At 47.1% G+C, this 140,589-nt stretch overlaps 9 protein-coding genes across 22 annotated transcripts in view; 3 read left to right on the top strand and 6 right to left on the bottom strand.

Annotated features, from left to right (window-relative positions):
- Nucleotides 1–2,218, top strand: part of lacc1 (laccase (multicopper oxidoreductase) domain containing 1) — a 4,478-nt gene extending 2,260 nt beyond the window's left edge. Inside the window, exons 3-5 of the mRNA XM_062457075.1 lie at nucleotides 1–19; nucleotides 163–388; nucleotides 1,052–2,218. The exon at nucleotides 1–19 is cut by the window's left edge and continues 147 nt beyond it. Coding sequence (XP_062313059.1) covers nucleotides 1–19; nucleotides 163–388; nucleotides 1,052–1,250 — 444 coding nt within the window. The 3' untranslated portion in view covers nucleotides 1,251–2,218. The remainder of the gene's footprint in view (nucleotides 20–162; nucleotides 389–1,051) is intronic.
- A 17,596-nt stretch (nucleotides 2,219–19,814) lies between these two features.
- Nucleotides 19,815–22,518, top strand: serp2 (stress-associated endoplasmic reticulum protein family member 2). The gene is made up of 3 exons (XM_062455984.1): nucleotides 19,815–20,032; nucleotides 21,641–21,713; nucleotides 22,013–22,518. The coding sequence occupies exons 1-3, from the start codon at nucleotides 19,949–19,951 to the stop codon at nucleotides 22,051–22,053; spliced, it is 198 nt and encodes a 65-aa protein (XP_062311968.1). The 5' UTR covers nucleotides 19,815–19,948; the 3' UTR covers nucleotides 22,054–22,518.
- Nucleotides 22,519–23,802: 1,284 nt separating this feature from the next.
- On the bottom strand, nucleotides 23,803–52,992 carry tsc22d1 (TSC22 domain family, member 1). Of its 3 annotated transcripts, none has more exons than XM_062457071.1 (3): nucleotides 49,551–52,992; nucleotides 26,590–26,641; nucleotides 23,803–25,623 (listed from the first exon to the last, which is right to left on the bottom strand). In XM_062457071.1, the coding sequence occupies exons 1-3, from the start codon at nucleotides 52,271–52,273 to the stop codon at nucleotides 25,363–25,365; spliced, it is 3,036 nt and encodes a 1,011-aa protein (XP_062313055.1). In that variant the 5' UTR covers nucleotides 52,274–52,992; the 3' UTR covers nucleotides 23,803–25,362. The 3 variants fall into 3 exon arrangements, with proteins under 3 accessions (XP_062313055.1, XP_062313058.1, XP_062313056.1); XM_062457074.1 differs by lacking the exon at nucleotides 49,551–52,992 and adding an exon at nucleotides 32,181–32,487 and having other exon boundaries at nucleotides 23,884–25,623; XM_062457072.1 differs by lacking the exon at nucleotides 49,551–52,992 and adding an exon at nucleotides 27,056–27,395 and having other exon boundaries at nucleotides 24,725–25,623.
- Nucleotides 52,993–58,332: 5,340 nt separating this feature from the next.
- On the top strand, nucleotides 58,333–74,265 carry gtf2f2b (general transcription factor IIF, polypeptide 2b). Of its 2 annotated transcripts, XM_062457067.1 has the most exons (8): nucleotides 58,333–58,470; nucleotides 58,621–58,694; nucleotides 58,798–58,816; nucleotides 59,072–59,216; nucleotides 71,507–71,588; nucleotides 72,131–72,230; nucleotides 72,433–72,576; nucleotides 72,982–74,265. In XM_062457067.1, the coding sequence occupies exons 1-8, from the start codon at nucleotides 58,402–58,404 to the stop codon at nucleotides 73,114–73,116; spliced, it is 768 nt and encodes a 255-aa protein (XP_062313051.1). In that variant the 5' UTR covers nucleotides 58,333–58,401; the 3' UTR covers nucleotides 73,117–74,265. The 2 variants fall into 2 exon arrangements, with proteins under 2 accessions (XP_062313051.1, XP_062313052.1); XM_062457068.1 differs by lacking the exon at nucleotides 58,798–58,816 and having other exon boundaries at nucleotides 58,334–58,470.
- On the bottom strand, nucleotides 64,936–65,947 carry kctd4 (potassium channel tetramerization domain containing 4). Its single transcript, XM_062457066.1, has one exon. The coding sequence runs from the start codon at nucleotides 65,719–65,721 to the stop codon at nucleotides 64,945–64,947; it is 777 nt and encodes a 258-aa protein (XP_062313050.1). The 5' UTR covers nucleotides 65,722–65,947; the 3' UTR covers nucleotides 64,936–64,944.
- On the bottom strand, nucleotides 74,171–79,107 carry LOC134017449 (translationally-controlled tumor protein homolog). 2 transcript variants are annotated; one of them, XM_062457069.1, is made up of 6 exons: nucleotides 78,950–79,107; nucleotides 76,524–76,597; nucleotides 75,959–76,143; nucleotides 75,736–75,841; nucleotides 74,817–74,933; nucleotides 74,171–74,358 (listed from the first exon to the last, which is right to left on the bottom strand). In XM_062457069.1, the coding sequence occupies exons 1-6, from the start codon at nucleotides 78,975–78,977 to the stop codon at nucleotides 74,356–74,358; spliced, it is 513 nt and encodes a 170-aa protein (XP_062313053.1). In that variant the 5' UTR covers nucleotides 78,978–79,107; the 3' UTR covers nucleotides 74,171–74,355. The 2 variants fall into 2 exon arrangements, with proteins under 2 accessions (XP_062313053.1, XP_062313054.1); XM_062457070.1 differs by having other exon boundaries at nucleotides 76,494–76,597; nucleotides 78,950–78,967.
- A 173-nt stretch (nucleotides 79,108–79,280) lies between these two features.
- On the bottom strand, nucleotides 79,281–97,310 carry ranbp2 (RAN binding protein 2). Of its 3 annotated transcripts, none has more exons than XM_062457062.1 (30): nucleotides 97,145–97,310; nucleotides 96,539–96,606; nucleotides 96,076–96,187; nucleotides 95,775–95,927; nucleotides 95,343–95,573; nucleotides 95,021–95,163; nucleotides 94,589–94,784; nucleotides 94,313–94,453; nucleotides 94,043–94,202; nucleotides 93,773–93,954; nucleotides 93,391–93,581; nucleotides 93,021–93,144; nucleotides 92,597–92,758; nucleotides 92,297–92,434; nucleotides 91,950–92,081; nucleotides 91,620–91,832; nucleotides 91,357–91,440; nucleotides 91,039–91,180; nucleotides 90,853–90,947; nucleotides 85,174–90,754; nucleotides 84,652–84,729; nucleotides 83,663–83,827; nucleotides 83,451–83,531; nucleotides 83,087–83,286; nucleotides 82,352–82,898; nucleotides 82,163–82,255; nucleotides 81,901–82,049; nucleotides 81,383–81,656; nucleotides 80,487–80,836; nucleotides 79,281–80,256 (listed from the first exon to the last, which is right to left on the bottom strand). In XM_062457062.1, the coding sequence occupies exons 1-30, from the start codon at nucleotides 97,214–97,216 to the stop codon at nucleotides 79,951–79,953; spliced, it is 10,563 nt and encodes a 3,520-aa protein (XP_062313046.1). In that variant the 5' UTR covers nucleotides 97,217–97,310; the 3' UTR covers nucleotides 79,281–79,950. The 3 variants fall into 3 exon arrangements, with proteins under 3 accessions (XP_062313046.1, XP_062313047.1, XP_062313049.1); XM_062457063.1 differs by having other exon boundaries at nucleotides 83,111–83,286; XM_062457065.1 differs by lacking the exon at nucleotides 84,652–84,729.
- A 993-nt stretch (nucleotides 97,311–98,303) lies between these two features.
- On the bottom strand, nucleotides 98,304–121,905 carry LOC134017444 (LIM and senescent cell antigen-like-containing domain protein 1). 7 transcript variants are annotated; one of them, XM_062457060.1, is made up of 11 exons: nucleotides 121,734–121,905; nucleotides 105,562–105,721; nucleotides 104,379–104,445; nucleotides 104,069–104,189; nucleotides 103,616–103,765; nucleotides 102,528–102,678; nucleotides 101,562–101,654; nucleotides 101,231–101,279; nucleotides 101,072–101,147; nucleotides 100,416–100,598; nucleotides 98,304–99,491 (listed from the first exon to the last, which is right to left on the bottom strand). In XM_062457060.1, exons 1-10 carry the CDS (start codon nucleotides 121,760–121,762, stop codon nucleotides 100,460–100,462), a joined length of 1,035 nt encoding a protein of 344 aa, XP_062313044.1. In that variant the 5' UTR covers nucleotides 121,763–121,905; the 3' UTR covers nucleotides 98,304–99,491; nucleotides 100,416–100,459. The 7 variants fall into 7 exon arrangements, with proteins under 7 accessions (XP_062313044.1, XP_062313045.1, XP_062313042.1 ...); XM_062457061.1 differs by lacking the exon at nucleotides 121,734–121,905 and adding an exon at nucleotides 118,965–119,096; XM_062457058.1 differs by lacking the exon at nucleotides 121,734–121,905 and adding an exon at nucleotides 114,181–114,614.
- A 661-nt stretch (nucleotides 121,906–122,566) lies between these two features.
- LOC134017443 (GRIP and coiled-coil domain-containing protein 2) lies at nucleotides 122,567–135,207 on the bottom strand. 2 transcript variants are annotated; one of them, XM_062457053.1, is made up of 23 exons: nucleotides 135,033–135,207; nucleotides 134,672–134,731; nucleotides 134,412–134,496; nucleotides 134,227–134,312; nucleotides 134,038–134,142; nucleotides 131,476–133,893; nucleotides 131,220–131,280; nucleotides 130,745–130,845; nucleotides 130,475–130,573; nucleotides 129,930–130,049; nucleotides 129,191–129,355; nucleotides 128,829–128,933; nucleotides 128,257–128,419; nucleotides 127,967–128,067; nucleotides 127,802–127,879; nucleotides 127,506–127,643; nucleotides 126,653–126,774; nucleotides 126,397–126,573; nucleotides 126,025–126,233; nucleotides 124,592–124,810; nucleotides 124,308–124,447; nucleotides 124,019–124,220; nucleotides 122,567–123,833 (listed from the first exon to the last, which is right to left on the bottom strand). In XM_062457053.1, the coding sequence occupies exons 1-23, from the start codon at nucleotides 135,036–135,038 to the stop codon at nucleotides 123,760–123,762; spliced, it is 5,034 nt and encodes a 1,677-aa protein (XP_062313037.1). In that variant the 5' UTR covers nucleotides 135,039–135,207; the 3' UTR covers nucleotides 122,567–123,759. The 2 variants fall into 2 exon arrangements, with proteins under 2 accessions (XP_062313037.1, XP_062313038.1); XM_062457054.1 differs by having other exon boundaries at nucleotides 134,672–134,728.
- Between the last annotated feature and the right edge of the window lie 5,382 nt (nucleotides 135,208–140,589).

The raw sequence follows: 140,589 nt of genomic DNA, 5'->3' as shown, positions 1-140,589 counted from the left end.
ATCGGGGCAGCTCATGCAGGTGTGTATGGCAACTTAACAACATTGAACCGTGTGGGGTGCTGTAGGAACTGTAATCTGAAAACGTATCTCATATCTAAAGGTGAAACGATTATCGAATCAGTCAACCATGCTTAAAAACCTCACCGTTTCTGATTGGCTTAGGCTGGAAGGGTACCCTGATGGGAGTTGCCATGGCAACAGTAAATGCCATGGTGGAGGGGTTTGGCAGTAATGTGCGTGACGTCCGTGCGGTGATTGGACCGTCGGTGGGGCTGTGTTGTTTTAGCTGGAAGAAGGAGCAGGCCCTGGAGTTCCTAGACATCCAGCCCTCCTGTGTCCTCAACCCGGACGCCGACAAACCTCATATCAACATCCAATTGGCTACCAGGTAAACAGCTACACGCACATAGATGTTGGGATTTCCCTGTTCCTTTGGTCACACTGACAAAGTGTGTTCTACACTCTCATACAAGGGCCAGTAAGGTCAACCAAGCAATGCAGCTTTGGTGGGAATCTATGAATAGGTCTTCATGACCAGCTCTTAGATTAAGAGTTGCTTGATTGATTTCCAATAAGGTCTGGCCAGGTCAGTATTTCACTGATTGATCACCATAGCCCCACTATAGTCCCTGCAGTTTGATTGGATACATGGAGGTCATGAACCTAGGGCAATCTCAGAGATTGCCAGAGCTCTATGGTCAGTTCTCCAACCATTCCATGGATTACCTCCTCACTCTCTGGCTGAATGATCAATGACATGTAGGATTTCATTGTGTGATGTCATGTATTACCCCTCAGGGTGATTGCATATATCACCTCCTCTGAGTAAGGGCATATATTACCCCCTAGGGGCATGTTGACCTCTGGTGCAAAAAAGCTGAGATGACCAATTCACCAAAACCTTCACAATAAACTTACAGTACATACTTGATATGGGTCATACCAAGTTACCCTTTAAGTATAATATGTTAAACTGCATACAATATAATATTTTGAACTGCAAACTAACCCGAACCAAATGTTCTCTAACACTTGCTGTCCTCCATCCCAGATTACTCCTCCAGAAAGGCGGAGTTCTCCCGGAGCATATCCATGACAACACAGTGACGGACAGGCCAAGTGTGACGCTCTGCACCGCATGCCACCCTGAGTCCTTCTTCTCCCACGTGAGAGACGGGCTCAACTTCGGCACCCAGATCGGCTTCCTGTGGATCAAGGAGACAGAAAGGACTGGGAGAGACAGGGACTAACAGACATCTGCTCAAATTCCTACATTATTGATGGGACGATGGGTAGACAGACAGCATGACAGACAAAGACTGACTGACAGACAGGTGGACATGCAGGAAACCAGACAGACACAGGGACTAACTGAGCCACGTCCGCTGTGAAGTCATTTCAAAACAAGGGCTGTGAATGAACCCAACGGCTTCTCAGATCGTATCTATACCTCTTTATCTAGAAGATCTTATTGTTGACCATAACTTTTGCATATTATTGAGCAGTGAAAATGAAACTCGGAATTGTTGAAATGATACATGTGAAATCCTTTGTAACTGTAGTTTATATCTTCAGCACAATTCTCCTGTTCTACAACAATGCTCCATTAAACCATGTGCTTAACGAGACTTAACTGCATTGTGTAAGTTCCAGCTGAACACATTTTATTTAATGGGATCAATTAAGACCAACAGCTGTTCTTAATGTGTGTTTAATAACCTTGCACACAGGCAGGGGACTAAAGGGAGCTGGGGAGGTATAGATAACAGTATTGATACTGTGGGTTGTGCAATAGCAATAAGGGCCACTATGTGGCAGTGTTAGCTGTGTGTTGAGTCAGGAGGGGCTGTTTTGCTTTTGAATGAGACACTTTGGGATGTTCTTGATATGTCAATAATTTTTTACGAGTCAACACTTAAGGAGGCTATTTATGTATTGTTGGTCACAAAAGGCCAGAATGATGTCAGTTTTTTGTTATACAGTAACTTTATCCCTCAAGAGAAGTGGTAGAACAGGCTTGTTTTTGACAGACATATTTGTCTGCAAATGCCAACTGATGGTTTAAAAGGCTCAGAGACAAGACTGTTCTGAGAATTTACGGTTCCGGGAAAAGGTGTTCCTTTAATAATGAAACCCAGGTGTATTACCTTGTTTCATTACGCTTGCCCGACCTTTTCCTGGAAGAGCGCAATCCTTGGACGGGAGTTTATTCTGTGTGTGTGTGTGTGTGTGTGCACGTCAGTTTGATATATTTGTCTGTGTGCTTCAACTTGAGGTCAGGTGTGTGCATGTAGGTGTTTGTGTGTGTCTCCATAGCCCAGGTTCAGCACCTGTGGTGTAACAGGAGCAGAGCAGTCTTTCATTATTCATCTGTTCTACTGTAATTACTGAGTTCATGGCAGCCCTCTGCCTGAGGGACAGGCTATAATACACTCTGGATTGCCCATACATTGGCATGGGGAATAATGCCTCTGGGAACACATGTCTGTATAAAGGAGAGCAGAACATGCAACTGTTCTGAATACTGTATTATTCATCCAGGTAAGGATGTTGAATTTTTAATGGTTGCAGCCTAAACACCTCATCCTGTCATTCCTGAACACTGTTCAGTGGAGGGGACACTTACTGAAATTTGCTGTGTCAGGAGTCCCTGGGAAAGTTTCGAAAAGGTTTTAAAAATGTCTAGTTTTCACCCAGCTTTACTGTAATGGTGATCTGTGTGTGTGTGTGTGTGTGTGTGTGTGTGTGTGTGTGTGTGTGTGTGTGTGTGTGTGTGTGTGTGTGTGTGTGTGTGTGTGTGTGTGTGTGAGAGAAGGGGGTGAGCTACAGAGAGAGGATGGATGAAAGCGGAAAGAGGAGGGAGGATTCCCTATCCTTGTGTCTTCAATGTTCTTTATTTAATCAAATTCCAGCAATCAAAGTCAAGAACTAACAGCACTGCCAATAGCACTGACCTACAAATTTAAGCACAGTTTGGGAACAACTGATAAGATCTTACTTGGAAACTTCGTTTGTGTTGTTGATGTGTATGTGATGTCTGACAGATGGCATACAACCCCACTACGACCACAATGCGTGTCCAGCGTTAACAGTAAACTCAACTGACGTAACTCAACTAATTGAATTTGGCCTGTCATAGCTTTAATATTGTGTGGCTAAAAGGCCCAGGATCTCTGTAAAAAACTCCTCACCAGACACAGACACACACACACATGTCACATGCGCGCACACAGACAGACACCTCAGCCTTTCTCTGCCAGCAAATGTTCCTCTCCGTGTGCAGACCATCACAAGACCGAGGGCTTGGCTGTCATATGCAGACACACCCACGTGAACAGGAGACCAGACGGAAAAAGAGAGAGAGGAGTGGAGTCTGAAGAAGATGAAAAGGCGTGAAGAGGGCACGAAAACATGACAGAACCGTACGCATAACACTGATGCCTGTGAACAACAGGGTTCTAGATTTACATTTATATTTAGTCATTTAGCAGACGCTCTTATCCAGAGCGACTTACAGTAAGTACAGGGACATTCCCCCGAGGCAAGTAGGGTGAAGTACCTTGCCCAAGGACACAACATCAGTTTGCATGACCGGGAATCGAACTGGCAACCTTCGGAATACTAGCCCGATTCCCTCACCACTCAGCCACCTGACTCCCTATAGATGGATTGATATGACATGATCCCGTTTCCATAGAGACCCAGCATCACAGCAACGACTTCCCAAAAGTTTTTTTTTTTCTCCCTCTCTTCATCGTCCTCCCTTTTTCTCTCTCTCTCTCTCTCTCTCTCTCTCTCTCTCTCTCTCTCTCTCTCTCTCTCTCTCTCTCTCTCTCTCTCTCTCTCTCTCTCTCTCTCTCTCTCTCTCTCTCTCTCTCTCTCTCTCTCTCTCTCTCTCTCTCTCTCTCTCTATTGATTCGTCTGGCTCAGTAGAGCAAGGAGGTCGCACGGGTCATTTCTGTTGAGTGTGCAAGTCCGACCGTCAGAGTCTGTTGTTGGAGAACTTCGACCTCATCGTAAACTCTCCCATCTTCCTCATTTCTGTGCTTCCAGTCAAGCCCTCTTACCGAGGGCAGGATGGCGTGACGTGGCGTGCGGGCGGATGAACCTCTAACTGTTTCCAAAATACTAAACCGATTGCTATCCTTGTGGAAAGAATGGATTGGATGTGATTGGAATGGCAGCTCCAGACTGCCAGCATATTTCCCCATGGTCTTTTGGCACGCAACACATACAGAGTGCACACACGCAGTCACGAAGCAGAGTGCTCATGTGTGTGCACTGCTTTATTGTAAACAGACCGGAGGAGGCCCAAGTACAAAGGTCAACGTTGAAGAGATAAGGTTGTCTGGGTGATTTGGAAAACATACGTTTTGACGTCTCTTCACAAAGACTCACTGTCCTCTGTCCTCATGTTATGACCCCGATTGTGATGATGATCTACGATTCCTGTACAAAAAATGTACCTTTTGACAAATTCTACACCTGTGTCACCCGTTTCCATTGTCCATTACTTTTCACGCCTCCGTCGCGTTTTTGTTGAACTAAACTTGGACAGAGAAGAAAGATGGAAAGAGAGATGTTAAAACAAGAGATTTCTCCAGTGCTCGTTTCTGCGCCTGATTGCAGGCTCTCTTTGAGGCTTTCATATGCGTGACAGAGATCAGGTACATAAAATACACTCTCCAACACAGCAATAGAAACACAGCCACATCTGCTTTTGCCTCTCAGTTTACGTTTTGCACTGTACACATTGCACACATCCCCTAAATAACTCGATTTCAACCCCAGGTAAACACACACCAGACAGACTCACACGACAAAGTACTTTAATGCAAGAAACTCTTTTTTTTTTTTCTGGAGTCTACTAGAAGTCTAGTTTGCCAGGCACTTCTTGTCAATACAGCATCAACTAGAGAAGTGAAAGTATTTGTCACACACACATCAAGTACACGCACACACGTACACATACCATACACACATCCATACACTCATACACCACATTTTCAACATTCTCACGGCATGCCTCTCGTGGTAGAACAGATATACACAGTACAGCACAAACATGCACAACATTCACGTAGTCAGGAAACGGCTAGGCAGGAAACAGAGTACATCAGCCGAGTTAATGGCCGTTAAGATTTTGTCGGATGTGTTGTTCTGGACCACAAAGTTCCCCTTCTGTCTGCGACTACTCAAGAGAACACAATGCATCTCTGCTGACTTAGATGAACATGGGTCAGATCAGAGGGCCAGACACAGGAAAAGCCTCTCACGCAGGAAGGTTGAAAGGCTCCTCAATCCCTGCTCTTGTGTCTGTCTGAGGACAAGTTGGAGTGTTTTTGTTTTGACTCTTGTCAAGATAATGGCTCACTTCTCATCCAGAAGGACAGTATTACATTTACATGTATTCATTTAGCGGACGCTTTTATCCAAAGCGACTTCCAAGAGAGCGCTTTACAAAGTGCATAGGTCACTGATAATAACAACAAGATAGCCCCAAAAACATTGCGAGTAGCCAAAACATGAAGCACATATTGTGAACAACCAAAATAAGTGCCAAAGGGAAGAACCATAAGAGCATTTAGTTAAACAAGTTACAATTAAACAACATGAATCGCTAGTGCAAGTGTACCTGTATAAAAGCAAGCAACAGTAAAAAAAAAAAAAAAAAAAAAAAATAGGGTATTAGGGTAGGAATGTGTGCTACCAAAACTGGCCCTGTCCCGGCATCCCAGACTCGCTGTCTAATCATCAGACTTGTCAGCTTGCTGAGGCTGTATAGAGCAGAGAGAGGGAAACAGGCCCAAACAAACACTCTGGACATAGCAGAACATGCTGGGTTCCCCCAATGTGGATCTTACCTTGGGGTAGAAAGAGGTGGAGTGCGTGCGTGCGTGTGTGTGTTTGTGTATAGATCTTGGTAGGGTATGGGTCTTGGCCGTGGCTGCAGTGTGGATCTTTCCACTGGGGATTGTGCTGAGGCAGCAGCTTGTAGCTCTACCCAACACCTGCAGCATGGCAGCCGAGACAGAACTGCACTTTGATGACTCATACACATAAACACAAATATGTACTGTACATACATACATACAGTATATACATAGACACACACACACACACAGCATACAGCATCTAGGGAAGACAATCCCACTAGTGTACAGGAAGTTCCTGCAGCTTTCATCTTACTGGGTCAAATAAGCCTCTCGCTCCATGTGAGATACAGCTGAATCAATGACTCTGAAGCCAAGCCCAACCCTGACTCCCTCTGCTCCCTTTTGGTATCCCCCCCATCTCTCATGTCTCCTCCTGTCTCTTTCTGTCTCCCCTTGTCTCCCCTGCCTCCCATTGTCTCCTCCTTACACCCCTGTCTCCCCCTGTCTCTTCCGGTCTTCCCCTGCCTCCTCCTCTCACCCCTGTCTCCTTACACCCCAGTCTCCTCCTGTCTCCCCCTGTCTCCTCCTTTTACCCCAGTCTCCTTACACCCCAGTCTCCTTCTGTCTCCTCCTGTCTCCCCCTGTCTCCTCCTTTTACCCCAGTCTCCTTACACCCCAGTCTCCTTCTGTCTCCTCCTGTCTCCCCGTGTCTCCTCCTGCATTCTGTTGCTGCTCTGAGGATGGAATAAGCTGTGTGTTCCTGGCTCTGCTCCCATAGAGACTGCTGACGGCCCACCTTGTCTTGGCGAGAGGGGAGGGAGGGAGGAAGAGAAGAGGGGAGAACAGGAGGATGAAGGAGGGTACGGGTCAGTGGGTTCAACTTGGCACCCTCCTTCAGACGCACACACATGCACACCACTCATGCAGACACTTTTGAAGAAGAAGAATCCTTTCTTTATCTCACACGATGTGGACGCACACACGCGTGCTTGAAGGATTCGATCCTGAAATTCTTTCTCTATGACTCTCAGAGCCAGAAAGAGAGACTCTGACCACTGTCAAAGCCCCTGTGTTTATGCATGAGTGCGTGTGTGTGTGTGTGTGTGTGTATGTGTGTGTGTGTGTGTGTATGTGTGAATGAGAGAGAGAGAGAGAGAGAAAGAGAGAGAGAGAGAGAGAGAGAGAGAGAGAGAGAGAGAGAGAGAGAGAGAGAGAGAGAGAGAGAGAGAGAGAGAGAGAGAGGATTAGAGTAGGAAAGACAGTTTAGTTACTTTGACTCAACATGCCCTGTTCCTTATGAGCAGCACACTTTACTAACTTTATAACCCTCGTAAATATGGTGATAGCCTTAATGGGATTGTGTCTGAATTGAAGAGATTTTGTCCTCTGACACCATGCCTGGTTCTCTACAGAGATGTAATTACTTTAATGGTTGTATTAGGACACTGCTGGCTCTGCACAAAGCTATTAACTCAACACTGTCTGCACAAGCACCACATGTGGACTCTTCGGGGAGGCGACGGGGAGGGAGGGAAAGGTTCCTGGGTTTGGTTGTGATAGGGAAGAGAAAAGGAGATGGAAGTAATGTCTGGTCAGACCTAAGCAACACACTCACTCTGTGTTTAGAGTAAACACACTCCAGGGGCATTGTTAAAGCCTATGTTCTGCACCTCTCTGCCTCGACCGTCTCTGGAGGAGGGGATGTCACCGAATTGCTCCTCCCAAGGTTTCTTCCATTTTTTTTCTGGGAGTTTGTCTGGGCAGAGTTGACCTGGCCAGACCCAGGCTAGCATGGCTCACTTGGCACAGGCTAGCATAGTTCAACTTTTTTCCCTGCTTGGGTGTGTCCTTGGATGTGTCCTTCTCTGCCAGGTCACAGTGCTGCTCCTTTAATATCTTCACAGTTTTAATAAATGAAAAGACAGGACAGGACAGGACAGGACAGGACAGAGAAGGGAAGGGAAACATCAACAAACACAGTATTTAGAGAACTGTTTGTTTCGTTTACACTACATCTCATATACAATGCTCAAATGGCTCTGTGTTAAAAATAGAACTAAACTGGTTGTTTTTAATACAACATTGTAACACTGTATTGGAGTCCATTTTCTATTGGTCTAAACCCCTCCGTTTTTCTTGCTCTCCTCTCGTTAGTCTCAAATACACGATGGGTCTCTGTGCACATGTGCTCTACTCTTCATATGTTCAAAGTATCGGAAAATTGTGTTCATTCACTATATGGTCTGGAAGAATCTGTGAATGGGTTTGGAGGTGGTCACCAGGAATGTAAACACAAGTTGGGCTTGTTTGTGCGTGTATGTGTGTGGGTGCGTGTGTGTGTGCGTGCGTGCGTGCATGTTGACCAGGACTGTTTGGCTTGGCTCTGTGCTCTGTGGGATCTGTCTAAGTGATGGATGCTCTCTCATAGACTCCTCAATGCCTGCACAACAAACACGGTGTAGAGCCCATTCTCCATAATGGGCTACAAAGTTATGTGTCTTTTCCCAGCCTGTGTGCTTATGCAATGTACGATACGAAGATGATGAGCGGCGTTGCAGTCAACAATTGGAGGGAATGCCGGCCTAATTAACCTAATGAGCCCATGAATTCGATTCACATGAACCACGTGAATTACAAGCCTTCCATGCGACAGCATCTTAATGAGAAGGGAATTCCTCGGAAATTGTGAGTCATGCATATCGGGTGTGTTTAGTGACTGAAACGGGAGGGAGTGTTCATGAGAGTGTGTGGCTGGGTGTGTGAGCGCGTGTGTGTGTAGTGTCTGTGTGTATGACAGAACAAATTTGAGTAAGATAGATTTTCAAATTGTTTTTAAGCAACCTTATCTTCACCTGCAATAATTTGATCCTAGTACCTGGAAATGCTTGTAACAATTTGCAAGATGTACAAGACATGATTTCATCTTTTCCTGGGACTAGCACTCATTTGAATGGAATCATAAAGGTGGTGTGTGTGTGTGGGGGGGGTAAAAACAAATAGAAACTGGACCATTCCTCACAACATAGTGCTCGATTATGGTTCGTAAAATGGAATGATGTCACTGTCTCTATAGCAAGGTATGTGTGTCTTTGCAGAAGTCCCATTTAAGTTTGTTTAAATGTATGTTCCTTCCGATAAGCAAGGGGTTGCTGCAACTGATGTTTTTGAAGTTTGAATAAATTCCCAAATTCACAGAAGTCCATTTGTTTTCTAGGAATTACTCTGTTCTATGTTTTTATCAGCCTTCTGAGAAGTGGCCCTCAACTGGAAAATGACCCAGGACAAAGACAAGACTACCAGTCTTGCAGAAAATAAACAGAGAGAACAACCAATAGAGAGAGAGAGAAAACAAACAGAGACTAGGGTTGGAGGGAGTATTGTGGGTGAGATGTGAGAGAATGGGGCCTCCAGGTGTGTATGTAAATCAGCTGTTGCCACGCGATGCTCTGCTTGGAGTAGCTCCAAGACATCACTCATGGTGGAGTCACGCTAAAGAGAACAGGACTCAGGTGCTAGGGACTGCAAGCTATACCCGACATATCTAAACGCACACATACATACACACTGGCCCTACAGCCAGGCCCTACTGCTAGGCCCTAAAGCTCAGGCTATCCAGGCCCAAAAGCCAGGTCTTACAACTAGGCCCTAAAGTCAGGACCTACAGCCAGGTGCCGCCACCATGCAGGCCCCAGAGAAGAGCAGACGACCACACAGACCCCTGGGCACAATGTGCCTTTGTCTGCTTTCTCCAGTGCTGGAGTGAAAATGTAGAGCTGAGGGACCTGCCTGGAGGAGCTAAAGTTATCCCAGCTGGGAGGGGGATGACGGGGCCTCCCTGCTTTAGATCTGCCCTGGCTCTGGGAGGAGAAAGGAAACTGTGTTATGTGTGTTTATGTATCATGAACAGACACAGTAGTCTGGCTGTGACGTGGCAGTATCAAACATGGGCCATACATAGATTCCCTTTGGCTGTGTAGTGTGTTGTTAGAGGTATGTATGGTCTTTAAATATGTCATTTATCAATTGCTTGCCGTGTACATTGTTGGTGCCTTTTGATGTCGATTCATTTCGTACTGGGATTTAAAAACAAGAAGATTTTGTGTGTTTTTGTGCCAGTATACACATTGTGTCTGAGAGCTGATATCATCTTGATACTCTTCCTGGAGACTGAGCAAGAATGTTCCAATGTTCCAAGAAGGTTCTCTTCCGGCTGCTTGAGATGCCTCACATACACACCACTGCCATCAACACCACCGAAGACATACACACCTCAAACATAAACACCAACACACACACACACACACACGCCACCACGAACGACACCAACACCGACACACACGCACCATCACCACCGATACCAACACTGTTGGCCGCACACCATCGATACCAACGGCACCGAAAACGACACACACTCACCATAGCCACCAACACGCACAAACACACACATCACCGCCACTGACATTAAGGCCGACACGGACACACACACAGTTGGAGCGGCTGAGTCCTGTTGAGAGAGCCCACAGGAGAGAGCACAGCCAGCTGAGTCCTGCCCCTCCCTGCCTGTATCCGTGTTGCAGTAACACAACTGTTTATATAGCCTCTTATCACCTCCACACACCAGTAGATTTCAGTCCACACACATTATTCTCTATCAAACCACATTCTCTTGCCAGGAATCAAACGGTTTGTTTACTCAAAAGTTACCCATTACACCCCAGGAACGACAAGCTTTAGTCGTACCGGAGAGTTTTGACATATACGTTATGATCTTATCACCTATTGTACTGTGTGTCAGTGGAGAGTATTGCCTTCAGGGTAGATCAGGAAATTACAGGCAGCCAAGTCAAGGAAGCCAGGGGTGTCACATATCTCTGTGATGTCACACATTCCTCCTTGCAAATGTAGCCGGTGTGTATCGGTGAAACTCACTCCTCAGGTATGTAACAGGACCACCCGCATCAACGAATAGCTAGCTTTTCGTTGGCGTAGTTGGTAGTGGTGGCGCTTGGGAAGCCAGAGGTGGTAAGTTCGAACCCAGTGCGGGACGATTTGCCTGATACCTCTGACGGAGCTTGCAAGACCACGTCTGTTACACTGGTGCCGTGACCCGGATCGCTAGGTTAGCATCAGCTAATTTTTCGTTGATGCGGGTGGCCTGTTACATACCTGAGGAGTGAGTTTCACCGATACACACCGGCTACACAAATACACATACGCACACACACACACACATGCACACACACACATATACATAGACAGACATACACACAAAGCTTTCTCCCATGTCTTATATGGGGTCCCTCTCTCACATCCCCATGGGGAATTACAAAGTCAAATATCTCTACTCACACAAACACACACAATCAAGCGCGGACGTATTGACAGACAGACACACACACAGACTCGTAGACATTTGCACACACATTGAAAGTGGCAAACAAACCCAAATAAACAGGCACCTAAACATTACCTCATGCTTAAATTCCTGGCATGGTCAAGCGAATTGCACACGTGGACCTTAAGTTACAGATGTTGACAGGGTTATATGTACAGTAGGCCTATGTGAATGTCTGAAGGGCTCTGACTCAGAGGTTATATTGACCCTAGAATCTGGATACTGTGATGCTGACCAGAGATAGTTAATGAGCCATTAGGGATCAACTTCTTTCCCACTATTTCCAGAAAATGTTTTCCAATATCTCAGTTAGATTCGAGTCGACTTCCATTTGGGGTGGTCTTGAGGTCTTGATGGCTGAGATAACATAAGTGTTTGAGTGACGACTGTTGGAGTATGCAGTTTAAAGGAGTACTCTGTTGACCTGGCATGGCAGAGATAACAGGAGTGTTTGGGTGAGGACTGGTAGATCATGCAGTAAATAGGAGGACTGTGTTGACCCGGCAGGGCAGAGAAGACAGGAGTGTTTGGCTGCTAGGCAGCTAGATACCATCTGACAGACCTGACTGAGACTGGCCTCTCTGTTGCCAGGATGCACTGATTATCACAACGAAGTGTTGATGGAGTGTGTGTGTGTGTGTGTGTGTGTGAATGTGTGATTGTGTGTATCATTTGAAGGTGTCGGTGGGGGAGTATTGCAGAGACTGTCTGGTATGTGAGCTGTGAGCTCATTTAGTCAAAACAACCTGGTGATGTCATCAAGATGAGAACATTTCAGCCTTTTTCCTTTCGTTTCTTATTAACATGACAACTCTCAAAACATCAGATGAAAATAACAACTTGTTCCTGGAAGGTCATTCAGTTGTCTTGGATGTTGTGTCTGTGTTGTTTCCCAAAACACACTCGTCATGTGTTTGTCGAAATAGGATGGAAATTGTGTTTTACCTAACCCTAACCCTAACGTGTTTAGAAAGAAAATCCAACTCCATCATCCAGGATGCCTCTCACCCCCTCCACCCAAGCTGTGAGCTACAGTTACCACGGTTACCACCCTGTTTACCATCAAGAAGAAGGTTCAGAATGCCACTGGCTAAAAAGTCATTATACAACAAATACTTCCATCCCAATTCAATACATATACCGAACTCATGGTACTGACACATCACACACACTCTGCCTTCAATCAAAAGAAAATGTTCGAACATGGCAACATATTAGACGATAAAGCTTTTTGAATCTTGAATCTTTTAGTATGTTGGCTCCTCACAGTGTGTGAGCTTACTTTCTCAGCAAGGCTTTATTTTGTCAATGTTTAAATCTAGTTGAGTTCATATCCCTGGATAAGAGTTAATGGAAGATCGTCTGGATCTATGATCAGCTGGACTGTTAGTCTGCTATGATGTTAACTGTACAACCCAGGGGTCACAACAAAGACAGCATCGTCCAGCCTAGGTCATACTCTGGAACTACTACTTTAAAAGATAAGGGCAGAATAGGCCATTGAATCAAATAACGTGACCAATCACACTTTCAAAGGATAGTTTATTGTGTAACACACTTCATTTGTTTATCTACCTACCAAAGGTCATGTAAACTCGCTAGTATTTTCAGTACATTCATCTGAAACTGATAGTAGCCGGTTAGCATTTTTATTGATTAGCCATGCTAATGCTAATACAAACACATGAAGAGTGTCTATGTGTACTATAGCAATGTCTGTGTCCTGTAAAAGCAGAAAACTTCAGGACTAAAGGCTGGAATTCATAACTAAACATTCCTATTTTGTCCATACAAGTTATGCATGGTACTGTGTATAAGGAGGGATGTGTATTTGTCCACTTCTGAGCCATGCAAACTAAGGAATGTGTATGTGTGTTTGGTCTGACATGGCTCAACCCAGTTTCCCTCCTGCGGGTTGGCACCCCCTGCCATCTCTAACAGACAGACAGTGGGTCATTGACACACACACACAGACACACACACGCACAGACACACACCAGCTGATACACTGGTGTTTACTATGGGTTTTACGGTGGCAACATCCTATCCTTGGTGTGTGCAGTGGAAACCTGTGTGTGTGTGTGGGTGTGTGTGTTTGTGTTGACCTTGGCTCAGTGAAAGAGATATTGCTGTCTTTAAACAGCCCTCTACCATTTGAAAACAGGGCAGGGCCAAGGAAGGGAAGTCATTTTCCAGCATGTTTATCTAAAACACTGAGACACACACAAACACGCGCACACACACACATACATATTTCCTCTTGGCTTATCCAGACATGGCAATTTTATTCTGCCGTGCTGACGAAGACAAGGACTCTGTCTAGATGTTGTTTTTGTTGTGAAACGTGACTACTTCAAATGTATGTCTTCCTCTCATCTCTCAGATGTTCCTGTGACTGCCTCGTGGGTGCAGAATGATGAGCAGGGTCTGAGAAAACATACACTGAAATATGCCCACACACACAGGTCAAACACACACACACACACAGATTGAACACACACACAGTCACACACCTCGGCAGGATGGCAGTTTAAAAATACAGATGTTATTGCAGACTGCAAGGGAGTCACCAGTGCAGAGCTGTTACATATTCATGAGGGAATTAAAACATTCACACTGTGGAGGCGGGCCAAGTCATCAGACACCTTGTAAACAGCCTAATAAAACTGAACACAGACAGCCATCACTGCACAGAAGGACAGAGTAGTATCCTTTGTGAATCATCCAGAGCCTTTGTGTGTGCAGAAAAATGAGAGACAGCCATCTGGACCTCTGGGCTTATTTAACTGTTAATGCTATGACACACACACACCTTGTACACACACACTTTCCCAGTTGAAAAGTCTCTCCAGAGAGCATGCCAACATCTAGGAAGAGCTCTCAAGGCAGAGAGACAGAAATAAAAAGAGAGAAGGAGAGGACATGGGGGGAAAGGATATTCATGAATCAGTTTAGCTATCCTGCTATTTGTCCCTTTGGCAAAAACTCTTCAACAACTGTCGGAGAGAGAGAGAGGGTGAGAGAGAGAAATGGAAAGAGACGGAAAGAAAATATGAAGGTTAATAAAATGGAATGTGATAGCTAGGGAAGGCAAGTATAATGGAGGCCATGTCTAAGCTCACAGGGAGCTGAACATCAAAGGAGCGATGAGCCGGCTAGTCATGCAGCAATGTGACACACACGCGCACACACAGCTGGTAGGGGGGGGGAGAGGCAGGGAGGCTGGGAAACAGAGTGCTTCCTCAGACCGACCTCAGCACAGTGTCAAAGCTACAGAGGAAAAAGTCTCCACATCTCCAAATACAGTATGTGAGCTTGAATGTGCTGGATCGAGATGCCCCGGATGTTGCTGAAACACTGACGGAAACCTGGAAGAGCGTGCGCTCATGCATTCCCTTGTGAGTGTGCGATGTGATCACGCTTACTCGTGTGTGTGCATGTGTGCGTCGGCGCGCGCGCGTGTTCATGCGTCCTCGCTGGCTCTCATTCTTGCGTTCTCTGGGGTTTTCAGGCCTGCTATATCTCATTGTGCTTCCTTTGTCCCCCCCCTGCTTTGTCCCTGTAAAGGTTAGCCACTAAAAAAGCAACGGCTAGCTGCTACCACAGCACGCTTGGTTTTGTGTGATGCCCACGCCCGGACAATATGAGCTGAGTCCAGCCTACAGAACCACTAGAAGTCCTGGACAAAGAAGAGATGGGACCACTAATCGTCCGCTGTGCCGGGACAAAGAGGGCTGAGTAGTGACACACGCGTGCCCCCCCCCCCCCCCCCCCCTGTCTCTGCTACAGTGGGCCTCTCCCCTTTGCACTGCTGGGCCAGCACATCCTGCTTCCACCATCGCTCTGCGCCACCCCCTCTCTCTCTCTTTTTCTCTCTTCACAAGCAGCGTTGAGAGCAGCCACCGAGTGATGGGTTTCCCTCCTCTTTTTAAAACGTCGACTCCAGACCCGGATGGGGCGAGAGTGCTCGTACACGTGTGCAGGAGCGCGTGAGCGTTCGGTGCGTGTGTGTGTCGCTTTTTGTTCGGCGCACTCTGTTTCTCTGACGCGAGGGAGCACGAGAGAGACAAAAAGCTGAACTGGAGAAGATTAACAATGCACACGGTCACTCTGGTGCAGACCTTGAGTCTGGCTGCTGCGTGCCATGTCAAACCAGGGGGGCAGGTCTCCAGAGGTCTCGTCAAGGCCTCCCATCGCATGCCTGGATCAGAGCAAACACATCAAGTGAAATGGTATTGGTTCACAGCCGAGGGGTATGGCCTGGCAGACTAATCTCATGTTCAAGTTTGCCAAACAATACAAGTTCACAAACACATGCAAGCACACACACACACACACACTAGTACTGTATTACAAAAGGAGAGATTTGGCTCTTAGTCATGTGCATGATCGAGAACCCTTGTTTGTTGGGGAATTGAATCAGAATAACAGTTGCCATAAGTAACTTATTACAGATGTAATGGACTCAATGTGATTTAATCACAAACCCTTCATTCGATTTTGTCCTTTCTTTCCCTCTCTTTACACTCCCACCTACAAACTCCATTCCACTGACTGCCACCCCTCACCCCCCCCCCCCCCCTTGCAAATGTCTGTTTCCTGTCTGAAAGAGACAAGAAGCCTTTCTCCCAGTGACAAATGAGCAGAGTGAATCAATAACAGGTGAATAAATCACCAGATAGTTTAATGGAACACTGCTCTCACTTGAACTGCCTGGACTTCCTCTCTATCACCCTGCCTCATCCCTTTCTTATTCTCAATATATCTCCCAGTAGCCTACATCTCCTGATTCCTTGCTCACTCTCTTTCTCCTCTGTTTCTTGGCTTAACACTAAAATAAAAACCAGGATTAAAACCAGCCAATGTGTGAAATCACATCCTCCATTCAATATATTTCTACCTGCCACTGGGCCCCTTCCCCTACCCCTGGTATGTTCCCCCCTGAGGCTGTTTTTCCTGTCCTGGAGCACCACGCCCTCACGTGTCCTTGTCTGACTCATGTGAAGTTGGCTTCAGTCTTAATGTCTGGAGTTGGCTGTGTGCTGGTTAAGATTAGATGCATTCCTCTCTGTCACCCAGACAGGCTCAACAACACTGTCAGCTTTGGCTACCATAACAAAAACACACTTCAACTGTCATTGAGTCTACTGTTGCCTTCTATCTCATAGCTTTTCAAAAACAACTGTGTCAGTCAGCACGAAAGTATTGTTGTGTCATTACAGTAAAGGCGAGACTCTGTGTATGTGAACAGTATGTGTGTGTCCTTAGTGCCTGGTTAGTGTCTATCCTCTAACATTAAGAGCTGTCTTAGGATCCACAGTCTCTGGAAACCCGAGGGCACACCAGGAACTGCACTCATAAATCTTATGGGTCTCTCTTTCTAAGTCGAAACAAATCTCTCAAGCTTTCCCATAGACCAGTGGTTCTCAATCCTGGTCCTCGGCCCCCCCTGCCCTGCATGTTTTAGACGTTTCCCTGCTCCAACACACCTAACGACCCATTCATTTGAATCAGGTGTGTTGGAGCAGGGAAATATCTCAAAACATGCAGGCTAAGGGGGCATAAGGACCAGGACTGAGAACCACTGCCATAGACGTACATAATAGAATGGATTTACATCGTGCCTTAAAGGGTCCATGGGCCGCGGTTGTGGTTTAGAGGCATTGTTTAAGTACAGAGCCAGGAATCCACAACATTGGCCTCTCAGAGGTACCAGAGATGGAGGGATGGAGGTGGAAAGGAGGTGTGTGTGTGGGGGGGGGGGGGCAACACTCCAGGGTGCTGGGTCTCTGACGGTTTGCTTGGCCTACTTTCCACTTCTGACCTAAATATGCTATGGAGCTTCTCCTTCGCCATCCGCTTCATCCGGGTTGTGTGTGTGTGTGTGTGTGTGTGTGTGTGTGTGTGTGTGTGTGTGTGTGTGTGTGTGTGTGTGTGTGTGTGTGTGTGTGAAAGAAAGACAAACAGACATTCAGGCAGCCAGACAGACAGAGACAGACAGAGACAAACACAGGGAGAGAGAAATAAATATATACTCTTGATTCCACCTCCAGCCGTGTGGAAGACTTTGAATAAATAAACAAATTCTCCAACCTTTTTACTTCTGAATAAGAATGTTACTTGATGTGCATGCTCTCCCTCCCATAGACTTAACAGTCCTGAACCCCAGCACTTGACAGGTACCTTGCAGTAAAATTAGAATGGCATAAGACTCAAGGCTTAGAAGAGGTTCTTTCCTTCCGGATCTAGTTAATCTATGCCGAAGGGCTGACTTCAATAGTAGCTTAACAGCACTTAATAGACTCTGGTACAACTGACAGTGGCAGACATTGTTCTCCAGCGTTGTCCTTCCTCCACTTCCTCTCTCACCTCATGTCTCCCTCTCGCCACCCTCCTTTTGCTGCCTCTTACCTGTCACCCCGCTGATATGTGTGACTCATAGGTATCAACTCGCTTCACCTTCTGGAAAACGCCAATGAGCTAACAACAGATCTGCTATGATGATTATTGTCATTGAACAATAGCCAACCCACCCAGTAGCCCCCCGGCTTCAAAATAAAGTTTCAAATACAAAGTCACTTTAGAGTAGGTGTGTTTCAGTGCAAGAGGGGAGGCCCATGACACCAATGTCAGATGATTATATTCTAAAAAAGCAAAGAGAGAGCCAGAGCCAGTATAGAAAGCAGAAATAACAGGAGGCTTTCCCGGTGAAGGTGACACAAGGCAGGCTCACAAAAGCAGTAGAAATACAACTTGTTCAATGTCACACATCTTTTAGAAAAAACAGCATGGTTGCGTAGACAATGTGTGTGTGTTTTGTGTTGAGTGTAGGTTCAGGCTTATGTCTATGAGTGACATTTTAAATTACATGTGAATCACTAGAGCCTTGGCCTCCCAGAGCAATTACTATAGTATTGAGGCCAGAGAGAGAAAGACAGAGAGACAGAGAGACAGAGAAAGGGAGAGAGAGCAGCTTGTTTGGATATAATGAGTGTAAACCCAGAGACCTACATTGGCACACAAGCTACTCTGTTCGTCTGACCTTCACACCCAAGCATCCTCCTCCGCCCATGCCTCACATTACCTGGATTCATAGATCACGTTTCAGGTGGTCAAGGGCACTTGTTTTGCTAGCACCAACTACTATTTACCTTCCCCTCACGTCGAGGTTTAAAACCAACGACTGATTACTGTAAGGTGACTTGAAGTGTACTTAAAACATTTGAGGTAAACAGACCTGAATCTGTGTCAAATATTCTCCCTGTTGCCTGCCGCAAGTGCCAGTAGGATAGGGCTACTGGCACAATTACACACAGCAATCTGTGTCTTGTTAGAACAGTTGCAAATCCCTGCCTCGAGATTGAGCCTGATTCCAGCGAGAAAGGTTTAAACCAGGTTTAACAACAAAGAGAGGCAGCATCAAAGGGCCTGACCCTTTTCAGTCACCAGCCGCAACAAAGGCAGGGCACTGCAGAGTGAAAGGAGCGGACCCTACACCCAAGGTTAGGTTACAGTCACGCTTGTTATGTGACTCCTTAGGATGTTGTGAACTGTACAGTTACATCAACCCTTTCCAGTCTAACTAACGAGACTAATCTACAGGATGATGTCATTCATTGAGCTATATGTGGGTGAGTGTGTGCGTGTGTAGTGTAGTGTATTGACTCATAGGCATGCTGCTCAAGCAGCAAGGCTGAGATGTGCCCGAGTAGAATGAGAGATGCGGTCATCCCACAGGTACAGGTACTGTGGGGGCCTTCTGCTCTGCTTTACTATCCACATGTGGCTAAAAAAAGACTGCCCTCCATGTGGTTCATTTGAGACATACACCTGAGAGACACATCACAAAGACACACATACATCTTCACACACACACACACACACACACACACACACACACACACACACATGCACACACGCACACACACACATGCAGGAATCATGTGGTGGTTATGTCAGGACAACTCACTGCTCTGGCTGCAGTCCTTCCATTCTGTCGCACACACCCTAGATGGAGTTGCTAGGCAACCACTCTTATCATCACCCCCAGTGTAGTTAGGCTGACTGCTACAATGCTGTGGCCCGATTCTTTGTCTCTCTCCCTCTTCTCCTAGTCCCCTCCTCATTTTCCTCCTTGTCACTTAGATTCTGTCCACCTGTGTGCATTCACTCTACCGTTTCAGATAGATTGAGAATACAGTTTTAGGCATTTGTGTATTCACTTTCATCTTTGAGATATACCAGTTCAATATATAACATTTTAAACGTCAAACATGATATGTGATGATCCAATAAATTTTGAAGCTTTCAACATACTGTTCAAGTGTTTGGGCCGACTTTATTATCATGTGACCTATGATTTTTGCCATACTACTTTCCAATCATTGGCCACTAAAAATGTGGCAGTCAAAATATTAAACAAAATCATCCATGAGAAAAGTGCAGAATGTGTTAACAAAGAAATACAAGTAATTAGATTTAAAACGAAGATCTGAGATAATAATTTAAAAAAAGGTTTACCATTCGGCGCGTGCCCTGCTCTATGGAAGGCAGCGCACATCCTTCCAAGCGCGCGACAGCAGGTGCAGAGGAGTGGGGTTCTGGCGGCATCATTAGCTTACTGCATCAAAACAAAGCGGAATACATAATTTTTCATAAAGAATACCACTCTCAGAAGATGGTAGCAAAACAAAGGATCCGTATGGCAAACGAAAAACACAGCAAAAACATCACACAGAGAGGCAACGTTGCAAAGACGCTGGTGAGACGAGGCTTTTCTTGGCAGGATAAGCCCCTTCATAGCTGGAGAGGGATGCATACATGACATAGATGTTTCTGAATGATTGCTGTTAACGATTGCATGTTTCCAAGAACACATCTCCCATCACTTTCATTTTTATTCATTCTTAAGGCTAACCTACCTCTCGATAAATATCCTGCATGGTGATTGACAGCTAGGGCTGTAACAGCGCATCTGGCCAAACCTTGCATGCTGTAACCTTTTTAGTTCCCTCTAGATTTAATAGGCTGTTGTTCGAAGTCAGTCAGATATATAAAATAACAACAACAGCTAAATAAATGTAGAATCAAGTCTAGTCCTTGTATTTGTGGTCTCTGCCTTCCTACGTAACGGCAACCCATTATCAAAATACCGGTGCTCCATGCGTAGTAGTGCCACAACCTATGTGGAGATGCCGGTTGGCGATATGTTGAACATTAGCGACTCGAACCCTGTATTTAGTCTACTTCAGAGCCTAGTGTCCCACTGTTTAAGCTTTCGTCTCGTCAATGATTAAGCAGAGGTAGGAGACATGAGCTAACCAGACAGACTGGGTTATAGGATACCGGGAAGTACATAAATGTGGCAGGTGCGGTGTACCTTGACTCTTTAGCGTAACTGTCCACCGCTGTATTTAACCAAGGGCCCACAGGACAGGTGATTGTAGGATCATCATATGTGTTATCACTCAGGAATGTGAGATTTCAGTGAGCCCAGAGGAGCAGTAACCTTTTTCTCTAGCTCTGTTGTTGCAGATAGTGCGCTGGAGTTTCAACCTGTTATGAGTTACCTATGATGAAGGATTATGTATTACATACCAGACTATTGTCCAAGGGGGTTCCCTTGCTGAAGTGATACTGATTCTCCTTGTGTGTTCCTGGTGCATGCTGCTATTGAAGCACCCCATGCCCTGTATATTTTGGATCATGTTTGTCTCAACAATGTAACCACATCAGCCTACAGTTTTGATCCAGAGGCATGACATAATTCTGACCACATGCTTGGTTGCGGTTTTGACAGTCGGTCTCGTGTTGGTCTAGACTGCAGAGGCAAGGTTTTCCTCTCGTGTTTTCCATGTGAGCTACTGTATGTTCATGTGCTGAGAGGACAGGCTTCAGGACATGCCGACTCTGCAGATCTCAGGGTATCATTAGACCCATTTAGGCTTCTCAGGCTTCCGTGGTCTTCTCACAGTCCACAGGAAAGAACAGGAGAACAGGCCTAAACCTAACTTGTGACCTTGGTATGTCTGACTCCGCACATGTTGTATACTGTATGTTCAGAGTTTTAGTGTGTTGTGACAGTTGAGTCTGTTTATACGTCCCTCCCCTTACCCCTCAAGGGTCTTATTTCTTCTGAATTGTTTGCTTTTTTGGGAGCTCGTGAAACCTGTTCAAACAACACACAATCAAACCAAAATGTGCATGTCGATCTGGGTGTTTATAGATGATTGCATAAAGATTGTGTAAAACTTATGACACATTATTAAACCAGGAACAAACTGTGTACACACTGTCCCCACTAGATAGAGAGATGAATGAAATGAAGAAATAAAAGCATGGTGACTGCTATGATCTGCTGTTCCCACAGCGACCACAGGAAGAGAAGTATCCAGTCGGGCCTTGGCTTCTGGCTCTCTTCGTCTTTGTTGTCTGTGGATCAGGTAAACACAATATAAAAGACATGTCATCGATATATATTCGTAGAATGCTAATAGTATAACTAATATATCTCAGTGACAAACATGCTGTTTCATTACCTGATACAAATCAATTTTGCACTGTCCATTTTGTATTCCCATGTGACTCAGACTATAGAAAAGTTGCCAGGCTGTTGAGGACATGTTCATTTATCACCATGGCAACAGTACAGTTCTTACACACTCACCCATTGTCCTCCTCGGGAAGTCGGAAGTGGTTCTTGTATGTATGTAACTCCTCTTTCTCTCCTATTCTCTCTCAGCCATCTTCCAGATCATCCAGAGTATCCGGATGGGAATGTAATCCAGAGGACCCACTCAAGAGTATCTCTCCTCCGTAACATCTTCCTGGGGTAGTTGGTCACCATCAGCCAGAGTCCTTTACAGGCCAGGCTAGCCAGAAACACGGACAACTTTGCCGACCCGGAGCAAACTCGCTGAATCTGTCTGACAACTCTTCCCCTGTATCCCTCCTTCCATCCTCATCCTTTCCTCTATCCTCATCCCTCCTTCCATCCTCACCCTTTCCTCTATCCTTATCCCTCCTTTGCTCAGCGTTTACATTGTCCTGGGACTGATTTTTCTACTCACTGGCTGAACCACACTGGCTGGACTTTCCCCCTACAGTGTCTTAGCACTTGTGTGTTTGTGTGCATTTCTTTGTGTGTGTGTGTTTGTTCGATTACGTGACTCCTGCTGACAATGTACCACAGTACTTTGTTTCTAAAATTATCTGTGTTGCGTGAGAACCTTTTTCAAATAAATGTGAAGAGCGTTCGGGAAGTGTCTGGTATCAGTTCCACTTTTGAATGAGCTATCCCAAAATGTGTCCAAGATACTCACATTCAGCCCACCTCAGACAGAAGGATTTCTAAATGATTGTTTTCAGTGTGTTTACTGCCTAAGAACCACTCCTCAGATGAGATCAAGTCAAGTGTCAAGTATCTGCATTCCTCACTTTTAGATGGCTGCGAAGCATAATGTCAAGCTACAACTCTGACCAACAAACCAAGATGACATGGACATAACCTCATAACATCCCCCTTTTCTAACCCTAACTAATCCGGCAAATCTGATCTTGTTCCATAAACTCTGATACACTGCTGTCACCTATCAACCTCACACGGGAGGTTTGGGGGTGTTATACAATACTGTATAGGCAGGGGCCCCGGCAGGAATTTTGGGCCCCTTGAAAAAAAAAAAAAAAAAAGATTTTTTTTTAAATCATTTATATTCGTTTTTCTATTTTTTAGGGCCCGTCAGTCAGGGGCCCTTGAAATTGTCGTAACTTTTCCCCCCTATACGGCACCCATGTGTATAGGATACAATCCTACAGAACAGTATTGACACACATCTGTCCATTGAAATAACGAATCCATTGCATCAGTCATTGATCCTTAACCTATGGATCAGTCCTTAGATCACTTCCCATAGATTATGTCAGAACTCCAGAGTCCTGCTGACTCAGACTCTTGCTCGTTCATGCTGTAGCTTTTCTACTGTCTGCGGTTTAAGAGAGCAGCTTCCTAGTGTGCCTGACCCCTCCACACCATAACTACCATCTGGATCTTTCTGTGGGAGATAAGACAAATACATAGCCTTATCTTGCATGGCAAATTCCATCTGCTTAGTTCAGGATGGCCATGAAGGTGGATTACACAACACTGAACCATGACAGCAGAGATAACAGCAATGTGAAGACAACTAATGGTTCTGACATAATAATATGGGCTTCTGAGCAAAAATTTGATGTGAACTTGTAATAATGTCAATTATGTGACAATTATGTCACTTTAATCTTGCCGCTGATGTATGACAGAGCATTTTTGGGTGATTTTTAAATGGTCCAATAGATGATATCTTTATAACTGGTCCCTTTCAATTGATGATTTGATCAAGCCACATTCTCCACAACACATGGCAGCACAGTGGGAACCAGCATGATGATACACATGACCGCTACAGTAGAAACGGTCAGGTGACAGAGAAAAATCAGCCAATCACTTAAGCTAAATCATAGAGCTGGCCCCTTATGCACATAACCCCACCTTTGTGGAGGCATGGATACCACTGGAGAGTTAGGTCTCCTGATCCTTCATTCACAACACAAACAAAGAGCGGTATATTAAACAAAAGATAGGGAACAAGGGTTATTATTACTCCTTTAACATGTTTTATTTGAAGTTGTGCAGTGCAACTGTCAAGTGCAATTGTTTTATGTATGTTACAACTTTTCATCTGGTTTGAGGAAACATGCACAGAAACATGAGCATACAACTGATACATAGAATGCAAAAACTCCATCGCAGTTTCTTTTTATGATGTTCAGAGTAAAGTGTTAGGTTAAAGATTTGATCACCCGGTAGTACTTCACTGTCAAATAATGAAAAAAAGTTAAGGAAAAAAAAAAAGCGAGGATGCAATACTTCAAAATAAATTCAAGTGAACAATGGTTTTACAGTAAAGAGTTATTCTTGCAGCAAGTCATATGGTTGTCTGTCTTGTGTTCTGTCAGGTGATGATCCTACACTCCTGTGAAACTCCATAGTCCTGAATTACAGCTTTAAAAAGGGGCTGCACAATTCACCAAGGCCTGCCCATTACTAGCTTCCCTCTCAATTTGTACAACCTAAATAGCATCAGTTTTTTTCCTCTTGATATCACTATTTTACACTGTACTTACACTAAATATACAGAAATATACATCATACGCCCATCGACTCCCCTTTGAAAATGCAGCTTAGCCCTATATCTCAACCCCCCGTATATTTGAACATGCCACAATGGGAGAAGAGAAGCATACAGGATGGGCTTAAGGGCAAAAATAACAGGGCTCAAACTTAAATACTGAAAAATATAATCAACTCTCTCTTGCTGCTTTGACCTAAACATGTTTTTCCTCCCTTCAACCCCACAGTCAAAATGATGACGTCAATGCAAGTGATGAGAACCCCCTTTGCAACCCCCCCGCCCCTCTCGCCCCCTCCCCTCTCGCCCCATGCCAGATGGGGACTCACGTTTTATGATGATAATCCTGGTCATTCTTTACTTAGTCACTACGCGAGGTTCTCTCTTCCTCGCCCTTCCTCCGTAAGTCCACCTTTGTTTCCCTCTTTTTCTCTAAAGCTCCTGGCTCGGGGAAAACCCCTGTATGTACACTACAGCATTCTGCAAAGCGTGGTGACAACACAAGCCAATACAATCCTCACCACCCCCACCCCACTACTGAAGTACAAGCACAATCACTTAGAATCCATTGACACCGGCACAGTGATACTTTTTTTTCTGGAGAAATGTCCACCTGTCTGGTTTGTTTTCTTTACCATCGGCAGCAATTCACATCCATGGATTTATTTGGAAAAGTTCATTCTCTCTTAACAGTACTCCTATCTCTTCTCTCCGCTCTCAGATTGTCCTTGATAGCGTGTTTAAAGCTTCACATGACGACCCCCCCCCATTCTGTTCATCTGGAGAGTTAAACATGTGCAAATTCTTGTCTTAACAGCGTAGGCTCCTGCTGTGGTAGCAGGCTAGCTCTGCGGCGATAGCAGGTCTGTCTGTCAGTCAGTCTGTAGCTGTGGACCACCCCTCTCCAAGGAGGTGAAGGGTTGTGCTACGCAGAAGGCCCAGAGTTGTGTGATGCAGGCAGGGCCGGGCCACTGGGCTGTGGCACCGGGGCCTGTGTGGGGGCTGGGGGGGAGCCTGTCTGGACCTGGGCCTGGAATTGGGCCATCTGCTCTGGGCTGGCCAGCTTCTTCAGTAGGGTGTTTTCCTGCTCCAGCTGCGAGTTCCTCTCTATCAGCTCCTTGATCTGCTCCTTGAGCACCTCCACCTCCTCACGCACTGCATACATCAGGTGGCTCTTCACCAGGTCCTAAAAAGACAAGACAAGTTTTAGTTTACTATTGCCTATTAGTTTACTATTGTACTCATGTAACTGACATTATTTTACTGACAATTAAGGGATTTAGATCAATTATATCATTCAATAGGTCTAAAGACATTATATGTGTTCTATGAAAACATTACTGTAACATGTAACTATTTCAGGGTCTTAACACTACAATTACAGATTTTTTTTCTTTCGGTTGCATTGTGACGAACTTATATTTAATTTCCAGACAACAAATCAGTAGATTCTAGAATGTATATTCCCAATGTGCTTCTTTCCCCTTCCCCGGACGCTAGAACGAAAACGTCACAGTAAACCGACAAAATGGCCGGCCCACATTTATATGGCCAATCACAGACCGAGATATTTATATCCAGGTGTCAAAGCGTTTTAATTTGCCTAGCAACAGAGCAAAGGAACAACATTGCGTGAGTGCGTTTAGGCACAGTTCCAGTGACTAGAGTTCTGAAGAATAAAGTTGATATTACAGACGCTAGCTTTAATTTGAAACTTGCTAACTCATTAACTTACACACAAAACGATTCACTAGTTTTGAAATCAAAACAAAGTGTTAAAATTAGTAGAATGAGTTATGATATTATAAACTATTCAGCAATGCATATAGCCTACTTAGCGCGCACAATTCATACATTATGGCCAATGTATTGGGCACGGCACACTTGACCAAATAGCAAAGTAACTTTTTAAATCTAGAACTAGAATGTAAGTGGATAGCCTAATCGAGCTGCTATACATTAAGTGGCCGACTGAGCAGGTTATGTAACCCATTCATTCTCTACAAACTGATGCAATCATTTGAAGGCATAATTATTTGAGGGACAATATGTAGGCTATTCTAAGAATAATATTTAGCGTACATGAAAAGTTGTCTGGTCTAATAGCAGTGCGGGTTAATGACGTACGAATAGACGACACGATTTAACTTACCATTGCCTGTTCGATTTTGTTGTCTATGGCCACAACACTGGCACCCGACGAACTGTAAATGAACAAAAAAGCAGCCGTTTAGCATACTTACGTTTAGCAAAACAATTAAGAATTTAAAACATATAGGAGATAATAAAATAGATTCAATGTTAGAGAAATTACATATTTACACTTCAGATTCAACATAAAGCACACATCTAAGGGTTGCTTTGTAATCTGCACACAACATCCATCGAAGCTGCGGTTGACAGCAAAACCAGCGACCCATCATACTTTCTCTTTCGAATCGTAATGGCAATTTAAGAGCCTTATATTTTACTATTAAATACATTGTATGAAATCTCTTTATCCCAGACACAAGAATACTCATCCTCCACAACCAGTAGCATATTGCAACAAAATACGAGCAACACAAACGACACCGACTCTTTGTCGATAGCCTTTTCAAGAAACCATTCGAATTTACCTATTGTCGAGAAGGACTGGCGAACTCTCTGTTCCCAATAACGAAGACAAAAACGATATGGAAAAATTTCTCAACTGGCAAACACCAAGATCCATCGCCACTGTATAACACGGAGTATTCATGCTATACCATCCGTAAAAAAATTATAAACAGGATAATCCAAACAGAATCTCCACTGGACAGCCCTATTTCAAAAAGGTTTTCGATAGACCATTGGTTTTTAGTTGAGGTATACAGGCACTTGGTGTTCCGTCAGTGGACCTGCTGTCCCGCGGAGTCTGTGCATCAACCACCGCAGCACAAACAATATCCAAGGTCAGCTCATCTAAGCTCTGCTAAAATTCTGCAGCCTGGGACAATCGCATAATTTATCCAAGACAAACACTTCGAGACTGCATCCTATAGGTCGAGGAAGTAAGAGATTTGACTAAAATATGTGGGAACGCCCCAACCTTCGCCTCAGCCGACATTATTAGAATAAATTATTCAAGAAAGGGAGGGGAAGCAGTAAAACGAAAACCGGGAAAAACCGGATGAGATGGGAAGAAGCAACACTGCATTTCTTTCAAGAAAAATAGAAAATAGAAGAGCTGTTTATTAACTAGCTCTGCCGCAGAAGAGAGAACAATGGAATCAATATATAGCCTACATAAACAACCCTTTTTATTACAGTTAGCAATTTAAAAAAAATCAATATAACTGAGCACGGTCGAATGCATATACTTTAGTTTATAGTTTAACAAGTGCAGTTTGAAATGCCTTCAATTGCGTGCAAGTTAAAATAAAATACGCTGTTTGGTAAGTGAAATGTCTAAATTCAGGGATTTTGCGTCTCGCCACCACCCCCTAGTGGCCAGTCTATCAATACGGAAACCCCTTTATCAGACAAGTAGGACCTCATACCACCTATTCAATAAACAAAATAAATTCAGAAACTAATTTAACGACACATAACTGTACCACAAATGGCAGCACATCACTTCCCCAAGAATGTGGATTTCATAACTATGTTTATCAGGGTGTGTTTTTTTAAGCAGAAGGCATGTCGAGATGTGTCTTAATCACCAGACCAGGACAGAGGGAGTGGGACATTAACCAACTTCACGTGAAGGAAGCCGCAATCACAGCAAGCTTCACATTACTGGAGGGGATGTATTTGCTGATAGGATTAACAGAAAGGAAACCAGAAGAACTAGGACTACATTTAAGTTTAACAAAAGGTATATTGAATGCAATGAAAACATGGATGTGGTTAGGAGAGGGGCTCAGCTACAGACAATCAGCTGGTCAAAGTGGCACATTATCTCCTCATGTCTGCCGCAGCACAAAGAGAGCAACATTTGCAAATGGGAACATTGGGTTTAATCATCTCGTTACCACCATAAACAAAACCAAATCTTCTGCCTATTACTCGCTGACCAACAGAAACGTGAGGTACGTTAGCATATCAAAATCAAATAACTGGAGCTCACATGGAAATTCCTGACCGAAACAAACATGGTGTGGCAGTCGTTTGGAATAGCGCTCAATACCACATCAAGGGCACGAGGGAGTACTAACACAAGTTACATCAGTGAGCTCCATCTCTATAATAGTCCAGGCACCAAACGACAGCTTGGAGTGAATCAATCATGTAAACATAAAAAAAAAAAATCATAGCTGTCAATAGTCAACATGGAGAACAGCACCCAGCCATATGCAGCTCTCTTATGAGGTTGAACTACAGTTCATTTACAGAAAGAAATGTACCCACAAACAACCGCAGACCTGTCTTTGAGCCTCTCGGCACTGCAGCCATAGGCGTGTGCTTCTATTATTTACCACAATGTGGATGTCTCGCAGTGGATATGGGTGAAAGATATTTATGAACTCCATAACACATCCACAAATGGGGGACGTTAGTAATATCTTGGGTTCCCCACCTGTAAAAGGTGTCATGGAAACTTGGCTTCAGCCCAACACCGCAAGGGATGTTAGTGTCAATGACTAAGTAGATAAAGACCTCATAAGTGGGAGTGGAAGGGAGAAAGGGAGGGAGAGAGTGAGAAGAATGGACGTCTGTCTTAAACACCTATAAATCCTACAAGTGACACACACCAGAAACCTCTTACCAACACAGACACACACAGAACACACAAACATATAGCCTTGGTGCCTTTAGACACACACACACACACACAACATTATCCTCAGACACACCCTACTTGAGCACAAGGGAGAGGAGAAGGGCATGAGGGGAAAGAGGGAGGGGGGGAGGGATGGTGTGATGGAGGGAGGCTCCTTCCACTGAAAAATGTTTTCATCTAACCAGTGGTGGGAAGACCAATGTAGATGTGGCCAACCACCAACCTCCTTCATTTCAGCCCGAGATCACCTTCCTGTTTCAGCAAGCATTAACACTGTGCTCATCTGGAAGACAGAGTGAGAGAATTTGTAGGATGTGGAAATAACCGTCTGCATATATAGGGAGTCAGGTGGCTGAGCGGTTAGGGAATCGGGCTAGTAATCAGAAGGTTGCCAGATCGATTCCCGGCCGTGCAAAAATGACGTTGTGTCCTTGGGCAAGGCACTTCACCCTACTTGCCTCGGGGGAATGTCCCTGTACTTACTGTAAGTCGCTCTGGATAAGAGCGTCTGCTAAATGACTAAATGTAAATGTATATAGGTTCTGAACTCTGCTCAGGTCTGCGGATAACTGGTGCGGACAGAATGGGACACAGGAACATTTGCAAGCAAGCCAATACCACACACTGGTTGATGTGCTGCGGTGGTCCAAGAAATCCTAATGTAGGCCTCCAGTCCTAGTCACCCCATCTAGCCCTAGGTTAGTTACAGGTTTCTAATCGTTTTACCAATGTCCTCATGTGGGTATCTGGGCATCTGCCTGGAATCCAAGCTCTTCAAAAGCACCACAGGACTGCCTGCTTATCACACAGAACACTCCAGTTCTAATGAGCAGCCTAACAGCAGGCTCCACATACTTACAGCCTTCAAGTGATGTCACCGCTACTTGACTGGCCTACACCTACATCCACCACCACTTGCGTTGTTATACTTAAGATATGATGTCGCTGTTATGGAATTGTGTCTCGGGGGGGGGGGGAAAACAGACAGTTCCTCGGCCCTAAACACAACGACACTGTTGGAACTGCGCACTCCTAGTCCTTGGTTATCTGCCGCGCTTACTATTTGTCCTTTGAACATTTGGAGAGCAAAAAAACGAGTGCGTTTAAAACCAGAAATACGTGAGGAAATCAATCGAATCCAAGTTCCACCAGCACTTTTCTTCTACCGTGTGGATCTGGGAGTAGCCTGGCTCCAGCTGACTGGGCTCCTGCTTCACGGCTGGGGCCCTTCTCCCAGCAGAAAGCAGCCGTTGCCGTTGCGTCTCCAGGCGCAGGGAGGTGGACATTCAAACATAGCCTGGTCCAGAATGCCCTGTACAGCCTCCCAGTATAGATGTCTTATCCTAATCAAACACTGCACAGCTCCCATTGAGACCCAGAGGCTCTGTAAGAGGCTCAACATGCGCTTATCTCGTCCGGAGCCGTTTGACTGGACTCCGGTTTAAAGAATTACAGGAGCCCAAATATAAACCTGCAGCAGGGCACAGCTTGTCCTCTACGCCCCCCCCCCCCCCCCCCCCCCCCGGGCCCTTGCTCTGACTCTTGGAGGGCCCTGATGCTGACCTTTACCCCCCCCTCTTCCTCCCACCCTAGCCAAGGAAGGCCAAGAGCACCTTAATAGCTCAGAGCTCCGTTCCTAACTAGCCCGGGGCTAAATGGCTGGTCGACAGGGTCACCGGGCGGGCGCTGTTCCAGAAAAGGGGGCTTAACTCATTATGTCGTTCTCTGCGTCCTGTACAGCTCTGCCCTTGACCTTCCCTACCAGGTCAATGACAACAGTCAAGGGACATGTTGAACCTCCTTGTGGTTTCGACTCCAACCACAACTAAGGATCAGGACCCTTTGCTGACATCATATGCATGTCTCGCCATGAAAACATGGTCAATACTCCAGAGCAGTGGTTCCCAACCCTGGTCCTCAGGGCACCCCTGTCCTGCATGTTTTAGATGTTTCCCTACTCCAACACACTTGATTCAAATGAACGGGGTCGTTATCCAGCTCTGCAGAAGCCTGCTTAGGACCATTCATTTGAATCAGGTGTGCTGGAGCAGGGAAACGTCTAAAACATGCAGGACAAGGGGGTCCCTGAGGACCAGGGTTGGGAACCACTGCCCCAGAGGATGTGCCATATATGGTCCTCGATCACATGACCTACTGAAGACAGACACATGACATGGCCTAACCTCAATTTCATCCAATACATTTAGTAAGAACACACACACACACACTACGAAAGGACACTAAACTGTCAACTGTCAGCATGAAGACAAAGCCTGCAACTCCCACCCGCCCACTGACCTCACCTCCCACCACACTCATCTAGGCGAGGCCACACTGCACACAGCGAGGACACAAGCTCCAAAATGCAGATTTGCAACAGACATGAAGGATGTGGCAACCTCACGCCACAACTGTGAAGAAACAGTCGGACGCAGAACAATGATACAAAGAAACATGGACGACACCATTCGGTGGAGTCGATAAACCGACGTGGGATTCGAAAAAGATGTCCATAGTTACCGAGGAACCAGCAGTTCTCCAAATCACTCAGTCAATACAACCACCATCCTGATACTGCCACTTCGGTAGCGGGGAGAGACACTGAGACAGACAGAGAACTGTGTGCTCTCTGTATACAGTCTCAGTGCAGCTCAGCGAACCTATTGTCTGCCGTCCACAGTGGCAGCTGACAATAAACTGAAAGTCTTCTGGATACTGGACACTGCTCCAGAACGAACACACAGACAGACCGAGGGAGAGAGAGAGAGGTAAAGGAGAGAGGAGTCAGGTGGCTGAGCGATGAGGGAAATCGGGCTAGTAATCAGGTTGCCAGTTCGATTCCCGGCTGTGCCGAGTGACGTCGTGTCCTTGGGCAAGGCACTTCACCCTACTTGCCTCGGGGGGAATGTCCCTGTACTTACTGTAAGACGCTCTGGATAAGAGCGTCTGCTCAATGACTAAATGTAAATGTAAAGAAGGAGAAGGAAGCCCAGGGTTACCTCTTCAGGTGCTGCTCCAACTCCCAGAAGAGCAGCTTCATGCCCATCTCGTCTCGGCCCCGCACACGGATCACCCCGTCTCTCATCGAGCTGTCGCTCAGCCAGCCCCTCCAATCAAACGACAGAACGCTATCCCCCCCCCCCCCTCTTCTTCCTTATCCCACGCTTTCTTCCCCAAATCGTACACGGCGACCGCACATCCCGGGGTCTGTGGAGAGGATGGGAAGAGGCCAGGGGCACGAGACGGGGCTGCTTGTGAGCGTGAGGTAGAGAGCGCGCCTGTGTCGTCTCCAATCTGCTTTCTTGTGCCGTGTGTGTGTGTGTGTGAGAGAGGCTGGCAACTCTACTGCCACAAAAACAAGAGCAGGGCAGGCGGTGACATCACGTCGCTGCCAGGGTCATGTGACCTGTGGTTACATAAACCATCAGGAGGGATTAGCATCTGGTTGGGTGATTCTCGTCTCTACCAGTCCTACACTACTACGTTCTCCGCTCTAGTCTCCTCCCTCCATCCCTCCCTCCCTCAGGACTGAGTGTAGGAGAGGGGCGAGTTGGAGTAGGGGGTGTGTCTGCCTCCCTCCTTGTGCGCCGTGAGGGCGAGGTAGGGGTGTGTGTCTGTGGGTCCCGCTGGAGGCTCGAGGCACGGGTGTGTACTGGGAGGAGAAAGGTAGGAGTGTGTGTGTGTGTGTGCCCCGCTCCCATTGTGTGAGGAGGGTGCAGAGTCGGGCCCCTGAGCTTGAGCAGGGTCTTATCCTGTCACTTCTCATCACAGGCTCCTGTGGGAGATCCGGAGCGGGCTTAGTGCCACAGTGGAGACACAGCGCACCGCTAAGTATGTCGTCTCCCCTGGCTTAGACAGCCCCAGAGAAACAACAACATGAGGGGGGAGGGAGGGGGGGGGGGGGGGGAGGGAGGGATGGGCGGGCGGGTGTCAATACGGGGATTTCATCGAATCAAATACACACCGCATACAGGTCGCGTCAGGTGATGTGTCACACGGTCTGCCTGACTACAGCTCTTCAGCTCTGTCAGCGAATGAGACGCATGCCCTCTGAGCCTGCACGGTTCGAGCACGCTGACCGCACCGTTCACTGTGGCACGGTAGCTAACGAGACTTCTAATGCTAACCAGACCTCGTGAGGTTTGAAAGCAGAAAACACCGAGCTCCTTCCTCAATACCTACTATTGTATGATTGGGGTGGGTGGGGTCAAACTTAGATAGACTCTGGGCCCTGAGCAACAAAAATGTGTAGCCTACCTTCATCCACTTATTGAAAGAAAACAAACTTCAGAAAAACTTGACATTGCCTGACAAAACGCTAACAATACGCTATCAGAAAAGGGTCCAAGTTAAGAGGAGACTTTCCCAAAAGAGGTGTGGTCCTCAACCCCCAGGTGTGTGTGTGTGCAGGCTGTGGAGGTTCTACAGGCCTCAAAGCTCCAGCTCGCAGCCCCTGCCTCACAGGGGTGACTGGCTTCTCTCCTCGGACCCTGGCTTTCCAGAAGCAGCGTGACATGGAGGACTGTTGAGTAGCCATTTTGACACCACATATGAGAGACGGGGAGAGGAGGGGGGGGGGGGAGAGAGAGAGAGAGAGAGAGAGAAAGAGGGAGAGATGCCAATTTCAGCTGACGGCAGCAAGTCTTTGGGAGCGGCTCTGTGTGCTGCACTCTCTCAGCGTGGCAGAACCTCTGAGGCTATCGCTACTGTCACCGAGCTGGAAGGGACCGGGTCCGCCACGCCTGCACCGTCTCTGTGTGACAGAAAATATCTTCTAGTGGCGGAGGGGACAGTCCACACACGCGCGCGCGAGCGAGCAGGGTTGTTATGACAGTGTGTGTGTGTGAGCGGCAAGGTATGAGTAATGTGGAGTGAAACCTAGCATTAGCAGGATTAACACCCAGAGAACACACAGCCCCACCAGGGGAGGAGAGGAGGAGGAATGGAACAGAATTCTTACGCATCACGCATGGAGAGACTGAGGGGGGGGGGGGGGGGGAGATACGCAGGAGTGAGAGAGACAGCAGTTAAGAGCGGGGTCTCTCCACCCCTCGCAGGCTTTGTTTGAGGCCACTGGCTCCTTCGCTGGAAGCGACGGTGAAGGGGTGATGTAAGAGGCAGCCTAGATGGTGGCCCCTCTTTTTCTCTGCGCTAAAACCAACTTCTGTGTCTTCCACGAGCTCTCTCTCTCTCTCTCTCACTCTCTCACTCTCTCACTCTCTCACTCTCTCACTCTCTCACTCTCTCACTCACACACACACGAGACACTTTGTACTGAGACACTTTTTGACTTTGACTGTGCACGCGTTGCACAGGAAGGTGACCATTCAAAGAAATACAGATCAAGCCCAATGTGCGTGCGCGTTCGTCAGACGGGGAGCAAGGGTTTGTGTTGACGCCTGATGAGATGCGTGTGTGTGTGTGTCTTCCAGTGAACTGGGGCTTATCCACAAAGACAATGGGGAGCAGTCCGATTTGGGGCGCTGGGGAGGGGGGGGGTTGCTAGCTGGCGAGGGGCGGGCTCTGTACATCGTACACGATGTTCTAGATGCAGACGCCCAGTCAAGCGAGAGCATTACTTCCACCCCGGCGGCTGATGGGATTGGAGGGGCTTTGCTGTACGTATAGAGACGGGGGGGGGGACGGGGGGGGGGGGGGCGAGAGCTGGATCAAGGCTCCTACCGTACACACGGCGTGGTGGACACACCGCCGCGTACAGACCCCCTCTGTGAAGGGGAACAGGAGGCTCTGAACCGGCAAGACCGGCGCTTCCACGCTATTAACCTCCCAACATCAACACACACACACAGAGAGAGAGAGAGCGAGAGACAGAGAGAGAGACAGAGACAGAAAGCAGACGGGTGGTTTGGGACCGTTGCCACGACAGACCCTCGAACCGACCACGTTTCGCACTCCTCTGCGGTTTGAACTCGACTAGCGAGGGCTTCCGTGCATCCTGGAGCACAGAGCCGCTCTACCACGGAGCGCCGCACGGGCCAGTACAACAGAAGAGAGAAGGGTAGGACGGAGTCGAATAGCGGCGCAGGAGAGCGAATCGGAGCGGCACAGGATCGATCCGAATCTCTGCCCCCAGCAGGGTGAAAAGAGAGTGGAAGAGAGCAGAGCAGGCTTTTGAGATGGGACGAGCAAGGGTCATGCAGAGTGGACAACAGACACCTGCTTCTCTCTCAGCCCAGGGGGACGCCGTTGCGTGGACGGGCTCGTGTGGGCGTGTGTGTGTGTGGGAGAGCGTGCGCGTAGGTTCCCGGTGGTCAGGAGGCGTTTCCCAACACTTTCTGAGAGCGAGGACTGACTCACACGGTCTGGGTCCACTGGACCAGAGGGGCCGAGAACAGTGACCTCCTCAGCAGACACACACGTAAAACGAAATACATACTCGACCGCTTTGGCACTCGTCGTAATCGGTGCACAGATGGACAAACACACACACACACAAAGGCGCTGTTCCTCCGATTTGGACTGAGGGTCTCTGTCCCACCGTGTGGACAGAAGACATTCTCTTCAGGGCTGTCCTGGCTCTGCTAGGAGCCCAACAGACTCAGACTCAGGAAGTAGGTTAGGGAGCTGGTCGGTTGTACAGACTCCATATTGTGTTTACATCCGATTAAAATGGTATATTACTTCTCGCTACTCTTTGGCCCTCCTAAGTCGTGCGTACAGAGCACCTCTGACACGGTTCTGTGGTGGCAGGTTTAATCGGGGTCTGGGAAGTGATCATCTGCTTGGTTCACATCAATAGTACCGTATCCAGCACTGGCTCCTAAATCTAGCCCCGGGGCCATCACTGGCCGAGAATACCCAGATTTAGCCGTAGTATTCATCCTCATCCTCATCTCCATTCAGCAGATCTCCCCAGTCTTCCTCTCCATCGCCACAACACCCTCGCCCCCCCCTCCATCCCATCTGTCCTCTCAGAGGATAACAGGAGTGTGTAATGTTCTCTCTCTTCTCCTCTCTCCCTGCGCTGCCCTACTTCTGACTGGAACACTGGGGAGGGGGGGGGGGGCGATCCAGAACCAGCCAGTTTACAGGGAGCGGGGGAGATGCGGGGGGGGGGGGGGGGGGGGACTGACCAAGAGAAGAGATGAGGGGAGCGAGGCAGAGAACGATGGAGGGGGGCCCCGTCTCTCCAGCAGGGGTCCGTGTGTGGTGATGCCAGCAGCCCTATCGCCCCCTGCTGAGGGGGCCGACCTTGTTTGTTTGTTTGTCGGTGTGGAGTTACATAACAGCCCCCCACCCCACCCCACCCCCAGAGACCCTTTAACCCCGCCTCTCCCACCTTATCCCTGGGACATTGTGTAACTGATTGTACTTCAATAACTGAGCGTATTGAATTAGAGGGCATTGTGTAGGATGCAGCCGAGCAGTCGTGTTGCCACACTAGCCATTTCAAGCGGAGACATGTCGGCTTGCAGGCTGACAGACCGCTGAGAGCAGTGCGTCTCTCTCGACTTGGCGTGTCTGGGCCGGGCCGAGTGCTACTCCGCAAATCCCTTGCAAAACACACCGGTTTGCGTGTGATGCAAAACACACACACACACACACACGTTGCATGGGCTAATATCACGAGCCGGGGCCACGAAACGGCGTTCCCGTCATATTCTCCATAATGTGGTGTGACGACAGCTACAGTGTGTGTGGCCAACACGCTCCATTCTTCCCAGGCTACACCGTGCAAGAAGACACAGCCACGATGAACGGCAAATGACATCTTTTTTTCCTTGTGTACACACATTACTGCTCCTTATCATCTCCTCTCGGAACACTGAAACGTGTGTTTATCTCAGTGCAGCATTGTCCTACGTCGATGCCTTCCCAGAACCCAAGTGTACTCATCAAACAGAGTCGTACTTAACTACACCTGCAACAGTAGCGACCTGTGTACTGTCCAAAACCCAACATGGGGTTCACACTGTTCCAGGTTGGGCGGTTGTTTTCATTGTGGACAGTTTGGCCGACGACAGCATTTCAACTGCTTTGCCTCTCGGAGAAGTTGGCCACGATGCTCACGAGCCCGTTTGGACTGTTTGGACTAGCAATGAGCCCTGACTGACTTTCTCTGCTTTCTTTAAATGTGTGTGTGTGTGTGTGTGTGTGTGTGTGTGTGAGAGTGTGCCTTTAGATGTCCAAGCGAGAGGAAGCAGCCAGTGGATTAAGAGAAGAGCCTATGTCAGGTCTAAAGCTGTGACGACAGCCAGGCTACTAAGCAGGGCTTAGTCCCAGTTACCACACAAACACACACACACACACACACACACACTAACACACACTGTTCAGAGGACGCCAATTCAAGCCCAGGATATGTTTTTAGACACACAAACACACGCCACAGGTGGGTATTTATGGACCATTAAGACAAGGGCTTCGGTTCCTACCCTTCACAAAAACGCAGACTTTGGAGACCAGAAGAGACATGTGAAGGCCATGCATTGGGACAGAGCCGGGATGAGACCTAGAGATATAGCTGGTACTGAAGACTGCCTGATGTTCCAGTGATGCAACTGCACAGTGCTTAACTAACTGTCTTGTGTCCCATCTTTCCAGCCTGATAGACAATCAATGACAGTAGCTGGAGTACCCACAGAGAGCACCAAAGTCTTAAGGGGGCAAGAAGAGAAAGAGATAGATACATAGCCCCTCTCTTTATCCATCTATACATAAAGATAGATATAGATATATATCTATATATATATATAGATATATATAGAGAGAGACAGAGAGACACAGAAAAACTAAGACAGAAGCCAAGAGAGGGACAGAAACAGAGACAAAGATAAACAGAAAACAGAGAGAACCAGAGAGAGAGAGAGGGATGACAGCTGAAAGGCGAGGTGATGTGAGGGAGGGAGGAGCAGTAGCAGTGGTGCGTGGGTGGATGCTGAGCACAGCCGGTTTGAACCAGTCTGATGCTGATAGTGACTCTGGATGACGAAACAGTTCTAGGAACACAAAGGGCCTATACTGTTGACTTATGGTCTGACAAAAATGAAATTCTGTAGAACATTGGAAAGCATTGTTAGAGGGTAAAACCTTTTTATATATTTTGGTGTGGGATCAAACTGACAAATGAACTGTCCCCATCCAACTTAAGAGGCTAGAAGCTTACCTACAGGCTACCGACTAACTAGACACTGGTACACCTTACATCTCCATGCATAATACATGAAGCCCAAAGGTCATTAGAGGCCCATTTACTGTGGCGAAGTTAACCCTTGTTGTTCCTGGTGTTTTTCTCCAATACCAGGAACTGGCATCGAAAAAAAACCCAAGGGAGAAGAGCGTGAGCGTGTGAGAGTGGGTGTTCAATACAGTACGTTGTCCAACGGCCATTTGTGGGGCCGCCACCGGATCTGAAGACGCCAGACGCAGAACCGACCCAATGACGACACTACCATCAGCGGGTCCCCCTCCAGTACACGTGCTGGCCTTAGGGCGCACGCACATTCCACAGGGGACCGCTTGGAGAAGCAGGAGAACAACAAGAGACACTTACCTAAAGGCGGCAGCGCCCAGGAAGGTCAGACATGGAGAGAGATGGAGAGGTGAAGGAGGGAACGAGAACATCCTGTGCACTGTCACACACCGAAGGTGCGCGGGGTGAATGATTCGTTCCGAGCACAGGAAGCGGCTTCCCTTGTGTGCGTGTCCAGGTGCTGCGTGTTGGAGGCAGTGATGTATGAGGAGTGCTTTAGGTTAGGCAGGGCAAGAGCGTAAGGCTGGAGGGGAACTGCAGAGCGCAACAAGAGCCCACCGTAGGCCTGCGTATTAAGTTTGTAACGTTCCGATTGCGTAACGTTTGTCTTAATCCTCTCATTAATCAGGAAGTCCCAGTTGACTGAAGAGCTAGTGATTGGGGCGGGCAGAATACAATACTGATTGATTGACTGGTTGATTTGATTGAGTCATTCCGAAAATATGCAATACTTGACTGAACAAAAACCCAGGACAAAGACACATGTCTCTCACACCTGCTCATTCACTGAGCCCAACCTACACATCCGATTCCAACTCTTCTTACTAACTCAACACACCACAAGGGCATAGCAGACATTTGATCCAAAGTGACATTCAAATAGTGCATGTAGCCAACAGTGTGCAAGTGCTGCAGATAATCAAGGACAAGAAGTGCGTAGTCCAAACAGAATTCCACTGGTTAGTGCGGAACAAAACGGTCAGTATTGTTTTACTCGAGACAGTACACATATTCAGTACTTTCTTAAAAAAAGTGTGGTAATTTGGCAGGATTCAACACTGGAATATCTGGACTGAAGTAGTTTGCTAGTCTCCATCTCTAACGACCTATTCAAAACAATCCTCCAGTGAGACAATGAAGGGACATCTTCTGTGCGGTAGCCTACCACCTCCTGGTGGCCATAGTTGTAACTACAGCATCTACCAGAGATTCTAGGTAGTTTCATTAGCCAAATAGTTCACCTGTCTTCTGGGAAAAGCACAGATCCAATAGATCGACAGCCTAGAAGCCAATCAACTTTCCACGAAAGAGGAATATCTTCAGGGTTCTCAAGACTTCCAGCAGGGTGCTTGGTGTGGCGGTTGATAACATCTAAACGACCATCCATTTATATCATTTTTATCCATCACAGCCTATATTTTTCAAATAATGTAGCTAGCCTATAAGTCATATTTTGTTGATATATACAGTTAGCCTTGGTCCTAGTTATGAAGATCTATTGGTCCTACTTATGGTCAGACGGTGCCACAACGGTGGCTTCCCTGAAAAGTGAGGGTGGGGCAATCCAATTGTTCCTGGAGAAAGCTAGAACTTCACAGGGAAAACTACCCCCCTCCCCCCCGCCCCGCCCCCCCCCCCCCCCCGCCCCCTCCCCCAACACAAAGTCACAAGGCTGATTAGACAAACAAACCTGATAACCGGCACATAACTTAAGGATTTTAAAAACAACAACTTAAGATGGACTAAGCTCTTTCGCTCCCAAGCACAGGAATCTCATGAACACAGACATGAACCTGTTACAGCACAAAAAAGCGACGCAGGATGTCCAGGTGGAGACTGTGGGTGAGGTCTCGTCCCTTCTGATCGGATGACAACTTGGGTCTAATTTAGGTAAGCAAAGCTAACCAGTGCCACACTAAAGACAGACTTCTTTAGACACGGACTTCTTCAGACAGCACTCCTCACTTGTTGAAAGTATTCGACAAATGTCTAATTGTGTTCCTCTCCCTCCCTTTCTCTTGGTACTGTTACAGTCTATCAACATGAAATGTAAGTGTACATAGCATATCTATTCCACTGCATGTGGTCCTGAATGCACTGAACGGTGTATCTCTCGCTCTTTATCTCTGTGCGTCATGTAAATTTGACGCAGCCATTTGATTTAATGTAATTACCATTTTTCACCATGTGAAAAAAAATTATAAATGAGGCTGAAGATGCTAAACAATAAAGGAAATAAATTCACCGCGCAACATTTGTCCAACGTTAAGCCTAATCCTGAATCCGCTCTATGGCACACGTTACATCTACAGGCAGACAAGGTGTTCAATTTGAAGTGACATTGGCATTAAAGGCATCGAAAACAGCCGGCAAATCGGTCCGTTCGAAATCATCCAAAATGAACATGGTGTGTACATTCTTAGCCACTAGATGGCACTGTAACATCAAAGTACTCGACGGCTTCATAAATCTACTAATGTCCTTAAAACATAGGCCTGGGATCATATTCATTTCAAGAGCCACTTCATTTGCCAACAAAATTAGGGTGCATCGGAAGCCACAATAGATGAAAATCTGGATTTGAATTTGAGAGATGCACTGATATGACACTGATATAGCTGATCAACAGGTTTAATGTCATCCATCGCATGAATATATTCTTAGTTGATATGTCTGCATTCAACTTCCCTTCTTTAAGGTTGTTTAAACATTTAACCACCTTTTTTTATTTATTGGTTACTTCTACGTAGACTTTTTTAAGCCCCACTAGTTAAATTCGATTGCACAGACGACATTATTGGTTGGATTTAAGACATATTGTACATTTTCCATTTAAACGAAATTGACACCGTAGTACCTTCCCATGATGCTCAACAGACGCTATGGCTGCATCCCAAAACCTAAGTTTTGCGACTATTAAGTTTTAGGCTATGTTAGGCACATGTGGCTCTGGAGCCATGGGTTGCAGACCCCTGAACTAGATCTATCATCTAAGGCCCTACCTTCCTTTTAGAAAGGTCTAGGTTCACCTGGACACTATCCAGGCCTACCCCATCCTCAGACAGCGTTCAGTAAACCTAGGACGACCCAGCCCTACCGTAAGCCCAGCCCTACGCCCTCGGGTCTGCAATGGCCACTAGATGGCAGCAGAAAAGCGCGTGTCCCTCCCTAAGGTATGTTCAGGTCCAGAGTGAGTGACAAGGTTCAATCGATGGCTCCATTACCTCTCAGTCAGCCCCCGGCTGACTCCTGCCTAGCCTGCACACTGACTGACACCTCCGCTGACGGCTCACATCCTGTCAGTGCTCTCTGCCTGTCGGCAGAAAGAAAAAAAAGATGATCCCTCCCTAAAAGAGAACACTTTGTCGACAAGGACTTTGGGTCAGCCGGGCGTGCCCTGGAAACCGGAACTCCGATTTCTTTTGTGCCGTTATGGTGGTGTTTGGTTGTGGTGGTGAACTTAGGCACCCAACGTTTCGACATGATATGGTAGCAAACCCTCGTCTCTGGCTTTTGAGATGCTGAGGGTTCATCCTTGCCATCTACTAGAACCTTTACGTCAGTCAACTAACAACCCTGGGAAAGAGAGAACTCTGAAAGGAATGATTTATACAGGTTGATTCAAGAGCAAGATAGTTGCTACATGTAGGGTTTAAAGTAGGCCATACCTACTGTTTGACCAGGCTGACTGGCCCTAAAGCAAACAACATGTGCACCAAGTCATGTAGAAACCCTTCTCTGCTGAGTTATGAAACACATCCATCAGAGGTCTGACAGGAGGAATCACGCACACACACACACACACACACACAGGAAAAGCACCCAAGTGAAAAAGTAATTGCAGGTTGGGCCTGGGAATGCACGGCAGAGTGTTGGGCAGAGAGCCAAGGCAAGATGGCCCTGGGGATTCACCACTGAGTGAACGAATACCTGTCGAAGAGACAGAAAACGGCACCGTCATCATCATTATCATCACCAACAGCCTCAGAGTGGCTGGTTTTAGTCATCTAAAGGCTGTTGGTGCGAAACGTTCTGGGAATGGGGGAGGGAGGGGCAGGCTCCGGGGCTGACAGGGGGAGATGGAGGTAGACAGAGAGAGCTCTTTCTAATTGACAGAGTCTGAGAGAGCAGCCTCATCAGGCTCCTACAGAGACTTCAACCGGGGGGAGGGGGGGGGGGTCTCTATGGAGACAGAGCTCCTTCTTTGGTGTGTCTTCCTGGGCTCGGGCCAGGATAAAGAGAAGGACCAGCCGCCTGTAACTAACCCAACACTGTTCTGCTGCCCGGCCTGGCACACTGAGGGGGGATGCTGTCACTCTTGGCTGGGGAACGACTGTGCCGAGAGCTTAAGGCTCAGTCGGCCATTGACATACAGCACAGACAGACAGGAAGGAAGGATAGACAGGCAGGCAAGCGATAATTGAAGCAGATAGTCTTTGTCATTGTTTGAAACATGCTGACTGGAATGAATGCTAACGAGACAGGCAGAAAAACGGGCATGGGCAAACGTAAAGAAGTGCAAGGTGCGCAGGCTACAGCTCGATGGCGGTGCACTGAAAAGTAGCAGGCAGGAGGACAACAGCTGGCAGCCAGGCTAGCTCGGGTGCTATGACTACAACAATGACTCAGTGCTAACCGCTAAGAGGCTAAACCAAGGAAGTGAAATCCTATACGTGAGCCTGGATGCTGAGCTAGCTGGGCTACGTTGCGTCCATGAAAGACGCTAATGCTAAGCGAAGTCCAGCACTCTGCATTGTAATGATGCCAAGATAACGCAAGCAAGCTAGCAATGCCAGCCACAAAGCTGCTCCCTGCTGCTCTCATTCAGCCTCCGAGGCCATTGAAAAAGGGGATTAGCAAGACAAAGTGAGAGGGAACGGCCATCACCCCCCGGTTAGCCAGTGGATGACGCTGCTTTATTCCTCTCCTGTCTGGTCAAAAGTGATGTGGAGAAATCCAATGACATGAGAACCTCGGAGAGAGCGCATCTAAGAAGGCTTAAACGCCAGAGAGGAAAAAGAGTAGCCTATGCTTCAATCTAATTTGTATTCATTAAATGAGCTTGCTACATTTTCATTTTATTTATCTTTTTCTACACAATTGGAAGCACTGATTTAGTATTGAATACATGCAAGTATGATATTTTTGGGAACAGAGTCCAAACCTGGTCTCTTCACCTTCTCGGAGTCCTTTCCTTGAATCAATTTCAGTTCAGTATCTGTATATGTACAGAAAGATAGACATAATTTTACGACTGTGTCCCATCTCTGAAAATAATTTCAATGTTTGCCTTTTTCTGGGGGGGGGGGGGGTGCAGAAAGAAAGGAGGGATCAAATTATTTTGTGCTGCAGGGCCTCCATTGTGTGGGTCTGACCTGGTTTCACTCAGTGTGGGCTGGCCAGCCAGTGACACAAGGAAGGGAAATGCCATTGTGCCGGCTCACCAGAGCAGCAGAGACAAACTGGTAATCAGTGACTCACTTAAGGCTGCCTGCCACTGACCGAGACACCACAGGGACAAATAACAGAGAAAGAAAGATAGGGATGGAGACGAGTGAGTGAGAGAACGAGTGAGGGGTGTGAGGGGAGAGAGAGACAGAAAGAGAGCCTTGGTATGAATGACAGGCAGACAGATAGACAGAGACAGTTGTAGACACTGACAACATCAATTATGTCTGATGTGAACCACAACAGTCATCCTCTGTACAGTGTGTGTGTGTGTGTGTGTGTACATTCCTGCTCTCAACTGGACAGAGTGTTGGTCACAAGAATGTCAGATGTGAATCAGCAAATTGCGGGCATACTCTGCTCTAGGCCTGCTCCAAGCTAGCTAGAGCCTCAAAATGGTTGACCAGAGAGAAAAATAGACCTTCAGCGAGAAAAAGAGAGACAGAGAGAGAAAGAAAGAAAGAACCATATGGACTCTCACTGTTCAGTGGTCAGTGACTCAGTGAGTCACAGATTGATGATATGAGATCATCATCCACAGCGTGGAGCGGAATCTCCATCTAAAAAGTTTCCACAGATGATGAGAGACTGAGTTATGTAGCCTATTATCTAATACTTTACCAGTCGCTGGCATTTCATGAAATGAAGCGTTGCTCAATTAGAAGTGAGATGGAATCCATCATGGTAACACCAGTTGCTAGCGGGGCTCCATCAGAACACTAGCTACGCAGAATAGAACATTTCTTGCCTCTGTCCTCCCTCCGTCGGAAGCTTGGAGGTTAGAGTCTACTAGTACAGGCTCCTGAGATGAAAGGTAGACAGCCAACACGATCCATTATGCTCCATTACAAGCCATTAGCCTCAAAACAGGCTGAGTGGATGGATCAACCCCATTTATAGACGTGAGGGGGGGGGATGCCATAAATCATCAAAGACGAGGGCTAAATCAACAGCAGAGACAAAGAAAGAGAGACACGAAGAGGGGGGAACACACACACACACACACACAGGCAAAGAGAGAGCTACAGAGATGGACACGGAGAGGAAAAAAGAGAGAGAGAGAGAGAAAGGGAGAAGCCAGCAGTGAAACACCGCATCCGGATCAAAGCAGAGTGAAGGAGCCTGACGCAGATGGAGAGAGGGGCTGAGTGGTGGGCGCCAACCTCTCCTCCGCTGATAGAGGAGGGAGCGCGGCTGGGTTACCCGGAGGGCCGCAGCCTCCTACACCTCCAGCCTTAGATTCATCCCATCTCTGGCTGAATGGGATGGGACTGATGGCAATATTCAGTTGTGCGGCAGTCACCACTTAGCAAATGTGTGTAGACACACACGCATACAAACGGAAGTCCCCCCCCCCCCCCACACACACACACACACAAACAACGGCGTTGCTGCCTTGTTCTGGTGCTCTCTGGTGTGCCGTGTGTGTAACTGGGGGGGGGGGGGTCGTTAGCATAATAAATGTTGTTTACGTTCAGATGCTGTGGACAACAGAAGCCGAGTGCACCTCTGAAAATAGAGAACAGGCCTGTGGGGCCAGGAATAATACCAGCTCCAGTGTGCTAACCGAGTTCCGCGTTTCAGTAACAGACCCAGTCGCTAACACATGGCTCTCGAGACAAAAGGACCTGTACTTGGACTGAATTGGAATAAAAGCACAGAACGTCTCCGATCCACTTCGTTCTGAAATCCCGCCCTCCGCACGTCGGCAAGAGCAGAAATGCGGCAGCGTACCGCGGGGCCAAAGCAAGATCGGGAGGTTCATGTGAGGACAGAGACGGATCAACAAAAAAAGAGAGAGAGAGAGAGAGATAGCCTTGTTTCAGCTGATTCCGCTGCTCTGGGGCTGACGGGCTACTTCTCAGGTTTCAGCCTGGTTTAAAGGAAATGTTTGTTCCTTCCTCCGGCCCCGAGAGGGCACAAAGCAGGAGGACAAACCCCAAAGTGACATCACTGAGGAGCGAACGCCGGGGAGAGAGGACGATCCATTCAGAGAGATGAAAGGCTCAGAGATGATGTCATATGATGGAGATGACTAAGTCATACAACCACAATGACCTCAACGGGGCCGAGATAACAACATGTTAGCGTTGAAGTCGTTTTTCATGATTCCCCTATCTAGCCTGCGTTACACACTGAGGCTTAGACAGATAAAGCTGTGTAACTGTTCAAGCTAGCTACTACTGGGGGCTTATATATATCGCTGAAGCAGGAATAACAATTGCAGAATGTTCCTAAAAGAAGTTAACATCCAGCAGAGTAATCCATACAATGACGGAAACTGGAACACAACATGGCAGTCTCTTTATCGGTCCAGTTCTATCCAGTCTCGCCAGACAGTTCCCAGGTCTGGTCCAAACCAGCTGGAACGGGCTGGACCGAGCGTGGCCAGACAGTTTCCTCTGGATGTTAACTTGGGAGAGTTATCAACTTGATCTCTACACAAAGAGATTCATCCAGACTCATGTGGCTCTGCTCCCCTCACTGCCAAGTGCAGATTACATTCAAAACAGAGCTAACATGGAGATAAACATCTCCCTATAGTAGGCTGCCAGGACACACCCTGACCTAATGTATGCACACACACACACACACACACAGAGCTATTGAGACTGAATGCTAAAGGATTTAAAATGTATTACACCGATATTCTTAACATCACACACACCTGGTCATTTCATCTATAACTCCAACTCAAACCATAAGCCACTTCTCTAATATCCTCAACATAATACGGCAATATTATTCACTGATACGCATGTCCTTCACTATGTAAATCATCCTCCATGAGAACTACTAAGGGTAGCTCTGACAGCCTTCCACACACACCACACGCACGCACACACAGGGAGGCTCTCTGGTCCACCCATCCCCCTCCTGGTAATGAGTTGACAGTTTTACGACTGCATGAGTCTCCAGAGTGATTGATGACCATGAGGGTCATCCCACACATGGAGACAGCACAGGAACTGTGGATGAGACAGCACAGGCACTGTGGATGAGACAGCCCAGGCACTGCATGCAAGTCGTCGACTCGTAAAAATAAAAAGATTAGCGGGGCAAACGCCAAATTAGTGTTTACGAGAAGCTGGCTGCAATTACAACACAATAGATAGCACAAATCTGGTGCTGCAGTAAAAAAAAAAAAAAAAAAAAAAAAACTAAATTGTTTTCACCTAAACTGCTCAAGGCAGTTAACCTTTCTTTATAATTGGGATTCCTTAGCAGCGTATTTCAAGAACGTTTGTCCTTTCCCCCCCCCCCCCTCCCCATTTCCAGTATGGAGAGCAAGTATACAAATTCAACAGGTAAAAGTAGGAGTACAGAAAAAGGTTGAATGATGTCCAACATGAGAGCTAGGCTTAAACCTGTATACAAATCAAAAGGTACGAATCTGCAGTGCAGGCTAAGGGGAAGTCTGCTGTGGTAGAGACTGCCGCATGGGGATGCAACCACAAATGCAAACATGACACCAAATCTTTTTATTGGAATTGTCTTTTTTTTTTTTTTATACAGAAACCTAACAGTTCATGTCCCTATCAACAGGAGCCATATGACTACAGCATTCTGGTACTGCTTGTGCCTGAGGTGAAATTCCATTAACGTTTTAAAACTGATCAGTGTCATGGAAATAGTTCTGAATCTTTTGATAGCGCAAAAGAAAATTCACCGGTTACGTTACTGATAATATACTTCCTCTAATCCACCTGTGTTCCCATCTCCATGAGAAGATTTTGTTCCCTTCCTCTCTGAAGTTCATGCTAGGCTCTAGTAGCCTAGGTAAACCAAGCCAAGCGGGTGTGTGGTAAACTACTAGCCCTGCAGTTTTAGCATCACAAGGTTGGTTCACATTCGCAAGGTAGCCTAACCCCATAGCAGGCCATGGAGCATGGTACCACGCTCAACTGAAGCTAAAGCAGAGAGCAACTTCATTAGACCTGGTCAACGTATGCAGGCTGCTTTAGAGCCACTCTCTGTGTACTGTGTGTGTTGTGTTTGTGTGTGTGGGGACGGGTACCCATGTGTGTGTGTGTGTGTGTGTGTGTGTGTGTGTGTGTGTGTGTGTGTGTGTGTGTGTGTGCGTGTGTGCGTGTGTGCGTGTATGTGTTGGCAGTAGGGGGAGAGTTTGTAGCCTAGTCTTGCTCTGTGATAAAAGGGACAGTTACCTCCCTTCAACTCTCAACCAGAGGGCCAGTCAGCCTGCTGGTCTGTCAGTCTGCTTAGACCCTGTGTGTGGCTGCCTTCCTCTGCCTAGGTCTGTGTTACTAGGTGTGGCAGTGGCAGGGCCATTCATCATAGTAGAAACATCTGTTCTAGCAGGCTCTAGAAAGCACTGGCACCTGCCACACTACACGTGACGCACACAAAAACGGGAACACACACACACACACACACACACACCACAGTATAGCAGCAGGTACACCACACCACTCCCCTGGGTGCTAATTCACCAAGACAATCTTCTCATTTGAGCCGAGGGGCTTTGGTCTGAGAACTAAAATGCAGCGTTTATTAAAGACTATAATCCACATTATCATGCTAGATTATACATTCCTCCAAACCAGTAATCATGTGAGAACAGTAGCCATCCTCAGTTTGGCTCCACTACGCTGTTCTGGTCTGTACTGGACAGGCAAGGTATTCTTTTGGTATCAAAGACATAGGGACTGGATCCCTAACTGATAAACAAGGGATGTAATGTAGGTATTTTACATTGCCTTAATAGTTCAGAAGCAAAGGTATTTTGTAGGCCAATATACTCTGTCAATATAAACTGTCTTTACAGTTGCCATTTTTATAGGACACCAAGCACTGATGCAACTAACATACCCAACAATTGGTATTTTGCAAAGATGCATACTAACTAAAGAGGTTTAGGTACTAGGAAAACAAAAAGCTGCTGGTAGGCGCTTACAACCTTAATAACATAATTTAAATTTAGAGGATAACAATTATTTGACTTTTCTTTCCCATTCAAGGCATAACTAACCAACAGGCTTCCACAATGAGCTTAACCTAATTCATGAATTTAAGCCAAAACGGAAAGATTACACCCAACTAGTATAAACAAGGAACCACTATTTTCCTTCATAATCTTGATCAAGGCCATAGGAGGAATAAAGGCCTTTGCATTTCCACTGTTATAGTATCCTTTCCTGCATTAGACCATCTCTTCACACAATCAGGCTAATCGTTCAAAGTACCTAATGCCTTATTTCCTGCTGTGGAAAGGGGTTGCGAGGCTGTGTACAGATAGCTGTATAGCCGGCAGCAGTAGTAGTAATACAGTAAGGCAAATGGCAGGCTGGGGCAGAGGAAGGGCAGCATAGGCAGACTCCAGTCCAGACAGACTGTGTGCTAGCTAGTCTAAATGCCGAGTCACTGAGGCTGGGCCCAGACAGGAGGAGACGTCACATCCAGCTGAGCACAGCACTGAGGAGAGACAACTGTCTGCAACCATCGCATGCTGCACACAGCACAGACATGCACACAGACGAGCACATGCACCGATGCACTCTCCGTGTCTCAGCGGTTTCATTCTTCTCACAGCTGAATTGTCCGGCCCGTCTCAGCCACACTCACTCATGAACTCGGCTGCAGCTGTCTGACAATATCCCTGTTAGCACCATCATTAGTAATCAATCAGCATTTGTAACCAATCAATCTCAAACAAGGGAACATCACTCGGAATAAAATTCATTCTCACCCATCGTCGTCTCCATCCACGGCCTTGAAGAGTCCAGTTGAGGCGGTTAAGGCACTAACCCCAGTGCTGCCCTCCGTTCCCTGGCCTGCTCCTGCCCCAGCCCCTCCTTCTCCAGCCAGCTTGGGGAATCCCATCAGGGCCGACTGGTGCTGGAGGAGCAGCCGCTGGGCGTCCTCCAGCTGGGTGCTGGTGAAGGAGGGCAGGCTGGCGTAGAGGGCATTGGCCTGGGCAGCAACGGCTTGGGCATGAGCGTTGGCACTGCTGAAGTCCTGGGCCATGCTGACCCTAGCGGGTTGAGACTGAACCATCCCCCCACTGCCATTCTGGACCTGGCTCTGGGACTGGGGGTCGCTCTGAGGGTTAGGAGGAGGCACATGGGACGTGACCTGGCTGAGAGGGACTGGGTTGGGCAGCTGGGTGCTGATGCCTTGGGTGTGAACTGGGAGCGACTGTGTCTGTTGTTGCTGCTCCAGGGGAATAGAGTGGCTCTGCGGCGGCTGCCCCAAACCTGTCCCTACCAGACCCATATGAGGGACCATCCCTCCCGTGGAGGCCTGGAGGGAGGAAGCCTGCTGTAGGACATTCTGAGGGGAAGCTTGGACCTGTGGCTGGGCCATGGAGACCACTGGTGGTTGCTGCTGCTGAGCTCCCATGATCTGCGCAGGCCCATTCCCAGGCCCAGAGGAAGCTGATCCAGTCAGGTGGGGCAGAGCCTGAGAGGTGGCAGACTGGGGAAGCGTCTGGGGGTAGTCTGGAGGTAAGCTGCCTCCCTGGCTCAGAGGCCTGATGAGTGCAGGGCCTGCTTGGGGAGCAGCAGGGTGCTGATGGGGGGAGGCATAGCCCATTTGCTGCTGGTGAACACCCGCAAGGCCCTGGGTGGAGCCTGGAATATGGATAGCAGCTGCCTGGGCGTAGGTGAGCTGCTGTTGGGACATGGGTGGGTTGGGGTGCCCTATGGTGGTCTGGAGGCCAGCCATGCTGATGGGTATTGGCTGGTGAACACTGGTGGGATTGGAGGGGGCCATGGTGGTCTTCAGGTGTGCATGGGTCATATCCTGGAGGTGCAGGTGAGGCTGGGTATGGGACACTGCCATGGGGAAGCCAGCAAGGGGAGCTTGGACTCCCTGAGGAGAAGATGTATAATCCTGTAGCTGGGCTGGGAGGTGAGGGGGTAAGGGACCCCCTGTTTCCCCACTGCCCACACTCTCAGCGTAGTGGCTTAACGTGCTGCTCACAGAACTCCCACTGGTGCTCTCTCTCTCTGTCCCCACAGTGGACATACTCTCTGGGGCAAACTGACGCACGGCCTCCGCCGCCCGGGCGCTGGGGCCGACAGAATCCAAAGAGGCAGATGCAGAAGCGGGGAGGTCCTTGTCGTAGTACTCCGCGCATGTCCATCTGCCCTTCTTGAATGGTTCAGAGCTGGAGTCTAATTTGACTACCCTGAAGCGGGAGCTGGCAGCGGCAGGGGCGGGGACAGATGCTGGAGACGGCTGCGACGAGGGGACTTGGGCTTGTGCTGGGGACATGGTTGATCCTGGGATAACCCCAGGTGGGGTCCTCCCAGCTACTCCAGCATTGCTGACATTGGAAAGTCCCATCACTGTAGGGGCACAGGCAGCGGTGGCGCCGGGTGTCATGTTGATGCTGGAGTTGACGACTCCACTTTGGTGTTGGATCATGGTTATGTTGGGGTTACTGATACTGTTGCCCATGACAACACCACCTCCACTGTTAGTCATTATGCTGGAAGGAAAGCCACCACTGCTGCTAGCACTGGTACTGACACCCCCCATCACAGGCACATTGACAGAGCTCAACACATTCACATTACTAACATTGCTGGTCAGGGGATTAACTATGCTAACGGTAGCGCCAGTTGCAGAGCTGTGCATTCCAGGGACAGGTCCTGGGGCAACTGCCACTACAGGCTGGGCAGCAACACTCGGCAGGCCAACTGAAACACTCTCCAATGTGGCCCCCATGTTTGAAGGCATTTTCTGGGCAATGCTTGTAAATGCTCCAGAGGTGAGGGCAGAGGCGGTCAGCCCAGTCCCGGAGGAGGGGTTGTGGGCCTGGGCTTGGTGAGGATGTTGGTGGTGGTTATGATGATGCACAGTACCATTTACCATAGTCCCTCCGTGTTGGGGAGCCTGGGTTAAAGAGTGAGGGTGAAGGGACTGGTTGGGAGAGACTGCTCCTGGGGTCTCTGCTTCATGAAAGTTATTAAGCGTTTCCTCAGAGGAGCTCCTCTCTGCCCCAGCAATCTCGTTTGCTCGAGAGAGAGAAACATCCAGGATCTCAGACGAGGAAAGGTCTTCTGTGTGAGATTCATCCAGGTCGTCATAGCTCTCTGTATCCTCCGCGATGCTGTTATTGGTGCTCACTGAGATCTGGGCCGGAGTCACGCTGGTGATCTGGAAGCCGCTCTTCTTCTTCATCTGTGCCCCGACTGACTGGGCGGGCAGAGGCTGGGAATGCAAGTTTAGGCTGTGCGGAGGGTGCTGGGTTCCAGGAGATGACGAACCGGCTGGGGGTTGAGACTGGGTCAATAGGGAGGATTGATAATCTTCGGCCGGGACGTGGCTATTGTTAACACCCGAACATGCCGGTGTAGACGTGGAGCCACTCCCGCTACCGGTGTTGCTACCCCTTCTAGGAAAAATCGCCGGGTGCGCCATCTTTCTAACACTGCTAGAGTCTGCAGAATCCGGATGATGCATTCTGAAAGATTCCGGGGGGTAGCTAGTCTCTGACAGTCTCGAATACTGTTGCACTTTGTTAACGCCGCCGTTTTGAAAAAGTCTATGTTAACAGATGGCACTATCCAACTAATTTAGTTTCCCTGGTTATAATTATAACCAATTAATATCAGGTTAACGTTTCGGGATTTTCAAACGCCCCCGTCAAAAACAAGAATGCTTTCGTTTCCGCTGTACAGTCGGCTAGGCAGCCGTATGCTAGCTAGCTAGCTTGCTAGCTAACGTCAGCTGATGTGCTTGCTTGCCAGCCAGACACTGACGCGTTTGTTCGTAGCTATGGTCCGTCTCACACACAAGCCAACATAATGTAGTTATAGCGCTTTAAATAATCTCTATCTGATTTTCTACGATTGTAACATTAACAGGTTAAGAAACACACATCCAATGCGTATACTTTACAGAAAGGAAGTCAGCTTCCAACCTCCATCACTATAGACAGACTGTAGGGTCTCGCATTAATGAATTGATGAAAGAAAAAACAAAAACAAGCAATCCTTTAGCGGTGCACAGTTGTTCTACTAGTATTATATCCACTCAACTGTCATGCAAACTGGTTAATCCATTACGATAATTCATTGTTTTAGTCCAATCTTGCTGTATCACTCCGTTTCTCAAATGCTGTCATGACATGAGTCTGTCCGCCTTCTTGCACTGGTAAGCTATCGTTGTCAGCCGGTGACGAGACCAAAGGGGGTGGAGTGCTTGCTTGATAACATGGCGACCGCGCATGGCTACTGTCGCCCTTAGCAGCCAGACATAAAGCGGTCTGGGGAGCAGCGGGGTAAAGCAATGATCTTCCGGAAAAAAACGAGTTTCCGGAAAATACCGAGTGGCGTGGTCCACTCCTGTCCTGATATAAGATCACACACACACTCCCAACACACACACACACTTTTTATTAAGAAAATAATATTTAACAGCCGCATCCTCAGTTATTTACAACAAGATGTCCCACCCACGTTTGAAAACAAACCTATACTTCTACATAAGATATGATATATTCAGTTGATTACGCAGGTGTATGCCGCTAAAGCTTGTTTAAAAATACGGGACTCTGTCTTGTACTTCAGTCAATTGAAGTCAATTTTGCTCCACACTGTCTGGTCAAGGTAAAACTTATTCTGGTCAAAAACACAAAAACAAATTGTTTAGTTGCAAACAAAACAACGGCAACACAAACAACAAGATCTATTCTGTGTGTGTGTTTTTCTTTTTTTCCTCCTCTTTTTTTACTGAAACAAAAGCATGCAGAGAGGTGCTAGATCTCTCTGCAGACAGAATAGAACAACCAGACACATGTACTGCACACGGCACTGAAGATTATTCTACATGCGGGTATTGTTAGGGACTCCCTTACATTCCACAACATGTAGCACTAGTATTTATGAAACAATTTCACCTGCTCTCTTTATGAACGAGAATGTTGTGCCCTAGTTGATTTCAGATCAAAAACAGGTTATATTGCTTTAAAGCACTAGACCTGTGTGTGGTGCGTGTGTATGTGTGTGTAGGTGTATAAGGTCATTGACCTCTCATGTCAACAAGAGTAGCTTTGCGAATGTGAGCACTTCCAACACTTAGTGTTCCTGTGCTTTCTGTTTCATTCAGGAAAACGTAGGCTGCCATGTGGACCGAAAACAGTTTGTAAATAGATCTGTCATAGAAGATTGTTATAGAATAAAAGACAGTCAAAATCATCATGTCTTCCATGCATCTTCTATCCTTTCCTATCATTTGTGCTTCTCACCTCTCCTTTCTTCTCTCTGCTTTTCTCATCTCCTCTCCTCTCATGTGACTTCTCTGCTAAGTCATAACCACCTGTCACTTCATGAAAACAGCAAGGGCCCCTCAGGGCTGCTACACACAGGTGGGACGCTGTCAAACATATGAGTGATGGGGAACATGAAAAGGGCAAGGATGGCGGGACAGTGATACCCGGAGGAAAGAATGGGTAGGTGGAGAGGCGGAGTAGGAGGTTCAACTGAAAGATAAAGGGCAATGGTGGGGGAGGGATAGAGAGAGAGAAAGAGATGGAGAGAGAAAAGAGAGAGAGAGCGAGAGAGAGAGAGTGAGAGAGAGCGAGAGAGAGAGAGAGAGAGAGAGAGAGAGAGAGAGAGAGAGAGAGAGAGAGAGAGAGAGAGAGAGAGAGAGAGAGAGAGAGAAAGAGAACATGTGGCTATCCCAAATGAACCATGCGTCCATTGTGAATGACTGGCAGGCAAGCTGAGGCCAGTCCAGGCAGGCAGACAGGCTGTACCCAGCCATACAAATGATGGAGGGAGAGAGCCAGCGAGAGCCTAATGCAATGTAAGCGTCTGGTGCTGTCAGCAGCTTTAAATCACGCTGGGACTCCACAACAAAAAACACAGAGGACTATTGTGCTACCCCACCAATAATGGTCAATTTATATACTGGGGTCCGCTTTCATTTTGTAAACAATTGATTTCTGGGAATGGTAAGGGTATCCTTGCTGCTGACCTTCCTGCTGAATGACTCGTAAAAACAGAAAAAATGTTTCTTCCTGTAACCTTGTTGGTCTTTTAGAAAGGGTTTTTTCAGCTTTCACTTAAATGATGACTGTGCACTGGCATGGATACAACAACAGTAACCTAACACACCATCAAAATCTAGATGCCATAGCCCAACTGTAATTTGTTTCTGTATATCGAAGCATGGAGAGAGAGAGCTGCAGTGTGGTGGTAAGCAGAGGTGAAATTCCTGAAACAACAGAGGCTTAGGGCATGGAGAGGAGCAGGCCATGCCCAGTGATGCGGGGGAGTGTGTCTGTGCCGGTCCCAGGCCCCCTGTCTGGGGCTTGTGTCCACTGAGCCTGGCCTGTCTGAATGGGAGCCAATGGTAAGCAGGGCCAGCCAGCCTGTATGCCATGGTTATTTTTGTTGGACGGCCCTCCTAGCAGAAAGTGTCTTTTGTACTAGGTCTTTAAATACCCAGGCCCAGCACATTCATTCATGAGCTTTTCTTCCCACAGCTAGCTGGTGCACCAAACTTCCACAGCACTGCTGGAATCGAGCAACATTTAGAGTAAAAAATATTTTTTGTAAAAAAGAAAAACAGTAAGCCATTACCTTAACCCTCGTGCTGCCTTCGGGTCACATGACCCAAAGGTTCATAACGAACCATCGTTGTGTTTACCCAATTTTACCCAATACAAAAACAAATTAAAATAATTTTCTTTTAACCTTTGCAATGTGGGGGGTCTGAGACAGCCCAACGGTTAAAAGAAAATGCTTCACTTTGTCTTTGTATGCGGTAAATCTGTCGCAATACGACGGTGGGTCACAATGACTGATGGGTCAGAATGACCCGAAGATAACACAAGGGTTAATTCAGCCTCACAACATTGTAATGTAAACGCCTAAAACATCCACAGAATAACTATTTCTATGTATTAAGAATCATTCTTTGGTCGGGTTAACATTTTGAACAGCCTTACTTATCAACATATGACTAGCAATGCGACAGTAAATTACAGAATGAGGTGTGAGACCCATCAAGAAGAGACTCCGTCCAGCAACTCCAGATTTGAGCACATGAGAGGTGGGTGAAGGGTGACACCCAGCCTTACAATGGGTTTGTGTGTCCGGTCCCAGTATTTTCCTGGGTTGTTCACAGACCAAGCTGGCAAAATCAATAACAGTAATGTAACCTTTAAACACACTATAACCTGTCAATGTTTTGTGAATACGGTATAATGCTTGTGGGAATATGCTTTTCTCATGTGAGAAGAGAAAGGTTTCCTTTACTCGGTTCTGGGTGAACCAGTATGCACAGTTCTCTAATAATTAACTGACTTCAGAAGCACAAGCAAGCAGAGTGAAGCCCACAAGGTAATATCTACCAACAGTTAAATATCATAGTGTGACACATCCCATCAGAAATGATGCAAAACAATATTCTACCCCACTAAAGTGACATAATGATTAAGTGCATTCAAGAAATCACTGCCAAGAACTGTTATCTATTCATAAGAAAGCTTAAATAAAACATTTAGTAAGTTGTATGATTGTTAAATCAAAAAGTGAACATAATGGATTTTGTATAATAATGGAGGAGAAAATATTCTCCAGCTTTGCATTAGGGTGAATTTGAACACACAACACACAAACAAGGACAGCAACTATGCACTAGGGAAAATTAGCAAGATAGACAGCTAATAGGTTCCTTTATATGTCAGATCTGGTGGTAAGGAGGCTAAACAGACACTCAGACAGTCATTTTAGAGAGAGCTGGATTCGTGAGATCACAACCACACAAGAATCTATCTTGCCAAGCTTCAAGATTTTTGTGACCGAACAACAGTGGCTCAGACCAATCAGTGTCCCACGAGGAACTACTGGCAGCTACGGGGTGTGGGTGAAGTTTGCTAGATGGTGATGGAGGGTTCATTCAATCACCTGCTTAGTAGTTGTTTTTAACGTGCCTGCCCTTTTCCAAAAAGTTTCCAAGGACAACTTCCCAGATGGGAACGTGAAACAAACTTTCTGGTGACTCAGGTTACATTAAACCATTCTTAGCTAGGACAGATAGCAGTATTCATTTGAAGAGCAGAGACAGCGTTAAATCTCTGTTTAACAATATATGAGAGTTGCTAGTTAATGCCATCTGATGAAACATGGTTGTATTACTGTCAGGCTGCACACTATTTATTCACATAACTCTTAAATCTCAAAGAACAACCTTGCTATGTCCATGCCTACATAATGACATCGCCATTCGTCATCTCACTGTCACTGTGCTGGTGAAATATCCATTACCCATTGGTAAACATGAATTGTGTGAATGAAAACAGCACTCCACATGAGTGATGAATGGTGCTAAATTACTTTAGCCTTTCCTCTTCATCTGAAAATCTCCTTAAGTGAGCACAGAATTTCCTCAACCAAGTCGCTGTAAGCCCCTTGGGTAATTACTCAAGGACTTTTTCTGAGGGACTGGTTTCCTGGCAACCATATGTATGTGTGTAGTAGTCACAGTGTTCCATGTTCTCAGTACTGCTCAGACATCACCATGGTGATGATGGAAAACATTGATGAAGTCCTATCTATTTTAGAGTAGTGTGGTTCCCAACAAAGTTGCATTTTACAGTTGGGGTGCTGTTGGGGACTTTGCATTCTTAAGATGGGCGGCCAAAGGAGCATTACTGTATGTAGCCCGTAACGTAATCCATGAGGAACCCTGAGTAATGGTTCATTTGAATGGTAAATGGTGAAAATGTTATTCTGAATCTATTTTCTATTATAGGGACTGTCAGCATATTTTTCCAACTCTGTGAAGTCACACTGAAATAAATTCGAAACAACATAAAGGCTTGTAATTGTGTGTTTATTGGGGTGGTTTGTGTGTATATGTACTGAATGAGTTCATGCGTGATTGAATTCTTCCGCATTGCTATGGTATAGAAGAAAATAAATAGGAGATTTCCAGAATCGCAGTTCATTTTCCACTGTTTCTAGATTCAACATTATAGCTGCCCGCTCAACTCTAACTGTTATGAACTGGCTCTAGCTCAGTTCATAACCAGAGGAATCATGCTCTAGGAATTCCAGTACATTCCTATGTGATGATAGGAGCAGTATCTAGTTGCAGTAGGTCTGCCACAAGATGGGTTTGATGTGGTGCAGGTATATATGAATGTGGTGAGGGATGGGTTCTGGCAGGCCTTTGGGCTCCTGAAGAGAGTCTATTGTGTTTCAGATATCTAGCTAGATTTTAGCATGCTTCTTCTTGGTCACATCTTGAACACGTGTGGACTAGAGCTATCAACAGAATGAACTTGGATCCTGTAATGGATCTTATCGTGGTGTTTCCTGTCTAGACAGAGGTCCGTAGCACCATTACAGTCCAACTGATTCCAAACAAACTAAAACTATAAAGCTGTCTATTCGCCACAGGGTGGTAGTATAGGCCATGATAGACAAATGTATCAGCGTTCAATTTAAATGCATTGGATTTCGTGGCGTGTTTTCCCTACTCCTGACTTGCAATTTGCCACCACTCACACGTTGTTATCGTGCAGCACGTGCAAAGTAGTTATTAGGTTGTGAAGAGAGAGATTTACTGTAACAATCATGGCAGAGAAAAAAACGGAGGTTGATTTGACTGGAGCCAAAAAAAACGCCGGTGTATGGCTAGTTAAGGTTTGTAAACATTAAATAATTTCTGGATGGATTGTAAAACCTAGCGGGAGCCAGTCCAAACGTTCAGCGGTGTAGTAACTTAACTCACCATGAAAGGTATTGATTAATTGATCAACTGTGTCTGATGCCTATCCTTCTTACTGCATACAGGTTCCCAAATACCTTTCACAACAATGGGCCAAGGCATCGGGGAAGGGAGAGGTCGGAAAGCTAAACATTGGAAAGTATGCATTATATTTCATGCCAACAAACATTTGTTTGCAGAAGCTAGGCTACTTGTACACTGTATTCTTCAAACGTCTTAAACATGTTGTCCTACGTTTTAAGGAGGCAAGGAAAATCAGAGGTAAGAGTATGTTGTTTCTGACAGGGGTTTACCACGTGGTGTCACTGTAAACTAGTAACGTTTTCAACGACTTGATCATGGTTTACACTCAGTACCTTCAGTACAGTTTTTGTGATGGGGCTTAAGTGTAGACATTAAACACTTTGGAGACTTGAAGCAACAACTTCTGTGATGAACAGAAAAACATGTTCAGAAAGGCAGTGATGCTCCCTAAGGTTTTAATGTCCATTTGATATGGGTGTCTGTGTTCCTCAGGTCTCCTTCACTCTGAGTGAAGATCTGACATCCCCCTCAGGCCTGGGAGAGAAAGCTGAGTCGCTGCATGTCCCCAGGGACCATCCTTTCACCATGCAGACAGTGGGGGGACAGACCCTGGCTGTGTACTCTGAGAGCTCAATAGGTTAGTCTCTAAACAGATTCATCCACACCTAGCACAATTAAACTTGAAAGTGTAAAGTCTTTTATAGCAGGAAATGGCTACAAAGTAGTGGGCTAACCAAGGTGTGCTATGTATTCCATACCAAAATGCCAGCCATCTTCATGCATGTTTTCCTTTTCGCTTGTTTAAACTGAGACTTGAGTTGACACACGGCAGTGTCATAACAAAATGGTGTCAACATGAAATGGAAGGATTTTCATTTGACTAGCTGAAATGCTACAACATATCGTTTTTAAATTGCCCAGTTTTTGCCCTTTCCCTGTGGTACAAACATTGCGAGGAAATAGTTTTTGGGTGTGTTTTTTGGGGGTTGAGTATGCTTGCATGTTACATCCCTGTTTTCATGTGCTGTGTCCACATGCACCTTCAGGCATGTTTGACTCCTATATAGTGTGCATAGTCTCATAACTAAAACGCGTCTATGGATGCTATCTGCTAAAGGATGCTGAGATTGTCTGTTGAGGGTCATGGCCAAATGTGAGCAGCACCAGAAACAGTGCAAATTGCACTGATAATGATTTTGCAACAGTAATTCACATGTGTAGGAGATGTCAGTGGCAGTTGGCTTTTGTAATTTAATGCTTAAGTGTGTGTGGTGTTTTTGCCTAGAGTTCTGCCTGGCTCTAGCAAGTCGCAGGTATTGATTAAGTGGTTGCCTAGCAACAAGCTTAGCCACAGAAGCTGGCAGACGGTGAATAGAGGCCCATCTGAAATGTACTGTACTGGTAAAAGCCCATTCCTCCCTCTCTATCTCACACTTTCTCTCTCTAATGCATAAGCAAACTCATATTTAATCTTCACCCTCCTTCTCTTTCATGCTTTCCTTCTTTCACGGACTCTCTTCCCTTGTACACCTCTTGCTCTCTCCCGCCCCCTTCCCCACTCTTCATCTCTCTTCTTGGTCATGGGTAACAGAGTGAGGCATTTCTCAGTATGAATTACATTTGTTTCTCATTGTGTGTTACAGATTTACCTCAACGTTTGAGTACAATCCTGCCTCCTCTTCTTGAGGGGGAGACAGAGACAGAGATGGATCATCTCTAATCATACTGCCTACTCTGTTATTACAGCAGACGAGAATCCAGCCAGAGACCCCTGCCTCTTTGTCTTGTAGCATAAATGAACTGAAAATAACCCCAAACCCACCCTCCAGCATCTCTCTTCCAGCGAGTTTCTAATTGCGCTGTGTAAAGTTCACACCTGCCCTGTTCTTCAAGTCATTTGTTGTTGAACGATGCTGCTCCTCTGGCAGGTTTTTCTTCAGGCAGTTTGTACTGAGAATGCCTGGCTCCTCTTCAGTTTTTTTTTTACATTTCTCCTCCAAATTCTGTTTATGTATCATTGGCAGTTTAAATGGCATAGATGTATACCTCAGCATCTGAGTCACAGTTTAGTAGACGTGCACTCACTATACTGGGTCATGACCAGACTATTCTGTCAATAGTCTCTCTATACTCTATTCATATGCTTTTCTAAAACCTCAGAAGGTATCTCCAGCCACATAAACTGCAGGCTACGAGAGAGAGCGAGAGAGAGAGCGCGAGAGAGAGAACGAGAGAGAGCGCGAGAGAGAGAGACCACAAAGCTGATTGTGATGTAGGCTACTTGGCTTCATAGAATGATCAGTAGTTGTTTATAGGCCTCAGACATGGTTGTTTCAACTTCACCACAGTGCTTCAGATCTGCTTTTTATGATATATGTCGAAGCTGTCACTCTTGCTTTGTGGAGGTGCATGCTTGGGGTGCTTGTAGGCACTGTATATACTGAAACAGACAGGGCGCTTGTTACCTGGCAGTGTCTACCTCAGTTCCCCCTCCCCCCCCCCCCTGCTGCACCCCTTTGCCCCTCAGCTGCAACCTCAATTAAAGGGCTAGCCCACTGTTCATCCCCTCGTCACGTCACAGAAAGCTGGATTGGCATGTGAAAGGAGCTAGCCTGCGTGGAGATGAATAGGAAGGCAGAGCCGCTGTTGTTCCTCACAGAAAGTCTTGACTGCAAACAGATCTTCATTAGTCTCCTGAAATAGACGTTTGTAAGCCCTCCGCACTTGCATAAAGGAATCACGTGACCCTTGGAACAATCAGTGTGCAATGTTCAGGGAGAATAGAGGGATTTTTTTTCTCCTATCATCACCGGCTGCACTGTTCCCTGGCTGGAATCCTTAGTACAAAGCTTCTGTAGAATGCTGAGGTTTATCAAACATTTTGAAAATTCTTCTGAATATGAAAGGTTCTTCAGATAGGCTGACAAAGGAGAGGGTTTAGAGGTGCCAACATTCCTTAGATTAATTGAAATGTGCAGTCCATTCAGCGGGAAAGATCAGAATGAGAAACAGAATATTGATGGTTAGTATGGCCTCAATTTATCATTGTACTATTGCAGATGGAACAGAGAGTAAATGGCTTTGGTTCTTAATTAGCAAGTTGTTGGAAAACCTTAACTTCATAGCACACCCTTATTTTGACAAACTAGCTGTGATTGGACATGCTTGCTTGCTCTGGATGTGTAATAGCATAAGCCCTTGAAGCACTGCTATGTGACAGGTCCTACATGTGTCTTCTGACCCTGGCCGACTCAGACTAATGGCTCCTATTTTCTCTGGGCTTGTTAAGCAGAGTGCCACTTGTGTCCCTCTCAGGCACGCAGACGGAGGAGGAGAGAGGCGGGTGATGCGCAGCTGTCCCTCCGATCCCTCTCTCCCCATCCTCCTCTCTATTACAGCTGCTTCTCATCTCGTTGCCCGACCTTTCCCCACTGTATCTACATCCCATATCCTTTTACTTACCCTTTAGAGAGGGGCAGAGAGAGAGACGGGGGGGTGGGGGGTAGAGGGGGAAAAAGAGCGAGCGAGAGAGAGAGAGAGGGAGAGGGAGGGAGAGAGAAAGGAAGGAAGACAGGGAGATTTTTGGAGTTAGGACCTGTCCTTTAAGGAGTTACATGCTATGTCTAAGGGACATTAGTCATCCTCTTAGACTGCACAGCCATGGAAATGTGGTAAGGAGGGGGTGATTGCAGCTTAGAGTGGGATGTAGGAGTTGAATTTGCCCAGCAACAGGTGAGAGAGCGTGAATAATCTGTGAATATTTATCTGCTAGATGTTTTGACTAGGTTTACTGTACCACCCCCCCCCCTCTCATTTTTTGTGCCCCTCCCCCATCTCTTCTCTCTTTATTTCTCTCCTCTCCTTGTCCTCCTCCCCCTCTCTCTCTGCCACCTGTGGGTGAGTTTGGCATCAGTCAGAGCTAACGACTAATAAGCGCCGGGGTCTCATCAAAAATGGATGAACTTGATCTGCAATTAAAAAGCTTTGGTTTGATGTCTTCTTTGGTCGACGGTTGGCAAAGGGAGGCTCGCGTGTGTGTGTGTAGGTGTGAGGAAGAGAGAGAGGCAAAGACAAAGTGCAAGTTGCCAACATGATTGCCTCTATCCGCTTGTGGAACGTGTGTGTCATAAGGAGGGGTCTGACGACAGAGTTCCTCATAGCAGATGGTTTCTGGTGTGGAGAAACAGACAGTCCAGTGTTGGGCACCCTATAGTAACCACACACACACACACACAGTGGTGCACATACTTTTTAAACCAGTGTTTAATATCTTCTCTTTTTCTTTTGTCATAACTACCTTACCGCAAAGGAATGTAAGAGGGACGTACTGTTTAAGAGTAAACTTCAGCATGTCTGGCTGGCATACCTTCAGAGAAAGAGTAAACATGTCTGACTAATCAAAAAGACGGTATTTCAGTTTGCATCACTGATTCACCCCTATGGTAAAAAGCCTTCTTACCCCTTCTGGGAAAACTCATATGCAATACTGGATGTGATGACATAAATTGATGACACACATAGAGAGCATGTCTCTCATACATATGTCATAATATAAAAAGAGGTCCACCTTGAGGGAAGGGAACGAGTTTTATTGAACCGCCTGGCCCATTTCTTAAAATATCCCCCAGTTTACTCCCAATTCTGGGGAGATGGATGGAGCAGAGCTCCCAAAGGAATCCTCTGGAACGATGCCTCTGTGACAATGTCACAGTGATGACACAGTCATACCAGCACAATTTCCAGGCAGCCCTCCTGACATAAAAAATCATCTGTGATTGATTGGTCTTGTTGTATAAATTTTCGGTAGAGTTCTAAATGATGGTTGTGTCTGTGTATCAGCCTCATAGAAGGATTCTTCCAGATAATACATCTTTGGGAATATATTGATGGAAGAGAGGTACTTAGATTTAGAAGTGAACCTGTAGTTTTCTTGCAGTGAACCCTAATGTGTTGGGATTAAGATGGGCAATCTTACAAACACAAACCTTAAAATACTATCAGCGAACAGTTCGAGGGATTAACTCAGGGTTTTCTTTGATTGTGGTGGGAGGAATTGTGACATACTCTGACACAATTTTGTCAATGTTTAGGTTCTGGCTAGGGATTAAGGAATTGATTTACCAGAAAGGTGGAGGGGGGTAAAGTTGAGATTGGATGTATGCAATTCATTAGAAGCCAACCTAATGAATTGTGACCAATTTAAGTGTACATGGAAAAACAGTACTTTATTGGAAGGCATGTTATTGACCAGTTCACTAGAAATGTTCTGCATACATATATCATTTGACGGAATAAACCATGAGATGACTGCCAATATTTATGACTTTTATTTTGTGTAAAACATTCACATATCGAAAAGAACACGTCAAGGTAATTCACAGCACTAGCAGTCACAAATTTGCTTTCGTCTTTTCATGCCAGTGCACATGCACTTGCTCAATTCAAACTCTTTAAAATGATATTCATCCCACACTGCCTTCAATCTGGCTTGGATAAGAACTTTCTGAAAGAGTGGTGGTGGGTTGGCAGTAACAGTCAGTACGCTATCTCCAATGCTTTCACATGCCCCTCAGGCTGCAGAGAAAAAGCTTGGTCACAGAACTCAACCTAAATACAGCAACAGGGAAGAACAACAATACCACATATTCTAATACCTCACTGTACACATCAAGACAGGGGGAAGCAGCCATAATGGAAACATTGTCCAAGAACGTAAATCTAATCTAAATTATGTAATGTTTGTTTTCCTGCAGTGGTAAGAGTGTTCTCGGAGGTGGTGGATGTCGTAGACGAAATCCTTATTTGCCAATGACATCTCAAAAACAATGGGGAAATACTTTGACCTGTAAAACCTATCAGCAGGATCTCTATACTAATTCTGTGATGGGGGCTCATCCTTTCTCTCCAGCGAGGAGGGGTTGGAGGTAGGCTTCCTAGTGTTGACGACAAACCCTAGCCCTTTCATGGAGTGTTAGCAGTATGGAGTTAGTATGGCAAGAACTTTTCTAGATAGCATTATGGCGATAAAGATGATGTTTGGTTTATTGTAGGAGCTATAAGAGGTATTCTTGCTCATTGCTTGCTTGCAAAGACGCTCATGTAAAACTGTCGATATATTTGTGAGAAGCATGAACGGATTCCTTTTGAAGAAACACCTGAAATGCACTGGCGAAACTTTGCAGACGAGCTGCGCGAAAGACAATATAATATTTCCACTCACCTTCGATAAGATTCAAGACATCCCTTTTTCAAACCTAGAAGAGGTGCCACTTGTTAAGAACCAAACAATTTGGTATGAGGCATTGCCCCCCCCCCCCCCGGCTCCACACCCTCTCCACTCCCCTCTTTCTCCCTCGCCTTGCCCTCTACTTGACAAAGTGCAGGGCCTCCGCGACCACCACGGAGCCCTTGCTGCTGTCCAGGCTGGTGATGAGACGGAAGCCCCCTCGCAGGGCCAGCATCACCGTCTCCAGCTTCAGACACTCCAGGGTGCACAGGAAGGTGCTGTCCTGCTTCAGCACCAGCCGCGAGCCCGGCTCCGACTTGATGAAGTGGCGGAACTGGATCACGTTGGACGACACCTCGAACTCCTCGGGGAAGCCGTCCAGACGCGACTTGGAGATCTGCACCAGGCGACCTTTGACCTTCTCGATGAAGGCGGGATCGCTGCAGTACACCTTGAGGCCCTGCGACCTCTCGTGGCTGTCGGTCACCTCGAGGAAGGCGGGCTCTCGCTGGGCCGCCCGCTGCCCCTCCCACTCCGCGACCGCCTCCACCAACTCACTCAGCCGGTAGAATTCCGCCTCCCGCCGCAGAAGTCCCGCCTCCCGGAAGTCATCGGGTAGCTGCAGGTCGCCCGTTCGGAGGAAGTTGAGGATGTGCCGGAACACGGGCCCGTCGCGGTCGATGAAGGGGTTGCCCATGGAGTCGGTGTGCTGGACGGCCTTCTTCCCGCTGGCCAGCTCGTCCAGCACCGAACCGTGGTGGCGGGTTAGGGTGGTCCGGTGGGCAGCGTACAGGAAGCCCCCTACGTTGAGAGTGATGGTGCCCGAGGAGGGCTTCTTGAAGCTCTTGCTGGGCTGGAGCAAGTCTGGGTTGATCTGCCTCAGTTCACTCTCCATCCTTTTGAGGTTCCATTCCATGCCTCTCCTGCTCGCTCCAGCCTTCCCAGACCGCCGTCTTCACCCGCAGCCCACGGGAGCGAGGTCTGTGCGTGCGTGGGGCCGTGCAGCGGAAGACTTGATTGGGTATGGGGGGGGGTAGAGTCACGGAGCAGTGTGCGATGGCAGCGCCGAAGGATTCTTACTTGAAGCGGAGCGCCGAGCGCACTGGCAGTCAGCTGAGTCTGCCGCTCACTGCTTTTCTCTCTGTCCCTCCCCTCCCTCCCTCTCCTCCTCCTCCTCTCCCTCTCTTCGCAGCCTCTCTGCTGCTCCTCTGGAGGGAGGGCCACTTCGTCACAGAGAGGGAGGAGACTGGGAATGTGTGTGTGTGAGTGAGGGAGAGCAAGCGAGAGAGAGAATGCAAAAGGGAAAGGGGCTGCTTAGCTCTCTCTCCCCCCTCTTTCTCTCTCTCTCTCCCCCCTCTCTCTCTCTCTCTCTCTCTAATTACACCCCATTTGATGAAAAGGCTCATCTGCTGTGCCTCGACACGAGAGACCATGGGAGGGCCCCGATCCCTCTCCCTCACGCACACACGCAGACGATCTATACACATTCCACACACACACGGCCCCACAATGGGGAACATAATAAAGAGCCACCAGCCTCTTCCAACACATACACAGCTCCAGACGGACAGGGGGATGCGGTAGTGTAATCTTGGTGGTGTGAAAGTGTCTTGGCTACAGCAGTAATCTGATGGTGAAAGTGTTTTTCTTGGCCATAGAAATCCTCAGTATCCAGACCTGTGGTAAACCATCTGTTTACAGTGCTGCCCTGAGCTGGGCACACACAGTACTAAGTCACCAGTGTATCAGAGCCATGGGGATAAGTGGGAAGAAAGGTTTTATTCCTAGACGTGACTCATGACATGTTATCTGGCTGTAAATGGGTTCTGATTCATCTCACTTCATTTAGGGAAGGCATTTAGCCTAGCTTCTAACTTAAAAGGTTGCGTTTCAAAGGATGTTTGTGTGTGTTCTCGTGAATGTATTCATTTATTTATTCTGTTTGTCCATCTCTCTTTTCTATGTCCCTTTTCTCTGTGCGTCTGTCCGCTTGAGATCCTGTGGAGGGCAGAGGAAACGGCCTAATTACTGCAGACAGCAGACTAGTTCTGAGGTAAAGACTTTGATTAGTCCAGATCCTCCAGGCCCTCACCTCGGGGGACTGGTAATTGGGCCCTAGCATCCGGCTTGGGTCTCTGGGCCTGCTTCTGCTACTAGCTTTGGTGGTTCATAGCATTGGCAAACCGCTTTTGTTACGAGACACAACCCGTGTGACTCTTAACTCTGTCTCACCCTCTCCATACTCCGTGTACATCACCCCCTCGTTCTCTGCTTTCTCTTTTTGGTTTTCTCTCACTCTCTCTCTCTTTTTCTTCTCTCACTCTGGAAGCAGAGCTGTCACCAACATAAACACTGCAGTCAGGCAATGTGTCATGTCATCACATGAGGGGAGGAAGAAAAAAAAGATTTCCTCTGCCAGTTCCTCCGTTAGAGTGAACTCTGTTTGGGGTGGAACTGTTCAAGTGTAGCTCCAGCCCTCATACTCCACTGTGTAGATCCAGATCTGTACAGATCCAGGTCTGGCGTGTCCCCCCTCCCCCCCCCCCCCCCCTGGCTGAGGGCTGATCCAGCCGATCTGTATCTGAGGTATGCAACAGGTCTAAAATGTCACGACAGCGATGCAGCAACCGAATGCCAAAGGCAGGTGATTAGTGGTCCCTCGTGTTATTAGCGCCACAGAATAGGCACACGGACTGTTGAAATGCAGTCAACAGAAGGATCCCTACCTTGTCAGTTAACCCTTGTGTTATCTTCGGGTCATTCTGACCCATCAGTCATTGTGACCCACTGTCGTATTGCGACAAATTTACCTCATACAAAAACAAAGTGAAGCATTTTCTTTTAACTGTCTGGCTGTCTCAGACCCCCCACATTGCAATGGTTAAAAGAAAATTATTTTTATTTGTTTTTGTATTGGGTGAAATTGGGTAAACACAACGATGGTTCGTTGTGAACCTTTGGGTCATGTGACCCGAAGGCAGCACGAGGGTTAAGATGCAGTGTCTCACAGTGTGTTCGAATGCGGTGAGGGCTACTGAAAACCTGCAGGGTTGTGTGCGCGCGTGTGTATTTTGAAGTGGGGGACTACATACAGTATGTATGTACATCTATGTCATGTTAGATCCTATGTGTTCGAGTGAGTGAATGCTCACCAGAATTGACATGTGAGTGACACCAGCTCATGGACGAGGCGTTTCAATCGTGGTCTCTAATAATGATGTGATTAGAGTCATTCTTTCATTTGAATTGCAAACGAAGCCTCGGATTGTTAAGAGATGGTGGGTGGATGACCTGCTTTCCCTCTCAGCCTCAATGAAGGATAAACAGGAGAGATAATTGTAACATTTTGTGGAAGATAACTTAACGCCAAAATGTTTGATGTCAGTGTTGTTTTCCCTAGAAAGTAAAATAAGGGCACTATCATATCTTATTTCCACTTGCTAATAACGGTACATCATTTGATTTAAGATGTTGAATTATTCATGACGTCTCTGTAAGACTAAGCTCCAGTGTTGACTCACAAACCGCTGTGAAGCTGGCATGGCAACCACTTAAAATAGTCATGTATGAGATGTGTGCTGGCTCTCTGTGTGCGTGCCAGACTCTTGATGTTCATCTCGACAAACGCGTCAGGGCTTCTTGAAGGAGAAGGACCCCGCCACAGTCTCACAGGTGGCAGCGGGGGGCAAGGCTGAAGTTAGGTATGAATTTCAGCAAAAAAAGAGAGCGTCCCCGTCCCCCCTCCGTCCGTCCCCCTGCTTCCCCTAAAAACTGCCAGTGTTGTGCTGAGGTTGTGGATGGTATTGATGATCCTTCCAAATCAGCTCCATCCCTTTAATTCATTTATAGCTTAGGCTAGTCAGATGAGATGGCTCGAGGGCAGTCTGTCACTGCACATCTCCTCAGATAGGCACACACAGGAGCCCTAAGAATAAAACATCCAAGGCTGTGTGTGTGTGTGAGTGTGTGCCATTAGACTTGGTGACTGCTTGGGGAGTGGGGTGTGTGTGTAGGGGGGAGGGGGGGACGACTGGACTACTGTTGAAGATCTGTCACTATTGTCGGTTGTGCGTGTGTATATATGTGAGTCTCTTTCTCCCTCCCCCTCTCTCTGTGTCTGTCTTTGTCCCTGCTCTGCCTCCTCAAGGCTGAACACCAAATCCACACTGCATTAACTTCTGCCAAGGGCTCCATTTACAGCTGACACTTTCTTTCGAAACCATTTGTTTCTGTTTGGGGAGAATTTCGATGTGTTTGTTTTTATTTATTTTTTCAGGAACTGAATTTGGCAAAGGCTTTGAGATATCTGTTGGAAGTCCAAGTACTTTGTTGTTGGGATATTCAAATGTGAGAGCAGTGGAGATGCCTAGGGAACACTGGTAGGAGGCTCGAGGCTGGATTCTGGCTCTGCTTACCAAGGTTGGAACGCAACTCGCGGTTCCTAGGAGCAGATGCAGGTGGTAGGAGAGGAGGAGGGGGTGGAAGATGGACCTTTCCACCCCTCAGCCTTTTCTATTCCACATATTTCTACCACTTGTACTCTCTCATTTCTCGATTTTTCACTTCACCACTTTCTCCCTTGAGACCAGTAGGGTTTTTAGCAAGGTTAAAAAGACAATGGAAAGGTCCAACCTCTCTTTCATCTCCACAGCCTTGAGCTACAAGTGCTGTGGTCACTCCCCCTCCCACCACTCTTTCCCACCTCTCTCTCTCTGTTTCTCTCTGTCTCTCGCTCTATCTCTTTGCTCCCCCGCTCTGGCATCATCCCTCTCTTCTGTCCTCCCACTTCTCTCTCTTGACCTTTCTCTTTTTCTCTCTTCTCTCTCTCTCTCTCTCTCTCTCTCTCTCTCTCTCTCTCTCTCTCTCTCTCCCCCCTCTCTCAACTGTCTCTCTCTTTCCATCCAACTCTGTGTTTGCAGGGCATATATCTCTTACGTAGCTGTGTCCCTGAGGACCAACCAGGGTTGTAATTCAGAGAAACCAACTGTAGCTGCATGGAGGACTGCTGCCATGAGAGGCCAGATGGTGGAGATGGTTCTGGTGCTGGTAGAGAGATGGAGCCAGCAGTGAATAAAGGGAGAGAGGGAGGGAAGGAGAGTGGGAGAGAGTGAAATAAATCCCATTTTCTCTCCCTCACAGCCTTGACCTCAGTTGACCCTAGCTTGTGGCTACTGTGCAGATGGAGGTTTTAGCAAAGTCGAATGTGTGTGTGTGTGGGTGTGTTTACGGAGTTCCACTGACGAGCGTTGCGATACTCATCGCCCAATAATTGCACATAATTACGGCCATTTGTGTAAAAGGCAAAGACGTACAGTATATTAATGAGAGAACTCTGTAACGTTTTCTCTCAAATTCCAACTACACAAACATGGCCTTTGGAAACGGGTAGTCTTCCATGTTTAAAATGGCACTGCAGATTAAATGGTCATGACACTGAAAATAATTTGTGTGAGTGCAAGTGACAGTCTCTGGGACTGCTAGGAGTATTCCTCTCTTATGACACTACAGGGCTGAAAGCCTTTTTTGTTCTTTTAGAGATCTGCGTACTGAGTTTTTAATATGACTTTATTGAATCAGAGGAGACATGAGAGGTAGTGACAATACAACAGCAAATGTTCTGACCAACGATAAACGCCAACGCTCACCAACTGGAACCTGGAGCTTTATGACCGAGGCTTGGCTGTCTGGATCAAACCATGAGCCCAGGATCCCACATAGATAACAAGACAAACCAACAATAGCAGAACAGGACAAAGGCAGCTGCACCAAAATAGGTGAATCACAAACCTGTAAAATGTCAAGCTGTTGGTTTGGAGAGCAGCCCTGATGAGTGTGCTGTGTGGGGGTCAGGTTGTGGAGCCCCTTGTGAAGGGGTAGTGTTCTGTGTCTGTTGGTTTGGTCGAGGGGGTGCAATTCAGCCAAACATGAATTTGGATGAATGTTTTTCTTTTTGGACTGGCAGGGATTGAGTTACTCACCAACTGTTCAGTTACTCACACGTTGAAATGTAATTTAATAATTCAGCCCTCTGAAATATCAGTGTATAGACCAATTATCACCCTACGTCACACGACTGTCAAGCAGGCTCAACTGCGCATGCCGGAGGCAAAAGACAAACTCTGGTGTCAAAGTTTTTGGTGTAGAATTGACCGAACTGTAAAATGATGAACTTTGTGACATGACACGACCAAGACAAGAGACTGTCTGCCGCCTAAGACAATGCGGTCTACCGGCCGACATTCTCACTCAAATTTCAAGACTTTTGTGACCCAAATCAAAATTCTGATGTGACAGATGAATGGGGAATCGCTTTCTCTCTTAAAGGCTGTCCTCCTTGACTTTTTTGGTCTTTTTAAATCTCTTTAAACTATTTGTATTATCCATGTAATCCTCTAGCCTTTATAAAGGCTACCTTTCCCGGTTTTCTGCTACCATGTTGCTCGCGCATCCCAAATGTTTACAAACAAATAATTGGTCTATTGTACTACATACTATACTGTACACACATCAAACTGTTGACTTTTAAATTAATATGCTCATGCTTCCTTGTTTTCTAATGGACTGTTTGCATGTTATTATTATTTATATATTGTATGTGTTTTGACCAGGTGTTTGAACACCTAAAGTTCCTTTCAGCAAGTCTATTGTAATGATCTCTCACCATTCTGTGTGTGTGATTGAAGGATGATGTATTTTTCCAGATAAGATATGTCTGGAGGGAATGGTGGTTCAGAGAGCAGAGTGCAGACCTGTTGTCAACGAAAACTACATGAAGCTAAAGAAGTGAGGTTTTAATCTTGTTAAACCTTAAAATGTACGCTAACCTGCTGTTCACTTCTAGACTTGGATTTACTGTTGATGAAACAGATTAGCTCTCAGGGTACTTCCTCATGAAAATTGCTATTTAATTAATCACTTGAATGGTAACCATTAGCTTCGTCATTTTCACCTTGATCGACCTAAGACTGATAGTGAGAGTTCAGAAAAAGGTGCATCAACAATGTAGTGTCACGTGCTCCTTGACACTGCAATTATCATCTTTAGTTGGGACTTAATTACAGGCCACTCAATGTCAATTATTGCACTAGTATCACAGCAATCATATTGTCTTTCCATGTTTGTGTGAAAGGTAGCATTAGTCAGTAACTTATTGGTTGCCGAATAGAAGGCTTCCTTCTAAAGAAAATAAAAAATAGTGCGGCAAGTTACTATTCAATATATAGATTTTTTTCCTCTGCATTGTTGTGATGTCTTACTTGTCAGCCTGAGTTGTGTGTGTGTGTGTGTGTGTGTGTGTGTGTTACTCCCTGTTGCCCTCTCCACAGGATGCAGATTGCAGAGTCCTCCAAGCCGGTTCGTCTGTCCCAGAAGCTGGACAAGGCTGTTACCAACAACTTTAAACCTGTGTCTAACCACTTAACCAATGTAAGGGAAGACACTTTACTTACATCATGCAAAGGGGCACCCCAGTGGCTCAACGAGTAGAGCATTTACAACTTGAGCCTGGGTTCAATTCCTGGGCCATTTCCTGCACGTCTTCCCCTCGTGTCTTTTTAAAAACCTTCACCAGGACAAGCCTGTGTTCAGACTGTGTAGACTGTGTCCATGTGTGTCCTTGTATGTCTAGTTGGACTATGAGAAGAAGAAGAAGTCTGAGGGGCGGATGGTGAGAGCGGAGAGACAGCAGGTGATGGACATGCTCTTCTCTGCGTTTGAGAAACACCAGTATTACAACATCAAAGATCTGGTGGATATTACCAAGCAACCTGTGGTGAGTGGCCTACTTGAGTTGGTTGAACACAACTGATGCGTGGAGGTTCTGACGATGGGTAACAGGTCCTCTCTGATGGCATGATCATAGGTGAGTCGGCCTGGAGGGATGTTTTACTCGCAAGGACTGATAGGGCTCCAACCCTAGAGCTGTAGGGATGGTTCCCTCACTCATAAACTCCTGCAGTTTACTGAAATGTGGGAACCTGAATGTTTTCCAAGTACAGCAAATACGCTCTGACAAGAGGAAATTCATTAACAGCTCAGTATAGACATCTAGTGGCCATGGAGAGTACAGCAGAACATTTTAGGGTTCTGCAATTTAGGGTAGTAATAGTTAATAGAGGTGGCTCATTTGGGTTGTTTTCAGAAGTATTGGGATTAATAGGACCTCTCTGACCTGCAGACATACCTGAAGGAGATCCTGAGAGAGATTGGGGTTTACAATACCAAGAGTACACACAAGAGCACCTGGGAGCTGAAGCCAGAGTACCGGCACTACAAGGTAGAGGAGGAAGAGGTGGAGATGAAGAGCGACTAGCCCAGGAGGGACCACTTTGTTTGGGGCCATCATTGACCTCCAGGCTCCTGGCCAGTGTAGAGTTTGAAAGATTGTTCTTGAGTTCTATTTCAAATCTGAAAAATACCATTCTTTTTGGTGTTTATATGGCATTGTATCGTAAGTCAGCACTTTGGACTGTCCTATACATATTGATTCTGCCGACTACATGCATGGCATTGTTTTTTTACTTATTTACAAGAGTTGTTGTAGGCAACTCAGGAAATTGCATGTACTGTGTGGTTTTGTACTTCAAATAACTTTTACTTTGGGCAGACTTAAGTATTTACTTGAATATAAAGAAAATAAAAGCACAACAGTACTTTAATTCAATGTTAGTTTTATTTTCACACTGAAATCAAGAAATCCAAAGCTATCCTGCGATCATGTTATATTTGCTTCTGGGTCAATGAAGTGAATTGCTAACAGCGGTTCTCAACTGATCTAGCCCCATATTTTGTCCTTCGTCATTAAGTCACAACCACAACTATTATTTTTTGGAACCATTGTCATTTATTTCACAAAACAATAGTGCAGTATTTCAATGTCTGGCGTGATGATAGACAAAGCCACTCAGTTTGTGTTCAATGTCCATTCTGTTCCTGTATTTAGTCTTTAGCTGGAACAGAGCTGAAAAGCCACTAACAAAGATAGGTTGTGTTATATGGTATGCAGATTTTGATTGCATCGTTGGAGGGATACTCGGTCATCTCAACACCAAGACAGGCTTCCCTCTGTCAATTTCTTTTTCAGCGTAATTTAGCGAACGATGGTCATATGGGTCAGGACACACCAGTTGAGAACCAGTGATCTTACAGAACTTAAAACCAAGCTAATGGAGGCCTGAGAGAATTCACTATTTGATAATCCAGCCATTTCACTGTAAACGTTGGAGAGAGAAATGTGCAGAACAGAAAGGCAGTGACTACTTATTCTGCATGGCAGAGTATCATGTTTGTTCTATTCAATGTTTCTATCTGAACCATCCTTTGCTTTGGCCTTGACCTGAACACTGCAAAAGTCCAATTCTATCCAATACCATAATCAATCATTTAATCAGTAATACAGACAGTGGGTTTAATAAGTCAGCGCTGACATGAAGGACCAATTAAATAAGTAATTGAAAATAAACTTGCATTGCAAACATCGTGTAAAAGAGTGGTCTGGTCGGTCCGGAATCTAGAAGAATCCTCCAATAGAAAATCAGCGGTCCTCAGGATGTTACTGTAAACAAGGAAGGACAGGTGATTGTGGGTAGACAGGTGATTGTGGGTAGACAAACATGTACACACACTTTAAATGCACTTTCTACGATATGGATTCGATACGTAAACAGGTTTGTTTGAACATCCGTTTCTATTGGCTGTGAAAACTGGCAGTCAAAGGTGTGTCAGCATGTTCAGTCAGCGGCTAGGAAGATCTGTGTACAGTAAATAGTGTATAGCTGGCTGGGCTCCAGACCAGTGGGTAGACTAGACACGGCTGCAAAGTCTGATTCAGAGCATCACTGACATGGCTCCGACAGGTGGAAGAGGATCGCAAGGAGTGAACCAAAGGACAGAACCCAAATGGAAACGCATGTCTGGTTGATTTTGAAGTGATGCCGGCGGCAGTTTTGAAAGGGTTAAAGAAAACGGCTCAGAGGGTGTGTGGTTGTCTGTACACAAGCCGAAAGCTCTTACGCATTTCTCAATATCAAGGCCGTCTTTGAAGAAGATCATATAGGGGGTGGTGCCATCTTCACGGTAATCCAGCAGGCCTATCATACCGTCAGGGTTCATCGACTCCCCTGTAAAGAACTGACAGACAGTGGGAAAAACATCCATTTCATCAGGCCATCATTACAGAGACTTGAACACAACACCAAAAAAACAGGCATGAAAGACATGTAAGTTTATACACACACAATCAAATTACAGGTAGATGGAGAAATTAAAGTTGCATGTACAAGTGACATGGAACTATGTGCTCCTTGTGAGAAAGGGGTGTTTGATTAATTAACTCATTAAAAGCTTGCTGCTTAAGGATGCCTACCCATTCTTATGAGCCTAATGTTGGAACGATAGCTGGCTAGGCAGTCTGATGAGAGCTTGTAACATGTCTTACATCCAAGTCTCTGTTAACTTCAGTTATGTACACAAATTCCCAATAATTTATCACATCTTCAATCTATATTATTTATATCACATCTTAAATTCCCAACCATTTATGTCACACCTTAAATTCACAATAATTGATATGACTTCATATGAAGGTAGAGTTTTGCTAGTTTGTTTTTTTTGAGCTATCACAAAATAGCATGCAACTGGGTGTCCCGGCTTTTCCCCAGGCCTGGTATAATGTGTATCCACAGGCCTATGTGACCTCACTGTCATCAATTAAATTCACTTCATCCCGTATCTCGATGTGCAGTTACAGAAGAAGTAAAAGTTCAAAGTAAAAGCAACAAGTAGAATATACTTGCTTCCATCCAATGTTAATGACTTGGAATATAAGAGAGCAAAAGTATCTGCATAATTATCAAGCTGACGGTGAGCAATGGTGACGCAGCTGTAAAGTAGAGAGAACTCGAAATCTAGATGAACAGGATCTGTATGTTACCTGGTAGTTCTTGATGTTGCCCATGATGTTCTTCACCTCTTCTTGAGCTCCCGTCATGAAGGGCTTGACTCTCTCGGGGTTGGTCTCATCCAGCTTGGACTTGATTCTGAACAGGATATGGGACAGGAAGCCAAGATATAGGGGATATACCAACCGGAATCTAAAGCTACGAATCAAACCCCCGCATAGAAAGCCTTCTCTCTCGGTGTTCTCGCACACTCACGCCTTCATGTACTCCTTGATGTAGGCCTTGTAGGAGTTCTTATCGAAGGGGGTCTCCTGCAGCTTGTGGTTCAGGATGATGTCCACCCCGCTGACCGTGCTGCTCTCACAGCCGTCATCCTGCACCTCCGCCGATGCGTTAGCCCCGAGCAGACTGTCATCGATGCCCTCCGTCCTGCTGATCATCTACGAGAAAGAAGAGAGGGAAGAGGAAGTGACAGGAGGGAAGGATGTTGTGGGGAAATGGTGAAGGACTGAGCACTGATATAGGCGTACAAAGTTATAAAGACTGACTCAGTCCACGTATCTGGTTAAATGTGACAAAATACTTAATTCAACACTAATGCAAAGTTGCAGTGAAGATAAGTTATTCTGTTGTCCGTAGTTTTATGTTGTACAGGTTCAGACTATTTACAAGATTGAATAGCCGAACACCTTCATACTTCCTTACCTTATTTGCCCCTGTAGACGTATGCAAAAGTCAGCATGCAAAATACATCTACGGGTGCTTATGTGCCAATACTATATCTACTCACAGTATACAGCTACTTGCAATGTAGACGCACCTTTCCCTCTACTTCATACAAAATTCCATTTTGCGATTCTGTGATCTTGTAAATGTCTGAGAACATTTCATCCCCTGCAAAATGAAGAGAAAACACGATAGCCATTTCATGGTAGTCTCATATAAAATAAGCTGGAACTGTTTTTATAATACTCTGCTTGTTTTTTTAAATAAATAATATTCCCATTATGTAGAAAATCAACAAACTCATAATCAGATTTAATATATTAAATGCAAGAATTTTGGATATAGAATGATCTGGTACAGTTTTAAAGGTGTCTTTTCTTCAGCTCATTTCCATACCCTATTTTCTCAAAGAAGTCTCCTCCTAATTAATACGAAATCTATAATATTTTTTGTAAATGTTTCTGTATTTTATTTCTTTGTAATGAGATGTGGTTTCTTTTTCATTAAAATGTGGGTTTACTTCTGTTCTTGTATTAAGCATGACTACATCTATTAAATGCAATTTTGGATATTCTAAATGTTGGGAATATTTTCTTGGGAAACCAATGTGTGAAAAACTCTGGTTGAAGTCCACACACTTTATTTAGAAGAATCCGATTTGGTTTAGAGGTGTCCATATCTAGTATTGATAGGACATCCAGTTGTAGTTTTTTTTCTATAAATGCTGAATATATTTTCATGACTAAACAAAAGGTGTGGAAGTAGGCCAGACCAGAGCCATGTAGATAGTCGGGTCATCTCAGTTCGCTCCAAAGACGTTTAAACAATCAGATTGTATATTATCAGCACATCTGAATTGACATGTGCATTAAGATTCAGTGACTGTGTTTGCAAGAATGAAACACACATTACCAACTAGGCCTGCATACAGTGTGGCCTGAATTCCTGCCTTTACGATTGTGTAACGTTTAGTGGAATGTACATTTATTTCAATATCAAAATCAGAACATGTTTTCATATTGTATCAAGACAAGCAATTGTTTTTTTCTGTGCTGTATGATGAGCACTATTGAGGAGGTCCTGTGAAAAAGCTACATTCAATTTACAGACTTGAGCTTCGTACCCCTTTATGTTCTTTTTATCCCTCTCTCATTTTCTTTTAGGTTTCTAAGAACCCAAGGGATATTCAATGAAGCCTGTACACTCCCTGCATTGAGACAACACCTTCACCCTTTCTCAACTCCCTCGGCTTCGCAAGCGTTTCCATGTTCCTTCTTTAATAAACCCAACATTAATTTCCAATGGTGCACCTTTCTTTGTAATAAAAAAAATTATATATATATTATATATATAAGAAAAAAAGGTGCAGGTCTAAGAAAAAAAGGTGCAGAAGCAGTTTGAATATTATTTTATTTTGCTGTTGTACTTTAGAGTTCCGGCACTTGTTCCGGGAGTACAACGGTACTTAGGAATGGTTCGCTTGACCCGATGTTAGTTTCCTCAAGGATCACAATGACTCTTGCTTAGAGACTTGTTGCTCTTGTGGTTAGTGGTAACTGATTTAAATTTTTGTACTCGCTGTGATATATTGTTTTTATTATTGTTGCTTGCTTTTTCCACAGGTACACTTGCACTTATAGCGGTTCATGTTGTTTAATTGTAACTTGTTTAACTACATGCTCTTATGGTTCTTCCCTTTGGCACTTACTTTGGTTGTTCACAATGTGTGCTTCATGTTTGGCTACTCGCAATGTTTTTGTGGCTATCTTGTTGTTATGATCAGTGACCTATGCACTTTGTAAAGCTCTCTCTTGGAAGACGCTTTGGATAAAAGCGTCTGCTAAATGAATAAATGTAATGTAAATGTAGAGTCTACATAACTCTGGGCCAGGCATCCTTTGTATCAGTTGGTGTTAGGCCGAACATTGCAAGAAGGGACACGTTTCCTAACTATAATAATAATTTTACCCCGGTCCCTAAAGGAACTCTTCACTGTGGCGTTTGCCGAATATCAAATGAATGTCTGAACGTGAAATACTAAAAACTATTTTACATTGGTCTGTTTTGTCAGCAGCTGTGGTCTTTAAATGTGTCACGTTAAACGTGGCCTCACGTTGGCAAATCATTACCGTAGACAAACTTGTCATCCCACGTCTTTTCTGCTTTTTAAATAGCAAGTAAATTCCTTACCGCAGGAAGTAACGCGGCAGGTATAGGTCGCAAACATTATGCATATGGCTACATTGATTATAAAAAAATAAAACTGACTTCTAGAGGTTTTCGGCTCAAGGTAAGGATTCATTCGAGTAAAATGAGGCCTTTTATTATAAAGAACTCAGGGACAAATGCACGCGTGAGCATAGCCATCTCAAGGCCTCGTCGGCATCACCAAAACGGCCCCTTTTCACGGTCTTCAGTTCACACTTGCTAGCCTAGCCGTGCAGACCGTTACCTTATTGACTAGCACACTATTCCTATAAAACGTCAGAAGTGAAAAATAATTAGACCCGTTAGACATACCAGAGATTATGTCCTTGTAGATGATCATTTTATCTGATTGACAAGATCTCAGCAGAAAGATAGCTGTGCCCCCGCCTTGTTCTTTACCGGGTTTGCTCCTAAAAGGCCGTACATTGGTAGGTGCGGTGTATTTAGACGTCTACGTCATTAACCAACGTAGCTGAATATAAAATCGAACATAAAAATCAGCCCTCTAGTGGAGAGTGGACGTATTAACCAGTTGTACCAACCTGCATCACTTCGATTTTTCCTTAGCCTACCCTTTCCTCTCATATAGGGTTATATTAGTACGCACCTAGACGAACTAAAATATTCTTTCCAACAGTGAGTCAGTTATAAAGCAACTTTATTTCCAAAGACATAGGCCTACATTCTCCAACATCTTATTTCCCCAAAATAATTTTTTCAACCTTAGATAATCCCATACCAACCACCGTTCTTCCAATGATACTGTATGGAATATAATAACCATAAGTGTCATGCAAACTTACTGCACTTGATATTTCTATAGTTAAGGGAAAGCATAGGAGTATTAGCGTAATAATTTACACATTATGAAATGCATACAGAAAAACAATATGAATCTAAAAGAAAATGAACAGTAGGTTTCTTTTACTTTACTTTTAAACAACGTTCCCTTGTTAATTTGAATTAAGACTTAATTATACAAAAACAAAGTTAAGTTGCATACAAAGGAACCAGCGCTTTCAGCTCTCGGTGAAACACATGCAAAGAAAATCATGTTAAAAAGTCCATATACATTATACACACAAATATATCCAAGTCTTGGATCTGTTGCCAGAAATCTCAAGAGAAGGAGATGTAATCTCTGTAACAGAACAGATGCACCCAAAAGTATCTTAAAATCCTTAGTAGTCTCAAATCTGTGACTTCCTACATCTCAGTCAAATCTAGTGTGCCAATTTGGACAAATCAAAGGGTACGGAACCCAAGTCTGCAGAAGTGTCCTACAGGTGTAAAGTTCTGCAGTGCCATCCGTCCTACAGCTGTCCACACTCTGTGATGACAATCTTCTTGGTGGGTTTGCCCGTCTTGGTGCCCAGTTCGCCCATCTGACGGACGGTCTCCATGCCCTCCTGGACGAAGCCAAAGGCCACGTGTTTGAAGTCCAGATGTTCGGCCTTCTTCAGGGTGATGAAGAACTGGGAGTTGTTGGTGTCGCGCCCACGGTTGGCCATAGAGAGCAGGCCTGGACCTGTGTGGCGCACGTCAAAGTTCTCGTCCTCAAACTTCCCCCCGTAGATTGATTTGCCTCCAGTTCCATCCTGGCTGGTGATGTCTCCACCCTGACAGAGAGACGGGACACAGACGAGGTTAGGACGACTGCAACGGGTCGACTCAAATTTATGTGGTTCAACTTCATTATTTAGTCTCATGCTTTATGCAACTATAGATTAATATGCCAGTTGTTATGACAGTACACTAGCTACCACTAATACTCCCATCTATGTCAAACTGACCCCCCCCCCCCCCCCCCTCATTATGACCAGTTCCCCAAGCCGTCCCCACAGCTCACTTGGCACATGAAGTCAGGAACGACCCTGTGGAAGATGGAGTCGCGGAGCCCGAAGCCCTTCTGTCCTGTGCACAGGATCCGGAAGTTCTCTGCCGTTTTGGGAACGATGTGGGAGAACAGCTCGATGATGACGGTTCCTAGGGCCTCGTCGTCGGCAGTGATTGTGAGGTAGACTCGGGGGTTGGACTCTTGGGAGTGCTCCTGGGCTCTGGACATCTGGGGTGACATCATAGCCAAGGAATCCGATTGGCCCATGCGGCTCTGACACTCTGTGAAGGTTTTCCTAAAGGACTCGGCCAGCTCAGGTGTTTTAAACTTGGCAGCCAGTTGCTCCACCTTGCCCTCGCCCTCTGGAGACAGAAGAAAGTAAACACCACAGGTCATTAAGCTATTTGGCTTACGGGGTAAGGTTTTACCAATACACAGATGTTAGAATCATTATATACTCTAGTACTTCTATAAAGTTAAGGCTATCGCGACAGCCCTCGTCAGCACTAATGGGGCACACCTGGGGATGCTGCAAGATAAAAAGGCCATCCGTTGCCCACTTTTATTCTCTTTCTCTCACTGGTCAGAGATTAATGCAGGGCTTTGACTGTCGCCTATACACCTCCCAACATTTGTCACTGAAGACTAACCACTCATCCACTCGCGCAACTCATTTACTGACCGTCATGCCTCATCGTATCATTTCTGTATTAAAGAAATACAATTAGATTAAACTACAATTCAGCCTGTAGATTCCCTTTGGTTGTTGTCACCTTGGGCCAGATTGTAAGAAATGTGGGTTCATCTGGGATTTGAACCTGAGACCTCTCGCACCCCAAGTGAGAATCCTACTGGCTGTAACAATCTAGTCTTCAAAAGACAGTCAGGGCCATTTCAGTGTTCCTCACCAGCATGATCTGTGGCGGTCCAGACCAGCGCTTGGGCGGAGGTGTTCATGGGTTTGAGGTCCATGGCCAGGGAGATGGTGTGGTTAGCACACACCCTCAGCACCTGCTCCCTCCTCATCAGAACCCGGTAGAACCTTTTCTCTGGGTGGTACAGGATCTTGATGTCTCCCACGCCACGCTCCTTCCACTGGTTCAGGTCTCGATCCCAGCGGTACAGCTTGGTGCGCTCCTTAAACAGAATTTCCTCATCCTCCTCTCCTGACTTGGTCTCCACCTTGAACACACAGCGAACCACAGGGATTATTACAGAGCTGATGCCATACAGCTTCTGTATCTCTCTGAATTCATCAAGGGCCCCAATAATCAGGAGACAAAGTTGTCCAACTGCAGCGGACACAAATTCATCGCCGTTTGGACAGTGTCTTAAAATGGGAAGATTTTGCAGGCAGAAAAGTCTGAATAACTCGAGGCTGGTTTGTGGGAATAAGATTCTCTGGTTCGATCTGTGAACGGGGTACCTCGGGTAATGACACTATAGGCTCAAAGTGAATGTCTGCATTATCAGCAACATCGTCTTCATCGCTCCCCGCCTCCTCTCCATCCTTCTTAGGCTGTGGTGCAGCTCCAAACACTGTGGCACCAGCGCCTGTCCACGAGAAGTCCGAATCTACCACAGCAAAATGGAGACAAGTTCAGACATTGTGCATTGCTAATTGAAACTATTTATCTAATCATCTAGTTTTTCCATGATCGTTTCAGTTGTCATTAACATAAACCTACTTGACTGTCCAAATGCGTATTCCCCAGTGTTCTGGGCCAGATCAGCGAATGAGAACCCTCCTCCAACGGTCTTAAAGCCAAAGGATGAAGTGTCTTTAAGGAAAGAAGATTTTTTATTTTTTTTACTTCAGAAACAAACTCCATAAATGTTATATTTTGTATTGAAAGAATAGTAGCCATCCATTATACCTTGAGTAATAGTAGTAGCGGTGAAGTTTGTGCTGACAGTGGTAGAGTCTGCTACAGCAGGCGAGTAGTTGGATGGAGCAGGCGAGTAGTTGGATGGAGCAGGGGGGGAGACGGCTGGAGCAGGGGGGGAGACGGCTGGTGCAGGGGGGGAGACGGCTGGAGCAGGGGGGGAGACGGCTGGTGCAGGGGGGGAGACGGCTGGTGCAGGGGGGGAGACGGCTGGTGCAGGGGGGGAGACGGCTGGTGCAGGGGGGGAGACGGCTGGTGCAGGGGGGGAGACGGCTGGAGCCGGGGGGGAGACGGCTGGTGCAGGGGGGGAGACGGCTGGAGCCGGGGGGGAGACGGCTGGAGCAGGGAAGGTGAGTGCTGCAGGGTTATCCTTAGTTTTCTTGGTGGACAGGTCTATAGGGCTGCTGCTGGAGGCTTTAATCTGGGCTGACTGGTCTGGGATATGTTCCTCTGTTGTGGAAGTCTCAGCCTCCTTACTGATAGCCATCTGATCTGGAGTCTCAGACGAGAGAGTGGCATCTGTGCTCCTCTGGGAATTCTGGACAAAACAAAAAACCATTTTGAGCGACGCTGCATTCAAGCAAAACAAAAACACATCCGAGTCTGGGACTGGGGAAAAATGTCTAGGATAAAAAAATGACTACATGTAAAAACTGCATTGTTACAGGACCTTGTGAGTAGTTTCCGTGTGTGTGTGTGTGTGTGTGTGCTAAAAACGTATCTGACCAGAGCATCCTGGGCTTTGCGGACCTCTGTCTCAAAGTCTTCAGGCTTGTCTTTGTCGGCCTCACTGTCACTGGTCACCCCGCAGAAGAAGGTTGGGGGCAGCAGGAGGCATTTGGCCATCTGCTCCTCCTCGGGAGTGGGCTTCTTCTCCCAGACCACCTCACAGTCTGGATCCACCCCGGAGGCCTTTACCTGGGAGCCTGGGGGGGAAAACATGAGGTTCTTATAACACGGGTAAAATAATTGGATTAATAACTAATTAACTGATGACAAACAGTAAAAAAAATAAAAATTAGAAGCGTTATCCAGTTTCTATGAAAAACTCAAGCCAATATCATCGAATCGTCATTAGCCTGAAACCTACTTGAGATTGCGCCTGTCCTCTGAACAGGATCAGGATACAGAATTCCATTTAAGGCCTTCACCGCCGTCTCAAAGTCCTCATCTGCCGTAACCCAAACAGAAACAACATGACGACTTGGCTCACGGTCTCACCTGAAACGTGCCAGAAAGGTGGCCCCCCCCCAAAAAGGTGGGGTGAGGCTTAAAGACGACTGTTGCCGCGCGGCTTCTCACCATCAGGCTGGTCATCGCTGATGTAGCCCGGCTCATTCTGGTAGCAGAAGAACGTGAGAGGCAGCAGCAGCTCCCTGGCTAGAGCAGCTTGCTCTAGGGTGGGCTCCCTCACATATACCACCTCTGGGTCAGACTCGACGCTACTGCGCTCGTCCTGAGGGGGCACTGGAACGAGAGAGCCGGTGAAGCAGGTTGTACGGTTGGGGCAGTTTGACGCATGTGTGCATCACTCTTGTTGCATGTCACTCCACAAAAGATATGGCCACATATAACAGAGCAGACAGGTGCAGAAATCGGTATTACAAGGGATTAGTTTCATACTGAACACATGCATTTCCAAACCTGGTATCATGCATTTATTACGCTACACCCGAGTTAACGTTCCAACTAAAAATAAGCTTAATCTTAGTATGTATATTACCAACAATCTCCAGGTATACATTTTAACCAACTGGGCCAGACAGAGAAATTTCGGTTTTAAAATGTCTTCCCTCCCCCAGATTTGTAGATTAACATCCACCAACTACCCAATACAGACGCTTACAAAAAAAACGTCCGCATAAATCTGGTGTGAACTAGATCCAGCAGGGCATCAACTTTCACACTGTTGCTACACCTCCAGGCCTAAAAATGTGTGTGACGCCAAGGGGCCGCACACTGTGCATTCCTCTCAGGGTTCTTGGCAGGAATGTCCTCGTGTCACCTTTCAGCCAAGAGAGCAGAACCTAGCTGCAATGTACCACTTATTGCTCGCAAATGGGTCATTTTGTCACGTGTGGGCTATTGGAAAGGACAGTGACTGCTTTCTCAAGCATACAAGGACACACAAACTCACACACTCGAACATGCAACATTTGAGATTTTGGCAGTACAGGTTTGTTGTTTTCCACTCCGTGCGGCTGAGGTTATGTCGAGCCTGTGAAGGCCGGCAAGTGACAGCTGTGTACATGACATGTCACAGCACACACACAGTGCAGTGACCAGAGTACCTGGGGGCTCAGATTGGGTGGACGATGTGCAGGTCCAAAAAGCCATTGGGTTATCTTTGAAAAGCCTAAAATCCAAGCCTAAAAAATAATGGTTGGTGAAGTGAGACAAACTAGAAGGCTGTTGCTGAATGTGTGTGATGTGTGAGAGAGGAATTATCATGGGGAATGCTCAAAACTCTGTGTTCAAACACAATCGCTTAATAAAGTGAAATATGATTGATCATATTTGATTATTCAAAAGTAATTACATTACAATTACTTGATAAACAGTTTGTAACTGTATGCCCAGTATGTCAAGTGTTCAATTAAGAGTTGAGGTATTTGGTACTGATTTTGTTGAGTTGTCACACCGGGTGGGAAGTGGTGCGATGAAATAAACAAACAATGGAATGGAATCACACAATGGGAAAAATGGGGAAACTCCATCATAGGTTGCCGTTAAAATGAAAAACAAGCATTTCAACTGAAACACAGAACAAAATCCAGTCAAGATAGTGCACTTGAACTTATCGAGGGTCTCACCTTTCTCCGGGATCTTGAAGGCAGGGGTTGCAGAAGAGGTGGGGGGGTCTGGGCCGCTGTCCCTAGGCTTGGAGCTTGCTGAAGAACCCTCCGTTTCCGAGGAAGAAGTGGGGCTGCCAAAGATCTTCTGGAGGGTGTGTGTGCCAAAGACAAACTTGGGTGGAGAGACGACCGTCTTGGACAGGTTGAAGAGGCTGTGTGGTGTGGCGGTTGAGGACTTGCTGTCTGGGGTGTGGAAGGTCTCAGGTGGGAGCTCTGTGCGTTCCCTGGTGGTCTCTTCAAGCACAGAAATGGCTGCCTTCCCACATAATGGGGTGGTCGTTCCAGTGGCTGTCTCATGTGGTGGGGCCTCCGTGGACATAACTGGGGTCACCAGCATCTCCTTCTCCTGGGCGTCCTTGGCCTCATCAAAGACATCTCTGAAGGAGTTGGCCACGTCTTGCAGTTTAAACCTCACTGCTAACTGCTCCACCTTGCCCTCCCCTTCAGTGAAGTCTATGGCACTCCAGACCCACGCCTTCTCAGCACCCTTCATGGGCTCGAGCTTCATGGTTGAGTTTATCCAATGGTTGGCACAGATCTTCAGGACCTGGTCTCTCCTCATAACCAGTCGCACGCGTTTGGTGTCATAATTCTGCAGCAGCTTGAGATCCCCGATACCCCTTTCCTTCCATTGTTTCAGGTCTTTGTCGTAGCGATACAGCTTGGCCCGGTGGCTGAACAGCACCTGCTCGTTTTCCTCTCCCGTGGAGGTGTTGATCAGATCTGGCAGAGGAACCACGGGCTCAAAGTACTGTCCGTCCCTCTCCTCCTCCTGCGTCACATCATTCTCGTCGTCTGTTCCCACCGACACGCCGCTCTGGTTTAGCTTGGTAGGGGACTTGGAAGGACTGACAACTGGCTGAAAGCAAAAGCTAAAGCCAGCAGTCGGCTCTCCAAAGCGGAAGAGGTTCTTCCTGATGGGGCTGCTTGCTATTGGAGAAGCATAGATGGACGTGTCAACGCTGTCATCCAGAGCCTCTTCCCTCAGGTCATAATTGTCCCACTCTAAGGTAGGGCCTGTGCTATCAGCATGTGGTTTGATGACTAAACTGGAGATGTTGCTCGCCGTTGTGTCCCCTGCCTGGCCGGCATTGTCTTTGATCTTTGTTTTGTCATCGGTGAGGAAGGACTTGAGGTCTTTTAATCCAGACTTCATCTCCTCAGCTTTCTTAATGAGGTGTGCAGTTCTTCCTGTGTCAACCAGCTTGTGAGGGGTCTGCAAGGGTATGTCCAACAGCAGCCTCTGACACTCTTCAAACTTGAGCTTGAACTCTTCTGCAAGCTCCGGGGTTTTAAACTTAGCAGCTAATTGTTCCAATCTGGCATCTCCATCCGAGAAGTCGTTTGCCAACCACATCCAGGCCTTATCTGAACCGGCCAGGGGTTTCAGGTTCATAGTGGTGGTGATCCAGTGGTTGGCACAGACCTTCAGGACCTGCTCTCGTCTCATCAAAACCCTCAGCCTGCCATTAGATGCGTTTTTGAGAAACTTTAGGACACCAACACCACGCTCTTTCCACTGGCTGGTGGTGGGGTCAAACCGAAAGAGTTTCACACGCTGAGAGTAAAGTGCCTGCTCATCCTCCTCCCCTGTGACCAGATCCACCTTGTCTGGCATCTGGACAACCGGCTCAAACTGGATGTCGTCATTCTCCTCAGTTTTGTACATGTCCTCCTCATCCTGATCAGCCGAGCTTTCGGGCCTCTGGCCGGGCCGCACTGACGTGAACAGCCGCTCACCCGCTCTCACGAAGCCTCTGAAATTTGGATCAGTCTGGCCAAACTGAAAGTCTCCCTGTGACGATTTTGACAAGTCTGCAAAAGTGAATGTGTTGGGTTTCCCAGTGAAGAGGGGATTGTCATCTTGGTCCGTCTTATCTACAAGTGTTTCTGATGCAGATATTGGGACAACGGACTCTTTCTCCTTCTCCCGGTGTTGCTCGGCTATGTTCTTTAAAAACATGGATGCAGACCCTGACCCCAGTGACGTAGAGTCAGCTGGAGGGGTTTCCTGTGGAGTTTCCTGAGTGCCAAATTTGAAACCACCGGCTGGGACGGGCATGGTAAACGAGAAGCCTGCAGCAGTGGGGGGATTATCCTCAGTTGAAGGAGGAGCCTCAAACTTGAAGGAAGCAGGGGAGCTTTTATCTTCGCTTGAACCAAACTTAAAAGCATTGGCGGAAGTGAAAGCAGCTTTGAAGCCAGTTTCAGCCGGTTGACTGGAGGAACTCTTGGTTCCAAAGCTAAAGCTGAAGGAAGAGCTTGACGGCGCAGCAGCGATTGTGCTTTTAGCATTGGGGTTTGGCGTCTGACAGGACACACATTGGCCGGCAGAGGCTTCGTTTCTCACAAGGCATGCGTCACAATCCCACTGGCTTTCCTTCTTAGCAAACATGGCCGCCAGGGATGCATTGGGGTTTGCTGTCTGACAGGAAACACATTGAGAGGCGGAAACATCATTCCTGACAAGACAGGCATCACAGTCCCACTGTCCATCCTTTTTAGAAAAGGCTGATCCAAAGCCAGATGCAGATCCAAATCCTGACGCTGAGAGTTTTGACGGTGCTGGTGCCACTTTAGTGCTTTTAATTGAGGGGTTGAGAGTTTGACAAGAGACACAACTGTTTGCGGACGCCTCGTTTCTCACAGCACACGTGTCACAGTCCCACTGCCCAACTTTCTTTACAAACTGAGCTCCAAAACCAGACCCGAAAGAGGCAGTCGGGGCTGAGGCAGGAGGTTTTGCTGAGGGTTTTGGTGTTTGACATGAGACACAACTGTTTGCGGATGTCTCGTTTCTCACAGCACACGTGTCACAATCCCACTGGCCATCCTTCTTGTTAAACTGAGCTCCAAAACCAGACACAAGGGGTTGAGCAGATGACTTTGTTGATGTAACTGCAGCAGCTGGTTTCACCGAGGGGTTAGGAGTTTGACATGAGACACAACTGTTTGCAGAGGCCTCATTTCTCACAGCACACGTGTCACAGTCCCACTGCCCAACTTTCTTTACAAACTGAGCTCCAAAACCAGACCCGAAAGAGGCAGTCGGGGCTGAGGCAGGAGGTTTTGCTGAGGGGTTTGGTGTTTGACATGAGACACAACTGTTTGCGGATGTCTCGTTTCTCACAGCACACGTGTCACAATCCCACTGGCCATCCTTCTTGTTAAACTGAGCTCCAAAACCAGACACAAGGGGTTGAGCAGATGACTTTGTTGATGTAACTGCAGCAGCTGGTTTCACCGAGGGGTTAAGAGTTTGACATGAGACACAACTGTTTGCAGAGGCCTCATTTCTCACAGCACACGTGTCACAGTCCCACTGTCCAACTTTCTTTACAAACTGAGCTCCAAAACCAGACCCGAAAGAGGCAGTCGGGGCTGAGGCAGGAGGTTTTGCTGAGGGGTTTGGTGTTTGACATGAGACACAACTGTTTGCGGATGTCTCGTTTCTCACAGCACACGTGTCACAATCCCACTGGCCATCCTTCTTGTTAAACTGAGCTCCAAAACCAGACACAAGGGGTTGAGCAGATGACTTTGTTGATGTAACTGCAGCAGCTGGTTTCACCGAGGGGTTAGGAGTTTGACATGAGACACAACTGTTTGCGGAGGCCTCATTTCTCACAGCACATGTGTCACAGTCCCACTGCCCAGCTTTCTTTACAAACTGAGCTCCAAAACCAGACCCGAAAGAGGCAGTTGGGGCTGAGGCAGGAGGCATTGCTGAGGGGTTTGGTGTTTGACAAGAGACACAACTGTTTGCGGAGGCCTCATTTCTCACAGCACATGTGTCACAATCCCACTGGCCTAGTTTTTTGACAAACTGGGATCCAAAAGTAGCAGGGATAGAACTACTACTTGCTCCAAAAAGAGAAGGAAAAGCACTACGACTGTCAGTTGTTACAAATGCAGCAGGGGTAGCACTACTACTACTAGCTGCACCGAATGCAGAAGGTGTAGCACTGCTACCGGTTCCAAATGTGAAAGAAGAGGGAATGGAAGCTCCAAAGGCTCCGAATCCTTTAGAGGAGCTTGAGCTAGCGGCTTTTGATGAATCAGCTGCAAATCCAAAAGTAAAGCCCCCCACTGAGGCTACGCCACCTGTTAAGGCTTTAGCCTCATTCGCGCTATTGCTGTCTGACTTGGATGGAGCATTTGGGTTAGCACTTTGACAGGCGACACACTGAATCGCAGCGGCTGCATTTCTGACACAGCACACGTTGCAGTCCCATTCGCCATCTTTCTTCGCAAACTGGAATGCCAAACTCGTCGCCTGGGGAGCAGGAGGTTTCAGAGAGGCCTCTTTTTTCTCAGACGTATCATGCTCTTCAGGAGATGCAGGCACGATCTTCTGGGCTTCCTCAAACTTTATTTGGAAGAGTGTAGCCTCGTCAGCGGTCTTGAAGCGAACAGCAAGCTGCTCGGGCTTGGGAACTTCTTCGGCGTAATCCACAGCATTCCAGACCCAGGACTTGTCAGATCCGGCGTTTGGCTTCAGAAGCATGTCCGCGGTGATGTAATGGTTGGCGCAAATCTTCAAGACCTGCTCCCTCCTCATCAGCAGACGGACTTTCCCCGACGTGGTGTGCTTTAGGATCTTCAAGCTCCCAAGACCCCTCTCCTTCCACTCCTTTGTGTCGGCGTCAAATCGGAAGAGCTTTGCCCTGTTGCAGAACATCTCCTCCTCCTCTTCCTCCCCCGTTTTCACATCCACCTTATCAGGAAGGGGGACGATGGGCTCAAAGTGTGGGCCATCCTCGTCTTCCTCCGCGTGGGTGCTTTCATTGTCGCTTTCAGCCGCCTTCTCCTCCTGTCCAGCGTTGGGCAGCCCAAACGCAGGCTTGGCGACGTCTGTGAAACTGAACGGCTGCTCCGTTTTCCCAAACAGGCCAGTTGAAGCCTGTGCTGCGTCTGTGAAAGAGAAGCCGGCTGTAGTTTTACTGCCAAAGGTGAAGATGCCCCCTTGGCTGCCAGGCTGCTCTATAGCTGGTTGCTTGTTCTCTGGAGTCGCATCCGTTTTGGCAGGCAAGTCCGATGTCAAGAGGCCGAGCAGACTCTCGCTGTTTTTAGCCTGAGACGTAAAGGTAAAGTCCCCGTCGTTCGATTTGAAGTTGGAGTTGAACTTGAATGAGGCAGAGGGGGTGGACTGGGCAACTATCCCCGCGCCGAAACTCGGCACTTTGGGAGTCTCAGCTGGGGCTTGCTGCCCAAAGGAGATCTTCCCAAAGTCCATGGGCTTCCCCTCAATGCTCTTTGGTGGTTGTGGAGGAACGGCAGAGGGTTTTGTAAAGTATCCAGGCTCAGGGAGGGGAGGGTTGGTGGTGGGCTGAGTGACTCCATGGCCATAATACTCTTCACTGTAAGGTGATAGTAGACTGGTTGCTGGTGACTCGAAGCGGAGCGGCGCGCCAAAGACTTGGTCTTGGGGAGGATAGATGCAGGCTGGAGTAGTCTGCAGGGGTGGCGTGTGAGTAGGCTGCTGGTACGTATACATGCGCTGTTGTGGTGGCAGACAGTTAATCCCATACATTGGAGCCTAAAAAAAGAGAAAATACAATGACAAGCTTTTTAACTTTACGAATGCTTGCATCGATATATGGATACAACAGCAAGACATTGATAGGCATTACTTACCTTAGTTGGGGTAACATTGGCTGCAGTGCGGAGAAGATATTGGGAGTTATAAGCTGGTGACTGGTTATAGTACACAGAGGGGCCTGTTGTGGAAACTGTTTAAGAAAAACAGCAAGAGTTAGAATTCCCTTTGGTAATTTTAACTTAAGAAGACCAGAGTGTTTTGTAACCTGCAAGCCAGTTTACCAGTGAGGGGGGCCCCATGGAAGGTCTGTGCTGGTGGGTAGTTCTCCTGCAGGCCCTCGGCCCCGTAACTGTCCCCATACATCCTGTGGTGAGGCGAGGCAACGTTCTCTGACGAGTTGAGCTTCAGGTCATGGACTTCATTCTGACGAAAAAAAAAGAGACTTAATCAAAACCAGTATTCATTTAATAAACGTACTTTACTGTATATTGTGCACATTTATTTAACATTATCTTCATGGCAAATCTCTGGTGTTTGGTAGTTTGAAACCTTTTTCCATTTTAGACAGTATTAGTGAAACAGGCAGAAATCATGCAGACCTTGAGAGCCTCCACCTGTTGACAGAGCTTCTGCATGAGAGCCTTCTGGTCTTCTACCCAAGGGGGTGGTGCCTTTGGTGATATCTGATCATAGAACAGTAATTATGTCAATCATTGACAGAAGTAACCAATTTTAGATTCTACCCCCAAACACACACTCATTTTACATGTGCAGTAACCTTGGCAAGAGATCCTGATATGCAACATATGCAAATTAATTGTTAATTAATCGCAAACAAGTCTTGAGAACCCACTCAACATACCAGGTGTCTCTTAGAAGGTGACACGATGCCTTTGCTGGGGGAGGGTGACAACTTGGTGTGAGAGATGGTGGCAACCGTCTCTGTGAACTGACTGGGACTGGAGAGGGCTGGAAATCCATTCATGTCCTCTTCACCCATGGCCTCCCCACTGTCCCGCAGCTGTTGGTTCACATCGTTCAGGAGATCCATCACCTCCTCCATCGAAACTGGCAGCTGCACAAACATACACAATAAGGAATCATACATTTAATGTCATTTGTGAGAAGTGCTGCATTAAGAAACCTATTCTTTGGAACACACAGGGCAGTCGGAGGGAATAACATGCGTCACCTTATCCATGTCATCTGCATTGGCGTTGTAGATCTTGGATAGGTAGGTCTTGAACTTCCTGAGGTACGTGATGCACCTATCCTGGGTCTCCTCTACTCCATTACCAGCCTCTTCCGACAGGCGTTGGAAGATCTGGCAATTACAGAATAATTGCGTTCAATGCAGTCAGAGCCACTGATTATGGAAACTTGACAACAGTAAAATGAACACTACCAATATGACAACAATTACCAGCCACCACTGTTCACTCAAAAGCGGAAAGACTTTCTCCTCAGAAAAACTCTTTCAAGATATATTTCTTCATCCTGCTCAATAACACCATCTCGTTACAGACCCCAAACACCTACCTGAGCCAGGTGCCAGTTGGACGAGATGTTATTGATGCTCTCCAGACTAGCGACGGCCTCCTCCGTTTTACCCTCAATGTCCAGGTGCGTGGCAAACGCTATCCTGGCCTCTTCCTCATAGCTCTTAACTGCTGAGATCTGCACACACACAAAAAACAACAGCAGCCATGTGAGAAGACCCGTGTAACTGTCCCGCGCTGGAAGGAACGCAACCCGTTCCAACAAAAAGCAGGGATGTCGGGTACTGTCACCGAGCAGAGTCTTCCATAAGAAATGGTGCTTTGACGAATCAAGTTTGACCTGTATGTCCCTGGAGGGGAAGTGCATGAAGAGAGGCTGCAGGGGCTCAGGGATGCTGCGTCTCCGCTTGATCTTGTCCAGCAGTGGGAGCACCACGTGCCAGTAGTGGACACTGCGTCCTATGTACTCGTTCTGCTCATAGTAGGAGTTCACCCCGACGCCCTGGAAATCAACCGCACAAACAACACGGCAGTGTGAATATGTGGACGGCTGTCACGTGGACTCGAGCCCGCCTTGTTGTGAACCACACATCTATGCACTGTCCAAGGAAAATGATGACTAAGTGGAAGCACGAGTTATACTTAACATACACCAAAACAGAGAGCGCTGATTTTCGCCTGGCTCATATCATGTTCAGTTGTGTGTTGTGTGACAGAAAGGGACAGGTGTATGGGCTTGTCTGTGTGTGTGTGTGTGTGCGTACCGTCTGGCTGAGGTGCTGAGCCCAGTGTATGGGCAGGGCTGGTTGAAGACCGTGTTTCTCTCCAGCTCTCAGGGTGCTCAGGCCATGCTGCACAATCACCCTCAGTTTGGCTGACATACCAGGCCTGAACAGACGCACAAACACGCAGAAGTGTCACTCACGCTGAACAGTTGTGTTTACAATACACTCTACAAACCATGGGGGTGGGGGGGTAGGCCTTTAAATGTCCTTTTGGCTATCTCCACTGAGAGAAGCACTGGAGACTGGGATTAACACTCAAATTGGAGTACTGCGGTGACAGTTATTCCACTTAGCACCAACAGAAGAGGAAACTGCGGTGGATCCAGTGAGAATAGACATAAAGGCTCACGCGGCTTGCTGGTGGATGAGGCTGTAGACTGCGTCCCACCATTCCCTCTGCCTGTCTGTGGAGAGCAGGAGGAGGAGGGGTGGGGGTAGACAGCGAGGCTCTTTGAGCAGCTGCTGCTGGCCTGAAGAGCTTATCCTGGCGCTCTCCTGCAACTGGGTGTGACTGCAGAACACCACACCGCAAAGGAACACCTGCAGAGAACAGGAGAGTAGGCTTGAGTGTGTGAGGAATGCCTCACACACACACACACACACACTCACTCACACCTTCTGGTGTGAAACACCAAATATTTGATGCGTTGAAAGAATTAAAACGTGTAAAACATCAGGAATACTGTAAGAACCCCAGTCGGCAACATAACCACCAAGATCTCCTAACCCACCTCCAGGTCCAGCAGGCAGATGGACTCAGGCGTGTTGGTGTCCAGTTTGGAAGTCTCCAGGGTGAGTCTTGGGAACAGCTGCCTAAGCCAGGGCCCAAGGGGCGGGCTCTGGCCCAGGAAAGACCACTGCAGGCCCAGCCAGCACAACTGCTGCAGGTCCCCGCCATGCAGCAGGATGGATTCTACAGATATCAAAAGAATATTTTCTATCTTAGAATATTCAAAACACGATGCAGACATTGTTCAGCCACGCAGACACACACACCGTACCCTTGTCCCATTTCTCTAGGTCTGCCAAGTCTGGGCCCTGGGTGTTGATGGAGCGGATGTCATCGTTGCCAATGAAGGACGCCCCGGCAGGAGCCTGGGGGCCAAACAGCAGCTCAAACAGACAGCCCTGCCCACTGCGGTTCCCAAACGTCTCCACCACCTAGAAAACACAACACGGTTTCAGTGACACCGCCAAAGTCAGCACTACTCAATGCGACGGGAAACACCGAGAAATGCATGTTTGTCATAGCTTTGATGACGAGTGCTGACCTCTCTGACAAACGTGTGCGTGTCAGTACTGAGGTTGAGCAGCATGTGTCCTGATTGGCTCTGCCTCTCGTTGGAAAGAAGCTCGAGGGGCGAAGGGACAGACTGGTCACCTTTCGACACCCTGGCCTTTGGTCTGGGGACCTAGAGGCACAGGAATGAAAAAATCAATAACGAACCGGTGCAATATCGATCTACAATGGCCGAGGACAACTACATGTGCATGGTAGGGAGAGAAAAGAGAGGAGGAGGATGTGAGAGAGGGGGGACTTCCTTTACCTGATACGCTAGTAGGTAGCACAGTCCAGCCAGATCGACCACAGTCCTCCACTGTTGCAGTCTCTCCTGTGCCATCTTCAGCAGTAGAGTGCCAGCATGCAGGTAAAGATGCCCCCTCATTTCTGCAAACATCTCACTCAGCTCGTCTGTCCCACCGCCCGTTGTCTTATTCAGGGCCTGCATGGCACAGTCAAAACTACACACACACACACACACACACGGAAGGGTTACCCAATAATAAGAAGAGAGAAAATGTAACACACAACTCACACAGGAAGTAAAACTAAATGCAAAGTGACAGTCAAACCTAATGCAAACCAGATCACATGCAAACCTAATCTCCAGGATTTCTATTAGTCTCAGCACAGATCCCCCCCCCCCATCTTTTCTCCCCCTCTCTCACAAGCATACAAACACAAAACACCCACATACCTTCTCAGGGCATCCACACTCGGCTGCACTCCTTTCCCAGACAGTGTGAGTCTCAGCAGGTTACTGTGGGCCAATAGCAGTTCTTTCTGTAGCTGCCTACACATCTTCTCGTTGGACATCACACTCGGTTGGTAAAGGTACTCCTGAAATATGGACCAATCAGGGCACTCATCTTACACACGTAATGACATAACGACTCAGGTAATTAACAAGCGTCTCAAGTCTAATACGCCAACATTCTAGCATTGCTGACAGACCGTGGGAGTATGTAGCAGACCTGCAATCTGTTCACCAAGTTAGCTACAGAGTGTGCACTACGGACCTGCAGAGTGTGCACCACAGTAGTGTACCAGTCCAGGTTGTGTCTGAGAAGGCCTTTCTTCTCTGTGCTGAGGCAGTGTCGGACAGCCTCTTCCTGTCTGCCGTCTGAGGTGTACAGCTGAACCAGCTTCATGTTCACATGAGCGTCCGACGGCCGCACCGCCAACTCTGCCTGGAGCAGGTCAAACAGCTGGTTCCAGCCCTGCTGCCCCCGACGGCTCAACAAGCGCTCCTGAATGCGGACGGAGAGATTGCACCGATGAAGATGACAGCTGCTGGTTCAAGAGGAACTTGGAAGATACAGAGTTGGGTTTGGATGGGTTAGGTCTAACTTCAGCCATTTTCAAAGCTTCAGTTTGTTCATAGTTTTTTTCCCCAATTCAATTTAAATTCACTGCATTCCGATTTACGTGGTTTGTTTATCTGATCTCACCTTCAGGTTGAAGACTGCAGGGTTGCCGGGTAACATTTTGCTAGCCTTCTCTACCCAAAACTCCGCCCTGCTGTCATCCTCCGCTTTACTGCACAGTAGCTCAGCCACCTTCAAAACGAGGTCCTTCTGAGCTGGGTTCATGTCCACCGACCTCTGAACAAACAAAGAGGCACAAGCGCACATGCACGATAAGCGTCTTGCGCGCCAAAATACTGTTGCAGGAGTTATATGCACCCGACATTCCTGTTTTACAGTCACAAACCGCTGGAGTGAGTATTGAAATTCATGTGTGACCACTTGCCTTATAGCATCCCACTGCCTTGTTGATATCTCCCTCTCTTTCATAGAGCTGACCAAGGAACTTATGTGCCTTGGGATCCCTCTCCTGCACCTTGAGGTATTCTGATACATGTCTGTCAGGTATGACAGTGAGAGAAATATATTAGTAGTTAGTCAGCCAGCTTGACTAATCATCATTTAGGTCTGTAGTCTGTAGGACTAAAATACTACCATTGCCATGCTTGATGGCATTCCTTGCACTTTGTATTTGTTATGAATCTCCATTTTCAGGTACTTGTGATTTCATTGTGTTAATGTTGTATTTTGTATTGTTGTTACGTGAACTTTGTCGGCAAAACAATATCCCATTTTGGCACAATAGATAAACTTGAGCCTAATAGCACCCAACAAAATGTGTGAACGTTCATGCAAGTGTCTATAATAACATCATCAGCCTGAATGTCATCAGTAGCGGTCTGGCTTACCTTTTAGCAAGTTCATACTCCTTTGCTTCAGAATACAATTTAGCAAATAAAAATCCTTTTATTGGTCTCTGTAGAAAAACACTGTGGTTAACAGTTGTCATGAAAGACTGAATGATGACATTAGTTGCTAACAAAATTAGCAATTTAGCTAACACTAACCCCTTTTTAATATGACTGATCAGTTAGCTACCCAGTACTGAAGGGTGACGATCTGGCATCATGAGCCACCAGTCACAACTTAAACACATTGACGATTATAAAACACATTGATTTGTTTACTAATTTCAAATATTAGCTAGTTTGCTAACCTGTTAATGTCGCGCCTTTTTCCAGCCGAGGTGGCTAGTAGTAGTAGGACACGAGGAGAGGCTATTGCTAACTAGAACATTCTCCTTTTAACATTATTTACGAACTAAATTTGCCTTTGACTGGCATCAGGCTGTAAGTATGATTAGTGTTCCCTTGTAAGGTTTCAAATAGACAGTTGATACACTCACTGACAGTCCGGCCGCTGGCAGTGAATGCTAGCTACTAGCCTACTAGCTACTGTAGCTAAAGCTAGCACTAGGATTGCTATAACAGCGACGCAGTCAAGCCGGCATTTACCTCTTTCAGTGAAGGAGACGAATTTTGTACTGAGGAAATATACCGGTCCACTTCGGCTTTGCTTCGCCGCATGGCTAAACGTTTTTCTAATTTCAAAATCGCAATAACGTAGTACCAAAACTTCACTGAATTATTTTAGAAGCCACACGTTATTTAATTCCTCTTGAGAGTGCGCACACTCAAAAGGAAGTCTGTGATTGGCCAAAAGGGGTTCAGCTTTTGCATTGGGTGGTGCTTAAGTTTACTGATTGCGTTCCTCTCATAACTATAAACATAAAGAAAACATCGATTTTAGCTTGATCAAATCTGATAAACAGATTATCCCGCTTCTTCCATCACCATTCTCTTTGCCTATACTGTACCGTTTTACAGTAGGCCTAGAGATTTATTTGCGATTCCGCTCCGCTTTGGCTCTAAATCAGGGCCAAATGTTTTGTTAATTCGAAAAACCAAACTTACATTTTCAATGTCAAGCTTTAGTTTTTCAACTATAGATTTTATTTTCGAATTAACAAAACATTTGGCCCTGATTTAGCTCCATACTCCGCCCGTGTTTGCGTGTCCAGTCACTTGACTGGTCACCCCTTGTTCAAAATCAAGTGACGTTCTCAAGTGACGTGAAAATAAGTTTTTACCACAGATCAAATAATTCTGTATCTTTGATTTACGGACGCATTTTCTTAACAAGAAGTAACATGATGACCTTCTCAAATGTAAGGTTGGAGCATAATATCCACGTAGGCTTACTGGCTTTGCTACAAGCTCTTTTATTCACAGAATATGCGAACACTTTTATTCTTTTACTTTTAACACTGACACTTTTCATATGCCAGAATAAAAGTTCACAACATAATATAAAGAAATATTTATTTTCATAAATTACAATTGAAATGATTTATTTGATAAAGGAATTTGAATGTTAAAGACGCATAACAGGAGAGCTCAATGTTCTTACGTCCCCATTAAACAATTAACTGTGGAATGTATCAGTTAAGGCAAAAAAAGAAAGAAGAAAAAGCAGTATGTCAACTGTTTCAACTGAGAAGCTTTCTTCATAAGTGGATCTAAACCTTGTCGGAAGTCAGCAACCTTCTTAAGAGGATATGGTTTGGGGGGATTATATAGCCTAATAAACAACATAAAAAAAACAGATTCCTCACATCATTAGTCACACATCCGGTTTAATACAATTCATTACAACATCGACATGTGTCCCTGTTTGTTTACACAATATGTATTTTCCATCTCAAACACATACAGTGATGCAAAGAACAAAGGATTACACATTTCCAAATCATTGCCAGACAACTGGCTCGATTTATTGTGCCATAAGAGTGTGTTAGGCTACTTATTAATGGCATTGTTGGACCCATACACGTGAAGGCCATTGGTGACTGTGTATAAATCTTATAGGATACATAAACTGTAGCTTTAAAGCGTGAATGTAATGTTGAATACAATGACATGCAAACTGACATACAATGACATGCAAATTCATAACAAAGGTGAACAGAAAAGGCCTGCAGGTAATATCATGTAATACTGTGATACAAGTAATACACAACAGTCAGTATTTGTACTTTACACCATCTTATGACCTGAGGTGCTGGGATGGAGGCTTGTCTTTCTCCGTTTTTGGTACTGATATTTCCTATATTAATCTATATATATATATATATATATGTACAGTACTGCAAAAAAAAATACATATTATCACCAACACCAACAGTAAGGCAGTAGTCTTTATTTTGCACAACAATTCATGTTGGCTGACAGACTAACCTTGCATTTAGGCTTCTTTCTTATCTCAACACTTTCATAATACACTTCTTTATTGATCAAAACCCACAGAGCCAGTGGCCTGTGTGCATGATTTTATAAAAAGGAAAAGGATAAGTTAAGAGAAATAAAAAAGAAATAACATAGGCATCTTGAGGCTATATTAAGATGCAGGCACTGAGCTAAGGCTGATTAATATGGACACAACTCTGTCTGTGTCTGTCTGTCTTTCTGCGTAAGGCCCATGAGCTGGTCATCACTATGAGACCACGATTAAAAGAACAAATGAACCAAATCAATTGAATTTATCTACCATCAAACCTGACCATAACCTAAGACGCAACCATCACGAATGCCTCACAAGTCTTGCACATGTTGTCACTTTCCTCCTTTCTAATATGGTATTATGCAAGGCAGAGGTTTGGCCCTCTGTCTGCATGTACATCGGCCAGTTTACTTTCGGCCGACAGTCTCGGAGAGCTTCTTCAGTCTCTTCTTAAGCTCCAGGGGGAACTTCTCATAGCACTTCTTACACACCGGCTTCATGTCAAACTCCACAAACTTGTTCCTGTGGAAGAGAGAAACAATATAACCTTTACAGATTTCCAATCTATTTTCTCAGCCAGGTTGAGCAAACCACCTTAAATGGTCGTTCCTGTGTCTTGGCAAGAAACACTAAACCGCATAACAGGTGCGCACTGTGCATGTGAACTTGTTTGGTGAACCACTGAACAGCATCAAATCTGTCTGTATGTGTTTTAGAAGGCGTACAGCTAATTACATTCCCGCCATCCCTAGTCCAGCAGACAGTCCCTTTCATAGGGCAGCTTATTCCTTCCATGGGATCAGCAGACTGGGCACGTGGGAGACCCACTGGGGCCCCTGGAGATCACACAACCAGACTCAACGACAGGAAGTGATTAGGGATTTACCTATAGTACACAGAGCTAAGGGAACAAGGCCTCCCCTTCATTCTGTGACTGATCTTTAGAAATACACACCAGCCACTACAGAACATCCCTCTCCAATCGTGAAACTAAGGACTTCCGGGTTAGAAGTCGCTGTAGTGAGTTAAGCTTCTGGTGTGACTGCCGAGAAATAGTTGTGTACAGCTTGGTATTTTTGATGGAGGTCTTTAATGTGGTCAACACTAGGGTGGGAAATGCCAGGCCTGTTGCCAGACCAGCTTACTGTAACTCCTTGAACCTGTTCTAAGTATGGTGTTTATTATGGTCTGTTGTTAGACTGTACTTCCACCATGTGTGCTGGTACTACAACTAAGAAAGTACAATAATAGTGAATATGATTTGACAAATCAAAAGATATTTGAGAAAGTAACCGACATCAATGTATTTCATATGTAAAAACATTAGACTACAGAGTATAGGCAGATCTTAAAATGTATCAAGCAGAGAACCATTTATAGATACAAAACTGTGAGAAAGGCTGCACAATACAGGGGGAAAAGAAGTGGAAGAAGATGGAGACTAACCAAAGAATGGAGCGTGGAAGTAAGAAGGAAAGAAGGATAGAAGGTTACAGACACATGGCCATTTTCTTCTTCTTGTCTTTGGAGTCGCGCTCACGTTTGGCCAGCCGGCGTTTCATGTCATCTGGCATGTGCTCATAGCAGTGTTTACAAACTGGCTTCAGATCCACCTCCACAAACTTATCCCTGACAGGGACAGGTGCCAGGGAAGGCAGAAGACAGGAGAGCAGTAGAGAGAAGTGGGAGAGGAGAGGAAAGGAAAGGAAAGGAAAGGAGAGGAGAGGAGAGGAGAGAGAAAAGGAGAGGAGAGAAAAGGAGAAGGAAGGGATGTGGAGAGGAGAAAAGAATGGTACCCGAAGAACGAGAAAGTATAAAAGACAGGGACAGTGAATTGGACAACAGGAATATTAGAAGTCTGAGATTCAGAACAGGTCACAGACAGGGTAGAAAAGCAGTTGTTGCTGTAAGAAAATATACAGAAGAGAGAGGGTGGATGACAGACAGAATAGGAGAAGGCCAACTCTATTTTAACTGTAGCCCTAATTCAGAACTTATCGTTTTGCTTCTTAGCTATATCTTCATAAATCAATTACAACCGAGTGTGAGGCAACACAGGACTCAGGCTTTGTATCATACTGGGTTTGTGGACCGGCACTTACTTGAGGGTCAGTTTGGTGTTGCAGGTGGAGCAGGCAAAACAGTTGACACACCAGGCCTTATTCAGGGCTGAAACCACTGAAACACACCATCAACACACTCAGTCTAACTCCAAATTTTAAACCTTCAATAACTGTATTACACTTTGATCAAAATCTTACCATCGCCTTCAATGACTCGGTTGCAGTGGTAGCAGACATCTCCAAATAGCTGAAGGAGATGAATGTAGAGAGAGAGAGAAAGAGTCTGTCAGAAAGTTTCTTTTTGCTACACTTGTGAAGGTATCAATGCTTGCTAAAGTGCTGAAGCCATGCACAGTCTAGAATGCAATTCATGATTAAATCGTTTGGTAAGATTTTCATATCAGGACCATCTTGAGATGCATTCTTTCTTTCTTTTCAATTCAACGACGAAACAAACAAGGCCATCCAAAACAACACTGATGTGTTACGTTACCTGTGTGGCATTGGGGTCTCAGTGAGTGAGTGTTACCTGGTTGTAGTGGGTCTCACAGTAGGCCAGCCCCTTGCGTTCGTAGTGGCGGTGTCCAAGGAAGGGTTTCTCACACTTAGCACACACAAAATGCTGCAAACACACCCACCACCAAGCCCAGCACAACCGGTTAGTCCAGATGCATGGGTCAGGCTCATGAAGTAGTCCAGACCCAGGCCAAACCTAGTTCAGACTGAGGCTATGCCCAAGGCCAGGAAAGGCCAACTAGGTCTGGGATTAGATGGCAGCAGCGGGACAGAGTGCCCCCTGGTGGACGTTGTAACCCATTGAATGACAGTTGGAACAACCTAGCAAATGGAGATTTTTCTATATCGGTCTCCAGATTTATTTGACACACACTCATCACTGACCATGCCTGAAAGAACTTCAAGCTGAGCCATCGAGCATGTTGGTGCAGTGTAATCAGAGGTCCTGCGTGTCTGTGAGCGATGGGTATATACCAGTTACGTCCAGCAGGGGGAAGCAGTTACAGAGCAGGACAGAGCAGACCAGGCAAAAGGCAGCAGTCAGGGAGGAGTTAACCTAACCCTAACTAACCCCTCACCATATCAAAGTGCCTCTCACAGTAGGCGTGCCCCCCGCGCTTGTAATAGGGGTGGCCCTGAAAGGGACGCTCACACACAGCGCACACGTGGTGCTGACGCCAGGGGAACGACAGAAGGAAAGGAGAGAAGAGGAGGGACAAGGTAACAAAGGACGCTGAGAGGAAAGAGGACAATAGCAAGTGTGTAGAAACAGCAGAGGACGTCCACGATTCTGGGATAAGACCACTGAACAGGGCCACAGGTATGAAGGCATCGGAAACAACAGAACGGGGGATCGCAGACAGACATGAGAGGAGATAAAACAACGACGATGGCAATAAAACACGACTCAATGGTCACAAGGTTAAGAACGCTATTTCAGAACATCGGTCGCCATGTGACCGTGGTGCGGGTGTCATACCTCCACGTGCCATTGCTTGCCCATGGCGTTGACCACACGGCCTTCAATGGGTCTCCGGCAGGCCCCACAGATGGGCACGCCCATCTTGTCGTGACAGGGTAGGCAGTAGAGCTCTCCCTTCAGCTCCCTGGCATCCGCTGTAAGCTCCTTGCTACAGGGATGGAAACAGAGAACGGACAAACCTTACGACACACAATCACAATTCATTAAGACATGGGGACTAGCGAAATCTAAAGCAGATGCTGATGTGGCAGAAGTATGGAACAGAACAGTTGGGAAATGGGAACCATTTATCTTAGACACAATCGGATAAGATATCATGGAATTTGGGACGGGACCTGTTGGCTGAGACCAAAAAATGCCGACCACACCTCTGTGATATGAAGTATGTTAGCAAGGGTGACTCATTGCTAAGTGTGTGTGTGTGTGTGTGTGTGAGATGCTGGGTAGAATTGTTTAATTTAACATCCTGCCAGCAGTGTGCACCCGCTCTCCCTGCTTCCCTGCTTCCTGGTCTGTGTGCATTCTGCCTTATTAGGAGATTTTTTTCACACACAGCATGCACACACACAAACACACACACACGCACAGTGGAGAATGTGACGCCTGTGGCAAGTTCTTGTGGCAAGTTCCTGGTCAAATATTCATCACATTAACTTCACACTGAGAGTCACAAAAACAAGAGGACCTAGGTTCTAACTAATGTTTCTACTGTGACCCGTTTACACTACCTCTCCATACTACCACATTAGGCTTGATGTATGAGATGGCATTGCAAATGATAAATGTGAATCTTCATTATTATTGTGTGTTCATTCATCAAAATCCAGTGGCTTTCTACCATCTATTCCTGTGTTGTCATGTTGACCTGAGCTGTGTAACACAAGTGAACCTGGACAAGCCTTGCCCGGCTACAGAAAACACACACCCCGCCTAGCCGCTCCCTGATCAGATCCCTGTACAGCATTACATGATTTAGCCTCTCTATTGTCTTCCAGACATTGTGTTGGGACTGGGAGTGGAGAGACGTCATACTGACTTTGATGTTTGCTGTGTAGACGTGGTTGAGTATAGATTTGCAAGCGTACCCGCAGTTGTTGCAGTTGAAGTGGTCAGGGTGGTAGGGGTCATTCTTGAACAGCAGGGGCTGCTCCTCGATGATGGCGTGGCACTTCTGGCAGACGTATTTGCCCAAACCACGCGCCTTCTCGCGGTTATGACACGGGCGACACAGGTGTCTAAGGACGAAAGGGATGAGGAGATGGAAGGAGGGATGGAAGGAAGGAAGGAAAAGAGGGTGCAAGTACATAGAGAGATATCAGCGGTGGTCCCTGATATCGGTGGCAATTTGGACAAATATAATAATAACAGGATTATGCTGATTATTATGTAGGTGCAGCATACAACTGAAGGGATTGAAGTGACTCATCTGTATTGAGTCACTTAAGCAGTCTGGGCAATGATTGTGCTGACTGGTCTAGGAAAGGTCTGGCCTAATCAAGATTTGGACAGATTGTAATCTGACCCCAGTGTGAACAGACCTGCCAGCGTTCTTGACAAAGCCCACATCAGCCAGGACAGCCTGGCACAGGTCACAGCAGAAACAGTCTGGGTGCCAGCTGTTGTTCATAGCTTTGATGACACGGCCAATGATGAACTCACCTGGGGAGAACAGGAGAAGTAGATGGGGAAGAAGAGGAATGGGATAGGGAGGTGGAGCAGTAGTGAGTGGGATAGGGGGGGGGTTGGAGGATGGGGAGGAAATGCAGGTCAAATATTGTACATTTTACAAACATGACCTTCACCATGGGTGGGACTTTTCAACAGTGTTGGTGCAGTTCCTAAACTTACCACACTGGTGGCAGCAGGGAGCAAACAGCATCTGGAAATCATGCTCGCAGTACTTCCTACCCTCAAACTTCAGAAGAAGAGATTAGAGCAGGTTAAATAAAAATAAAAAAATAATACAAATTACAATGATTTTACGTTCATGAGTGTATACATTGCAAGATAGATTTGAACACATTTTCACCCTTAACACTGAAATATTTATGAATAATATGACTTCTTACACAAATAATGTAATTTGGTGTAAACAGTTGTTATTTTTTTCTATTGTGATTATGTAAGCAAATCTGTAAGCTTATCTTAACCCTTTTCACATTCACAGTGCTATTACGCTGGTGTTCTTTGCTTTCACATCCATCTAAAACTACTGCTTTGGGCCATCTCAGGTGGAAGTGAGATTCCGTAGAGTTTTCCATTGAGTAGGTGGAGCAGGTTGTGGATGTGTTCGTTGGAAGAGCGCCACATGAGAGCAATGCCTCTCCCCCTCCCAAATTGCCTTTTTATCAGCAATTTCTTACACTTCGTAATTTATTTCCAATTTCTAGAGCACAGCTACATCTAATCTTTTAGGCTTTCTTCGTGACATGTCGCATATCGCAAACACTTAAAGTTTTGGTTTATTTAGCAATGTTCATCACATAACTGTTTGGTAAAAGTTAACCAAAAACTTTCAACATTTAAAGGAGTATATATTACTGTTTTAACCTTAACATCACAAAAACTAAAATATGTTTGAAAGGAAATATCTGTTTTACACAGTGTAAAATGAAAAACATTGATATAGTTTTCATCTTGGAAATGTGCTTGGGATACTAAATGGATGTGCCATATCATTTACCCCTACAAACACATACGCTATGCCAGAGTTCCCCCTGAAATGTGTGTGTGTACAGTATCTGTGCGTGTGTACAGTATCTGTGTGTGTGTACGGTATATGTGGGTGTGTACAGTATCTGTGTGTGTACAGTATATGTGTGTGTGTACAGTATCTGTGTGTGTGTCAGTGTGTGATGACTTTGATCAGTCTTAGATGTAACTGGCCTTTTATCTCCTATAGTGTCCAGGCTTCTCCTGTGCATGGATCAGACAGATACTGGGGTACTAACTCCCAAGATAGGCCTCTAATGGACTACGAATACATTAAACTCCAAACGGCACTGTCAGGAAACCTCATGTTCTATGTTACCTCATAGAAGAGTCCCTCTGGGAACTGCTGGAAGCACTGGGCGCAGACGAAGCACTGCTCGTGGTACAGCTCCCCGTTGCTGTTGACGATCTTCTCTGCAGGGGCGAAGCCACTCTTGCAGCGTTCACACATGGCGTTGGCCAGGGCGTTAGCCATGTTGCTACAGAGCGGAAAGGAGAGGGATAAGAGGAGATGAGAGGAGAGGGATTATTATTAGAATGGTTTCCCACCACAGGTTAAAGAACGGGTCACACGATAGAGCAACAGCTAAACCAGTGTGTATTTGTATTAGCAAGATGTATCGAACCCGCCAGTGCTGAAGATCACTGATTGTGCATAGAATGTTTCTCTCTGTCATAACAGCAGCTGAGCTCCGTTTACAGGGCGGTGAGACAAGGGTGTGGTTTATGAGTAAGGAGAACTGATAATAACAAACACTCACACACACACACATCAGTGGATTTATTTTAGTTGATCCTCTGGCCTGTTCCCACAGTCACCTGCCCAGTGAGTCTGGATCCGTTTATCAGAGTATAGGGCAGAACAGTGACTGCATGGCAATCTGGGTTCTGGTGTTGCTTTCAAAGACATATGGCGTAGCATCCATCCATGTACGCTGCATATGTTTCTCTGTGGAAAGCTGAAAGACAAGTTCTAGGTGTGTGTGCGTGTCTGTGTGCACGTCAGAAAACTGCCAAGGAACAGCAGGTCCAGGAACTTTCCGATAAACCTGCGCCGAAAGGACGACTGTGTGAGGATGAAAGACTGTTTGCAGACGAGCGAGTGCAAAGACGACGGCAGAAAAGAAGGGAGTTCAAATAAGGGCATGTCTCACTCTCCAGAGTCCAAATAAGTTTTAGAGCTCCACAAAGACGGGCTGTTGGAGTGACACCCAACCGCCCAACTATGGACTAGGATGACTGCAGAACAGAATACTGCCTCTACAATACGTCAACACATATACTAAGCTTATACGACCAGACATAGTGCAGTACCAGTGTGACTCTCATGGAAGTGTTCTAACAACTGTAATCCGGTCTTGGTCCTCCTAGTCATGTTATCCTCCACAAGACCATCTCCATTATTGAGGGGAGGCCCTGGTCCAGGAGGGAGGGGGGGGGAGTAAGAGAGGAGGGCTGGGGAGTTTTCTGTCTGCTTTGTTTAAAAGGTCAGGATTCCACAGTGTGTCTGGGCACAACCCTGGACACGGACCCACACACGAGCAGACCATGTAAGGCCTGCAAAAGAGAGATCCCATTCAGCCCATAGCAACTCCCCTACATCACCATGGGAGGGAATATTAGCTACAGTGCATTTGTCTTTCTCCCTACACTCTCTCACCGACATCCCGCACACTACACAGGAACCAAGTACTCTCCAGCTCCTCACCACTGAGCTACAGTAACCCCCGTGACCCAACTATCCAGTAATACACAACATACTCAGGCCTTGTAACCTGATCCAGAAAACCAACTCATTGTCACAGCAGACATGGGATCAATGCAGAGCTCTCATCTGCCGTCCCCCGAAAGGCCAGAGCCTATTAATAGCCTGTCAGACTCCGCGGTAAGGGTGGTTGGTGAATGCAGAACCTGGCCTGACATCACACACATCGACTGGCCATGCTCCGCCGCAAAGAACTCTGAGAGGAAGTGACACGTCCCTTAGGCATTTCCAGCCCCAGTGCCTCTGTACCCCCCCCCCAACCCCCCCTCGAAAAGGAAACTGATAAGGAGCTGCGAAACGGATGGAGACAATAATATGGCAGAAACATTGCCAGTGAAAGAAAGAGAGAAAGAGAGAGAGGATGGGAGTTTGGTAAGTGAAGGTGGGCTAATGACGGGTCAGGGTTGTGAACTTCTGACCTGATACTGTCCATCCACACTGAGCTGGGTCCTCTATTCTGCTACTGACTATGAAGATCCCTAACCATCCAGGCTGTCAGCACATGTCTGAGTGGAAACATCCCTCTCCTCCTCTCCTCTCCTCTCCCCATCTTGTCCCCTCCCCCCTCCTCTCCTATCCTCTCCTCTCCCCATCTTGTCCCCTCCCCTCCTCTCCTCCTCTCCTCTCCCCATCTTGTCCCCTCCCCCCTCCTCTCCTCTCCTCTCCCCTCCCCATCTTGTCCCCTCCCCCCTCCTCTCCTCTCCTCTCCTCTCCCCATCTTGTCCCCTCCCCCCTCCTCTCCTCTCCTCTCCACTAATCTGGATGGGGAATCATTGAAATGTTCAGAGAACAGTTGCAACTTGGAGTCGCGGAGTGACAGAGCGTTTTGTCACTCCGTTCATTCACTGATGATCACATGTGAGCATGGTGACGGACCTAATGGGTGATGAACACTCGCTACCTAATTATTCAGCCAAACCTCAAAGTCTATCAGCCTTATATTTAGCCTGTCCTCCTGAGCTCCTGGGTCCTTCCTGTCTCTCTCACACACATACCTCAAATGCCAGCTGCCTGCTGGCATATTTCACTTCGGATAACAAACTCCCCCCAACACTAAAATAGCCGTCTGAGACTTTCTCACTAGGGAATAGCTACTAGCTAACACGGAAGCAAGATAGCTAGGTGTGTATATATGTACCGCAGAAAGCTTACCAAGCTTAAAATCTCAATTCTTCACATTGGGAAATGTACATCAACGTAGAAAGTACCAATCAACAAGTTGTTTGTAGTACAGACATTTCTTTAAAGGCTACTGTTTGTGTTCCAGATCTTCCTTATCAACTACCATTACTGAGTTACACAGATATTTTCCAGGGATTTAGATGATCTAAGAAGCTCTGAGACCTACAAACGCCAGTACGGCACCTTGTCAGACACAGCACCTTGTCAGTGAACTACCCTCAGCCGGCTAAAGCTCTGGTATCCTAAACTCTCAACCTTCCTGTACTCACAAGCGGGCGTAGAAGTCGCAGAACTCTTTGTAGACTTTGACGTCACTCTGCCTCCTCTGAGACTTGGACTCGGGCACCTCGGCCTCGCCGCCGTCGCCATGGTGAACGGCGTGCACCCCGTTCACCTCAGCGGGGGCCAGGTCGGGAGCCTCGGCATCCTCCGGGATGGAGGGGGGCAGCGGACGGCTTTGTACCTCCATGAGACGGCTGCTCGGCGGTCTAATGTCTCAGCCCTTTATCTACCCTAGATGCTCAGTATCTCCAGCACGCCCAGCCCCTGTCCTGAAACGAGCAGTGATCCAACACCAGCAGGGACAGACTGACGAGCCGCTCGCAGGAGGAGGCAGCCTGCGCTTTCCTTCTCTGTCGCGCACACACTTACTCCCACCCACCCACCCTCGCTCTCTCTTTCTCTCTCACACACACCCTCGCTCTCTCTTTCTCTCTCACACACACCCTCGATCTTCCTCTCTCTCACACACACGCACACGCACACACACTCGGCCCCACCCTCTGTCTGGCACACCCTCCCCTCGCGTGCCCTCTCTCCCCCTCTCTCACACCCTTTCTCCTGCCTTCTCTTTCTCACCCCTCCCTCTGTGTCTTAGTGATTTGTTTGTGGCGGGGGGAGGGGGGGCCCACTCTCTCACTAACAGCCCAACCTCCTGTTGCCAGCCCAGATCAGACAGAGGTCACTATTCCATTGGACACACACTTACACACATAGACACACACACACACACACACCATGGAGGAGTGCTACACTTTCGGCTTCGAGGAGGATTCATGTTTAGATTGCGATGGGTCTGGGGCTTGACCATCGTTTGTGTGTTTGTGAGTTTGTGTGTGTGTGCGTGGGTGTGTGTAAAGAAGGGCTGCTGAACTCTCAGCTATCCAGGAGATTTAACGCATGGATCCCAGTCCAAGTTGAGCAAGTCAGTATTTTGCACATGGGAGTTAAAGAACCCTAAACCCAGAGATATGAAGCCATACACGAGAGAACAGACTCACAATGCAGGAAATCTCACAGATTAACCCTATTGTCATTCAAAATGTATACCAAAAACGTCAACATTCAAATTTACACATCCTGCGTACGAGTGGCCAGGGTCTCCTATCAGAGTGAATGATAGCTGTTTATGTGGTTAAACTCAGCACTTCTTACTACTCTTACTAGCTCCTCAAATTAACGACCACTCGCTTTCTATTAAAAGGACGGGAGCATAAATCTAGACAAGATGCAGCTGGGAATGCATCTTTTATTGATGAGAACATCCCGTCCTATCTCTTCTGTTGACCCCAACTAAACACTAACATCTGTCATCATGTCAGTGAAATCTTCCATACGGAGGAGGTGGATGGTGTTGTGGATCGGGGTGTCCCACTCTCTGTGTCCAGGTCTGGTCCCTGTGTCCCCCCCTCTCCCCTCTCCCTGGCCAGGTTCTGGTCTAAAGCATGCAGGGACCCACGGGTGACATTCCTCTCCTCGACACTCTTCCATCATTCCGCAAATAGACACCCAGTATAGTCTCATCTCCAAACTTGGAACTGGCAGCTGCCGCTATGTGCCTGCGTGTGTGTGTGTGTGTTTACAATGTAGAAGCCAACTTTTTTTGTCCTCGCTGAAAGCAGCTGGTGTGTGTCACACTTTGACGTACTGTATTTGTTATGCAAAACAGCAATGAGCTACACTCTCGATCTCCCATTGCAGATCCCCCCCCACCACCACTCTCTCTCTCTCTCTCTCTCTCTCTCTCTCTCTCTCTCTCTCTCTCTCTCTCTCTCTCTCTCTCTCTCTCTCTCTCTCTCTGCCGTTGTATGCAGCGGTTTTGTTTGGAACATTGTTTGGAACTGTGACACACCTCAACGATGTGTCTAGCCACGGCTCCTTAGCCTGGAGCCTCGGAGGAATGCCTGACACCCAGTCAGACAGACGGACGGACAGATAGGCAGACTCTCTCCAGCCTCTAGCCACCCTGGGACCTGGTGCTGAGTGACAGGACAATGGGAAGGAGGGCGGGACCAAAACAGGAAACAGGGCGACTGATTACTGCTCTGAGGACAAGGAGAGGAGAAAGGAGAGAAAAACAAAGCAGAGGAGGGGAGCAGTAGGAGATATGTAGGTAGGGCTGCTCAAGGACAGGAAAATCGCGATTTCTCCTCTTGCCCCGCTCCTCTTCTTATAGGTGGCAACAAAGTGCCAGAATGCAAAGTGCATGTGTTTAGTCCACCCGCAGCTACTGTGTGCAGTATATTTCATACCCCTCGTAACCCTTTCGTAACCCTTGCCAGTATTCATGAGAAATTCTGTCATGACACATCATGAGCAGCCTGAAGGTACAAACACGGGCCGCAGCACCGCTGTAGAGGATTTCTACCAGGGCTACTTTTATTTCACGGCGACACCTGATCTGGACAAGGTAAAAATATGACCATGATCTGGGCCACACACACACTCTACTCTCTCTCTCTCTCTCTCTCTCTCTCTCTCTCTCTCTCTCTCTCTCTCTCTCTCTCTCTCTCTCTCTCTCTCTCTCTCTCTCTCTCTCTCTCTCTCTCTCTCTCTCTCTCTCTCTCTCTCTCTCTCTCTCTCTCTCTCTCTCTCTCTCTCTCTCTCTCTCTCTCTCTCTCTCTCTCTCTCTCTCTCTCTCTCTCTCTCTCTCTCTCTCTCTCTCTCTCTCTCTGTCCTCTGCAAGATGCAAACCCGACAGACATGGCCAGTGCGTCGTCCTTGTTCCATGACTCAACCCCAGTAGCACGGCTATGTACATGTCAGGCCATATTTACATATATGTCATCCTTTTTTGCTTATTAATGGTCAGAGCCTACCCTACTTCATTGTTCTGTGGGTACAATTCTATGACAACAACAACAACTGTCTAACCTACCTATCGCCTAGCGACCGACCGACCAACCAACCGACTGACCAAACGACCGACCTACCTACCTACCTACCTACCTAGCTACCTACCTACCTGTCCTACTAACCTAACTAGGTTGGCAGAAGCACATTTCAGAGCAGCCTCTTCAGCAGCAACAGTGTACCATAGCAACACTGACACTCACCTCAGAACACAGCAGAACACTGCCACCTAGAGACTGAACCTGCACACTGACACACACAGCCACAGGTAGCTTGTAACTGGACACAGGGGATGTGAGAAGGCACGGAGAGCAACATGCTGACCCGTGGGTGAGGCTTCAGGGTGTCAGTTCAGTACCCGTGTAGGCTATCACATAGAGATAACGCAAACATCTTTGGATGTCCTAGTCGGTTCTTTGTAGGGCTTTGGGGGGTTTTGCAAAGATTGCAGTTTTCAAGCCAATAAAAAGGTTTGGCTGTCTCACATTCCAGCCAAGTAAACTAACACATGTTAAAGGTCTGAGTGTCTCTTGGACTTAGGAGGACTTAGCTCTTCTGTCCATGGCTAAACCATTTTAATATGTGTCTCTGGGTGGTGGGTTCACAGCCTCACACACGTGCACAAAGACTTCAGAGACGACTCGCACTGTACAAATACACCCATAGACATTCAAGCGTAAGCACATCCAGACACACACGCAGAGACACACACGACACGCTCCCTGGAATGAGTCGATCTGGCATGCAGGCACCCACACCCACATACACCCACGCACGTAAACATTGCTTAACATCTGTAAGCGATGCATGGCAATATTCAAGTTTTCGGAATGCTATTTCCTGAAACTGTTTCCAGAGGAGCGTCATCTCTTAGTCTCGATAAAGGAGAAAAAATCACCATGGTAGCACATTTCCTGTTGCTGAAATAGTCCAACTGCAGACCTTTTGTTGCTCAAGCACCAGCCAAGTTGTGTACATAGGGGTTGTGTGGCAACAGTGTACACTCTAGACCTGGGCTAGATCTGAGATCTGGGACAGACCTGGGTCAGTGCCAGAGGCAGGATGCTACCATGACCCCCCTGAGGCTGCATGGCTCCGGGAGGAAGTGAGGCACCTGGATGTCCCCAAAACCTTCCCAGGCTCCTCCCCTGGCCCCTCCCAGCTCACCTCACCTCCAGCATGCTCTTCTCCCACAGGCTACAACCTCCACTAACTCACCCACAGATCTCTGACCCCTTCTCCTACTGTAGGTACAGCATCCATATCCCAGTTGCTGCACCAGCCCCTGTCCAGCCAGATATAACTCCTGGTGGTGCTACCGGCCTGTGGGTAAACATTTCCTATCACCTCAAGAACTTTATATACCGTACACAGATAAAATCACACGCAAACCCTCACTGAATGCCTGCATATCTAATGAGCCCTAAAGGCAGACCACAGGAGTGTGGATTCCAGTTTACAACCTCAGAGTAGCGGCAGCTTTGCACTGTTCACCCCCACCTTCGACCCGGCACACCGGTAAGTCGTCTGGTATATGCCCCGGGTTACTAGGAGAACCCTGAGGAGGTGTTGACCCCACCAGCTCTGAGTACACACAACTCTGCCCAGCTTGAGACACAGTAGTACAGACCTAACACAGACCTGGGGGAGAGGAACCGAGAGAGAAAACATACCAACACTATCACCTATAGAGTTATTCTGATAAACATTTCGCTTCTTATTTACATACTTGTGCGAATACTAGGAAGCAGAGCTTAGTCTTGCAGACGTTACAAGCGCTAACACTAACACCAACCAAGCTAACCAAACAAAACCTTTCTCTGTGTCTCCACTGTGTCAACAGGAACCATGACAACTGAGGAGTGGTTTAGGAAAACACGCTACATAACACCATGCATTTTTTGTCATGAGTTTGGCTCGAGTGCACATCCATCCATCAGCACAACGTGACAAGTGTGGTCTCGGTCTCGTTTGCCAGTCACCCCCATGCCCCTTCATCTCCCTCCGCCTGCTGGTCCCGCCCTCATTGTAAAGTCCCATTTCCTGGTTCGGGCCAGGAGGATATGTGGGAATCTGCTTGGCAGTCAAGTACCAGGGGCCGTCCATCAGCACAAACCAGGGACAGGGACAAAACAGCACAACATAATACACACATTGTGGCTCAAAGCTGCTGAGCTTGCATTTCACTCGGGGCATCGTGTGTTTGTGTGTATGTGTGTGTGTGTGTGTGTTATAGGATGTGACTGCCTCCTGGGACTGGTATATGTAGATGTAGTGTGTGTGTGTGTGTGTTTTTTGTGCTGTGTACTGCAGCACTGTGTCTGTCCGGGGTCACCTCTAAAGAGCTCATGCTGCATTCCTCGCATTTCAGCCCTCTAATCACTGCAGGATCAACCACACACACACACACACACACATACACACTCACACAAACCTGTCTGTGAGAAAGGAGGAATGCTTCACATACTTCTGATGATCAGATTTTAAAAGACTCTTTCATATTAGAATTGTATCAAAACTGTTCAGAAGAAACATACAAAATGGCCTTTACACAGTCCAGTCATTCAGACTCACAAGAGAGTGAGTAATACAGTACTGAGGGACAATGACTCACGAATGACTTTGCATATACCGGCTAAACCTCTGCCTCACCCTCACCTCAACTTCTGCTTCACTATCAACCCCACTCCCCGACCCCACCCTTTCCGTAACCATCCCCCAGACCAGTACACAGACCAGAGCACACCAAGTTTGCACAACGTACTGGTCAAACAGAGGCCCAGAGAGAGGGAGAAACAGAAAAGAGAGCAAAACACTCAAAGACAACCACAACGGGAGAAGGAGAGGGTTTCGTCTCACCTGAGGCTGTCTCTCGCCACGCTCCCATAGCTGTCGGGTCTCTCCTGTCTCCGGCGGTACAGGTCTGAGTTAGACAGCTCCTTCAGTCTCAGCGCATTCATCTTCCCTCCTCTCTCTCTCTCTCTCTCTATCTCCTCTCTCTCTCTCTCTCTCTCTCTCCCTCTCTCTCTCCCTTCCTTCCTTTACTTCCTTCCTTCCCTTCCCACCACCGGCCGGGGACGCAGCAACAGTAATCCCACGAGCGCGCGTGTGTGTGCCAGTGCTAGCTGAACCGACACCAAAAAAAAACAGTCTACCCCCACTGTCCTCTTCTCTCCTAGCCCAGGACAGGATATCACACCTGGGCAACACTCAGCAGATATGTCTTGTCTCTCTTTAACAGCTGGCTACACATTCCATGCTCCCTCTCTCCCTCTCTTCGTGTCAGGAACACACACACCTCCAGAGTACACACCCCGACGACTGACCTGCACATACACCGGGGGGGGGGCGTGGCTCAACTCTTGATCACCTATCAGCGCCTCATTCCTCCCCCTCCTCAGGTAGAGAGGGAAGGTCCCAGAGAGAGCGAGAGAGAGAGAGAGAGAGAGAGAGAGAGAGAGAGAGAGTGAGCGAGAGAAAGAGAGAGAGAGGAGGGAGAGAAGGGGGAGAGGGGGTTTTCTTGAGAATGAGAAAGCCAATTGTGCAGCAGTGTCCTTTCTCTTTTAATGTTCATGTGTTTCCTTTCCACCCCACCCCCCTCTCTTTCCTCCCCCCCCCTCCTGCTGCCTGCCAGCCAACATGGAAACACTCCTGTTTCTGATAGGATATCAGTGTCCCTCTTTACCCAATGACAAGAGGGAAAGAGAAAGATAGAGAGCAGGAGGGTGAAAGAGAGAGAGAGAGACCAGGGGCAGAGGAGAAAATAGATATATATATAGAGAGAGAGAGTGGCAAACAGATACTGACATAGAGCCAGAGAGGGAGAAGCAGGGGTAGGAGGTAAAGTTCCTCTACTATCAGTTCAGCGCTGTGTCTGTTCCCTGCTGATAGTAACTCAGTTCTCTCATCTCCCTCCAGTGTCTTGCGTCAGCAGGGTGTCAGAGACCTGGGGCCTGGGGTCTGTGGCCTGGGTCTGCAGGGGTGTGTGTTCCAAAGAACCCGGTCCATTGCTTCATCATCACACAGAGACATCTGACGTGCATCTTTCACGAGAATCAATCAAAACACAGTCATTGTCCTTTGCACCCACAAAGCCCCACATCAGACGAGGAGATACCGTCTATCAGCTGGCCACGGGTCACCTGATGAAATCAACAAAGTTCCTCACTCCAAACAGAACACAACCTCTGCTACCACCTGAGTCGGTGGTACTTGAGGAATATTAGGAATCATTTCCTATGAATCACATGGACCATGGCTGGCCCAGCCACGTGGACACTGTGGGCTTCACATCCCTACAGCGCATTCTTTCAGCTCCTACATAGAACCCTACACACCATAAATTAACCCACCTCTCTAGGGTCGTAGCCACGCATGCCCATGCACAGTCACACGCACACGGGCCCTAGCATGCACGCTCTGCCGACATCACCTAATAGTTATACGCTAGAAACTCTGTCAATGTCCCCAACAGCGTGCGTGTGTTGCTTCTGTAGAACTCCCCTCGAGCGAAACTCCACGTATGCAGCGGATGCAACCATAGCAACACACAAACTGAGAGCCATGAAGAAATGTCAAGTTATGAATAAAGCATGACGGGACAGTGACAGTGTTGGAGAGAGAGGGAGGAAATAAGTGTGGGGGGGGGTAGAGAGAGAGAGTGAGAGAGAGAGAGCGAGAGAGAGAGAGGGAGAGAGAGAGAGAGAGAGAGAGAGAGAGAGAGAGAGAGAGAGAGAGAGAGAGAGAGAAAGAGAAGAGAGAGAGAGAGAGAGAGAGAGAGAGAGAGAGAGAGAGAGAGAGAGAGAGAGAGAGAGAGAGAGAGAGAGAGAGAGAGAGAGAGAGAGAGAGAGAGAGAGAGAAAGAACACGTTCTCTCCTTCCACCACTTTTACGACTGAGAGATTGAAGCAAACAACATTAAATCCAACTACTCACACACGCACAGGCAAGCAGACAGGCAAACAGGGAGAGCAGAACTAGACGTGATAGAGGAACTTCCTTAGTAATACCGAATGCAATCACAACACTGTTTATAATTAGACAGAGTGTCACCAATCGCTGTGGACTCCAGTGGAAGATTATCAAAGAGGTCTACTTGCCTGTTGCTCAGGGTTCAGAAAGATCTGAGGGAGGGTCGAGTGTAAGACTAACAGAACATTAATGTTCCTCTTTCTAGATGGATATTATTGGTTAATACAGAATGGGACGCGTATGTGCGTGCGTGAGCATGTGTCTGTGTGTGAGTGTGTGTTTACTTGTTAAATTGGGAAGTATGTGCTGCAGAGATGTGGAAGTGGAGAATTCTGCTGAGTGTACACACCCTGTGGCCTTCACCATCTTCTGCCTGCCTTAACCTGCACAGCATTCTACACCACTGTCGTTATCAGTCAACTGCACAGACACACACACACACACGCACACACACACACACACACACACACCCATTAGCACAACTATGACACATCTCTTTACCACTGACTAGCTGCAACAGGCTCACAATAAAAATGTCTTAAAATACTGCAGCGCTGGCTCTTAAGTGGTAACAATAATATTTAAACTGCCGTGATTGAGAGTATTTCTACCAGCCAACATCACTTGAACAGAGAGCACTGCAGTCCCAGGGAGGGATGAATGGATGAAATGAGGGGGGCTGTCGCTGTCTTGGTGTGTGGGGTTGCATCAAATTCCCCTTTTTTGCTCTGTTAAATTGCTGCACCAGTCCACACTTGACCGGTGGGGATCTCATTCTATTATGACTGTAACTGTTAGCTGCTCCTGGCATTCTCTAATCCCTGCTCTCCTCTCTCTGTCCCCCCCACACACATCCCTTGTGGTGTGGGGGGTTTGAGTTGTCAGCACCTGCCTGGTCGTCGGTCAGCCAACGCTGGACCTGGTCGCGAGTCTCCCGGTCCTGTCCTACATCTATAAAGTTGAACAATGGATTTTGGTGTTTTAAAAACCCATCGACACTGTATGACTATGTTTAGCCTGTGTTCTGCTCCTCTCTCCCACCAACCGTCGCTGGAGGAGGGGATCCCTCTCTGAATTGCTCCTCCCAAGGTTTCTTCCATTTTTTTCTCATGTTGAGAGTTTTTGGGGAGTTTTTCCTTGTCTTCCTTGAGGGTTTAGGTTGGTTGAGGGGCAGTTCTATGGGCATATGTGAAGCCCTCTGTGACATGCATGCGTGTAAAAAGGGCTATACAAATACATTTGATTTGATTTGAATGGATGGATGGAGGGATATGTTCTGGTGCATGACAACTGATCAGAGAGACAGATGTTGATCAATTGAATCCCACAGCTGGGAACGATAATAAACGTGCTTGTTGCTTGAAATGAACGTAGGAATTTGCAGAGTGACAGTTATCGGGTTCAAGTTTGAACGGTACACACACACACGCCAGAACACAAGCCAGCAGACGTGCCTCCTCCCCTCGGAGGGATCGCCCACCTCTCTGGTAACGGGTGAGAGGAAGCCTACCACACCATGTGACTACCCTGCCACCTTCTGGACAACACAGGAACTGCTGAATCTCTAAACCGTTCGGAGGCTGCCGCAAACGTATGAATACATGACGTGTAGTCTATATAACTTAACGTGTTACTATAAAATTCGATTCAATCCAACTTAAAGACAGGGCTGGTAATGTTGTTGTAAAGCACTTTTTCATCATATTTGCTGACATAAACTTCTTGATAGCAACCAACAAATCGAAAGGTTTAACAGTAAATTGAAATCAATCAGATATCTGTGGGCGTTGCAGGACTGTAATAAATACAACCAATCATTAAGGTCTGACCGGCACTAATGATTGGATGGCATTCAGACCAAATGCAATGATTGGATGGGCTTGAATGCAATGATTGAATACTTGTCTGTCTGTCTGTCTACCCACCTCTGTCTGACTACTGCCAGTAGTCAGGAAGCACATTCATGTTTTGGAAGACTGGCTTTTAAGGGAATGGGTAGGATATTTAGGTTTGAATCCTCTCAAACTAGAGTTAAAATTGCTGAGTTCGCAATACTTACCTATGCTGACTTTATTTACAATTATTAGTACAATAATGCTATAATCCACAATATTTACAGACCTACAGAACAGTTTCTCAAACTGTAAGCAATTTAAAAGTGTGCGGGGAAGATTGTTAACCCTCGTGCTGCCTTCGGGTCACATGACCCAAAGGTTCATAACGAACCATCGTTGTGTTTACCCAATTTTACCCAATACAAAAACAAATAAAAATAATTTTCTTTTAACCTTCGCAATGTGGGGGGTCTGAGACAGCCCAACTGTTAAAAGAAAATGCTTCACTTTGTTTTTGTATGCGGTAAAGTTGTCGCAATACGACGGTGGGTCACAATGACTGATGGGTCAGAACGACCCGAAGATAACACAAGGGTTAAGTTGCAATTCACTTCACACTGACTTGCCAAAATGGCACTGATTTGACAGATAATGTTTCAGTTATTACAGATACCCAAGCCTCATCATGAATGCAGTCTTTAAAACACACAGCTTGACCAGTCTTCCCCATTCTGAAGGCTACCATTTGAGCTGTAGAGCAGAAACCAACCGAATCTGCTCTCAACAGCAAATGCATGTATGTGTAATGTGAACAAACACAGATGCAGGCCTCACCAACCTCTCCTGGATGGCCAATGTAAGCCTGTTGCTCCTGAAGTACTGTCCGTGCACGAGGCTACTCCCGCTGCAACTGATGTCCTCCAAGTGGTGTCACTGATCCGCTGTCCCTACAGCTACTATCGCTCTCTCTGTCCGTCCCTCTCTATCTCACTCGGGCCACATCATTTCCTGTGTGCTGTCCCTGTGGCGCTGGGCTTGGCTGACAGGCTGCTTGTGGTTCCATGTTGACTCACAGGCTGTCATCAGGGTGTCAGGGTAGGGGGGCTGAAGGACACACAGCCCCGCCCAGGCACATCAGGTCAGGCCCAAACTGCTCTCTCACTACTCCACTAACTGCTACTGCGAGGACCATTGTGATGGCACGGGGACTAGATGGGGAGGGACACACGAGGGGGCAGGGTGTGTGTGTGTGTGGGGGGGGGGCGGGGCGGGGGTAGTGGGGGTCTGCTGGAGGGGGCATCACATCCTGTTCCTATTTTCTCGACCTCTCTACAGCCTCAGATTAGATCAATTGGCCCAGATGCTCACTGGTTAAAGGATAGAAGAGTGTGATCCTTACAGAATAACTTCTTCAGAATAAGCTCTTCTCCACAACTCACAATATCTGCGTGACCGTGTTTGCATCCATACTTTCACTTTGTATTCCTCCCTACAAGGACTCATGGATTCACGCTCTGTCCACTAGTTAAGCCTAGTCACATTTAAACTATGATTCATCTTCACAGCTACTTCTGCTGAAGCCAAAAGCCACAACTGACCTCTGAGCCAGTGAGCCAGACCATCATTCTAGGTTTCCATCCAGAACCCCCCCCCCAAAACATGCAATTATCCCGACAATTCGAGTTTAGAATGCAGTTTAAATGGTAGGCTGAAGCATATATGGCTTGGGGAGCCAGCTTTGTTTATTCTGAGAGTGACTAGAAAAAAATTGCTTTTGTGTCACAGAGCCCATCGAATACAGGAAACTACCGATACGGCTACTCATTCTAATGTTGTTGTTTTACCCATTACCACCACTAGAAGGTAGTGCTAATACTGTACGTGATCAAGCTTGGCTTCCTGCTTTGTGTATCAACATCCAAACACTTTCGAACCTAACCACAGTAGAGCTTGGTGTTAGTCTCATGACACCTCGAGCAGGCTTTGTAGGTGCAGGTCACATCCAGTGTTACTCTAAACAAGATGGGGACAGGATAGAGGTAAGCCTGAGTTGTGTCAACATGCTGATGAAGCCAGAAGACGTGCGGGGGCGTGTAATACTAGAAGAAAATAATAACGAGTTTGCAAATGGACACACACAAACTACTGTGAGCCAGTGAATGAGCTACTTTGTGTGTGCGTGTGTGTGTGTATGCATCCTGTGGTAACAGTAGTGTCCAGTCAGGCTGCGGGAGGGAGAGAACCATATGTTTATCTGGACATTCCTGGTCCGGGAGGGTCTCTGTCTTTCATTTCATGTTTTCCTCTGTATCGATATGACACTGTGTCATTATTCCACTCTCTCCATTTCACTAATAGACAGCCTTTCCATCTTTCATCACAAACCCTTCTTTCCAGCTCAGGTTTATTTTTATTTTTTTACATCAGTTCCTTTTCTCTTTATTTCTTCTCTCATAACCTTCTACCTGTTCTACCAGGAGGGAGATGTCAGAAAAGTTGAAGATGTAAAAGGTTACATCTTTAACTTTTCTGACAATATGGCAACCCTATATCTCTTGTCCTCAATCTCCACCATTCAATCTCATCTGTGTTCCCCTCCCTCCATTCATTTATCCCTGAGACAGGGAGAGCGATAGTAAACACTGTAGAAAGGCAGGAAGCTATTCACACATAACAGCAGGGTAAGAAACACTGCTGCCTTGGCAGAATGACCAGTGCTGGGCAAGCACAAAACATCTCAGTTGGTGTGTGTGTGTGTGTTTACTTCAGAGTGTATTCTAGTGAACTATAGGACAGGAAAAAACATTTTCCTTCCTGGCAGTAGTCTCAGCAATGACATACCCTTGAAGCACAAACACGCTAAGAGCAAACACCCACACACACCCACACAAACACATAGATACACACATATGGGTGGAGTGCAGTAGGGAGTAATTAATATGCCAGGAAACGGATGTTTGGGAATTTGGAAAATATCTTGAGGAGTACAAGTCAAGACGAGCACTAATAATAGTTATAATAAGCTGAGTGGAGTTCTCAGACTCCAATTCCTCTATTAATGCTGTCTATACTTACTCCATCAGTAAGCTTGAGTCAGCATTCATACGGTTGCTTGAGGTCTACAGTGGTGTCTACAAGTGTGCTGTAGACTGGTCAAGGGGGTCCCACTGGGGTCAGTGGGGTTGCAGCCAGAGATCAAGAGTTAAGGGTCAGAATGAAAGGCACTTCCTATAGTTAGTGAGTGCACAAGGTTTTCACTGGCATTGTGTTCATTTCATTGTTGTAGTTCTACTGCTTTGTTGTTCTTATTCATTTATGACATTGCAATAAAGGATCCAGTAGATCAGCTGCGTTTGGCCTAAAAAGTTCTAAACTGTACATATTCCTAACAGATCGTTAGGCAAGTGTATTTCAATAGGATGGAATTGGCGATAACCTACTTATCCTTGCGCCTTATACCAGTATCCGCCAGACAAGCAAACGGGACGTTACATACGCAGTCTTAACAAACGGCATTTGTCAGTCCTGCATAGAAAGTGGTGAGTCCTCAAAAATATATTTTATCAATCAACAACTTCGGTGTATTCAGTTTGTGTTATGTACTTACCCGTTGGTCATTTCTGTCACCCCAAGCATTTTTCTAACAGATTGCAAGCTGGAGTCAGGAATAGTCTTCTGCTGCTCTCCAGATGTTTCCAGCTGCCGTAAACTGCAACTGGACACAAGTTTCTTTAGCAATGGCGAAGGAACCTCGCCTATTTTTCTTGTGTTGGAGTATGTAGGCGAGCTGCTACAATGTAATATTACTGGACTAGACCCGCCCCTTGAACTTCAAATCAGTTTTATATTGAGGGAAACGCGCACACACTCTCAATGTGACAGCGCTTATTGGGAGACCTGTGATTAAATAACAAAATGCTTAGTGGGAAATCTGTGACAAAAGAACAAAATACCACAAATATGTTAAGTTGGCTACTTTTACAATTTTGCTGTTATCTGGAGGCACGACGGCTCAACATGGCGGTTCATGAGCGGAGGCATAAATCTCCAACCATTGCAAGGCTTTACTCAGTGTGCTGGATTTACTGTAATTTAACGAGTAAAAACGCTAAATATGCCCAAAATATTAACAGGTGTATCAATGGGAAAACTGCAGAGCAAGTAAACTCAGTTTGGTTATCCATTGCATAACAATTACACAAGCGTTTTAGACTGCTTGTGTGGTGGTATCAGAAATTGCATAGATTTCCTTAAAAGGCAGCAGTCTGATGGAGGAGAAAGAACACATCTGGCCAGTTCTATTTGTGCACGATGAGAGTGAGTGAACCTGTGTCTGGTAGCTGTCGGAGGTGTGTCCTGCAGAAGCATCATCTGCCAAAATATGGAGGCATATTTCATTGGTCTGGTCAAATGACCACCCTAAATGATCACAGACACGCGTTCGTTTTATTTGCAATGTTTTATTCTGGTGTTTAGTTAAACAACTCCGGGTCAGCTCCCCATTAAACGACAAATGCCAAATCTAAAGATACATAGTAATTGCTGTCTTTAGTCTATAACAGAGCATCAGAGCCTTCAGACAGTAACTTCAGCCGCAAAGACTAGAAACTCCCATTGAAACCATAATCACTAGGCAAACAATGATCTCATTAACATTCTGCCCTTTTAGTTAACACATATATCCCACGTATAAATATAAAATAATTTGTTAAAAATACATTCAGTTGTTCCCATGTTTATATTACTCATCCGATTGGGCTCAATGAGGAATAAGCAGCTGCCAAATGGGTTTAGACATGGAATACATTAGCATATTTCCAATTAGTATTAGGTCAGATGTGGTCAAACAGGGATCATATTTTCCACTGGTTTACTTTCATGCGGATCTGAGTGCAAATACAACAGTTCAGGTCCCCTTTTTGTCATGAGTCTTGAGCATCACAGTCATTAAATAAAGTGCTCCTAATAACAAATTATTATCTTCACATTATCATTGAGCTTTGGATTCATACATTAATGCACAGAAATGAAACAAAAGCTATATTAACAGAAGAAAAATAACCAAACTCTTTAATCTCAAGCAGTGTTTCCAGTGCTGATGTGCTTTAGGATAATGAATGAAAAAACATTGGAAAAATACAGGATAAGGAAAAGATGACATCATCTTAAAATGGTCCCATTTCGGTATAATAAGAAAGGCATTGATGTTAGAACAAACCATGGATTCAGTAACTTTGCCTGTTTAACACAGTAATTATATACTCAGGCCCCTGTTAAAAACTAGGAAGAAATTCAGGCCCCCACAGTTTAAAAACCACCGGTTTAACAGAACATTGACTGGCTGGTTTTGTTAAGTAACGACTGGCTTTCCTTCAAGTATGTGAGGTCACACAGATATTTTAAATTGCTCCAGTTAATTAGACAAACCAGTTAATTCTTTGAGAAGGCAAGTGAAGAACATAAGGTCACGTGTTGATATAAAAAGATATACTTGAACGTGATTAGGAAACTAGCTTCTATAAGTAATGCCAGGGAAGTTTTATGAGTGTCTAGGTAAGGGTCGGGTAAATGCCTGATGATATGTAGGAGAGTGTCCGGCCGCTGTGGTGACAGTGCATGGTCTGGGATCAGGTTCACCTGATCCCAGACCAGCTGTGTAGATAGGAGGACCACCCTGATGCTCTGGCTCCTCCCACTTCCTCCTCGCCTAGGGGCATCACATGACATCACCGACATGACCAATGATGAAACCAACACAAAACATGACAGTGCACGACCACACAGCGACTGGGACGGCTGACTCAGGAGAGCTGTTCCACACGACCGCGAGTACGCGTGTAAGAGATGGCGTACATGCACAGTGTGTCTGTGTGCGCGTGTGCGTGTACCTACCCTGAGCGATGGCCGCCAGCTTGTTCTTCTCCTCTGGGCTCAGCTGCAGCATGGTGTGGATGACGGGCAACAGCGCCTGCCTTTCGCTGCCCGACCGCAGGAAGATGAACTGGAGGAGCACGTTCTTCAGATACTCCAGGTTGGCCACGCTCTTCTCCCGCTCGTGGTTGCGCTCCAGGCGGCGCACCTCGCTCTTCAGCAGCTGCGCACGCGCACGCGACGTCAACACACACAGGCGTATGTGTGTGTGTGTGTGAGAAAGAGAGAGAGTGTGTGGGTGTGTACGTACCGTGACCTGCTCCATGAGGACAGCGTTGGTGGCCTCGGTCTCGTGCAGCAGGCTGTTCATGTGCTCCATGCTGCGGGAGACTGTGGTCAGCTTCTGGCTCAGCTCCTCCTTGGTCGGCTCCGCCTGCCACACAAACGGTTCTGGGGAACCGCAACACGCACACGCCTCACGTCACATACACGCTCGCTTACAGCTCAGCGAACGCCTTTGAACGCGAAATATCCGGGGCCTGACACAGACACACTGCTCATAATCTGAAGACGAAAAAAAAAAACAACACAAACCCTGTTTGGGGTCCGGGGAGGTGAGGAGCTGTTCCAGGGAAGGTAGGGGGGTGTGGGCTGGGGAGAGGGACTCGGTCTCGGTGGTCTCCATTCCCTCTCCTTCCTCTCTGGCCATGGACTGCATCTCGCTCAGGGCGAGGTTGAAGCCCCCCAAGGCCCCCTGCTCTGGGGGTCTGCGGTCCACCGCAGGCTTACGGCTGGACTGGGCCGGAGTCAAACCTGCGGAGGGGGACAAGAACGTTAGACTATTCTTCAGTCATACATCTTGGTTGAAGACGGTGATATTTACTACTGCGGTTCACCATGGGAGGGCGCTGGTGCACAGTGTACAGTACATTTCAGTGGCCTGAAAAGGGAGAAAAAAATCGAATTGGAAGTGACTGAGCTGGGGGTGACAGGGCAATGAGAAAAATGGTGAATAATAGCAAGTGTGAAACAGAGAAGGAGGCCGTGTTTGTCTATGTGAGAGGATATGGTGGGTGTACATGGGCCGGTTGATGGATGAGCAATGTGCAGTCCTTCACACCCCACATCTCACCGACCCTCACACACACCCACTGCATCACCTGAGCACAATACATCACACCAGTAATCTGGACAGGTCATTATCACCTCAGGATTGGACGAAATCAGAGAGAACCAAGGACGGCGAGACCTCACATTAGAAGGCGTCAAAGACAGGTGTGTGAAGGGAGGGCGAGGTGGGGCTGTATTCAGATTGCGCGGGCCGAGCTCGGCTAAGCTCCGGTAATGCTGCGAGGGAATGAGGAGAGGAGGCCGTTTAAGACGCTTTGGGACATCAACCCCAGTGTGCATTACGACACACTAACGACCAGACTCTTCAGATGCCTGCGTCTCTCCCAGAGGAGGCGGGGGGGCAGGTGGAGGAAGAGGGGGTCCAAGTTAAGAGGAAGATGACAGACACACACACGCGCGCACGTTATGCGAGTATGAGATAGAACGAGAGGAACACAAAGACAACGACTGCAGGTCAAGTCCCTGCTACGTTTCCACGGGGCGGTTTGAGTAATCCTAAACTCCCTAACCAGCGGGACTATTCCTCAAACCACGGCTGCCTTCCTCCAGACAGCGCTGTCTGGCTACGCTTCATAACAACACTGGTCGCTACGGTCCTCTGAGGAATAAAGTGACAGATTGCCCACACTTGTGTGTGTGTGTGTGTTTACTCTGAATGTTTCTAGAAGGACAGATGTGTGGGAGGTGATATAGGAGCTTCCAGCTCTGCTTTGCTCAGAATCCCCACGCCGAGATCTCTTTCCCCTCTCCTCAAACAGAGGCATAAAGAAAAAACAAAAAAACACTTCTCAGTTGCAAAGAATCTCTTGAATTCTTCCGCAGCTATGTCACCCCCCCCCCCCCCTCCTGGAAGCCACCCCGGGCCGATGCGACTGACTGCCTGAGCGGGCCCTTACTGGACTGGCTCTGCAGGGCGAACAGCTGCTTCTCCAGCCTGCTGATCTGGCTCTGCAGCGTCTCCACCGTGGCCCTGTGCTCGTCCTGCAGGTGGCGGATCTGCTCCCTGAAGGCCGCTCGCTGGGCCTCCGTCTGGCGGCTCAGCTGGGCCACCGCCTGGGCGTGCTCGTTACGCAGGGACACGCTCTCCGTCTGGAGAGCCAGGAGTCTGGGAGGGGTGGAGGATGGAGGGCGGGGAGGCACAGGAAGCAGGGAGGGAGCGAGACAGACCGCGTTAGAGAGGCCGAGGGGTAAGAGGGGTTTTCGATCGGGTCGAACTTGATCCGCTCGCGCGGGCCGCGGGTGCCCCGCGCTCGCCACGCCCAACGCACCTCTCCCTGAGCTGGGCCTCCTTGGCGACGGTCTCCTGGAGGATCTTGTTGTGCCTCTCCAGGAGCGTGTCGTGTTCCGCCTGCAGCTGCTGCAGCTCTGCCGCACCGGCCCGGAGACCCTGCTGGCTGTCCTGCAGCTTGACCTGCAGCTGCTCCACCACGCTCTCCATCTGCTCCCTGAAACACACACACACACACACGTTACAGACATCACCACACACACACATAGCATAGACCACACACACGCTGTCCGTACCTCTCCAGTTTGCTGGTGTCTCCGTCACCCTGGGCGGTGGTCTTGCTCTTCTGCTGCTTCAGGACATTGTGGACTCGCACCTTGTAGCTGTCGAACTCCTTGGCCGTGGAGGTCAGCTCGGCCTGGGAACGCCAGAACACACGGTCAGACGCCGTCCACAGACACAACACGGCCTCACGGCCTCATGCAGCAAGGAAACTGCAGAGGACAGGAAGCAGGCAAGCAAGCTGCAGGGCTGTAGGGCAAACGCACTGCTAGAGATGCCTTCCGTATCTGTATTATGGGAGGGAGGGGGAGAGAATGAGTGAGCGAAGGAGAAGAAGAGTGTAATTAAAACAACTTGTGGTGAACGTCCCTCAGGTGGGAGGGGGGGGGGGGGGGAACCCGGCAGCACTTCCTCTCCTGTGGAGCTGGACTGATTCATTTATTGCCAACCATATTCCCGGGGGGGGGGGGGGGGGCACCCCTCCCAATGAAGAATGGTTTCAGCCATTTAGCAGCGCTGCACACTCACGCACGGCTGATGGGAGATCCGTAACAATATTTCTACAGCACTGAGGACCGGAGCCGGGCTGGGCCGAGCTAATGGAAGGAGGAGAGATGGGAGGAAAATGGAGAGGGGAGGAAGGATGGAGCGTTTGTGTGAGGGGAGGAGAGTGATGGCGAGAGGCGAAAGAGGCGAGATAGAAGAAAAAAAAAAAGAAAAAAACTCAGGGTGGAGGGAGAGCAAGAGGAGAGCGTAGCAGAGGAGAGAAAGGTAGAGTGAGAGGGCTGAAAGGACAAAGTGTACTCCTCTTGGCACGTGTAACAGATGGTCCTTTGGGGCAACAGGTGCGTGCGCGTGCGTGCGTACCTTGGTGGTGTGACACTCCTCTTGCAGGGCGGTGATCCTCTGCTGGAGAGAGAAGGAGCTTTTCTGCTGCTGCTCCAGGACTGACCTCAGTTGCTCCTGCAGCCTGTGCCTCTCTGCTGATACCTCACACACCTGGATCTACACACACACACACACACACACACACACACACACACACACACACACACACACACACACACACACACGCACACACGTGTATTCGCCTTTTGTAACAGGTAGATTCTTAGGTCCTGCCTAAACCAATGTAGAGGGCCTTGATAACAACAGTAGTTTACCTTCAAGCTCTCTAGCTGCTGCTGGCGAGCTTCCAGTTCTCCCTTCAAAGAGGCCTGCAGCATCATCTGAGAGGCATCCTGCTTACACAAGCACAGTTTAACACACGTACACACGTACACACACCTATACCGTACATTGGAAGATGTCATCTCTGGGGGACAGACCTGTTTCTTGGCATCAGCCAGATCCTTCTTGGTCTTCACCAGCAGCTGTTTCATCTTGGAGGTCTTCTCCTCCCCCTGGTCTACCTGTGTCTTCAGAGACTCTGAGGCGCACACACACACACACACACACACACGAACAAGGAGCATTATATGAAGGTAATTGTATAACAGCATGAGTCTTTTGATCCCAGCCTGGTTATTAATGAACTAGGTGGTGGATTGCCCGCAGAGAATGCAAGTCAGTGGGGCATATTGTTTGTTTGTGTGTGTGTGTGTGTGTGTGGCCACACCGATCTCCTGGTGGAGTGTGTCCTCCTTCTGAGTGTGTGTTTTGATCTGGGTCTTCAAGTCCTCCACAAACACATCTCTCTCTGAGAGCTTGGTGTTGAGCTCCTTGACCAGCCGCTCATAGTCTGCCATCTCCATGTCCAACAGGGAGTTCTGCTGCGCTTCCTGCGGCACAGAGAACAGAGAAACACGCCTTACATCTGCGCGCACGCACGCACGCACACACACACCAGCATCCAATGCACGCAATAAGGCCAACGTTCAGAGCGCCAAGTTAAGTCATAACGACGATAGACTCTTCAGTGGGAGATACAAAACAGTCAGTTGTGTGGGCATGAGCCACGGTTCTGTTCCAGGCGGGCTCCGTGTTCACGTGTCCTCTCAGCCCGGCACTCCTAATGGAGAAGCAAGGCCTCCAGCACTAGCAGGCGAAAATGCAACTTTCACATCCTCCTGTACTTTGACTGGTGTCGTTTTTTTTTTTAAAGGACCAGCGGCGACACATTACCTCGTAGTGACTTCTTGATTCAGCTGATACGTGTGTGTGCGTGCGTGCGTGCGCGCGTGTGCGTACCTTGCGTAGCTGCTCCAGCTCCTGGGCGGTCTGCTGAGACTGCTGGTTGAGTTTGCGGAGCTGAGCCGTCAGCTCCTCCACCTCCTTGAGAGCCGCGGACACATCCTGGAGAAACGCACAACAACCTCTTACAGCTCTCCGCCCCGTGGGGACACACACACACACACACACACACACACACACACACCCACACGGCACGTCTGAACGACCGCTCGACTTCAGCTTCCTCGTCCCAAGTCTGTTTGTCTCTCTCTCTCTCTCTGTTTGCCTTCCTCCCCCTCCCTCTCTTTTTTTCCCGTGTCGTTTCACGTGTGCGAGTTTCTCCCGCGGTGCGGTGCGGTGAGACTCTGTGATGCAGATACCTTGGCCTTCTGTTCCTTCACCAGCCTCTCGGCCTGCAGGTCTCTGTCCAGCGCGGCCGTGTGTCTGTGAGTCTCCTGCAGCTGCCCCTCCAGCTGTCTCACGGTGCTCCTCGCTGTCTCCACCCCCACCAACAGGTCCTCCTTCTCGGACCACAGCTGCTCGTGCTGCCGACAAACACACGCGCGCGTGCGCGCACACTCAGTCAGGCGAATCTGACAAACAGCCACCCCTCTGGCACGTATATCGGCCAGGGAAAGTGAATCAACGTCAAACACAACATCCCATCAGCGTTTGCTGGGCATGCGCATCAGACGGCGTGCGGTTCTCTTCAGAGCTGCTTCCCTCAGTCCTACACTCCTGCGGGGCTCCCTGGGGAGTGCCCGAGCTCACACAAGCAGAACCAGCCTTTTCCTTGGACGACGAGAGACGCCGCAACGCCAGATGGAAGCCAGACACTTGTTTATTTACCTGACGTTTGCTACCTCACTGGGAAGAAACGGTTCAGAGCGAAGGGTGACATAAAAAATCGAAATAAAAAATGTGCGGGGGTCGGAATAGCTCTGAAGTTCACCCACTCGCATCTAATGGGCAGTTAGCGGGCATTCAGCTATTACAGAGATACCGACACAGATTGGCACTGTTTATTTACTAAGGTAAAGGCCGTCTTCCAAGAAGGGTTGGTCTGAATACTGTTGTGACTGTGTACGTGTCACACACACTCGGAGTCATGTGACGTACCTGTGTGACTGCAGCGGCCAGTCGCTTGGTCTGCTCGGCAATCTGTTTCTCTGCCGCCTCTCCTCTCTCCTTCTCCTTCTCCAGCTGCTCGCTCTGCCTGTCGTAATCCATTTGAAGGTTCTGACACACACACACACACACATTCATTATTAAGTACCTCTTCTATTGCGTAATGTACAGGAGGGAAAGTATGAATCAAGCTGGTTTGACAGCGTCTCAATTTCGGTCGGGAACAAAACTCTCATTAGATACAACAGAGCGATTCCCTCTCAGGCTGCCGCCTACTCATGAACCAGGGGCCACGGCTATTTATCGATACGATTGTTCTTTACAGCATAAAAACGCAGTGGACACACTCCGTTGTATAAACCACGTTCCGAAAAGTGATGTACTCTGCACCGCTCTGGACGGGACGGGACGGGGGATGCAGACGAATGGTATTGCGTAATGCCGCGTTGAAAAACGAAGGCTTGGGAAGGAGGGTCTCGGATCACCGTTGCAGGGGTCGGGGGTTAAGGTTTAGAGAGAGAGAGGCTCGTGAGTACCTTGTATCCCTCGGCGCTGTGGATAATGTCTTTCATGGAGCTGGTAACTTTCTCTCTAGCCGCCTTCAACACCTCCACTTCCTCCTTGAGAGTCGCAGCCTGGAAGACAACTGATCAGTCAAATCTTTGTCTTCTTTGAGGGTTTGAGGTTGGTATAGGTGCATGTCTGCAGGCATCTGTGACATTGCTTGTAAACGAGGGTTACAAGCAATTTTTTTTTTTTCGTATAATACAGCCTAACTAACCTGCCCATAACTGGTCCTATCATACCTCTTTCTTGCTGATGTCCAGCTCCTTCCTGGCCTTCACGGCCACAGCTTTGATCTTGTTCATCCTCTCGTCCTTCTCTTTGCTCTCCTTCTCCAGCAGGGCTGGTGAGGGAACAGCAGACATGGTTCAGGATGAGTCATGCACACAGGGAACCATACAGACACTCATAACTGGCTGAATGAACCAAGACAACTAAATCACAAGTTGTTTTACAGTGTATGTCATTTTATAATGTGCATGGTAATAGAGTGCTCCGAGGTGAATTAATGAATGAATAAATGAATAAAAAAATAAGAGAGTGCCATGTTGATAAGCATCAAGTCAATAATACACACACACACACACACACACACACACACACAAAACTAAGATGCTAACGGCATCTCAAAACAACTAATTGGAAACTACTGGTGGAATCCGACATTATTGTTCCCTACAGGGAACTTCATTAAGAGAAGAGTAATTATGGACATACCGATCTTCTCAGTGAGCTGACTGTCCAGGTTTTCCCCGGAGGGAGTGGAGTCGGATGCAGACTGCAGAAAGGACAGAGCAGACAAAGGGAGAGAAGTCAATCAGCAGAACTAATGAGAAATACCTCAGTAGCCAATCGAACAAACCCACCACTGAGACTGCTGCTGAGGTAAACCAGACGTAAGAAACATTGTAGAGCTTTTTAAACGTGACTAAACTGTTTGTACCAGACAGGCTAACACTGAGGGGCCACACACCTGCAAGGTGGCCATCTCACTCTTTAGCTGGGATATCACAGACTCCTTCTCTGCCAGCTGTTGTTCGAGCTCTCTCCTCTCTGTCTCCACCTCGGTTTTCAACATCTCTCCCTCTGCGTCTCTTCTCTCCCTCTCCTCCCTCTCTCGGTGTTCCAGCGTCTCAGACGCCTGCATGACCTGGGCCTGGAGTTCCTGGTTCTCTTCTCTCATCTTCTCATTGGCCAGTCTCATCTCCGCCAGGTCTCTCTGCAGGGCTTCCATATCAGCCACCACCTCCTCCGTACGGCTCCTCAGCATGTTCCTCTCCTTCTCCAGCTCCTCGACGTGCTCCTGCAGCTCCTCCCGCACCTCCTCCGACCCCCTTTCCCTCTGGGCCTCTTCGAGGCTGCTCCTCAGCATGTTCCTCTCCCTCTCCAGCTCCTCTGCACGCGTCCGTAGCTCCAGCACCTCCTCCTCCGAGGAGCTGCTAAGGGCTCTGGCCTGCTCCCGCAGAGCCCTGACGGTCTCCTGGGCCTGCTCCTCCCTGCTCCTCAGACCGGCCAGTTCCTCAGACAGGCCGGTCATCCTGGCCTCCAGCTGCTGCCTCTCTGCGGCCTCTAGCCTCAGCTTGCTCTCCAGCTCAGGCAGCCGCTGGCCCAGGCTGTCTCTCTCTCCCTGGACGTGCGACAGGGCCGTAGACGCATCCTCCAGGCTCAGCCGGAGACTGGCCCTGTCACCGGAGAGCTCCGACACCATCTGCTCCAGGGAGGTCACCTTCTTTTGCCCTTCGCCGCTCTCGTCCCTCAGTCTCTTCACCTCCTCGTCTTTCTCCTCCCGTAGCTTCTTGGCCTCCTCTCTACCGCTTGTCGCCTCCAGCTCCCTCTCTTGCGTCAGCCGTGCCACCTCCTGCTCTCTGAGCTGCAGCAGGGACTGGGTTTCCGTGGTGACGGAGCGCAGCATCTCCTCCAGCTCGTGCACGGCGCTCTCCTTCAGCTGCAATCGGGAGAGGACCTCCTCGTGACGTCTGCTCAGCTCCTCCACAGAGGCCTTCAGCTCCAGAGCTAACGCAGTCTTCTCTTCCACAGAGGCCTGTAGCGTCTCCTTGAGCCCCTCTGCTGCCCGGGTCTGGCCCAGGGCGCCCTCCAGACTCTGCTCAACGCTCTGGAGTCTTTCCTTCAGGAAGTCTTTTTCCTCGGTGGCCTCACTGACCTTCTGTCCCAGGGCTTCCTTCTCTTCACCGAGCACCCGGACCTTCTCGTGGAGTTCCTTAACAGCATCGTCCCCCTGCTCCTTCAAGGCTTCGTATTGCCTGACAAACTCCCCAGTCTTCTGGCCCAGCTCAGTCTCCAGACCTCTGAGGATGTCCCTGGTGAGTTCATACTCGGCCACGGCCATGTTTCTCTCCCGGGCAAGGGCCTCACACTGGTCCTTAAGACCCTGGAGCTCCAGGTTCTGCTGGTCTTCTGGGTCAAGAGCCTGCTTGTCTGGGACAGGGCTGGAGCAGGAGAGTGGACTACTGGGACTAGGACCAACAGAAAAGTCCTCTTCTATGTTAGTCTGAGGTCCATCATGGGTGTCAGTAAATGGAGGAGCCTCGTGTTTCGGGTTTGTGGGATCAAGGGCCGCGCTCTCCCGGGACATTTGCAGCTCGTCAATCTTGAACTCCAGCTCCTCCCTCTCGATCTGAAACTCCTCCCTTGCGCGTTCCAGCTCTGCCTCCAGCTCACTCTTGACATTGCCAAGCAACGTCAGTTCATCCTGGAGCATGGTATTGTGGGCCTGTAGGTCATCCAGCGCCACTCGGAGCCTCCCGGAATCCCCGGCCTCGTTGTCGCTTGTGCTGTTCTGGCTGCAGCCGGACAACTCCAGCATCCTGGCGATGCCTGTGCCGCGGCTAGGCTCCTCCTCTTCCTCCTGGACGTCCTGCAGGTAGCTGTCCTTGAGGGCCAGCTGTTCTGTCAGCTCCTCTTGGAGCAGCAGCAGGCGCTCCCTCTCAATCTCATAGTCCTCTTCCAGGGCTCGGAGCTCCTCCTCGTGCTGGAGGCTCTTCTGGGACAGCTCCTCCCTCAGGTTCTCTGCGTCCTGCTGGGCCTCAGTCAGCGCCCTCTGTTGGTCTTCCTGCTGCGCTGCAGCCTGCTGCCTGGACGAGTCCAGCTCAGTCTGCAGGCCGAGGAGTCGGGACTCCAGACTTCTTAGGAGCGCTTGGGCACCTTCCGCCACCTCCGCCTCTTCTCTTTGCCTTGGTCTCTCTTTTTCACTCTCTTTCTCCCTCTCGCTCTCTTCGCGCTCTTTCAGGAGCTTCTGGAAATACTCAATCTCCTCCATATGCTTGGCTTTTGAGTTTCCGATGGTCTTTTCAAGAGCTTCTATTTCTTTCTGGTGCTCTTCCCTTGCCAAGTCCAACTGTGCTTGAATTGTTGCCAGCTTCTGTACTGTATCCTAGGTAAATAAAAAGAACTGTGAGGTACAGTTAATCTGTATTGCATCTTGTTGCATTGCATGGTAATATACTGTGCTATATGTATACTGCATTGTATTGGCTTTCTCTGTACTGTACTGTACTGTGCAGTATTGTAGGCTGACCTTGGTTTGTTTCTTTGCCTTCTCGTTGTCTTTGCGCATCATTACCAGACTTTGCTGAGTCTCAGCCTTCTCCAGCAGAACTGCATCCATTCTCTCAGTCAGTTCCTAGTACGCACAAACCAAACCATTCAGTTCCCAATACAGTCAACTCAAGAGCATATATTATTGAGCATAAGACAGCTAACCCACCTGTATTATAGAATTGTCAGGAGAGCAATTATTAGTTGTAGATTCCGGGGGTTTCGATTTGATTGTCTCAACCTCCTTCTCCAGATCTAGAAGACAGTGATGGAAATTGTTAGCGATTAAATTTACTTTTTAATTATGGGAATAGTCAAGTAGTGACTTAATTATAGTATTGTCCTTGTTGCTACCTGCACATTTAGATTTGAGCTTCTGCATGGCAGCCATCTGCTTCTTAGCAAACTTAATGAGGTCATCCTTGGAAAGTGTGTCCAACTAATGGAGAGGAGTGATCAAACAGATATTTTACTTTTTCAAACACAAATGATTTAATGATAACGACTATGAGTTATTTAGGTTCACGGGTATAGTATAGCCAGAATAATTACGTTCTGGATGGATGGTGTAGGGGACCGGCACATTGACTAAACAATCGGTGGTGGTTTTGTACCTTTGATTTTGCTCCACCTGCGGGGGGCGAAACCACAGAGTCTGCTCCAGGGTCTTGCTGCTGCCCACATAAAGAACATGAATAAACCACATCCAGGAAATGACAGCATGTTAGTTATGTGGCTTGCTTGTACAAGCTAGCTAGCTGACACATAATTAGCAACAATGCATGCAATTAGTAAGCCATTGGGAACGATCCATGTATTTATTATGATATCAAAAAGTATAAATAGTCCACAGGAAGCCTAACGACGACACGATAGCTACGTGATGTACAGTAGCTTGCTAGTCTGGTACAGCAGGTTGTTTAACCAGCTTGAGTAGCAATTCTTACAAGCAAGCATTTCTTTTTGCTAAATTACCTCCATCTTAAAAGGAACAGTGTAACTGCCCAGTTGTTGTTTATGCTGCAAAGTCGCTAGTGTCCAATATCATTCCAGGGGTTAGTAGGCTATAATATTATAGTATACGGTTTTCAAACCAAATGTTGAGTGTTTTGGCTGCCTCGGAGTCGTTTCCGCATTCGTCGGAACGTCAACATGCGTCACGCATAAGTGCTTCACAAATCCACGGCCTTCAAAATAAAGGTCACGGTTCGTTCACTAGCGTCCGCGGGGCTGCTTTTCAGTAAAATTGGTTCTTTTTCAAATTCTCGCTTGGTAGGTATAGGCTACCTCGGTCATATATTATCAGAAAACCAGATTTACGTAATGTAACAGTTTATTTTCGCAATGACTTGATGAAATGTGTTTGTAAATAAACAGTTATTGACCCAGTAGGCTATAACAACATTCAATGCACTTTGACGTTTTAGTTACTCTTCTATTCTTTTGTGGGAGTTAAACAAAAATGCATAGCCTACTGAGAGAAGCAACAGTCGAAGTTTTCGTGGTACTTTTTTATTTAAAATCCCGAAGATTTTATGAGGTCTAGTTGGTCTTTAGGCTACACTAGATGCAATTGCATTTCATTTCGCGAGAATGGGCATTCTTTTTACATACATTTTTTGTCTTTGTGACCTTTGTGACGCATGGATAGCTTTACAGAAAACTGTAGTCTGCTCTTAATTATATCGTGGCCGTTCTTTGTTAGAGTGCACCATCGATCAAATGTCGGGGTGACAAGTCTTTCCAGTTTATCACGTGGGTAATATACCTTTTCACAGTCGAAAGGTCAGTTTTCCTTGGAACAACAGAATGTCAAGAGGCTCATATGTTTGTTGAAGACTAAAGAGTGTATTAGTAATGCGCATTAATTCATCTGTTGCCTGTGAGAAAGGTAAATGAAAAGAATACAGAGGCAAGCTTGTAGAAGGGCTGCAGTTGGAATCAGGACAATGCCATATGGGTCAACAGGATTATTTTGTACTCTAACAGCTAACAACTTGCATGAAAGGAAGACACAGTTGTGTGTGTCCACTAGTTGGCTCAGAATGAAGGAAATGTCAAAAAATTCTTTATGTGTCCTTCCAGGAAGAGGGAAGGCACATAAAGAAGATTAAAATTGATCATAAACGGGCAGAGAGGAAGGTGTGCCAGGAGGTAGATTAATGTCACACTCATTTTAATCCTCCCAGGCACAAACTGCTCCATCTTGGGCTAGGCTCCACTCTTCTGTGTATTGTACTTGCTAGATTGGGGACAGGAATTGACTATTGGGGCAGCAACAGGAGTACGGACTAGGCTAACCCAAAAACTATGGCAAGGGCTTGGGAGAAGGGGCTGGGACTGGACAGGAACCAACTGTAAGCCATGGACAGTCAAGTTAGAGAGAGACTGGGCTCGTGCTTTGGAGAAGGGCGGGCTAGAGTATTGTTTTTTGACAGGCTGTCTTCAGGCTGGGGTTATCCGCAGCTGACAGGGCACTGAGCCTGTCTCCAGCCTGGTTGAAGGCTCTGTTTGTGAATTCCCGTCACGTGGCGCCTCTTTAATCTGTTGAATATGTACAGTGTCTGTTTTGACACAAGCCAGAGGAGGAGCTGACAGAGCCTCCTTAGTGAACTGCTCTCTTTCTGACACAGCTGGGCCATGGTTGTCTCGCTCCGCAGCCCCACGACAGGGCAGGTCATGGGATGGGCTAGGGTGAGGGTGGGGGGTTCTAGGCTGGGCTGGGCTGTGGAGCTGGATCAAGACCCCCACAGCAAGGCTCCACATTTAAACATCCATAACATCCCATGTCCTCACCTCTGCCTCAATCTCATACACACATACACACACATATTTTTTACCCCATCACATACCTCTCTCCGCCATCTCCCCACCCCTCTTTTGAGGCCATTTGTCTCCCCTTCTCTCTGCTTGCAGGAGGAGACAGCTGACACGCTGATGCTTCAGAGTGTAATGAATAGGCTGACTGGGTCTATCCGCTGCAACACTTTAGTCTCTCTCTCTCTCTTTCTCTCACTCACTGGCACTTTGGTTTCTCCCTCAACTCATTTCAGCCAAGATGGAGATGACAAGCTGCTATGGGCCCCAGGCTGACATGGGAGTGTGAGAGCAGTGTGTTTTACACTGTAGGCTGGGGTAGAATACAAGTGATGTATGTCCTCTCCACTGGATCTGTTGTTATTCCTGCCAACTTTATTTGACAACATTCACTCCGATTTTTTCCCCTCTCGTACCTCCACCCAATCTTTCCCTTTCAACCTAATCGTGCTCCTCCCCTTCTCTTTCCCTCCCACCTAATCACCCTCCCACTGCCTGGTCTCACTGGGGGGGTGACTGGGAAGGTCCCCTACTGTTTGATTGGAGCAGCTCCTTCAGGCATGGGGTACGCGAGTGTTGACACCTTACAGCAGACCCCCGACCGCCCCCCGCCCCCCCTGTGATTGCAGAGGACTTTCTCAGCTGATTGTAGCGGGCATTCCAAATAAGCCTTTTGACATTGCTCGAAGAGTGCCCAGAACAACATTTGATTAATAGCCTTTGAGACAAGTATGTTAATTGACATTTACATGAGAGTATTTGGACTGGATACTCTCTAACAGGTCTTATTCATGTTCGACCTTTCTCTTTAAGAAATTAATTGTACATCAAATGTCTTCAAAATGGCCGCATTAATCATTGTTTACCTCACACAGTATACCATCATTTTGCATTTCTCAACAGAAATGCATTTCTCTCATTTTATTCCTTTTCATAACCTCCTCTAGTCATTTCCTCCATGACATTTGTCTCCCTCTGTCTGACAGTGCCATTAACCGGCAATAAGACCTGACATTTCTGTGTACTTCTGGGGGAATTGGAACCACTCTGTTCAATACTCCAGTCTGTTGCAAAACAAAAGCTACAGACTGTGAGAGAATGCTGTTGGAATGAATGAACACAATAAGACCAGTCTATGATGACAGATTATATTTATTATACAGACAGGAAGCATTTCCTCATTGTAGGTCCGATATAAGAATTCAGTTAAAAATTTAAAAAGAGGGACGATATAAGATATGCATTGCAGAATACAGATCAAAGGGAAGAAAGGTTAAACGGAGGTGAAAAACAAAGAGGAGACCTCTGACCACTTGTTTAGCCATAGTTGTCCTCTTCCGCTCCATCCCCCTAGCCTGCTTCCATTATTGATGCCCCCAGACTCTCATCCTCTCTGCTGGATCTCCTGCACGCCAGCAGAGGGATAAGGAGAGATGCAGATCTGACCTTAGATGTCAGCGCTGGGTCAACCGTTCAGTGTGTACTCTGCTCTATTCTCCACCTGCTGAACCCGCCCAGCGGCTCCCCGAGTACTCAGGCCCCGGGTCTGAGCGTGACTGCAAATCCACCCTGCTGCATTAGTGCTTTAGAGATGGAGAGCGGTCCTTTTTTTTCTTCTTTTCGTCCTAGTCTTATTCCTTTCTTGCCCCTCTTGTCACCTCATCCTCCCGTTTTGCCGTCTACGGCTGTAAAAAAAACAAAACAAAAAACGATTTTCGAACGCATACATTTTTACCACTTGCTGGTTTGGTATCCTCTGCGTCCGCCATTGTAAGGGAGCGATCGTTTTGCCACTCAGCCGTGTGCTTCCCTTTCTGCCATGACCCTATGCTGAACATCACTCTCATGTTCGGTCACCAGTGATGCTAATATAAACATGTCACAGCAAGTGATGCAACCCTGAAACGGCAGCCTTCTCTCATCCAGCTCGTCTTGGATTGCTGTGACGGATGATCCTCTCCCACACTCACACAAGCGTGCACAGGCGTGTGTGTACGCACACACAGGTCCAAGGCTGATTTCATTTGCGGAGATGGAGATACAAGAACACAGCAGCGCTCCATATTGACATGATCTGAGTTGGTCTATGCTAAATGTTTGAAATATAGGCTTTTCTCGGACTGCAAGCCCTTCTCCCTCCTCCCCCACCTTATTTTCTCCTCTTTAGCTTCTCGCCCCTCCCTATCTCACACTACCACAGACTGTCTCTCTGTGTCTCCCTCTTTTTCATCCCTTCCTCTCTTTCCCTTTATTAATCTGGTGAAGGGATGGCCTATGACCATTGCACAATAACTCTGTGCGTAAGAGCGTGTGTCTGATAGACCGTAAGAAGAAGTGTGCGTGTCTGAGACGCGGAGAGAGAGACTCTTCACCTTCACTCGGAGTTTCATCTCCTGTGCTGCCTCGCCTTCAATCAGAGCTAATGGAACTGTTGGCACACAATTACACACATACAAACACAAGGCCAGTCCCTATTTCTCAGCCACGATCCGCAAACCACCGAATCTTCTCCCCTCCATAGACAAGCCCTCAACTGACTACCACGGCCAGACAGAATGATTTACTCAAGAGACGGACAATATCCGACAAAGACTGTCAATGTTTGTGGGTGTGTGGTTGATGGAAGATATATCTTATGGGAGTGTATTACTCTACCTATGCTGTCCTTTTGTTTATCAACAGGTTACTGTTTAAAGAGCAATTTGGAATCTTTGATTTTTAAATGTAATTTCGTTGGCCAGGGGCCTTAACAAACTGCCGTAACACTTTGTTGAATGACACACTAGTGATAGTAGGGTTAAACATGAAGACATTGAATGTCACCTAGCAGGAAATGATGTGTTATACTTACAGGTCAGCACAACGAGCACACTCTTTCATTTCATTCTTACATTTAGCCACAGCAAAGGAACTCTTCAATATGTCTTCAAACAATTAAGGAGCAGCGCTGACCCTGGACCCTGAATATCAACAGTTCCATTAGTGGAATTACTCTGGTCTGAATCCCAGAGGGAGGGGCAGGGAGAGGGGAGGGACCAGGGGAGAAACGAATGTTAGAGTAAGAAGGGGGAAATTTAGAACAATGCAGTGTAAGGAGTCAGGTGGCTGAGCGGTTAGGGAATCGGGCTAGTAATCAGAAGGTTGCTAGTTCGATTCCCGGCTGTGCCAAAATGACGTTGTGTCCTTGGGCAAGGCACTTCACCCTACATGCCTTGGGGGAATGTCCCTGTACTTACTGTAAGTCGCTCTGGATACGAGCGTCTGCTAAATGACTAAATGTAAATGTAAATGTAAGGAAGAGATAAGAGAGAGAAGAGAGAAGGAAGAGAAGGAAATCCACAGTACTAATGAATTTCTTCAAACATGTTCTGGAAGAAGCCACCATTGGTGTCAGATTCAAATCCCATACAAGAGCTCCATAGGGACTGGCCCCTCTCTGAAGGGACTGTATAGATGACGGGATGTTCCACTGAGCTAATTGACTGCCCTTATGGAAGAGAGAGGTGGATGGAAATGAACACTCTGCTGTGGTAAAGCTACAGTGATTCGTATTGAGCTCTTGGTCTATGTGACAGTCTATGATGAGAGAAAGGCATGAGGAAGGATGTGTTGTCCAGCCTCTCCAGGAGAGCTTCTGAGCCAGCCGTTGAGACCGCTGATTCTGGATGGAGCCAATGTGCGTCTCAGTGGCCGATCGAACTACCCTTATCATCTC

Source organism: Osmerus eperlanus, chromosome 3 (assembly GCF_963692335.1).
Source record: "Osmerus eperlanus chromosome 3, fOsmEpe2.1, whole genome shotgun sequence".
NCBI lineage: Eukaryota > Metazoa > Chordata > Actinopteri > Osmeriformes > Osmeridae > Osmerus > Osmerus eperlanus.
This window is presented reverse-complemented; position numbering and strand designations above follow the sequence as displayed.

Coding starts and splice junctions, on each gene's coding strand:
- serp2 (XM_062455984.1), top strand. CDS start 19,949: ATGGTAGCAAAACAAAGGATCCGTATGGCAAACGAAAAACACAGCAAA. Junction 20,033..21,640: donor GCAACGTTGCAAAGACGCTG/GTGAGACGAGGC, acceptor CTGTTCCCACAG/CGACCACAGGAAGAGAAGTA. Junction 21,714..22,012: donor CTTTGTTGTCTGTGGATCAG/GTAAACACAATA, acceptor ATTCTCTCTCAG/CCATCTTCCAGATCATCCAG.
- tsc22d1 (XM_062457071.1), bottom strand. CDS start 52,273: ATGCATCATCCGGATTCTGCAGACTCTAGCAGTGTTAGAAAGATGGCG. Junction 26,642..49,550: donor GTGGATGGAGACGACGATGG/GTGAGAATGAAT, acceptor GTTCATTTACAG/TTCGTCGGGTGCCAGTGTTG. Junction 25,624..26,589: donor ACAAAATCGAACAGGCAATG/GTAAGTTAAATC, acceptor TTGTCTTTTTAG/GACCTGGTGAAGAGCCACCT.
- gtf2f2b (XM_062457067.1), top strand. CDS start 58,402: ATGGCAGAGAAAAAAACGGAGGTTGATTTGACTGGAGCCAAAAAAAAC. Junction 72,231..72,432: donor TGTCTAACCACTTAACCAAT/GTAAGGGAAGAC, acceptor TTGTATGTCTAG/TTGGACTATGAGAAGAAGAA. Junction 72,577..72,981: donor ATATTACCAAGCAACCTGTG/GTGAGTGGCCTA, acceptor TCTGACCTGCAG/ACATACCTGAAGGAGATCCT.
- kctd4 (XM_062457066.1), bottom strand. CDS start 65,721: ATGGAATGGAACCTCAAAAGGATGGAGAGTGAACTGAGGCAGATCAAC.
- LOC134017449 (XM_062457069.1), bottom strand. CDS start 78,977: ATGATCATCTACAAGGACATAATCTCTG. Junction 76,598..78,949: donor CTACAAGGACATAATCTCTG/GTATGTCTAACG, acceptor TTCATTTTGCAG/GGGATGAAATGTTCTCAGAC. Junction 74,934..75,735: donor GCAACATCAAGAACTACCAG/GTAACATACAGA, acceptor ACTGTCTGTCAG/TTCTTTACAGGGGAGTCGAT.
- ranbp2 (XM_062457062.1), bottom strand. CDS start 97,216: ATGCGGCGAAGCAAAGCCGAAGTGGACCGGTATATTTCCTCAGTACAA. Junction 93,582..93,772: donor TCTGCCTGCTGGACCTGGAG/GTGGGTTAGGAG, acceptor TGTTCTCTGCAG/GTGTTCCTTTGCGGTGTGGT. Junction 92,082..92,296: donor CCAACTGGCACCTGGCTCAG/GTAGGTGTTTGG, acceptor TGTAATTGCCAG/ATCTTCCAACGCCTGTCGGA.
- LOC134017444 (XM_062457056.1), bottom strand. CDS start 108,658: ATGGAGGTACAAAGCCGTCCGCTGCCCCCCTCCATCCCGGAGGATGCC. Junction 103,766..104,068: donor TTTGTCAAGAACGCTGGCAG/GTCTGTTCACAC, acceptor TTTCGTCCTTAG/ACACCTGTGTCGCCCGTGTC. Junction 100,599..101,071: donor AACACCAAACTGACCCTCAA/GTAAGTGCCGGT, acceptor TGTCCCTGTCAG/GGATAAGTTTGTGGAGGTGG.
- LOC134017443 (XM_062457053.1), bottom strand. Junction 133,894..134,037: donor AGGCAAAGAAACAAACCAAG/GTCAGCCTACAA, acceptor TTATTTACCTAG/GATACAGTACAGAAGCTGGC. Junction 126,574..126,652: donor GACACCAGCAAACTGGAGAG/GTACGGACAGCG, acceptor TGTGTGTTTCAG/GGAGCAGATGGAGAGCGTGG.